This window comes from Labrus bergylta, chromosome 13, assembly GCF_963930695.1.
Source record: "Labrus bergylta chromosome 13, fLabBer1.1, whole genome shotgun sequence".
NCBI lineage: Eukaryota > Metazoa > Chordata > Actinopteri > Labriformes > Labridae > Labrus > Labrus bergylta.
Window position 1 is genome coordinate 28,248,234 of NC_089207.1, and position 128,453 is coordinate 28,376,686.

The window sequence follows — 128,453 nt, forward strand, 5'->3', positions numbered from 1 at the left end:
CATCAGAACAGTAGTCCCACAGGTGATAGAAGTCAGCAAATATTTCATGAGCTGTGCTATCAGAGTACCTCACCTCTGGAGTCCTGGGCACTATTCTGCAAAGAACACTTCCCAAACTGTTCTGCTGTCAGGTGTATTTATAGCAGGCGGGCCGATGACTGATGCTAATGCCTGGGAAATTATGCAGTGCACTATTGCTGTCATAACAATATGTTAGACTTAAACAGGAAGGTTAACTAAACTAGTCATTTAAGTTATAAGTGGGGCACTGGCGTTTGTCTGCATCCACAGTTATGGATAAAGCTTGGTGTTGCAGAAAGTGTAATCAGTTTTCATATACATGGCCCTAGATTTAGCCGGGTGTTGATTTAAATAATTTGGTGTTATAGGGTCAGATTTGCAGAATAGCTAAATGAGGGATCGGGTTTAATTGGCATTGAAAAAAGAAGAGTCAGAGGTCACCCTTGCGCCAGAAGCTGAGGGGAATAATTGAAATTGTACATAAAAAAAATTAACAGTATCTGATAGTGTGTTAAAAATAGATATACTGCATTTTCTTTCTTCTTTCACATTACATACGAGGATGTAATGATGATTTAAAAATACTTATTTTTAACCACAAAGATGGAAAACTATTAAACTACAATAGAAGAACGAGTTTAAGATATTTGCACAATGTGTGTTTGGAAGCTATTTGTGAGAAAAATTAATGTATTTGGATATTTAAAGTGCTACACCTCAAAACCAGGAAAAGTTGTTTCGCTGATCAAACTAAAACCTGTTACATGTAAACCCTTTAAAAACGGGATTTGAGGACATTTTGCAGAACTATGTGCATTCTGGAGCGTCACTTGCATATTTAGCCGGTTTGAAGGTTTGAAGAGGGCATTTCAGCAGATTTAACAAGTTGTGTTTAGTTCCAGTGTTCAACACGGTGTTATAAATAGCGTTGATTAAACTATAGATCAGATTTTGGAGAAGAAAGTTGTTTTTAGCGTGAGTCAGTGTTGTTAGCATTGGTCGACTACAGCTTTCAGTTTGTTGTCATGTGGCCAAAAGATTCACAGTAGCTTTAAACTTAATGATGTAATAAATTCTGCATGCTAATGCATTTATTTTAGTCGACTTCACTGTATTCAATCTCCTTTACATTTTTGATCGATCGCTTTTTATATATACTGTATATATGGATATAACCTGTTTAAAAACATACTGTATATTTCTTTTAAGAATCCTCAGAAATAGTGCCAGTGCCTTTGTTTTAGAAAGAATAAAAAGGTGATTTAGAAAAGAACTATTGCAAAAAAAATGCTATTCATAGTGAAGACTATCTGCCGCTCTGAATCAAATGTGGTTTGTTCCCCGATTACTTACAGGAGAATTTAACATTTTGTCTGCTTCATCAACTGTATGCTTAAGAGCTAACATGGAGCTTAAACATGTAGGGACTGCTTCATCAACCAAGCAATCTCCTATCAACTCGGTGAATTCCTACAGGACGAGGCCCTTTCACCTTTCTTAAATGGATGTAGACCACCACAAACATCTAAATGATTGGTGTCTTCCCCCTCAGATGGTGATCAGTGCAGTCAGAAGCCTTTTGGTTGAAACCAGAACCTTCAGAAACGCCACACTCAATAGTAAAACGGCATCATAATAAAAGGTTCACACTATATCAAAACAAATTGTGGCCACTAAAGGAATCAATTTTTGACATTTCACCTCCATCTATAGAGTTCACTGACCCTGGCTCGGAGATTTACAGCTCCGTGTAGCCTCAATCAAAGTGTTTGTCAGCAACGCATTTTGTCGAAAGTTTTAGTGTTACACGTGCAGATCATGACATGTATGGATTTAATGGGCCCTTGAGCCACCCTTATACCTCATGTCTCACACACACATATAGGATAAATATTGTAGCTCTCAGTGTAGTAACACAGGTGGAGATTTGTGGATGAGACGCCCCATTTCTAATCTCAGATCTATTACAGTGCTTCTGAATGAATCATCAAAGCTATGGGTGTCACTCGGGAATAGTTAGCTGCATCTTGAAGTCAATAACAATTTCTGATGGGGTTTGTGAGGGTGGTCACAAATGGTAACTTTTATGAATAATGAAATGTTTGAAAATCTAAAGAGAGCTTCTACTGGTGTTTAGATTTCTCTTCTTAAATATTAGAAAACATTTACTCTATATGTTAGAAAATATATTCTATTACTGACATTAAGTTCATTATTTTCTTGTATTTTTATAAAGTTAAACACTTACTCTTGCACAAGGTTAGGAACTCATGTCAGCAGTAAGGAGAGGAACAGATACCAGTAAACAGGAAACAACAGAGAATCAGAGAGCAAGAACTACTCAAGCTGAGGATTCCCTGTAAGCAGCAGAGATGACTTTTCTCCATCGCGGTGAGAGGTGGTTTCGACTAGCCCGGGGAGAGGGATCATGAGTACAATATTGACTTTAAATTACAGCAATAGCTGCTGCTCATGCTGTCTCAGGACCATGCTGCGGATCAAACACAAAGATCAGGCCAGGATTAGGAGAAAGCCACTGACAAGCGTCAAGCCGCCTCTCTGCTGCGGCAGCACGTGTACTCACACAGCACCTCCCAAATCTCACACTAAGCTCTCCTCCGCCTCTCAACATGTAACACACAGACCTAACAGTCACCCGATTTGAATTTCAAAGCCAAAATTGATCACAAACAAAATTATCTAAACACAAGGGTTTAAGGTGCTTGGCTGGTGGTGTGTGTGTGTGTGTGTAGACTTTGTCAAGGGAGATCTATTGTGAGGACTTGAGGGCGGCTGTGTTTCCTCCCTGATGTTTCAAGACTCTCACGATCACTTACAGGATACAGCCTTGCTGTTGCAACGCCTTGTAACTGGGCTTTTATTTTCCTTTTCCTGGCAGTTAAACACAAATAACAGCATGGATGATGTGCCGGGACTCATTGTCTGTGCTCAGGGAGGAGTGCAGGATATGACTGGTGTGATAAATGATCGCGCCTTGTGCCTGGCGTGACAAAGAAAACTGCGGCACAATCTGCATGTGCTCCATCCTTTCACCATCATTAGGTGTAATTGGGACTCATGGCGAGGCGTGTTCTTTTTTCCGCTGTGGAAGTATCGGGGAATGGAGCTGGAACTCCTAATAGGACAAGTTACAGAAGGTAGACATGTCCAGGCCACTGCTACAGCACTTCAAAAAGTATGTCCCAGTATCACACTGCTGGACTTAATGGAAGCTCAACAGATATGTGCCTGTGTCAAATCTCATTAACTCTAATGTCAGAGCCACTCTATTGTCATGTCAAACTACGCTTTTTGCTGTTGACCTTCACAGTGTACACACGGAGGCTGTTATTGGCACCTGTCTGAGGCGGGTGGAGCATGCTCCTGGAATCTAAACGTGCTTATGAAAAAAAAAAAAAAAATTACATCCATCTAGGCACTCATTACATTTTGCTGCTTGTAAGTTTTAATGCTGATGCATTTTATCACAAGGTTAAAATCTGACTCACAACTTCTCATGCACATTTTCTTTTTCCTGCAGCACTATTTTTTTATTCAATGACAATATCAAATCAACGCAAATTAAGATAAACAGTAAGTTTGGAGAAAACTAGCAAAGGAATAATGCAGAGGGAAAATGTGCACGTTTCCTGTTTGTCAACCGAATACTCTAAAAACCCTCACATGCATCCAGCACAATAAGTTCTATCAGCAGCAGCAGGATCACAAAGTCTTTGTTTCATGACCTCCGCCTGTATATCCTTTCCCCTCCTTTCGAATCAAAGCCCCCACACCATCTTTAGCATTTAGAATTAATTGCACAGTTATCCTCAAATTAATTCCTAACTGTTTTACAACACACAGAGAGAAAAGGGCAAACCAATTATTATTCTGTTTTCACCTTACAGAGGGGGATATTATGCAAATGATCTTCTCTACATGAGAAGGAAAAGGGGCTTTATTTTCCTCAGCAGATGCTGCCTAGACAGTCTAGCATTCTGTGGGGGACAGAAAGTGGGGCTGCTGTGAAGATCTGATCGCTCCACCTGGCTTCCTACTGACTCCATATCCAAGCAATAATAGAAAACACACTGATTAATTATTTATTTTAAAGAATCTTTTTTTTTTTTTTTCTTCATTTCAGGCTGGACATGTAAGGTTAAAAGGAATGTTCCAGGTGCTGTCTGGAAGTATTTTACAACTTCTGTGCTTACGAGCTAGAGGTGTTTCTTGATGGAAGACAAAGTCCCTCGGCTATGCAGACCTGCAAAATGTTTTATTTGCTTCTTTCCCAGGAAGAGAGAATACACATGAAGAGCGCACAGTGAGCCTGTGAGCCAGACATCACGATGTGGCTGACAGGATGGCAATGCTGGGTTTCAGAGAGGACAGGGGGCATCTCACCTCCCTCAGCTGTTCCGCACTTCTGACCACAGCGAGTGTTTATTAATCTGAGACCTTGAGACCTCGTGGAAGTTGCTGAATGAAAACTAAAAAAAAACACACAGACACGCAGCATTTTCAACTTCTTAGCAGTCAGGGGGTCATGATGCTTTGAAACGAGCTGCTTTAAAATCAGCTTTTTCTTTCACAAGGTAGAACAAAACCAAAGCTTTAATGAGCTGTGATGATGAGTTGAGGTCAAAGCGCTTATCGTCTTTACAAATCAGGAGAAGATGTGCTCATGGAAATAAGCTCCCATGAGTATCCATCATCACCTCAAAAAACTGCACGCAGCGGCGCAGCTCCAGGTGCTCGAGCAAATTGGGGCTTTCGATGTGGAATGGATCAAACACAGACTCAATATTCATTAATCTTTCTGACTGTGATCTGCCGCAGATCTGTGAGCGGGTGAGGGTAATTGTGTACCTCATTGTGCGCGTGTTTGGACCAAACTTAATCATGATGTCAGGCTGTTAATAAAAGGTTATTAAAGGAACAAAGATCCAGGTTTTACATATGTTAGGCAGGGGAGGTCTCGGGAACCCCTGTCTCTGAGGTAAACACAGGCCTTCATGACAAATGATGCTCATGCTGAGATCAGATAGTTAACAAGAGATCCCCTTATTAACCAGGTCTGCATAGATAATTGGCACTTGAGCCTCACATTTTGAATCTGGCCTGAGCAGTGTCATTTATCAAGAAGCCGAGCATGCTGTCAAGGCTCCATAATAAGCTGCAGTAACTGATGAATCAAGATTAGGCAGATAGATTGAGAATGAAGGAGGAGGAGAAAATGGGACACAGCCGCGTGGCAGGGGGCTTCGCTTGATTTTCATGACATTAAAGCGGTATTATTCCTAACGTGGAGGGAATCTATCCTGCAGTAGAAGCTATAGCTGTAAAATAGCTCCAACTCAGCAGCATCATGATGAAGAATCTTAATCGAGACTGCAACACTTTGCTCTAATCTGCATACTGTGTGTGTAAACTGTTTGACCTGGAGATAAAATGTTGTTTTGGTGTAACACTTCACATTTTAAAGTTAACTGTTTAGCACCAATACACCAAGTCAAATTCCTTGTACGTGTTAATGTACTTGGCAATAAACCCTGATTCTAATTTTGATTCTGAAATCCAGCTTTGGATGTTTTAGTTATACATAATATACTCAAACATGTTACTTCTACAAATACCACATTCAAATTAATGATATGCTTAAAAAAAACAAGTGTTTATCAACACAGTCTATTAATCACTTTGTAAATCCCCAGAAGGTTAATTAGTGAGAAATCTGATTGGAAATGACTAATTCAGATGGTAGAGGTGATTCATTTCCGGGTTGTTTTTAGTCGGCTGAGTATCAAAGTTATCTACATTTTTAAGGGGTTTGACAAAGAAGAAGCACCTTCAATATGTCACCTTGGGCTACGTCATTTTATTATGGGCATTTTTTAATTTTGTGGCATTTATTTAATAAAAATGACATTAACAAAGTTAAGTAAAAAAAATATGAAAACCTCTTCATTGCAAATACAGCACCAAGCATTAGTTTCAGCCATACGTTAACATTGCTTTTATTTGCCTTACATAAATATAAGTCAAAAGGACAAGAGAGAGATTGCTGCATGGGCTTCACTAATAACTATTGTTCACAGTTTGAGTAAATTGTTGTTGTTACACGATATAATTGGAATTAGCGAAACAATGCAGGAGCACATTAAACCTATTACTGCTGTACAACAATATCAATCAAAGCAATTAGAGCAGATTCAACTGCCCCATCAGAAGAACACAATTAGGTGCATTCAATCTAAACTTGCCCGTTTCCACTGCTTGGTAAGTGGCTCATTAATATGAGTGTAAATGTGTATGTGTGTTGTCGTGTGTGTGTGCACCACCCCTCTTTTTATCTCACTGGTATAGAAGTGTAGATAATTACAGATGATGGGCCGGTGATCAGCTGCAGGTATGGGAGCCACCTCAGGCCTCGCCCAGCCTCTCACCTCCAGCACTCCCCTGCTCCGTCAGGCATGTTTGGCAAGTGTCTCCTCTCCCCAAGTCTCCAGCTGTCCAGTGGGGTGCGCCAAGTCACAGCAGGAGCGCCTGCCTCTCCATCTATGGCCCATCTCTTTCAAGGAGTGTGATGCAAGTGTGTGTTTGGGGTGGAGGGGGGGTGGAGGGGGTCGTCTCTGTACTCACATTACTCGCAAGCAGACGGAGCATGCTGCCAGCACCCAGCATGTCCGCCCACACGCCCCTGCCCTGCTGGTTAGACCTCACGGTTGGAGGAGATGATGGAGAGAATCTGGGATCCAGGAGGGGGGTGGATCCAGAGGAATCTGAGAGACTGAGAAAGACAGAAGCTCAGAAGCTTACCTCCATCCCACAGGCGATCCTCGGACAGCTCAACCTGATATGGTAGTCTGAAGTCTCCTTGTTGGGGTTCTTTTGGGAGGGGTGATTTTTTAAAATGACAGCTAGACCATTTGTTTGCTTTTTGTATTATCACCTCCCTATTTGACTGCACTACAAATTCTACAGAAGACCTTCTCTGTGCATTAGATTAACATTTAAATTGATGTAAACTATACAACTTCAAGTCATTATTGTTAGGCACAGCACGAGATAGTTTATCCCAACTGGCTTTACAGGAGTAATTAATGACACATATTTCCAAATACGAGCAAAGTAATTGGTCCAAAACTAAATTTAAGAAGCACTCCTTTTGTGCTTGATGTCAGACTATTTACAGTATTACCAGAATACGTGGCTTTTTTTGGAATACAAAGGGGAAAAAAATAGGCATTTAAGCATTTTTTTTAATAGATGTAGCAATTAATCATTTATTAAAGTTGGTGAAGAATCATTGCAGCAAAATATTTTAAGCTGCTTAGAAGCACTTAAAAAAGCAGTACTCAGCTAATGTTTATCATGAACAGTGGGACCCACTCTCAACAACATCCAAACACCAGTAAGTATGGCTCATTACTAACAGCCAGCATTACTCTCATGTGCCCACAGGGGGCTCTAGTGTACCACATATTTTACGGCCCAGGCTCTGTTAAGCGTCTACTTAGAGACCAAGGCACTGATTGTGTTGAGGGTGGACCTTTTGAACTGCCGTGCTGTACGATTGATATAAACATTAACCAAGCTTTTGCACAAATCAAAACATTAGCATGCTGTAATAGCGCAAATTAAACATATAAAAAAAAAAAAAAAAACAGGGATGTAGTCACAGTGTAATGTTCTGCTGCAAAGTGGTGAAAAAGCTGTGAATACAGAGCTTATCCTGATTCAGTTATTTCTGACTATAAATATGTGTGTGTGGGTATAAGCGTGTGTGTGTCTGTCTGAAATTCCAAGGTGGTGAACAGTACTTGATGAGCTAGCTCTGGAGACCTCTGAATTTTAATGATGTTGGAGATGATATTGTGTGTCCTTCAGCTTGTTATACTGACACAAGCACTCCATAAATCATCATACCTAGCTATCGTAAAATCAATACCAAACTGCTACCTCAGCGCTAACCCGTAATAAGTTTTTCAGCCGTCTAACAGCTTAAACTTTGCTGTAATGCCGTTCGACCTATAGGTTAAGATCAGAGCATGCTTAATTTGTTTTGTAATAGAGACTTTCTAATCCTTAATGAAGCGCCTATTAGGGAGGCTTTTGTTGGCACATTGGTGATCAGTTGGTGGAACAGCCATTGCAATTAAGTTTGAATCTTTGTCCTGAAGCAAAAAAGGGGAAGAGAAAATAAAAAAGGAGGGAGGAAAAAAAAGAAAAGCCTGAACGGTCAATAAATGTTAATCCAGTCAGAAGTCGTCCGAGCCTTTGAACAGGACTCACACTGTTTTTTTTTCACATGCACTTGTTTCATCCTTCCCTAAGAGAGGCTATCCCTAAAGGATACCACCACTGATCCTGAGACCAGACTACCACTCACTAATAAGAGCCCATGTGTAAACAATATAGTCCACATTAAACACATTAGTACTAGGCTTTGTGTGAAATAAAAGCTGTGGATTTATTCACAGAAATGGCTCTTAAGCATGCGGTATGTTCTAGTTGCAAAAGGTTTACGGTCAGTTTAAATCAATCAAAGGACTATAAGCTTTTTATGGCTTTAAACAAGTCAGAGCTACTTTATTATATTACTCTTGTCTTACTTCGTGCACCTAATTGATCTCTGCATGCTGTATTCGGGGAGTAAACAAGATGCAAATGACTGAAGAAAACTGAAAATGAAGTCTCATGTATCCTTGCAGGGTTTTTTTTTTTTTAGATTCATAGCTATAACTGGGGCAGCATTTTCAGAGACACACAACATATGTAAAAGCCTTTGCACAAGAGAGAAGCCATTGCCGCAATTTCTGAAGCGTAAACAGCTTATGAAAGTCAAATGGATATGTGGCATAATCTGACACGGCGAGTCGCTGCTTCAAAAACATCCCTAACAACCCGCGATGCCAGACAACAGCGACAATAGTTGCATGTTTTTAAACGCTCCACAGGTGATGGAGGTTTAATGTCTGCCAGGCGCAAGTGGACAAATTAAATTAGTTAGGGAGCATAAGTACATGATTCCTTTTGTTTTTATTTTGAAGCATAAAGTGCTAATGAACAGGCTCAGGAACACATGCTGTATATTTCATGAGTGCCAGCTTTGAGGTAACACTCCAGTCAACATAAAAGGTTGACATGGGTCACAAGCCCAAAATTTCCGTTTCCAAAGATTTAGCATTAAATCAGCGCCGCTATCAGCCCGTAACTCGTGTTTTGGCAAACGGAACACCCACATACCCATGGTTTTTAAGGCTGCTGATGCTGGCTGTGATTTACACGCAGTAAGAGGTGGTGACCAATTGTCAGAGGTCTTGCTGTCTGACCCTGAAACATCTGTTTTTAGGGTCTGCTGCTGATTACACTGCAGACAGGCAGCTAAGGGGACAATATTAAACTTGCAGCAAAGTGGCCTGAAAAGTGTTTGGCTTGCAAGAATTTACATGATATTGTCATACTGTGTCAAATATACTTCTTAAAATGTATTTATTTTAAAAAGCTTTAAAAGATAAATACTGATCTTTATGTCTGAAGGTGAACTTTCAACTCTTCACCTGATACAGATATAAAGGTATGAATCCCTCACCCAGGTCTGTCACAGTTTGATTCCTTTATTAAGGGACAATTAACCCTGAAACAGAATCACAAGTTTTAACACAAGATAAATGGCTTTTAAAATAAGGGCAAAATAGGAGCCCCTGTTTTTAGACACAAGTCATTTAAGTGGAAGTTTGAACATTTTTCCAAATGTTTGAGTATTTTTTTATTTTTTTTAGTGCAATTAATAAAAACAATAGAATAAATCTGTATTGCGCACTAGAGGTGGAAATTTGCCTCCAGATAAACTGTGTGTGTATATACATATATGTATATATATATATATATATGTATATATATATATATATATATATATATATATAGAGTCTGTTTTATTTATTTATTTATGCAGAATTTCACCGCCATTTATACACAACAACATTGCTGGAATATGTTTCATTGTTTATCGTAAACACTGATAGTTACCACTGTTAACCGCTGTGTGTGCATATAGGCTAGTTGGAGCGTCAATCTGAGCGAAAGATGAAGTTAAAGGAAAACAAAGAGAGAAAGAAAACTCAAATTAGGTATTTAAATGAACTTATTCAGTTAAAAGTAGTATTGTTGGTATTTATTTTCTAGATTATATAATGGAAGAAAGAAATCACATTTCTGTGATTTCTTTTTTAAAATCTTAACTAAGTGATGACACAAATTTAAATGTGGTTACAGACTTTAGGTTTCTAGTGTATTAAGAAGATATCAAAATGGAGAGTATTTACTCTGCTGATATATCCTCAGTATTTATTTTTAAATAAGAAATCTGTAAATAAAACTTGTGTTAGATTCATGGCGTTGTGTTTGTTCATGCCAATAGCGGCAGTCATGAACTTACAAAAGCTGTTGACACTGTGACTTTTCAGTGAGGTCTTTTATTTGAATACAGGGATAAATTGGAGCTGCCTGGTATCTAGCGTGTCTGTCACTGGCCTCCCATGTGGCTCTGATAGGGCTGTTAGGGAATGGCAAGGCCGGGCCGGAGCAGGGGGGCTACAGTGGGGGAGGGGAGGATTTACTCTTAAGGCCAGAGCTGGGATCCGTCAGTGTGGGCGGGTTAGGTCGTCTTCAGTATGACCTGCCACCTCTGGCAGAGCTCTGAAAAATGCAATCTGACCCTAAATGCTGAGCAGTCGTCCCTATCTGACACAAGCCTGCGTCATCTGAACTAACACTGCATACTGTAGTGGAATACTCCTCTCTTAATACTGTCTATACACCATGTGCCATTTGTACCTTGCAGTCTTGGTTATGTTTACATAAAATGTAACGAATGGATACTTGTTTAATTTTTACTTCAAATTTAATAATAATAATAATAAAAAGCAGGACAACAAACCTGTTTCATATCTGCATGAGAAATGCCGCGTAGCCTCTCAATTAAACCCACACAGCAGCAGCCCCTTGTTACGACACGTAGACGTAGTTTTTCACAATTGTATGATCTGCCAAAAAGTCCAGTCTCGCCCTTTGTTGAGCACCTACAGAGGGAGAAGCACAGATAATAAAGGTCTCTTTATGATGAGGCTCCTGCACACACACAGCCACAAAAAAAAAAACTTAAGGAAAAAAAAAAAGATCTATCAGGAGGTGGGAATTACATTGCCCTGTGCTGGGGTGGGAAAAATGAAGCAGGCATTTCTGAGCTAGCTGGCAACATAACCTTCAGAAACATCCTATTTTTCATTAGAGTTGTGTCAGACAGCTATGCCTTTAATAACATTCATCCCCACACCAAGGAGAGAATAACTCAAGCTTTAGGCACATAATGAATGGGAGAATAGGCCATGGTGCTGGCTCGCCAAACAGGCAGAGCTGCACTGCTGCACTGCTCGCTCTCCTCCTGTATTAACGGCATGCAAATGAACAGTCAAATGCGTCCTGAAGAGGCTTTCTAATGTGGCCCTGTTAATTACTGTCATTAGCACAGGGGCCAGGAGAAAGGGACTAATAAGCCACTGTCCTCATGATCTCTGCAATTGGAAGTCATCTTCAGCGATAAAAACATGTCAAAGCCCTGGTAAGGAAATTGCAAATTGCCAAATTTGCTGACAGAGTAGAAAAATTTGTGCTGACTCCAAGCAGCCTGCTAGTGATGGATGCATTCTTGACACAGTCTTGGTGTTTAGACTTAAAAAATAATGAGTATCAATGTCCCAGCCGAGGAAATATGCAAAGATGAAAGAGCGCTGCGTGGGTTTAATTAAGGGAAACAGAGGCAGGAGCTGCTTTCAAACAGAGTGACCCAACATGATCAGCTTCTTATTGCTGTCATTTTTGTGCTGAAATACAGCAGGTGAGGTGCAGGGAGAGCTTTAATAAGACCGACGTAATGTCAGAGCAGGCAAGCCAGAGGCAGCCAGTGGATTGTAAATGTAGGCAGGAGTTATTTTTGTGCAGAAAACACAGGTTTTAAAGGTGTAGAACATTACATTTGAGAGCGAGGCTCTCTCGGTTTTGTTTGCACGAACAGTCGAATTGGTTTTCACTGCATCATTACAACCACAGGGGGTGTGGGTACTCATTGTTTCCACAGTCAAGTGAAGTATTTTGTTTTACAAATGCCCTCAGGCGGTTTACACTCCCTACATCGGAGGGGAAGAAAAAATGTTCCTCATACTTCAGAGAGCAAACCAAAATATCCCCTATTATGTCTGTGATGCATCAAATCCCTGCTGTGGCCTTGAATGTAGTTTTCCCCCCCAAAAACCGGAGGGTGACACGGTCAATATATTCACCACACAAGGCCACGTCCAGGCTAATCCAGAAGACTTTTCTCCCCTCTTCTCTTCTCTTTCTTTGTTTCACTCTCTCGCTCTCATTCCCTCGCTCTGTTTTTCAAACGTCTGTGCGGTTGAGGACAAATCAAAGGCTCTATTTTACTAATGTAACACTGAGCAGACTGTGAGGTGGCTGTGGGGATAATGAGGGACTGCAGAGATGTGAAACAGACAGGCTGAAATGGATAATTAGGACAGAAAGTTTCTGCGATGCCAATGACACTCTACAGGAAATAGGATCATTAAGTTCTATATAAAATCACTCTATGTACATTGTATCTATATAAAACTGCTCGTCCTCTTCATCCTTGTCATTACAACTTTTAATTTCATTACAACCAAGCTCTGTTTCAGGGAAGGTGCAGCCCTTACCTCTGTTTCAGAGAAATGTCACAGTGTAGCTACTTTAACTATCTTTATAACCACCTGTGAAATATATTTAGTATAATTGCTGCTTTGACCCGTCAGAGAAATACATGAATACTTCTTGTCCTCTCGCATGAGCGCCCACTTAAAGCCATTCTGCATTTCCAATAGTCTTGATTTGAAATGTGCAGACAGAAGTTATGCTGTCTGATTGTTAGGACAGCATGAGGATGAAAAGGACAACCTCGCAGGTTCATAGCACTCAGGAGTATTTCACTCCGCAGCTGAGGGTCTTCTGCAGGCAAACTGGATAATGAGCCACAATAGCTGTTAAAAGGCGTTTGAGGGAGATATCATGCTACGCTGCTCTATTATGATTAGATTTCTCCTTGACAATATGAAAAGATCAAATCAATATCTACTGAGATTTTGATGATCCACAAGCCACCCCTTCCCAGTCCCCCCCCCTCCAGGGCTCTATTGACAGAGCATGATCTGACATCACCGCGGTAACGCCATGCTTTTCTCTGCTACTATGAAAATATGTAACTTCGATTAGTGAAATGCTGAGGAAATGCCCTGTGCTTTGGATTTCCTCCCAAATGTTGCTGTTTGGATACCAATGACAGGACCTATTGTGTTTCACTTTAAAGCAATTCAATTAGGAGTCATTAGTCCTCTGAGTGATTACCAGTGGCCTATCGATAGCGAGGAAGGACACGCTAATTAAAGGGCGTTTAAATGTTTCTCTGTGCAGAGTTAGGGGAAGAAACACAGCATTTAAAATGCAGTTTGCAGGAAAATATCCTTGCGCAGCAAACGACTGAAAAAACATGTTCGCTTTGCTGTCTGCAAATTCCCTTTATAGACACACATATACGGGAATGGATCCCCGAGGAATACTTAAAGATGGTCATACAACAGTCGACAAGCTAACAGCCATGCTAGTGTGCAGGTAAATATTCAGATGTTATGGTTTCCCACTTAAGAGTAAAAAAAATAAAAAAGACAAATAGCAGAACTGATGTAATCATGGCACGCATTTATAGCACATATGTGAAATTGAATATAAGCATTTCACTAAAAGGGAAGATTGGATTATCTTTCATTTTTAATTGACTGTCAGTGTTTTGCATCTTTGAGTTCATTGTATCAGAGATGGATCGGTACTTTCACAGCCTATCATGAAGTTAATCTCATTCTTAGATGAATGGTAGTGCTTATGCTGAAGGAAGGTGAAAAACTCCAAATCCATTTTCCTCTTCCTCTATAATATGTTGGTGCGTTTTATGCAATCATACTGTGCTGTGGAAATCATCAGAAGTGAAATTAAAGACCGTCTGTTTATCAAAAAGATGAATGCAGAAACATGGATTGTGGGAATGCATATTTAAACCTGGTGTATCACTACCTGATAAACGTATACGTATGTATGAATGTATGAAATGCAGCAGCTTTCGCACAGGTCACAACATTTAAACATGTATTTCTAAAGACTGATCATCCACAGCACAAGGACAGTGCAGCTGTACAGTGTGAGAGGACTGCTTTGCGTTAACATAGTGAGAGCTATATTGATTAAAGTATGATAAGAAGAAGCTCCAGTCCCAGGACAGTGCCTTTACGGCTATGATTAAATACGCTGCACCAAGCAAGGACCTATATCTAAGACAGAAGCTTTGCATCTATAAACAGCAAATGATCTTTCTCCCTTATATGAAATTGACGAGAATAAGAGCTCTAATATCCTTTCTGTATCTGTTTTAGATATTGAAGTGAATGCAGCCATCACAACATCATACTGTTAGGAGTTGTTGTTTCTCCCAAATGGGTCAATGGAGCTTTTAAATCAAAAATATTCACTGTCATGGCTTTTTTACTAAATTAATGGCAGCAGTGTTACTCGGCCAATAAATACCAAAAGTAAAAGACCACACTGAAAAGATGCGAAACCTTGAAAAGTATCTTAGAAATCTGAAGGACCCGTGAATAGCAGCCAAGGATAAACAAATGTACAATAGTGAATATAACATGGTAATGAGATAGTATGAGTGGCTGTAAAAGTGGATCTTTCTACAATGTTAACATTTATCTGGGTGTCACGTGCAATAGAAATTACTTCAGGCTGGGGAACTTCCTTTTATGAATCGTTATGGACAAGCAGCCTGATGAACTTACTGTGATGATGGGCGCTAAAGTGTGCTGGGGGAAACAATAACTTTACAAAACTTCAAATATTCAAATAAATATTCAACAATTAGGTTAGCTTAAAGAAATCAACTGCATCAATTTAAAATCCATATACATTTTTTTTATCCACACAAATGAGTAGAGGTAAAGAGCAAATGTTGCAACAGTAAACAGAACATGACATCTGACATAAATCGAGGCAAAAAGAGCTGACCTTGCAGAAAATATATATTTTATGTTTACAAAATATTATTAATGAAAATATAAGGATCGAAAAAATATTTCAACTGGGGCTCCACAAAAAAACGAACATGAGCCTCGCCTTTAATTTAAAATGTTGTACATACTATACTCTGACATGAATGAGACACATCTTTAAAAAAAACAATGAAGGATTTTGTGCTTACATTTTAACCTGTTTGGTTTAATTCCATCTTAATGTAAATGGTAAATGGACTTGAGCTTATATAGTGCTTTTCTAGTCTTACGACTACTCAAAGTGCTTTTACACCGCAGGTCACAACCACCCATTCACACACTGATGGTAGTTATCGCTATGTAGTATCATCCATCAGAAGTAACTAATCCCACTCATACACCACAGCGGGAGCAACTTGGGGTTAAGTGTCTTGCCCAAGGACACATCGGACATGTTGCCCAGGTGGGGATTGAACCCTCGACCTTCCAGTTGAGAGGCGACGATAATACTTGATAACATATATTTTTTAAACAATGCAAAATGTTTTGTTTAACCTTAGTTAAGGTTAGCTGATCCAAAAATGGGTTTATTATCAAAGTATTAACAATAAATAGTTTTGTTTTTCACTGGTGTTGAACTCCACTGTGATGAAAGGGTCAACATGTATATTTAGTATAAGATTGTTGATAACATTTCTGATTTCATCCCAGTTCTTTACAGTCCAACATAAATACATCTGTAGTTATTTTGTGTAGTGAAGGAGGAGAAGCTCTGAATCTTAAATCATTATAATTTAAGGTCAAATATTGACCTGGACGTGTAGAAGTGTGTACAAAATAGTACACAGTAGCACCAATACATTTTGTGTTTATTTATTTATGCACTTGCATAACCAAATGAAACCATTACTAAAGAGACAAATTTCCTCATTTACAATTAAAAACAAAACAATTCAGCCACAATCCACATTAGATAGCTAAAATTTGTGCTTAAACCTGATAAACCGACCTGGCATGCAGACGCATGAGACTCCACCAAGTCTAAAAAAAGAGCAGTGCTGTGTATACAGCATGCAAAACAAGTCTGTTTCTTGTTTTCCATCTTCTCTGCTCATTGTTTTTCTTCATTCACAATAATGTGTTTATTTTGGATATGAATGTCATTTTGCTTTAAATCTTGAATTCTAAAATTCCCGCTGGAGTCAGTTTAAGCCTTATCGTTTTCTTGTAAAACTCATTAGTATTAAAAAAAAAATTATTTAAAAACTGGAAGATCCAATTTTGCATGCCAGCTGTATTCCTCAGGTTTAGCTACGCAGCCGAAATAACAGTGAAAAACGTCCCCTTGGTGTGACTTTTATTCCTCACCTTATTCCCAATGTCATTCATTTGCCACTGAAGGTAACAAGCCTTTTCCACTCGGTGCTCTGTAACGGCAGACCTTTAATAGCCATTTCCCGGTGTGGTGAGGGGAGAGAGGGGGAACATGTTTATTTGTGTGTCTGCACATGCCTCTCCAGCGATTCTCTCTGCTCCACTCACCCAGCTGCTGGCTGGAGGAGTGATTCATGGGCCTGACAGATGCCTGGTGCAGCTGGATCTGTCCTTGATCATCCCAAAAGCCTGGACAGCACTGTCATTCACCATTGCCCAAATTATCTCTGTATTGACTGCAGAACCCTCTGTGACAGCGCCGTAATGGCTAATTACCCAGGATGCTTTGGGTACTTTTAAACCCCAGAGTGTTCCCTTGCTGTCTTGCCATGCAGGCTGCTGCTGCTACAGCGTGTCGCTGTGAGGGCCGGAGTTTCCTCCAGCCCCACCCGAGTACAACAAGCTAAGGGTCCCGGAGCAAAGCCTCGAGAGAAAATAGAAAGTATAATATCCTCTTTTTGAGGAATTATACAGCAATGACAAAGTGACAAAACTTGTGGTCTCGGTGGTGTTTGGTGAAGTGTTGCTTGTGTCGTCTCAGAGGAGAAAATGTAAAATACCAGTTATGGTTTGTCTGTTTCTTCGTCTCCTCTTCATGTCAAGGGAATCACCTTGTGAAATCCACAAAGTTAATTATCAAAAATGTGACTAATTATGTTAAAAAAAAAATGCTTTTTAAAATCTTTTTAGTGTGTACACATGAAACTATTTCATTATGGGAAAAAAAATTTGGTGGGGAGCTATGCAAATACATAATCCACATAATAGCTTTGGAATGGGGAAGTAATGAAACAGTCAACTCATGACAGGATACGTATCACGATACTGAATTCATCACAAACGTTCACAAAATACGTTTGTATCACAAATTTGGATTATTTTCATGTTTTATAATGAATGTGTTATTTGCTTCCTAGTCTTGTCCATTATGTGCTGGCATCATTCCCACACCCCTGCTTTGAAAAAAAAAAAAAAAAACAGCTACTGACATCAGACAAGAGACCAGAAGGCTCCCTCTGCTGGATCTAAAAAAAAAGAGTATTGCAGTATATTTTGGTCAAATAGATTTAAATTGTCCCAGTTTGTATTGTTGTAAATGTATTGCGAGGTATCTCTACAGTAGAAAGTTTTATATTTCAAAGTCCACCAGGCATACTCATCTACAATTCTGAAGCTGTGATGTTACCTTAGACTTTGAGATGCATTTCAGGTGGAAGGTGACAGAGGGAAGTGAAAGGAAATGAACACGGAGACAGAAAGAAGGGAAGGAGAAGGTGAGGGAATAGAGGGTACAAAATCCCATCCTGACTGTTAGAGAAGATGATGAGGTCCCCAGAGGATGGACAGAGCAGAGAGGGAGCAGCTTTTCTTCACAAAGACTCCGGTAATTTGCCACATCCTGTCCGCACACCCCGGCATGGAAGCCACTGTCCTTAATTACCAGGATAACAAACCCATCCCCTCCCAGCTCCTCAGGGCGCTGTTCTCCTCAAGCTGCTTTCCAACATCGCCACCACCTAGGCTTCCCGCACTCCCCCCCCCATCAGTGTCGGTCTAGGAATGAATGGGCTCTAATGCTGTCTGCAGACAGTGGATGGATGGACACCAAATAAAGTGATAAAAGCTGAGGGAATGGCCCTGCCTTGGCTAGCAGCTCGGATCTTGACGGACAGGGGCACTATAATGACACAGAGGCCTCACCTGAGTAAACTATTGCTTCTGACAGCCCTGTTAGCCATGTACACAGGGGAAACCTTTAGACAAGCCCACTACCAGTAATGGCTGCTTGCTAATGATGCAATTACAAGGAAATATGTTGATTTCTTCAAAATAAATAAAAAATATTTTCTTTTTTATCATGAGAATAATTTGCTGGCTAATCTATAAATCACTTCCAGTTTCCAGAAGTTTAGCTCCATAAGTACTTAATTGTACATCACAAACCGTGTGTCCCTTAATGACATCCCTGTCATGAGATGACTAGAGTTTAGAGGCCGTGGCCTTTTCGTCTGTTCGGCGCCTGTCATCTCCAAGATGGCACTATGTCTGCCTCGGCTTTATTTGCATCGGCTTTTGCATAAGTCCACATTGCAGCCTGCATCTTGACTCCAAAGCATCAAAACAAAGAGCCAGAAGCCACACAACAGAGCTGCCTCACTACAGTACATATAGATCCATTCAGCTCAGAGGGAATGACGAGGCTAGATTAGTGCAGTGCTTGTGTGTCCTTTATTTTTCAGTGTGCAGGCAGTGGGAGGGTCTGCTATTCCTCGGGGTGACGGGGTTAGAGGGTTGTGTGTGTCTGTGTTACCAGTCACCTGCTGCTAAATCCTATTAGCAAGGCCTGGGGGTTAAACCAACCATCACCATTAAAGGCCTGTCAGGGGAAAGCCCACAAATAATAGGGCTGATTGCTACAACTCACAAATAATAAGGTGCTTTGATAGTAGATAATCAATTAGTGATAATAGGAAGAGGGGTGACAGTCAGGAGACGAGTCTAAAAGGGGGAAATAGGGGCATATAGGAAGCAAATAATTGTTAGAGGGAAATGAGAATTTGGACTTAAATAAAGCTCTAAACATTTAGAGGAGCACCATTACATCTGAAAAAAAAAATGTGTTTGTTTTTAATTAAATTAACAGATTGTGTTATAAGAAGTAGAATTATTTTTACTTAACCTGCATTTATTTTAAGTGTGTGCATACTAGACCTGACTATAGGACAATTGTGATGTGATATGAAGTGGTATAAATAGATACATGTTAAAGAGTGTATTTTTTTTTTTTAAACCTAGTTTTACACAGTATCTGTGTTTTCAACCTGTGACCTTCAGAATCCAAAATGATTCAAAAAGCATTGTTTAACTCTAAATTGGCACCAAATGATCTGAGGGTAGCTAGCTTTAGCTTAATCTTACTGCATGGAAATGGTGTGAAAGCATGTCCATTACAGCCTCCATTAATTGGATAACATGAACGCATTCAAGTGACAAATCATTGCTTTATTACATTAAACGACTTTTCTTATTTATTAGAACAAATTCAGATTTATGCCATTTGTTTATTGTGAAAGCTCATATTGCTATATCTGTGAAATTACTATTAATTGTGCAGCTCTCCTGCATAAAATATCATGACCTGCAAAACATTTGCTTTGACTTTAACATCATGCTCTTCAGCTGATAATGATGACATATTTGTTTCTAATAAGGTAAAAAAAAACTCTGTTTTCAAGGTAACTCACTAACTCACTAAGTGTGAGCAGTCTGGGTGATCTCACATAAACTTTGCTTTATGCAACAATTTACTATTGGAGTTGCACGTCACAGTAACTCACCACAGCTGTTTTCAGACTGCATGTTTTTGAGCAAACAGTGGAGGTGTCAGTCTTGACTTTCCAGCCAACCCAAGGACAAAACAGCGATTAAATTTGAGGCCTTATCGCCTCTAAAAAAAAACTACAAGTGAGAGTAACAAAGCAGATATTGTTATCCAAGGATTAGTGTCAGCCAAAACATTCCATATGTTTCCTAAAGCGGGGAAAATGAGGTGAGAAGAAGTTGGCATAGCAAGTGTTAAATGAGATGAGAAGTGACAGTTTACATCTCCAGCCACAATTAACACGTTGATGGCGTTTTTCGCCAGGCCCCTCACAGTGATAATGCCTGTTGTCAAATCTGTTTAGCACGCCAAATCTCCTGGAGCCTTCAGCTAGGCAGCAAGCTTTTGACAGATTGAAGGTTCAGAGATAGGCTATCATGACAGATGGAAGCTGGCATCGATGTTCAGCTCTCGCCAATCACAGGGGACCTGCCCCCCTTATTCTGCGGGGCGCAGCTCCGCAACCTTCCCCCCTCTGATGGGAGCAGGGGATGGCATTGTTAAGCAGTGCATCTGTGAGACTCAGTCTCCTCTGATGGAAGCATAAGGCAAAGAGCTCTCAAGCAAAAGACGGCCACTGCTGTAAGCGCATTTCAGATATGATGGGAGGCTAGCTCGAGGGAATTGTGGAAGAGGAAAAAGTTTGAAACATTTTGAGGAGCAGAGGAAGGACCCAGGAGAGAAAAGAGCGACTGCAAGAAACGTCAGCTATTCAGTAATGCCATTATTAAATTTGATTATTACGTAAATGCTCCAAAATGCTCTGCACAGCCACGGCACAGTGGAGTTTGACGGATCTGCTTATTTGATCAGTCTTTAAGTCTGATTAGTAGAATGACGTTTTTTCTTCTGACCAACAGAATCTCACCTGTTAAATACTAAATAATGAGAGGGAGAATCAATTTAGACAGCCTTGGCTTGCGCATAAAGTCCTCCTTAGAACTCAAACTACAGTATGATTAGCCTTAATGAGATCCACCTGAAACAGTGGCACAGGAGAAACTCATTAAATCGAGCTTGTTCTAATCAGACAGGCTTATATGGATTTTGCAGACATCAGAAAATGTTCTAAAAAGAAAAATACACCGGGGCCTCTGAAACAGAAGAAGGGATCTGATAATTAAGTGTCTGCCATGCGCTGATGATATCACGAGTGTTAATGATCACTATAATGACAGTTCACGCTGCACCCAGTTGATTTACAATACACCTACTGTGAGGCACCACTGCGACAAACACTGCAGCAAACACACCCAAATGAAAACAGTTTAGTACAGACTAAACAGCCATGAGTTAGACCCAATAGGCACTTTAAGGGAGAGGAATTAAATGCTTACTTGCACATAAAAATTTCTGCAGGTAGATAACTTTGAGATGCAGCATTGTCGGTTTACTTACTGGCAGGCAGCCCTCTAAGTTGTTTGGTCTCTCCCTCCCTGTTTAGGCGAACACATTGTTGATTCAGACCCATCATGTTGAGGCTTGAGGTCACCCTGTCTCAGGCTTGGCTAGTTAGCAGCAGCCCACCTGATGGCCCAGAGGAAATCACAGCAGCCGCACTCACAGGAGAGGGCCTGACAGCCAGGCCCCGCACCAGAGAGAGGGGTCCAGCCAGGGGGGTGGAGAGGGGAGGGTCAGTATGTGGGGGAGGGGAAGAAAAAGGAAGAGAAGGGGGGGTCCTTCAAACATTGGAAGGGATGAGAGACGGCTAAAGAGGGCACAGAGGTGAGTTGTGCTGTGATCGTGGCTGCACTTAGTGAAAAAGTCTAGAAAAGAATAGGATCAATGATGAAAGAGGAATGTAAGGAAGGAACAGGGTGCATAAAGGGAGTGATGACAACTTACTGGGTGGTATACCAAAGATGAAAAAGGGAGATAAGGAAAGAGGAAAAAGTTACAGGGTTAAGTTGTACAAAAAGACTGTAAGAGAGTGATGAGGATCCCTATTCACAAAGATGGATGCTTGATATTTTGGGGGAACAGAGGAGGCTTTTATTGGCTTCGCAAAGGGGGCTGGTGTAGTGGTCTAGTTGTCTAGTTTTTCCCAACACCTAACAGCAGTTTCTGTTCAAGCAGAAGCAAAACTGCACAGTGTAAATGAAGTGAGGCATCAGTGTAAGTTATCCTGGGGCAGTGATGCTGCTCTTGCAGAGAAAATGTTGGCTGTAAAATGCTGTGATGAACAGCAGACATTTCCAGTTCACAAGTCTCCCAGTCTCTCCTGAGAGTCTGCTTCATCCCTATTATAGCCAATAATAGCCCATTGTAGTCATATGCTCTTTCTCTTCACTGTGACTGAATGAGGACACATTATTTACCGAGAGGAGACAACGCTAATACGCCGCTGCAGAAAACTGCTGACGGGAAGAGGGCAAAAATCAGAGGTTTTCCCCTCCTAGAGGACATTACACTTCTTTATATTTCTATTTATGCCTAATAACATCCCACAGTCTGCCAACACACCTCTAGACAACCTCCACGGTCGCTCTCACTGCAGGTTCAGCTACAAGGTGGTAAACTGAGAAGGAAGAAATCAATGTTTTATTTTCAAACTTCTACACTAAGTGTATATAGATGTTGATAAGGTCATTTTGTGTTACTTGAGATGAAAGAAGCTGCTTAAAGTTGGCAAGTACTGTAATAAGATTGTCAAACACAAAAGCTACATAACACTTGTATATTTACATGACAGAATGTAAGCTAAATGCTACAAGGTTTAAGATTTCATGTTTCACAACATGTCCTGTATTAGAACATCTTTAAATTATGATTACAGCTTGCTCAATCATGAGCGATGCACAAATTAAAGTGTAGGAAATTAACTCATCAAATGAGTCCTTTAGTACTCGTTAAAGTGTAATCTCAAGGCATAAAGGCCCTTCTTCTGGAGCATTTCATCAGGGCAATAACTGCAAACTGCAGATCAAAGCCTTGCAGTGTAAGTGTGCCTCTAACCACCGTTTCTTTAGGTTTCCATTTTGCACTTATGTCCAAAGGCATCAGGAGAAAAATGCCTCACCACAAAGTCATAAACCATTAATGCAGTCAGTGGTGCTGTAGTCTCAGAATCTTATTATCTTAGTTGGTTCAGCCTCATTAGCCGTTCTATGCATATTAATGGATGGGGAAATGGAAAACTATACCCCATTTAAGAACAAAACATGCTCAAGGTACTCGCTGCTTCCAGGTTATAGGACATAACTCACTCTGCAAATTGCTATCATCGGGCTCCTGGCAGAACCCTGCTGTTTTCTTTACCCAAAAGCCCCTGGTTGCCTCGCAGAGACAGAGTTACATTAACCTGCACTGCATTCAGATGCCATTATGGCTCTAATTATGGCACATGCTCTGTGAGGAACTACCTGGGTTTTCAAAGACTTTTATGTCCAGCTGTCCTGACGCCAAGGCCAGGGTCGTCCCTGCAGCAGCCCTGGTTCCAGATAGGGAAGATGTGCTAATCTCAGATGTATTGAAGCTGGCTTTGTCGACTTATGCTGGTTTATCTACCATGGTCACGACTGCATTAGACATAAGACCTTAAGTTTGAAGTCATCCGAGTAGAAAGGGGAGCAAATTACATTCTTCTCATCTACCTCCTCAGCTGTGTCCAGATTGCATCAGTCAAAAGAAGAGCAATACGAACACCTAGCAAGGCAGGGGTAAGTCTTAATGTTTTGCTTGCTCTCAACAAAAAAATCTACTTAAAAGTCTTTACTTAATGCTTAGAAAAGTAAGATAATGGCTGTGTTTTTCCCTTCAAGACTCAGCACATCTGCCAACAGACCAATGGAGACCTTAGCTGGGGAAACAAATAAAACCTCTGTCCAGTGTCTCATTATCCATGAAAGTATCTCCTCTTCTTCCTCTGTCTAATCAAAGAGAAAGGAAACACTGGAACCAGCCAAAAAATTCCAGCATGAGGGAGATTGAAACGGTTCCCTCAGTGTTGAGCATTGCTCACTCACAGCAGATAGTGAAGGTAAGAAGATCCTTTGGCAGGTGCTGCGCTGCTGTCAGAGCTGTAGATGAGCTCTGCAGCTGGATAACATCTTGCCAAATGCTCAAAACTTGTCAGTTAAGAGTCTGCCAGAAAAAGGTGGACAGCTACTAACCTCTTGAAGAAAAAAACAAAGACCAACAGTAAGTTCAAGCCATGAAAAGAAAAGTTTAGAGTTTCTTAACTGCAATTATCTGCCAGTTCCTATTGAAGATTCAGCCCCTTTATAATGCTATTTTATGGGTTTTGTTCAGAAACATCAATGCAAAAAATAATTAACGTTAACTTTAATGAAGAATTTTGATAAGTGTTTGGGAAACAATCTTTTCTTTTTCTTTAAAGATCATTTTTTGCATTTCACAGATACTACTTATAAGTAGGTAAGTAATCAACAAGCAAATGACTTCATCAGTAAGTTAATGCACAAGCCCTGACCTCTAGTGGTCTATAAATACATATATAGTGAGTAGGGATGCACAATGGTTGGACCTAGATGTTGTACAGAGGCTTTAGGCAACGAAGTGGGTGGCCCTGGTTTAAATCCGACCTGTGGCTCCATTTAATTAAGTCTGTTAGAATTGAATTTCATGTTACAAATTTGCCAACGAGGACACATGTTTGGTTGAAGTTAAATGAAAGAAAAACAAATTAAGTAGGGCAAATGAAATATTGTATTAATGTTGTATTGTATTGCACTATATTATATGTTCCTGTCCAACTTCTGAAATAAACAAAAACTTGCTATTCAGCTCTTAGAAGTTTTTTGTCGACACAAAAACCAGAATCATGACTCTCAAAACTGGAAATCTTGCATCCGACATCTACCATCTTCACACTGCCTTAATGTAAATACTGTAAAAAAATAAATATCTACCTCATGTAAATCAGGTAGATAGTATATATAATAATATTGTTGAATTTCATGTTACAAATTTGCCAACGAGGACACATGTTTGGTTGAAGTTAAATGAAAGAAAAACAAATTAAGTAGGGCAAATGAAATATTGTATTAATGTTGTATTGTATTGCACTATATTATATGTTCCTGTCCAACTTCTGAAATAAACAAAAACTTGCTATTCAGCTCTTAGAAGTTTTTTGTCGACACAAAAACCAGAATCATGACTCTCAAAACTGGAAATCTTGCATCCGACATCTACCATCTTCACACTGCCTTAATGTAAATACTGTAAAAAAATAAATATCTACCTCATGTAAATCAGGTAGATAGTATATATAATAATATTGTTTATCATCATGTTTGTTTCAGCATTATTTGCCCTGCACACCAATACACTACTGTCTTACTTGGTTATCTGTTTGTTGATTGTAAATATTTATTGTTATACCTTTGTACATAGACAGCACAGTTCACTAAGGTCATATTTATTGTATGTGTGAGCCTTCTTTGCCAATAAACGTAGGAAGAATTTAGGATTATTTCAGGCTAGTTTTAACTGAAAATTTACAAAGAAAAAAGATGGGGGCTGTACGGGATAGAGAGCATAGAGTGCATGCTCAGCTTCCCCATCAGAGCGTAAATATTGATCATCTTTAATGTTTACCATTTGAAATTGGGGGACCCTGACCTGCATCAGATTGCATCAGATGACTCTTAACATCACAGGAAAATCTGTCAAGATCATCTTTATAACCATTAAAATATCGGGACTTTGCTTTGGAGTGTCGATCAGGAAGAATGGGGCCCTAAATCGGCCTGATCATTTTGTAGTGTGTACCCTGCTTACAAATTCTTCAGGGCACTCAAAACACACGGAGTGGCTAATCAGCACTTGTTATCTTCTTTCTAAAGATAGTTATTGTTTTGTTTGTTTTTTCCCACCATCTTTAATTTCCAGCTGATGTAGCCTCATGAGATTTCAAAGGTGAACTCATCTGTGAAAGAGATTCAGTTCCTCTCAGGTTAGTAAAACATTTTGTTCCGTAGCTTTTCATTAGCATTGAGTCAACTATTTTAATAAACTAAAAATCAACTTTTTAATCAACCCTATCTATTATTATTATTATTGTTATTCAGTCAACATGTGTCAAGTCACAACCAAACATTAGCTAGCTTTAAATGTTGTGCATTGGTTTCTTAATTATTGAATCATTAATCGATTCATCTTTATTTAATGTTTTTTCTATATTGTTTGTATGTAACTGACTCTTTCTATGTGCTGGAACAATGTATCTGACTTACTGAACTATTTCACAACAGAAACCAGAGTGAATGGACCTCAAAGGTTTTACATACAGAATATGTTGAGTACTATTGATTCTACAACATGTGCAGGATGAGCCATCTGTTAATCACTCTGCCTGACACACCACATTTTGGAAGATTTCAGCAGAGTGTGAGACATCAGCTTCAATAAGAGGATGTCTTTCTTCTCATTTCCTCTCCTAATAGAACAAACCACTGAAATAATGTAAGCTCATGATAGGAAACGCAATGGAAGAGTATACACACTGTGAACACTTCACACTAGTGTGAAACAGCAATTCCAATAAACCCCTCTCCTACATAATCTAAATAATTTTGCTTTAATTATAACCACCATAACACCGAGCCACACTGAGATAAATAAATAACTTCACTGTCCTCCCTGGAATTGTGCTGATGCGGAGGCCTGCCTAGGCATTATAAACCTAATTAGCAGAAGATTACTATGCAGTGTGCAAGGCTGTGGTCCAGAAAGACATCATTAGGTCTTCTGATGGGGATATGCCTTCAGCACATTGATTCTTTTTCGCTCCAAGAACAATGCAGATTGCAGACTTTATAATTGGGCTTTCAGGTCACTTGTGACTTCCCTTCCACCATGTGTGGCTGGCATTCTCCATTCAAACAAAAGACTCTGATAACAATAAGACATAGCTGCTACAGTAAGCTCAAGGAATGAAGAGGATGTTCATGGATTATGAGATGCACCTACAAGAAGTGAATACTAAAAAAGTGTGTATGAAATAAATAAATATCCATCGGAAAAGATGATGAAGCTCTAGTTTCCAATTCGATATTTTAAAGACATAAAAGGAATGTGACACTGTTTGACTTTGCTGTTTAGCATTATGAACTTCTTCTCTTTTGTTGATAGCAATCTCAGACCTAACAACAGAAACTTTCTTAAAACATAAATGCACAAGCAGGTGAAAGTGTGTCTTTGTCTAACTCTTCCTGAGGTATTTCTAGACCTGAAGGGATCTGTAATCTCTCTCGTTTTCTGGGTCTGCCCCAGATGTCCAAGCTACTAAGGTTGTTACCAAAAAATGGAGCCAATATACCCCATCAATATCCAAGTGCTTTAAAACACTGCCATTGCTGAAACATAGATTGAGTGAAGCTACATCTTTAAGCCTAGCTTCTTTACAACAAGTGTCTGATACAATACAGTATCTAAGTCCTGGCCAACACTACTTGTCTGTAACCTACAAACTCTAAATGGAATAGAAACAGGATCACATGGTACTACAACAGGTAGATGCTTGCAGTGTGAAACAGCTGAGTGGGAGGTCATGGCTGTAATCAGAATAACAATGGAGCACAAAATCTGCAAAAATCTGAGATATCATGATTAAACTGGATCTTTCACTCCTAGGCGACATCAAGAGATTGTTTCCTTGTAAATCACAAAAGAATTAATGACAAGAAAGCTAGTGCCTTACTTGCTGGAAAAATTGAAAAACAGATCTCCATAGCATGTATATACTCAAAGTACTATATGGAGTATGGAGTACAATGAGTGCAAAACATCCAGCTTAGTATGGCAGTATCCAAAGGATTTATGATTACTAGAGAACCAGCTGACAACTGAAAGGCAAAGGTCATTTGAATTTAAACTCCATCCAGATTTGCCTCCAAATCAACTTCCACTAGCTTTCTCTGTTGTGACCCTTCCAAGCATTAAAGTCACCCAGTAGAGCAATGGGGTCCCAATGTGGCTCCCTTCTCGGATAGGCAACCATTCCAAGAGCTATATTTTTTTTTTCTGTTGTATATCATGAAGGCATATTTTTTTTTGATTATATCGAAAATGGGCCCAAAAAAATTTAAAGTACAAAAAAGTTTTTGGTGGCTGCCAATTTTTTTAACCTTAATAATTCATGTGAGGATAACTTAAAGCTATAGAGTCATACAGCAAGAGTATAAGAGTAAAAGAGTAAAATAAAATATGTTAACCATATTCTAATGCTTTTCTCTGCTTGGCTTGTGTTGTGTTGCTTACTTTGCATTCCTCTATGTGCGTTCATAAGAGAGCTTGTTTAATCAGCCTTGCTTGCTGCCTTCCTATCTCGACTCGCTGGTCGTATGCCTGTCTCCTGCACCTCTTTTTCTCTGGCTGGCGTTTGTAACGGAGCACTACAGCCCCATTTGAGGTATGATAATCAGCTGATTAGCCGGCGAAGTCCTTTTCCCAGAGGCTCCTTTGTGTGCAAAATCCTCACACTCATTTGACATGTGGACATCATCAAGCTGATGAAATGCAATTGTAATGAACAAGTGAGGCATAGCATCTGCAGTGGGACCCTGAACGAAAAGGACCCTTCCCTCCTGACATGCTAATGCTGAAAGCTGCTCTCTGCCTGTACTCCCGGTGGGTCCCTCATGGAAATGTGAAGAGATGCATATTCAAACCAGCGCCTTCTGAGGGGGCTAGATGTACAGAAGAGAGGAGATGGGAGAAAAAACCCTGGTTGGACTTGGCCAAATGTTAATTCTGAGACAGATTATATTGCATCACGCGCAGTAATGATCTGACAGTTCATTTGTGAGGAGAGTTCAGGATCTGAGGTTTAATGCTTGGGTGGATGCAGGTGCTGAGCCCCAGCTCCTCAGAGCTGTCAGAGGAAAGCAGGGGGCTGCTGTCAAATTATCCCAGTTAAAAAGGCTGAGGCGCCTGCAAATATGAAAGACATTTAAGAAATTAATGCATTCGTATTCAACACATATTGCAACAGTGTTTCATTAGAGGTGCTCTAGTCATATTAAAACTGACATCTGACCTTTCACATTTCTCCGAGGCACTCAGGAACATTCTTATTACATACATGCTAAAGTCAAAGAGAAGGTAAGTGTGATAACTAGCAATAATTAAACAAACTGACATTTTTGCTCCATCGTTTTCCCTTTTAACTCTGTTCTTTGAAAAATACAAAGCAGAATCATCATTAAAGCTGTATTTGTTTGAGTGAGTTTATTTCAGAGTAAAAGGTATGAACTGTGAAAATCCTGGAGACTATGTGAATATCACTTTCTGCCAGAGTATACCATCATTTCATCCCTAAGTTGTTCTGCTTGACTATCAAGGAGACTTATTGTATTACCACTGCTGCTTTGTTACTGCATAATCTTGCTGTGATTATGATAAGCATGCATAATGGAGACAAATTCCATACAATTTCCCTGATCAACATTTTCTGCTTTCATGCATAAAACATTCATCATAAACAGAGAGGAGAGAAGTCATGAAGACTATCAAAGTCAGGAATTCATGAATTACAGCAAGACAATATCATAACGAATGTTTCCAGCTGTGCTGTCACAGAGCAGCTTGCAAAGTGTATCACCACACTTGTTTTTTTTATATTTTAAAGAATAGTGTTGAATTTTGCAATTAGAGGTCAACCCATATAGACTGATAATGCCATGCATATTGTTGTATATGGATAGATGTAGGTCATTACACCTATGGCCTCCAGCTGAGATTTTTTTGTCATCACAGGACCTCTGGGCTTGGACCTCAGAGACTGAGCAAATGGGCAGTCAGCAGGCCCCCTGCTTTCAGAGCCTTTTGGGTCGCTGAAGTGTCGGGGGCTGAGAGGGTCATGGACCCTGATATCTAGTCTCACACACCTCAACTCCATCCCTAACCCAGTGTGTTCCCGACTAGACCCTAGGCTCTGAGGTGGGCTCCCTCTCACCAGGTGTTCTGGATGGCATACATGTCTTCAGGGTATGGAGTGCCGCTGGATGCCCAGGACTACACATGGTGCTGAGGGTCAAACATGGAGCCATGCTGGACCAGCTGTCACTTTGCTGTTCACCCAAGCTCTGAGCCAGGCACGCTGGAGAGGGCCAGATGCGCATACTCCGTCACTCTCCTACATCTTACAGCAACATGGATCTTTTCACTATCCGACCACAGCGCTACGGTATTATTCAGCCAAGATTATTGCAGTAAAATGAGCAGTGATCACGGAAAAAATCCAACTTTAGATGTCTGTATGACGGCACAGAACGGTAGCAGATAGTTGCTAAGAATTCCCCCAATAATTGACAGGGTCGCTGTTCTGTGTTCCCATTTAGCATACAAGGGCATCTATTAATTTGAAAAGGCTAAGCTACCATGCTTGCACATGTACGCACCTAGATCACAGACACAGCATTGCTTTTGGAGGCAGTAGCACTCCATCTTCTGTCTAACTGCAGCTAAGAGCATGAAAGCAGCAGTGAGATTTCATTTGGCTAACTGACTGAAGGCACTGAGGGAGTAAAGCTCGCTGCAGAGATTTATACACCCGGCCTGATGCCTTCTGCTCCCTATAATAGAACAAAAGCTTGTTGTCTCTTCCAATTACAGATGTCAAAACGCTTATTTTGAGGGTTGTGATCTTTTCCCTTTTAATCTGCAAAGATAAAAGGTCTCAGCTTCATTAGCATGTGTTCTCTCCCCCCAGACTCAGATTCCCTGCAAGCAGCCAGCTCAGCCTTACAGCCTATTACCCACTCTTGGGGCCATTAAGGTCTAACATTAATGATGTGTAATTAGCATATGATGACAAATAATAACAATGCGCTCCCATTCCATGTAATGGGGGGTATGATAATAACATGGAGTCCCACTGTTTCAACCCTACATAAAGCTCACAATATCTATGTTTTATTGCCCACTCTGTTGTTCAAAGGTATTATGGAGTGGGATGTAGTGCACATGCATAAATTATTCAGATTCATATGTTTATCAAGAAATATCACAATTATAATTCATCAATAAGTCGAGGTGCTTAATCTGCACAAAGCTTGGCTGTAGTTTAATCATGTTCTATGACATCATAAGTAAACTCTAATGCATTTCTTATATTAGTGCTAGAGCTTTTAATGCAAGATCAAAATTCATGTGAGAATATTGTGAGCTACCACTTTCTATTCTGTGAGCTTGTAAGTCAGGCAGTTATAACAAATGAAATTGGCTAAATAGGCAAATAATGGGCTTTCATTAGCTGTCTCTGCATCTTACCTGTATTTCTAATTTCTAATTATCTATTAAAATTAATGACAACAAGCACTGGAGTTAAATAGAGGGGTATTAGTAGACAAGGGAAATGCTCAGAACAGAGGCAAAGCAATCAGAAGTGACAGACCGTCTTCAAACGGCTCTCCTCATCCATTAAACAGGCTGCCTGTTTGTGTCAGCTGTGGGTCTGGAAGAAAACCATACAATTAAAGAGACCCCGCATGTTGACGCACACACATTCATATGCAGCGCCAACATGGAGCATCTTGTATTGTGCTTTGTGTAATGCAGCCTGCACTCCTTTTTTTATATTTGTTTATTTTTTTTATTTTCACATCTGTCACAAAACAACCCATCACCAATTATACCGAAGCACAAACATGGCCATGTTCAAATTTGTTGGTTACCTCCTGTAAAGAGGATGGTGGGGTATCTCAGAATCAAACTAATCAAAGCACCTCAAAAGCAGACTCTGAATGAATATATTGACAAACACAAAAGTGAGGAGCTGTTGAAGTAAACAAGTGTGAGATGTTGTAAGACATGCTGCTTGTCTTTGTTTCAAATGTGAGATTGGGTTTATACATTTTTTTTGTCTTTTTATAAGCATTCAAGAATTCATCACCCAAAGGGGCTTCATAAATGTAAACTTGTACTTTCGTGACTGGAAACATTTACATACAATTCCAAAATTAAATGCTTCAAACTAACGTAAAAGGACAAACTACAAAAATGGAGAAAAACATGCACAGAGGACATTGTGAAATAGAACACTATAAATCTCTGCTGTTTTAAATTGAAATTGCTCCCTGGAAACACAGACATTCTCTTTTTTCAAGCCAGCCAAGCAGAGGTACTCGAAACCCTGTTTACAGCAGCCAGATCTCAAATTGACTTGCTAATGTTAACTTTTATTCAGTTGCCATGGGTTACCATGTCGTGTGATTTGACACCGAGCTACAGACACTGCTGATTAGTAGCATCCAGTTCTGTCCATCTCTGTGCATCACTGAACCATCTGGTCATTTATTCACTAATAAGCCCCTAATGGCCCAAATATTCAGAGGCCTGTCATTGTGACATGGCAGAAAATGCCTACATCTTTCAACTCGCCTTGACATGTTGCTTGTTTCACATCAGAACTCGTCATTTACAGGAGAGAAACTCAGAGGGGTAAAAACTTGACCTAATCTGCAGTGTTAACACCGAGGAAAGGAGCTTTGTTATCTGCAAGACTGACTGAACGGATGTTAATGCATTCATCCTTCCCCACTTCAAGATCTTCTTTTTGGCTACGGTGAAAGGAGGATATGAGTGCTGTCAATAAGAATTTGATTATGCACACATTGATTCTACGCTCCCAAAAAAAAAAAGAGAAAGATTATGCACAGCCTGAGAGACACTGTGAGAGAAAGCAAAATGCATCTCCTGGTTCTGCAATGTGTTCACGTCCAACCTGTCATTTGTCGCCAAAACATCGACTTTCTCCATAAATATTTCCAGATGAACTAAGTCAGCTGGGATTGTAATTGGTGACATGCAGCCATAAATTTGACCTTTCCCGGGACACTAGTGGCAACCAATTAACAAGCCATTGAATAAAAAATAACCTCAATTATCTATCCCATTATGGCTACGCTGGCCTGCATGTAAAAAGAGCGAAGAGATAAAAGAGAAAAGAGGCTGAGCAATAAATGCAGGATTCTGGTGACTTGATTTCCTATGTTGGTGTTTTATTATTTTTTAAGAGCTCTGAGTTTATAAAAAATATAAACGATTGATGACATTAATGGAATGAAGCATACATAAGGGGCAAATGCATTATGTGGATCCTTTCTTTTTGATGTGTTAAAAACAAAGGTTTATCGTACAAGGATAAACACTTTAATACTCAATTCTAAATGAAATCCTGAAACAGCCCTTTTTCTCTATCATTGGTCTGATTGGAGTGAGAATGAGCTTCATGTTGACCGGCTGGTTGCCGAACCTCTGTCAACTTAACTATCAGCCCAGGATGGTGTGAATGTATACTTAACTCCCTGTCACTTAGCGAGGCATGCACCCTGAGTCTCCATCAAGACGAGCTAAGTAAGATGGAAGACGAGCAGGCTTTGGCTGCAAAGCAGACGGGAAATGCCACCTTTGGTGAACTCGCCTGGAACCAGAATCCCTCAGACTTATTTGAATGTTGTGCTAAGGCTGAGGGGATACAGAGCTTGTGTCTTTTACACACTTAATATCATATCTATTGTAGAAATGTTAGGGTATGGCTGTTTGAGGGATTTACTTCATACTTGAAGCATTCACAGGAAAATCCCTCTTCTATCTCATCTTTTCCCCTTTTAAATCTCCTGCCATGCATTGGCATTGCAAACTACATTGCAAGCAGAGGAAATCAAATCATCTACGTCTTAAACCATCAGGCTTCACACAAAAATAAAGTTGAAACCAAAGACATTTCATAAAGGCAAGCAAGGAGAACATGGTTATGTATGCAGGGCAGATTCAGGACTGAATTCAAAGCAGACTATATATTTTGAGTCCACTTCTTTTGCACTTCTAATTAGTATTCAAATAAAAACAGTCTAGCCTGTCTGCTGCCACTGCAGCTCTGTGGTCTAATTTATGTAAACTTGTTCCATTATATAGGCTGCTGAGAGTATCATTAAGATTTGGCTTGGTTTGGGGGACTCCTTTAACACAAAGCTACAATAAAGCACAGCCAGCTCATCTCATTTGCTCTGTGTGTTGGGTGCATATATTCTAATGAACGGCTTACAACAATGCGACCTGCCAGCGCAAATAATTAACCTTAAGTGAAACCAATTACATAGTTTTTTGCCATCGCAAACGCCTCAAAAAGCAATCATGTATAGCTTTCTCCAGGAATGGTTTGCTGATAAAGAAACTAAGTAGAGGATTCTGGGCTATTCTGTAGCAACAAATGAACACTGAGAAGTCTCTTTATGCTCAGAGAGATATCTAAAGAGGAAGAAGATAAACAACAATTATACTGCTCTCCCTGTCAGCGCAGCATGCCTCGGGTCAGTCCATTAGAGATCACTGTTTGGTGCACTCTTGTGCTGGAATAAGAAGTGCACCCGTTTGCGGCCAGGCTTTTGACTGGCAGTTGGGACCTGGAGACTGTGTGTGTGCGTTGTGAGCTGCCTGTGAATGCAGACGGTGTGGGGGGGGAAGATATCCAGACATAAACTTCCGCTGTCAGCATGGGCAATCATGGCACTTCATTGTCCAGCAGCATCATTACAATATGGTTATCATCTGAGCTTGAGTCTGACACCTTCTCCAGGACCTCTCCAATCACCCCCCATAGTAGGCTTCAGTACCAGGCAGTCAGGGCAAATCTCTGCTTTGTGCTTGTCTGCCTTAATAGACTGGATGTCACTTCTGCCTGTGGAATGTGCCCGGTCTTCAGCTGTCAGTCAGAGGCGCGGGTGTCAGGCCGGAGCGTGGCTGGAGCCGTCTGGATTAGAGGGTAGTTACCATAGCTGTCAGATTACTGACAGCCTGACACCCCCTTTCCCAACTTCCTCTTATTGTTTCTTTGTTTCTCTCAAACATCCTCCAGATGGGAGAATTACCAACCAGAAGACAGAGAGAGAGGGGGGGGGGTAGGGGGGGGGAGATACAAAAGCTGAGGCGGGTTTTTAAAGTTCTATGCCACGTTAGCTTTGTGATGAAGTAAAGTGTGCTTGGTAGATTCCCATAGAGAGAGAAGGAAGCAGAAAGAGAGGATGAAAGAGAGAGCATTACACCTATTCCCACCTCTCCTTGTTATCTTTGGTATTCATGTCAAGATAGGTGATTGTGTTGGTCATTAGTGTTCCTATACCCAACAGAGTGTCTTAGTTAGTACCTTTGAGTAAAGCTCTACCTTCACTGAATATTCACCTCTATGACTGTACCTGTCTCATTCATCTAGAGAAATGTTGGAAATGTTCTTTAATTTCTTCTTCTTTTCAAGACAAATGAACTAGCTTAATGTGAAGATGTAGACAGGCATGATAAAAATCACTTAGATACTATAACCTATAATGAATAATGGAATCATCCACACTTTCTGGAAGTATTTTAATGATTGAAGGAGCTGTGGGCAGGCTACGGGTCAACACTTGTCTTTACATTTTTCATCTCTCTCATTTCAGTGACCCTGTACAGCTGTTTCTTTTAAATGAGCCCAGGACTAACAGCAGACTTAGAGAAAGAGGTGAAAATCCATACCCCACTGCCTACCCAGTTTTGTATTTAATTAAGCATAAAAGGAAAACTCCTTTTAACAACAAAGGAAATTTAATTCTATCAATCTGATCAAATATTAATGAAATAAAACACAATCCTGATATCTTAATAATAGATGTTTAATATGCTTTAACTTCCACCAGCCCCAAGCAGGGAACTTCAGAAACAATTACACAGATGTAAAATGGAATGAAATGAGGTGTTATGTTTGTAAAAATACACTGTTACACCACTTCAGCCCCTGGCCGTCGAATTCTACCATAAAAATAACCAAAGGCAGATCACAGTTTGCCCTGACCTCCAATCTCCTCTAACAAGCCCGGCTACAAAAATCAGCGGCACCGTCATGTACGGGTAAAGATAATGAGGGCGGCTGCCCGAGGAGAGACCGAATGCAAAACAATTATAGTTAGTTACAGGAGCACAGGTTAATATTCTCTCATGTCCCTCTTCTCCAGCATTCCCTTTTGTCCTACATCAATCTTAATGAAAGTTACGAGACCTGTCCGCAATGATAAGCAGCCACTCAGGCGTACTCTGTGTCAAGGCTTCCACATTATGCCTCCCCTTCAGCCTATGTTTTGCATAGCCTAAAGCATCTATTAAAATCCCCTTGTAAAATTCATAAAACAAAAATGTGGTGGGTCAAGTCTAGAGGGAGCTAAAGTAAGCTGCTTATTAGCAGGGAGTCAAAAACACAGATCCAATTACAGATCCTGAACAAGGAGCACTAAGAATCAGCATTGGGGAATAAGTATTTTCCTTTTCTCTCCCCTTCAATTGGCCTAGGTGCAGAGGAGAGAGAGGGAGGTATCAGAGAGCAGGATCCAGGGATGGTAATTACAGTGGGAGTGTTTAGTGCATGAAGCTAGAGTTGAAGCCATTCAAGTACAAACTCATGTAAATCTTCACTTTGCTTCAGATAGTAAATTGGTCGGGTTTAAGAGGAATCCCACAAGGAGAGGAGGAGAGGGGCTGCGCCAGGAAGAGCCATGAGCTCCAGAGATATGTAAAGAATCTCTGTCTGGAATTTAAAGGGCTACAAATTAGACCAGACATTAGCCTTTTTCTTTTACAGAGCCAGCAGAATGTGAATGAAACAGAATAAATAACTATAAGATGGCTTTTCCCCCCTTCTTATAAGATGACATTAATCCTTTCATGTGCAATGACAGCTTACAGGGTCTGACCCTCTCCCCAGACAGCCATATAAAGCAAGCGGATTTCTGAGGATCCCACAAAGAGCTTGCTTCTGTTAATAAGAGGTCCTGATAGAGGTCTGCACCCCACATTTAATACTCCAGTTTACACCACATACCCTTGCTCAACAGATGGCTGTGATTAAACCAATCAACAATGTGGTGAAACATTACACGTTAAAGCAAACTTAATTTGAATCATTCCGTAACTGTAACAAGCGGATAGCACTTTTACATTTTTTCGTTCAGGGCAGTGAAGGCTGAAGTGTCTCTCAAGCGTACAATAGTGTGAGCATTTGAGCCCTTTGAAAGAAAAAAGATCAAAGGCTGCTAGTCCTCCTGCTGCTGCCGGGTTTAAGCCGTAACCAGCACACAGACCCTGCTCTTCACATCTCGAATGGCACATAGTGGTGGGTGGCGAGCTGACTGATTGCCAGGAGTGTACTGTCAGCATCACTCTCTCCACAGAGGACCATGATGGCAGGGACAGTTTGCAGGCAGTCCATGTGGACCCCCACGCCAATACCATCAGCTCTGCAGAGAGAGACGGTGGCGGCCTGCGTCTCACATAATGACCTCAGTGGGTAATGTGCTACACTAATATCTGGACAGGGTAATTCATTTGCACAAATGGACAATCCATCACATTTCTGCACACAATGAATTCTGCATCCAGCTTAGTGGATGCCGTATTTAGTTTTCAATATATTCCTGAAAGAAGAAATCGATAGGAAAATACTGTAATTTCTATAAGTGATATTTAGTAGGAGGCAATGTTGTTGCATTTCCAAAACAAATCGGGTAAGGTCTTGTAGTTACAGTAAAATTATATCAATATAATTTGAACATGAATTAACATGCTATAAAAAAAACACAACACATTGACAACACAAATAGTAACATTCAATTATATTAATTATTAGTCGATGGTTATGGCAACGATATACTGAACAGTCACCACAGAAGTAGCTGGAAACACCAGAGGTTAATGATGTTAGCAGTGGCATTACCTCTGGAAACATTTGCATGGCTCAGTGGACTGTTAGGGGACAAACCATGTGCTTCTTTGTGTTGTGGTTTCAGGTCTCACTTGTGGCCTGTGTTTTATATCATCCCTCCTTTCTCTATGACTTACTATCCTATAAGCCTCCACTATTGTCTTAACAGAAATGTAGCTTTCTATGTTTCCATTCTGTTATATTTATTACAACTGGGCACATTGGAGTTGTGTCAGGGGTTAAACTAAGTGTAAGGTCCTCATGTCCTTAAATAAATGTTAATACAGTGGTATGAGTTAGCAGACATTTCTGTACAATTACCAGCCAGTGTTACACGGCTGACATTATCAAGGGGGAACTTAATGGTCTGCCTTTTGAAAACAGCAAAGTGGCCACTTTATATTCCATCACCTTAGATTTTTTTCCTCCTGCCGCCCCTTATTTCCACTTTTTTCAATCAATTCCATCTACTGCCAATGCACAACACACAATTTCTATTCATGCAATAGGACCAGACACAAACAAATAAAATCTGTGAGATCTGCAGTCCAAAACAACATCTGCTAGTCAGTGTATGCAGATTAATTGAAAGTCTTTGTGCTGTCATTTCAGTTGAGTGCAGTTTGACTAACATCTTAACCTACTTAGTGCAATTAGTGCTTCATTAGAGAGGCTAACTAACTATTGCTTCTCTCCATAATGATGTGTAAGAGTGTAGACATAAAAGTACATAATCAATGGTTTCCAATTACTCCACAAGTGCAACCACTATTTCAAATAAACTGGATAATAATATAGAGCCATTACAAAGTCTAAGGTAGCAGAACCATTTAATTGCAGTGCAGTTCTTCTCAGCGCCAAGATTTTTTCACACTAATGAAGTGTCATACAAAAAAGCCTGTATTGATTTTTTCACCACACAGACTCCACCACAAATATGTAATTATCCTTTTTATATCTGGCAGGGGATTAAAGTAATCTATAGTATCTAGCCTTTGCGCTTCCCTGACAGGATTGTGTGGGGCTTTTACCCTTTTCAAAATATGCGGCTTGTTGATGAATGAACTTTAGACAAAATGCTGTTCTGTTCTTTATTGTTTTGTCTAAAAACCTGTATTCTGAAGACATCATGCAGCATGTACAGCTGCCTGAGCTTTCAGTACACAATCATGGCATTTCAAGCCCTGTCATCTATGAGCCAGGCAGTTAGAGCTCACCATCAGCACACACACACATACACACAGACAGATATGCTCCACAATCAAACACAAAAACAGAAACAGCCGCACTCTTTACAAACTCCCACAATTTTCTTTGGAGATCTGTGTGAAGCAGTGAGCTCAATAGAATTCATCACAGCTGGTTAATAAGGTTAATTTAATCCAATAATGTGTCCATGAAAATCCCTACTTCCTCTGGAGCCCTACACAAAAGCTCCCTGCTGTTCACTGTCAAACACACAACACATCCACACTCATCCTCTGCTTCACATAATAACAGCCCAGTCCATTTAAACTTTGAGCCAGCTCCTCTTCTCCTCTCTCTCTCTCTCTCTCTCCCTCTCTCTCTCACTCTCTGTCTGTCTGTCTTTGTGTCTCCAAACCTGAGATGGACGAGCAACCTTAAGACTACCCCACGCTGGGCTGCCCTTCACGATAATAAAAAGCCATTACCTTGACCGCTGACACGAGGCCAAGTGTGAGGGTCAGAGTGATATTTATTGATGAAACTCTGAGCTCCCAATCTGCTGCACTCAGTGCGCATCATACAGCTGTCAGCACAGACAGGGATCAGGCAGCATGATGGCCCTCGACATGGCCCATCTATAATTTATGAACTACACAGAAAACAACCAGGAGACAACAGAGAAGCCCCGGCTGCCCAGGGATTACCCTCCAGCCCAGCTAAAGAGATCTGAACGAGAACCATCTAAGGGCCACTGCGGGCCACACTGATATGGGGCAGCAGGTAAGCACAATAGCTGGTGTTCCATATTCAGAGGGGCCTCACCGGGATCCATCTCTCTGGAGGACACTGTTGTGAATAATATAATAGACAGTGTTTACAGTGGGGATGTAAAGTGAGTGCGCTGGTGCATCACACACCCCAGCACACTTCAGCTGAGCCCTGTAAATGAGCTAACAGAGGGGCAGAAGATGTAAACTTTTACACTTTATTCTACAAAAAGCTCTGGGACAGCCCTCTGGCAATGACGCTCCAAACTAACAAAAGCTGGGTGATAATATTTTTGTTTTCCTATTTTTATTATAATTGTTGTAATACTTATTACATTATTATTATTTTAAGTGTGCCCCAAGAGAAAGTTAAATATAGTGGTGAAACATAAAAATATAATGAATGGATCAACTATTATAGATTACATCTTTAAATTCTGGTTTTATTTAAACGATGGTCAGAAACTTCAAAACATTCACTTTGGAATACAAAAACATCACTTCAAAAGTAATTAATCACCATAATAGATATCAGTTCATTTACATGATTGTTGTCGATGCTCTATTCATTTAGCTAACTCGTGATTCAGATGCGTAGCAAGGTGATATCTTGGCTAATGGCAAAACAAGTGCTAATTTTCCACAAACTCTGGTTAAGGTGTCATTTAAGTGCATCAACAAAAATAAATATTTAACTTCCAGTTGAATTTGACTTTTCTGTTCATAATTACTCTGGTCTTAACAAGACATGAAAGTTACAGCAGAGAGAAGGATTTTTTTCTAACTTCTTTTAGAAATGTATTTTTTCCCAGTGGTTTATTTCTGTATTGTTTTTTTTTCTCCTCATTTTAAATCCCACTTGACAGTTCTTTGTGGAAAACTTTAATTGCAAATACACTTCTGGCCCATTTTTTAACACAAGGGTATTCTGTCTCCATTCTTGAATTCCCTTCCAGATCAAATGCAATCCTTCATCGGCCAATTTCCCTGACACTTTCTTTTTATCCTCTGAATTCATCTCTACATGCCGCAGACAGACATATATTGTTTCTGATCAATAAATAACCATATAATTGAATACTGCTGCATCTCAAATGAAGCCCTCGTTTACCAAGCTTCAGTAAACAGCTAGATTCTTTGCCTATCTAACGCTGACATTTCAGAATTCAACACATTCAGGGCAGTGTCAGTGCACAGAGCTTCTGTATCCCACTTAGGCTCCCTTTTCAATATGGAACTATCTTCAGCCAATAAATTATTCTGGGCATCTCCGAAGTCATTACACATTTATTTTGATCTCGCATCATAATTCACAGCTTGGCGCACAATGCATTTTCTCAAAATGCATGGTAATTCCTTGGTGCAGAGCAAAGTTATGATTCATTTATACTGGAGTGACAGCATAATGCAGAGACGTCAAAATCCATTAAACTGTTCAATGTCTTGGGGTTTATTTTTAGATCCAATTGAGATTTAACTGATGGTGAAAAATATACAGTCAGGTGTGTTTACCTCACCTTTAGAGAGAATGTGTTATGGTTCCAATTAATTTGTTATTCCTGTCACTAAAGGCATTGTCTATGTCAAAACTGTCACCGCGCCTTGGGCTTTGTTTTCTGGAGAATGGCATTTAATTTCACCGCGTTCTTTCATAACCATACTCATTTAAAAGAGGTGTGCATTTGATTTAGAACCACTTAAACTAAACACATGCTGATTTGATTGCTCATCACAATGGCAGATTGCAAAATTGCTGCTTGTTGCTTTGACCACTGAGCTAGTTATATGATCATCCACAGTTTAAAAGACATTCAATTATCTTATGGGCGCCTCCAGAGATGGGTGTTAAGAGGAGGGTTCTCCAGTCTGAATGGATACTAAATTGCATTACTGTGGGCATAATGCTACGATTTAACAGTGTTACTTTTGTGTACACTTACCTATGTAATAAAAATATATAAGTTTCACCACTTTGACGCCCTTCATTCCTAGATTTTTTATTAAAATACATGTAAGGGCCAAAATGTTTAGAAGTATAATTGTAAAAAAGACGATACTTTAATGACACTATCATATTATTTTAAAACTTGTATTATTATTGTGTATACAAGTGACATGACTTAAATGTTTAAGTATTGTTATACAACATATTGTATCATGACTTCTATTAATTTATACAGCGTTTTAGTCAGGTGGATATTCTTGCAGAAAAAAACACGGAATAAGTAAGTAAGATATATATATTATTTTAATAATCTCAATGTAATTTGCTACCTTACTGTGCATTAATGTCGGTACATATTCATTTCAGTTGTGATAGTAAACATCACCTTGTTATGTTTCCTTTGTGTGAGAGCCCACTGGTGCACTGTGTATATGGCTAGCTGCTGTCGGGGAAGGGGAAAGGCAGGCAGGAGGGATTTTTTTCTTTTCTTCTACAAGGATTTTTTTGTGTGCAGTTATGGTCCATCATTATTAAATGTCTCTTGTTGGATGGGAGAGGCGCTTTATCAAAAACAGCCATTCATCAGGCGCTGTGCTAGACAGCTAACATCTGACCTCTGCGGCAATAATGCCGCATCAAGTAGGCCAACTACCTAGTTTAGCGGCAGAGCAGGGAGCAGGGGCTGGCTCCAAGATTAAGTGCGCTGTTTCAGGTTTTCATTCCCAGGGGCTCTGCTGGCTGATGTTGTATTGATTGCAAAAGTTTACCAGTAAGTATCACAAACAACAATAGCCAGGTCAACGATCGGTGATGCCTGAACTGCTATTCCCCGGCGGGGGGGCTACACGTTCAGGGCTAAAGCACTGCCATCATCATAGCTGTGTGCAGGGTGCAGAGAGGGCTCTCCTGAGCTGGGGAAGGAGAGGTGCACTGGCTGTTCCAACTGACATTTAGGAAAGCGATATGTCAGTGTGAAATGAGCGAGCGTGAGATAATTATAAGCCTTTGCATTATAAAAGGCTGCATCGACAAACTGTCTGTTTGGCCTTCCACAGAGGCACTCGGCCCTGTTAGGTACTCCTGCATAGTCTATACTCCTCATCCAATTCAATGCTTTGGTAATTTTTTTGAACATCCATCGTAAAGACCCATGTCTCTTTAATTATGTCACTGATCCAAGCTTGGTGTAGGGGAAATTGCTCATAGTATAACCTATTTCTAACAACTCACTTCCCATGTTTATGATAGCATGTCAAGACAGGATGTGTTACCAATAAGCAATATTTCCTGAAGGAAACTGCAGCGCTCTAGTCTAAGTTAAGTGTAGGGGCTGAGCAGTAAAGAACACGATTCACCCTAAGGCCATCTACGGCAGCCTGAATGATGGTGCATCCTTGGCCCTGCATGGAGGACAGCACACAACCCTCCATCACTGTGCCATTGGACCATTACCCAGGGACTTCAACGGCCAGCCGCACAAAGCAGGCCTCCTCCACTGCCCCATGAAGCTAATCATGTGATTTGATGCAATGACAGAGTAATGACACAGATTGGTGGTGTGTTCAGCTGCCCCTGCTGGAGACTACAGAGGAGGTAGTGAACACACAAAACTGCCTGAGCCAGAGCAAGAGCCAGAGACAACACATAACAGCAAGTTACCCAAGATATTCCCAAGCACTCTCACAAGTGAAATCAAGATTAATGGATCTGCTGAGGGATTCTTTTATGTCCTTCAGTAACTATATTTCACTTAATGAGGGACATTAGCCTTAATAAAACTACTCAGAAGTACAAGCCGCTAATTAATGCCTCCACATTACCAGTGAATGAGAATAACTGAGTTGTAGGACCCATTGGACCAAATATTAAAGGTGCAATCTGTAGGCTCATAATTTCCACTGCTCTGTGCCAATTCATCATTTCAACCACCAAGACGTATCCAAGTACTTCATATCTAAACCAGTATTATGAAGGGTAAATCCCGATACAATACGATACTCGATTCATGGCCCAATTTAACTTTAATCTGCAATCCAGCCATTCTGTGATACTTGATATACTGCAAAACAATCATGATAAATTACAATATCTGATTAATTGAAGAATGCAACATGCCGCAAAACATTTTTTACCTCTTAACATGATTCGTCTTTAAACTTCTTCTCACGGCTGTCTGACATTATCCTGCTGTCTTCTGATTGTTTATTCCTGCTGTCCCCTTCTTCTTTGGCTTTGGCCATCCAAGTTACCCTTCATCCATTCCATGCATGCCAATATGAGCGGTCACGATGTATGGAATCATTACAAGTAAATACTACAGTTAAAGATAATGAGGACTTTGTGTGAAATGGATAAGAAATCACCCAAACAGATGAACGAAACACTCCAGTATCATTTAAGATCGGCCCTATTTTGTCTATTCCTGCATCAGCCGTTCTAAAAATGACTTTGTGATTTTCACCACACAAATACATCTCACTAACTTCCCTCTTACAGCACCTTTATCTAGGCTATAATCCTGGCTGTAATGTGCCCTCGTTAGGAGAGCACTGCTGGCCCACACCAGAAGCAACACGGGGAAGGCCTCAGGCACCACTGGAATTAATTACAGACAAAAGCGATGGTGTTTGCAATTGTCATGCCAAATTTATCACTAGCCACTTAATGTGCCTCATCTGAACTGATCCACACTTGCTGAATTGCCCCAGGGCATCCATTCTTCCTCTGCCAGGAGTGGGGTGCTAGTTGTAAGGGAACGTGTGTGTGTGTGTGTGTGTGTGTGTGTGTGTGTGTGTGTGTGTGTGTGTGTGTGTGTGTGTGTGTGTGTGTGTGTGTGTGTGTGTGTGTGTGTGTGTGTGTGTGTGTGTGTGTGTGTGTGTGTGTGTGTGTGTGTGTACAGAGAAGTCTGCATCTGCTGGGGGCCTGCCTAAGTCCTGGGCTGGAGGCGTTGTGTGCTAACAATGCCCCAAGCAAATACAGAGTGTAGGAGTCTATAACAAATGTTAACACCCCTCCCAGGCCCCCGTAGTCTCCACCCACCCAGCTTCGTCTCCAGAGAGCGCTTCAAAGCCAGTCTTGACATCTTTAATTCTGTCATTTTTGTGATGATAATCCTTGATATGCTTGGATGTGATGTCAGTAGTCATTTGTTCGATGCCAGAGTACATCTATACACAGGCTTTCTGCACAAAAACCCTCAGATCAATGACAGAATCACACTGTATTTATCCATAAATACTAACACAGAACATACTTATAAGTAGGGCTGTACCTGACCATTATCAATCCATCTGATTTTTAGTTTTTCAATAAGTCAGGAAATCTAAGAAAAAATTGTGAATATTGTGAAAAAAGTCTTTATCCGTTTTTAAGGAGATGTCTTAAAATGTCTTGTTTTGTTCTTGTTTTTTTCAACAGTCCGAAATTAGAACAACTTAAATAGCAGACAAAAAAGAAGAAATACTCAAATTTGAGAAGCCTAAATTGAAACAATTATTTTAAACATGCCGTTCTGTATATTTTCTAGACATCAAGTCATCAAGTACCTGAATGATCACTATAGCTCTCTGTTGAAATGGACGAATCTGGTTTGCTATGTAGGCCTATAATAAAGATGAGTTACAACACTTTTATCACTCAAGGTGAAACAGAGTTCGCATCATTTAGCTTCCTTCTTTAATCCTGTCATTTATATGGCTGTTTATATCAAAAGGACATAGGCTGTCCCAGATGCACACTTACACATAAGCCACTATTATCTTTCTGCTTGTGCAGCTGAAAACCTAATACCTTAGTTCAATAATAATGCAGAGGGGACAGCTCATTGGTAGCCCGGTGGTACAACAGAATAATAGCTCAGGAGGAGTCCTGCCTCTCTAAAACAAATATGCAGGTGCTTCAGTTCAACATAGGAAAAAATGCAGCAAAATATTGTATCCACAAGTGCATAATGTCTCATCAACAGCAATCGGTTATCAATTAAAGCAAAACCATCTCATTATATTAATGAATGGCCTCAGCCGGTAATAGCCTGTCTTATTGATGTTTGAGCAAGGTAAGCACAAACCCCCTTACACAGCACGGAGATCTACAGTATCAGCAGCTGAGAAACTATCTGCAAAGAAGAGGAAAACAAAAAAAGGAAAAAGCAGGGAGAAAGTGAAGGACACAACAGGCTACTCTCAGAGGGACTGCATTTATTCCAGCAATTGTCATGCAAGCCTTGTTGTAAGTAATAATGTGGCCTTTAATGACGGGATGATGGACCTGCCAAACACTGCCTCTGCCATATACTGTGTGCATGTCCCCGCCGTCCGCTTCTCACATACCCATCTGGGACATATTAGCATATCCTCGTCAATTCACAGCCCACTTTAACATAATCCATATTTGTTGGGTAAAGTCCAACAGCAAGGCTTCCCGTACAGCGGTCATATGATGCTATGACACACTTCAGGAGCCTGGCCCACATAAAAGCATGCTTGGGCAGCTAAGCAATTCAGAAATGCAAAATAGCAGGGCACACCGTTCCCTACCTTGTAGCTGGAGGGACAAATCCCTTTTGGCCAGACATCTCCAGACTGTTACCTCAGTATTTCTCCACTACGGTACTTGTGATTTTTATTCTAAGTGTTCAGGAAAGAGGAAGAAAAAGAACAGAAAGGAGTCCGCTGTCATGGCTGGCAGTCAGTGTGTAGAATACATTGCACTGCTGAGGCATGGCAAAGTATGTATGCTTCACCTATCAGGGAATAATGCCATATTTTAATACACATTTGCTTCGTAAATATTCTTGCCCTTTAAAAAAAGCAGACTAGACTGCTAGAAATCCAAGTTTAGAATAATGTTAAATTGTCGTTTAAATGTAAATATTAGGAATTGTTTTATTTTTTCCTTTAACAACACTGGGCAGCTCTGAATATGTTACATCCCTAAGTCCTCTATTAAGGACATATTTATCCACATGCATAAAATTGCTGATATGAATGTTGTGATATAAAGACAGTCATGTTAAATAGGGCGTCAGTGATATCCTGCACTGAATGCACATGGAGGATAACTAACTATTCCCTTAAGAGCAGAATAGTTATTATTTCAAAGAAAATAAATGCATCTCTAATGTCCTGACATTTATTGATACTGTAATGTGAGTGTAGATTTTATTGAGTACAGTGTGGAAAAGGTCTAAGAAAAAATAAACCTTAACTTCAATCAATCTGCAAATCCAATCAGAGGGTGGAGAAATACAACAAGTAACTAATGATAAACTCACTCATTTATTCTCCATTTCATTGATGCCATTCTTGGAAGTTATCTGCAGTGAAGACGTTCAGCAGAATTCCTTCACACACATGAAAGCAATACCTGTCATGAACCATCATCACAAGAGCCTTCTGAGATATAATCTCAGAGAACTTTTAACCCAGGAATTTCAAAGCCTCCTGTCAAAGAGAAAGCAGAGATCTTGGGATCATGACACTCAGTCAGCAGCAGTCACACAGCTCTGGGCCCGGTGCTTCTCAAGTGCTGGACTGTCTGGCAGCCAGCAGGGCCAGAGGCTGAATTTCACATAGCTTAGTTAAATATAAGACCAATGGAATCAACTTACTTAACTTCAGCGTATCTAAAACTATGTACACATACATCAAGGCTCACTGCATGCTTTCTCTTTTTACCAAATACAAAAAAAATCTACCTCCACTGCCATGAGATAAACAGAGTGGAGCAAATCGTAAACATCAAGGATATAAATATTTCAGCGATGTCAACTCAGTTGTCAGACCCACCTAGTGTTCAGGCCCAATACATCTAGTTATGGCTGAATTCTAACTGAGGTGGACTTATGATAATAAGATGCACTCACAGCACGATTTACTGTAAGTATACAGGACGCCTCCCTCATTTCCTTAAGTTTGGGAAGTTTCTCATTTAATTCCTCTCTACCTTCAAAAAGGAGAAAATCTGTTACGCATGACTTCAATTTTATGAAAAATTACACAAAGCAAACACACTCCCAGAGTCACACACCAATTTAATTTGTGCTCGGGAGAGGTCAGTGAGGGATCGGGCAGTACACACATCCTTCCCTGACCGAAACCCCCCAAATGGGGCTGCAAGCGGGACGCATCTCCGAGGGATGTCATGCTGCATGTCATCAGCCTGGTTAAATTGCACTGCCAGTGGGTAAGCAGCAGGGGTCACATGAGGCTCAGTGTGGACTGCAACATGTAACGCATGGTAGACCACAGTCTGAAGGCTGGCCAGTAATGACTCCAAAACATCCCGATGAAGATTGAGGGGCAGCTGTTTTCATCTAAAACAACTCGTCTCAGACACTCGTGCAAACACAATAGATGAAAGGCCGTGTAAAGCTCTGCAGCAAAGCCTTGAATAGGGCTGTAAGGTCTGTACTACAGATATCAATATGTCAATACTGTGTCAATAGAATCCATTAACAATAGGGCAATTTGTAGGGTATATTATTTCAGTGTAAATTATTAAAGGACTAATTCATAAAAATACACAAACAGAGTATCAAGTAGAGGGAAAACGACTGTTTTTGGGAGCGGGTCCAAGCATTTGCCCTTGTGAACACAAAGCCCACATGTGACTGGGAGAGGCCTCAGTTGGGCAGACAGCAGAGGGAGTTAACAAAGCTAATTAGGGGAGGCTGACATGTTAAAGTGAGCTGCGGCTTGGGAGTCAGCTCTATCACATATGTTTCCTTTGTGGCGGGTGAAGTGGCTCCTTTGTTTGTGAATTGATGGCGTTTCGCTCCGCCATCCCTTTGGGTAGAAGCACTGACCTGCGGAGGCCCCTACAGTGAGAGGAGGCTCTTTCTCTGTCTCCCCAATGCCTGCTGCTCCAGCTGTCCCACTCCCTCCCTCCCAAACCCTAAACCTTCCCAGAGCCGTGGATGCACAGTGAGATGGGCAACACCTGTAAAAGAGCGAGTACCCCTTCAGCCCAGGCACCTCAAAGCAGCCTGCCCACCTGCTACTGAGCTCTCTGGGCCCTGCAGCTTAAACGCTCATTTTGTGCCTCTCAGCACGGGACTTATTGATATAAATAGCTGAGCACAAAGTGCACACTCTGTTTTCTCTTGGTCTGATGCAGTAGGTGTGTATGTGATTATATTCAATGGCAGCCTCTTTCAGGTGGGGATGAAATATGAGCAGTTTGGACACTGGGTAAATGACAATCTCTACTGGATTCACTGAAAATGATTATAGCACAATTGACATATATCGAAATGGACAACATGATTCTGGTCCCCGTCTTAAACAAGGGTTCGATATCTAATATGTAGACACAATTTACTCTGTGTTAAGCATTACATATACTGCCATAGATTTAATGATGACCTTTCCATTTATCTTGATAAAGCTTGTCCTTCCTTAGCGGTGAAAGGTAAGGTATGTCCTTGAAGGGGACGCTTTGGTAAGACAGAAAAAAGCAAAGTGTGGTGCCCATATAGCACAAGCTTTCCAGATATTATGGATTTATTGTGTTTGAGTAGCTAATTGACCAATTATTAACTCAAAGAGAGTTTCATTGTATTTGTAGCAGCTTAAAACCAAAACAGTAGAACAAATCTTTCTGTACAGCATCTCAAAGACTTGAAAGGACTTTAAAGGGTTAACTTGCCCATTTGGGGCCGCAAACAAAGTTTGGAAAAAGTAAATCTCTTTCATTCACCTTAGCTGGCATGGCAAAAGATTAATCCTCACCTATTAAGATGACAAGACAATTTGTGGAGTAGTTGAGTGTAAATAAATACGCTGAGGAGGAGATAACACATTAGGCTCCTGACCGGGCTATTCCATTACAGCAGCACATTTGTTTCCATAGACGAAGAAGCCATTCAGCCGACGACGTCTTTCCTTCACCAGGTGAAAGTGGATTCTTGCCTCTGAGAGGAAAATAAGGGCATCAGGACTCCCCGACATTAACTTTCATCACAAAAGTCATCTCACCCACCAGGAAAAGAGGCTTTCTCCAGATCGCTCATAAAAAGGAAAAGATATAATACACAGCCTTCAGTTTAAGAGGTAACAATAGTTTTGTCTCCATTAGGTGTTATAAAACAACAGCAAAAAGAGACGCATCCACTTTTTCACTATGTCAGAAACATAGCTGTAAAACACTATCCTGTAACACCAAACAGTCTTAAAAAACCTACTGCGTTACATCCGTCATATGCATCTTTAAATTTACAAGCCTTTTTTCCATTTCGGGTGGTGCTTCTGCTGAAAGGAAAAAGGCTATACGAGCCAAGTGGCTGCATTGATTTTGCAGTAATTGATCTGATGGTTCCTTGTGATAATTGACAATTATCCCTGATTACCAGACAGGGGCTTAAAATCAGTCTAAGAAAATTACCAGCATTATGGGATGTTGTACAATGGCTGAACAAAGATAAATCAATACACCTCCGAAAACTGCTTAGAAAAAAAGACAAAAGAGTGTCACAGAAGACCACATGCTGCTCTGCCTCTAACAAACCCCTCGTCCAGTTAACTACAACATATACCAATGCATGCTATATGCATTCTTATACTACGGGGAGTTAAATTAACAGAATTATCATTTAAGAGCAGGAAATAAGCTACGTAAATAGATGAAAATTTGAACATTTACTGCATGTATGTGTGAGTGCATGCTACAAAGCAGCAAACATCAGCATTTGTATGTGTGTCCATGTTAAATGTTTGTTCATGTGAAGCTATATATCTACATTGCTCTCTTACTATGTGTCTGACCTCGGCTGATTGGTCTAACTGATTCAAGCAGACAGATGCAACTCATTGCAGCTTAATAAATACAGGGGCCCAGGGGATCTACGCTAAACAGTTCTATTAAGTTGGAAACATGTCAGCCAATATAAAAGCAGCCTGACCCCTAGAAAGGTCAACTGTGACACGCATGTTTACTCAGGAAAACAACTCGAGGCTGGAAGGTCTTGTTTTATCGGATGTCTTCAAAAGAGAGAGAGAGTGTCTGGCTGCCCAGTTGTCGGTTTTTATGTGATTTTGGGTCTTAAAACACACACACAAAAAAAGCTAGTGTGGCTTTGATTTTTCTGCAGACAGAGTAAGTAAACAGACAGATACACAAGGTTACAGTGTATGTAGTCCACATGTAGTATGTATAGTATAGTATAGTATAGACAGATTATAGTTGATGTAAAGGCACATTTATAAATAGATAGATGTATAGATAGATGTGTAGATATATGTGTAGATAGATGTGTAGATCTATTTTGATGTTTATGTGTGAAATGCTGTCTCAGCCTAACTTTACGTCAACCTAACGACAGGCTTAGTGTCGGAGCTGAGGCGGGTTTTGAGCCTCTTGACGAACCATTACATGGCCACCACCTGTCAATCATGTCAGCTACGCGCCTAACTATGGATAACAAATCAAAATGGAAGCTGTTAAAAAAATTTAAAAAAATCACCCCCACACAGTGTATGCCAGTGATGACAGTAACTAATTAGACCTATTTTGTTTCTTTGAACCAAGCTGTAAACATGTTTATTTCTGCTGTAAAAAAATATTTTTTGCCAGTGTGTATGTGACTTCCTGTGTTCCTGGAGCCAGCCTCACTGCAGGATTTTGCACTCCTGCATTGTCTTCATTTTTCAAGACCGGAGGTTGCCGCTTGAATACGATGCGTATCACAATACAGAGCCCACGATACGATTTTGGATAATGACCATGTCCAACACAGAATTCAATATAAGAGCTGTTCTTTACTGTTGAGAATAACAGCAGAGGCATAAGGATCCTACAACTTAAAACACTTCAATTCAGGTCCTCAGAGATCCTAGAAATACATAAACATATTTTAATCCCATGAGCTATGGCTGTGGTGTTATTGTGAACTGCACCATAGGTCAATTGTCTTTGAAAACTGTTATCACAGATTTACAGCCGTATCAATTGTGCAACATCTGCATCGATACATGTGTTTGCAAGGAGCACATGACGATATATTGCCATATCGATTTTTGAGCATAGCCCTAATGTACAGGTAGATGTATAGGTAGACAGACAGACAGACATAGAGATAGACAGACAGACAGAGGCAGCAAATCATGACACTAGAAAAAGCTGAATGACTTACATGTGTGTTTAAATCATACCTGATATATTGAACTCAAACAACGCGGTTTACATCAAACTTTACAGAGGACACTATAAACCTTTCCTTACAGATGATGAGTAGTATTTGTGTTTCTCATGATGAGTAAGCTGAGATTTAAGTGTAAAATCTATTGTGACCTTCAAATGTGATCTAAAAGTTTTCTCCTTTAAGATAGATGTACTGTAACCGACAGATACTTTGATTAATGACTGGATAGAAAATTGAACAACAACAAATCCATTAATTAAATTACTGTTGTGTTTTGTGTTACCAACGGATTCATCCCCAATTTATTTCAGCTGTATAAGGTGTTCATGTTGCACAACAACAAAAAGAAGGAAAGAAAGAAAAAAGAATGAAAGAAAGAAATAAGGAAAGAAAGACAGAAAGAAAGAAAAAAGAAAGACAGAAAGAAATAAGGAAAGAAAGACAGAAAGAAAGAAAGAAAGAAAGACAGACAGACAGAAAGAAAGACAAACATATATGAAAAAAGGTTGAAATGTACATAGTGAGAGGGGGGGGGGGGAAATAAAACACACAAAAAAAAAGACACTGCATGTCATGAAACAACCTTCTTTGTCTTATTTTGGCGTGAGCACCCCCCCTCCACCCCCCACTGTGACGACACAGTGAACCCTGTCGCTCTGGAACAGCAGAGGTGAGAGGGCCCTGCTTCTTTTTTTCACTAATCTTCCTCTACAATGTTTAATCAGCACATCAAAACATTGAGGGAGAGGAATTTCCGTGCTTGGTGAGCATATTAGGGATGCAGTCACAGCGTTAACTAGCATTGATGAACTGTTTGCTTATGCAGTAATAATTAACTTCCATTACATTACTTTGTGTGATTACTTTCTTAATTGCCTGAATTATGCATCAATTTAATATCTAATAACCAGTCTCAGACATTAGACACTGTTCAGACACAAATTGCATGTAGTTTCCGAGCTTTAATTAAACACACTAGAATAAATGAAACGATGCAGGATGGATGTCTTGCAGTGATTTCCTGGGTGCTTAAATATGCTATTTATTATAAAAGCATATTCAAAAATTCACTTTCTCCTCAGGAAAGCAAACCACAAGATGCCAATTATAGTATGCAAGTTGCTTTGCCGCAGCTTTTTCAGAATCTAGACTAATAAATTTGTTGAGTGGGACTCATTGTTATATTATGCAAATACATTATTATGCCATTTTTTAAGTTTCAAATTTTGTGTGCAGAGCAAAACATGTCCCTGAAGATGATTTTAATTATATAGCAGAATGGGCTCTGGTGTTGCATTGTTATTGTCCTCTTGTAAGGAATGGGTGAACCAGGTTATTAAATGAGAGTCAATGCAGATATTCAAATTATTTTTCCCATCACTTTAATGCAATGCATCTCCCACACATTCTCTCCATGAAATATGCTTGTGTGTTACTGCTTGAAGCTAGAAATGAATAACCTAATCAGAAATATAAAAACACTATAAAGGTAAGGCAGCCGTAGAGCAATTATAGGAGTGTTATTTTAGACATGTTGTGGGTGGTTGCATCAGTGTGAAGAAAAGCTTTCTGCACAAGCTAAATGACTTTGCTCATCTCTTGCTATGCAATGCAAAAATAAACATTTTAGAATTAGGCCCATCTTTCTCAATTGTACCCTTCGTGCTACCTGATTTAAATTTGATTTACAGGTAGTAGAGCAACTGTATATCATACGAACGGAATATAATTAAAAAGCCAGCCCATGGAAGCACCAGGTCATTCGATGAATTGATATTAACTTTTAGTCCTCTTGTATCATCATTTTACCTTCACTCAAAAAGTGACACATCCACTTAAAGAGAAAAATGAACCCTATTTTCTTCATCAGCAGTGGTCGGGCAAACGTACATGTAACACAGAACGAGTAAACGCCAGCTTCTCAATTAAACAACGTACAAAAACATGTAAAAATATCTGTTTAAAAATATAAAAAATGTATTTGAATGATTGAAAAGTATAAACTAATCTGAATGATGGCCTATGAATGTCAAACACACTGTGGGAATAATCACCTATGCCTGAAATAAAAAATCAATTTAGCTTATCTAAACTCATGCAAATCCTAGTGACTGGTGTTAGGTCTGGCAGCATCGTTAGTCTGCTTTTTAAATGATCTCTAGAGTTGGTGAGCTGCTGGCAATGCAAGGTTAGACAGAAAATGATGGCAGCACACGGATGCTTCACAGAACTCATGATAGTTTCCGTCTGTCATTATTTACGTCTGACTAGTCGCGTCATGTCAGCTACCTAGAGAGACACTTTTAATGTGAACCCCCCCGCACCCCGTTCTCCTATTGCTTTTCACAAGCACTGTAGTATACCATTATTTCTTTGCTTCAGTACCTTTAGGTGAAGCTCGCCCTCCTATCAGCTACAATCAAAGACAGATCCTCTGCTTGATATTAGACATGCCGGCGTTTGTACAGAGCGGGCACCCCGAGCTACATATCACAATGAGAAAGGCTACTCTGTATTTTATTTCACTAATTCAAAAAGGGTAAGAAAACATTGGGTGATGGTGTTTGGGGATTTAAGATATGGATCTCAAAAGATTTTAGAGTGCACAGCTGCAGCAACAGCTCCATAATGAATATCTGAAATGTTTCAGTTACCTTGTTTGCTGCTGTATTTTTAGTCATTCGCTAACACAGTATGTTGGATACTGGAGACACAAAGTTTAATCAATTAGTTTCAAACTATTTTGATAATTAATTTTTGGTTTGAAGAACTTTTTAAAGAAAAATTATTTGATTTTTAACTTCTTCTGTGACAGATATCTGAATATCTGTGGGTTTTTGGCAAAGCAAGCGATGTAATAATGGTGAGAGAATTTTTCATCATTTTGTGACAGTTCATACATCAAACAAACTAATTGATCAATCAGGAAAATAATTGACACACTCATCAACAATAAATAAACGGTTAATAAAAAAAGATCAAACAATAAACGCTGAGAGTAAAGCCTACAGGCCTTTTTATGAGTTCTCCCTCAGAACATTCACATTTATTTCACAACAGTTACCCTCAAGCTCGATTAGGCGGCCATTTATCACAGCACTGCCCATGAATCAAGTCACTTTGTAAAATCGATCATTGATTCACCTTATTCCCTTGTTTTTCCATCTGAGCCACATAATGATCATTAAAGTGACCACAGAATGTCAAAGAAATGGATTTATAATACACTGAGCTCAGCCTGAAACACCACAGGAGTGGTATCTTGAGGAAAAGATGACACAGATATAGCATACTAAAAAGGACAATCATTTAGGGTATCTCGTCTATGATGCTCCTCCTGCAGCTTTTTAGAACTCTCTTTGGCCGGTGGAGCCACAAACCACGGGCCCAAGACCTCTTGGCTAGAGTCCATCTCTACGCTTTGTGCACGTGATCCAAGCCTAGATGAGCATGCTGTAATGGGGCTGCTTAGCCCCATCATGACCCAATGAGTGCCGGCTGTGGAGTGGATGTGCTTAGTGTGTGTGTGTGTGTGTGTGTGTGTGTGTCTTCCCAGCAGGGAGACAGTGCCTTATGAAGGTCACAACTGCAGCAGTCTGGGGTTCTCTAAGTGAACCCTGGAGAGGATAACAAGCCACCTCTAACGCTCTTTGTGCTCTCATAGCCACTAATTCACCTGAGAATAGTACGAGCTAAAACATAGTTAGCGCAAAGCAAAGGCAAGCTCTCTGGATGGTACCAAATACATATATCCAGTTCCTTTTTGAGACATTGCATCCTTCTACTGTACAGAATTATTATCTCAGAATCGAAAAATCAGTCTTCACCCAAAATGAGATATGTGGTGTTTTACAAAGCAATTCTTGTTCAGCCTGTATACAAAAAAAGGAATATGAAGAATACCATTTACCTCAAGGGAATTTCAGTTCAACCAGAGTGTGTGACAGCATTGCCCTGTGTTATGGCCGACTAATGGACAATGTAGCATTAATTCAGCTTCAGATGAACAGGCAGGACAGCAGAATCAAAAATGAAGACGGGGCCCTAGGTGTATGAATTATGCATATTTCATTACCATAACCCTACAATACACTGTGTGACAAAACAATACGGTGAAAATTGGCTTCGACTGAGATATTGACCAATTTCCTACGTAGTTCTTGCCTACCTTACAAGTGAGAGTGTATTAAGCTCTCTCAATAACAGCCGAACCCATGTGAGATTTATATGTTAACACCAAGTCCAGTGAACAAAACGCTATGTAAACAAGTCAGGGATAATTGAAAAGAAAGTCTCCTGACTGCTTTCCCAGGGACCTATCATTCAGGTAGATGGGAATTTGGTTAAATGGCAGGAGAGAAATTACTTTTTTCATTGATTTTCCTTTAGACATCACCGGCAGACGAATGAAATGGAACAATTTACTTTGTCGAGCTCTGAAATGGTATTCAAGCAAAACATGTCAGAAACTATTATTTGCAATCATGTTGCTCTTATTAATCCTGAGGAAAGAAAAGGATAAATGAGAACACACAAAGGGATTACTGGGCTACAACACATTTTCAGTTTGTATTAATCCACAAACAGCACAGAGAGATGCGTGCAGTCATAGTGTGTAGTTCAATATAAAGACATTAAGTGTAACTTAAACAAAGTTCTCAAACAAACGTCACTTGAGAGTTGCTTTCTAAGATCATTAGAAGTGATGAAAAAAATGAGTTGAATCAAACATGTATCACACTATACAATAAAATGGTTTCTCTATTTTAATGGCAGTAGGTTAAGAATGTTTAACAGGCAGGTTTTCAAATACAAATTTTAATAAAAAAAAAAAAGAAAACCTACAATGTTTGTCTTTCTTTTTCACTTCTTTGTGTATTTGGGATTTGCAGATGACTCCTCTTCAGGACACAGCCTTTGGCTGAAGCACACACTTCCAGTGTGCTGTGTGAAACAGCATGTGGTATTGGTAACTGCTTCTGTTCAAGCCTTGTAATCATTACCTGGCATCTTATTGCCTCTGTGGCTTTTAAACCTCTTGTCTCACCCCAAGAAAACAGGGAGTTATAGCTGATCTTTTATTAAAACTTTAGGAGAGCGTCCCCCTCCGGAGGGGGGCGGAGGAGGAGTGGGACAAATTAGTGTTGACAGTAGACACTTAAAGCAAGAAAATCACAGGCCCACTGGGAGGCAGGAGCCACATGGGGCTCCCTGCCTGTGTAAAGAACACTCCAGATTTCACTTGAGATGCAGTTGCCTTTTAACAGGGCAGGGGGAATGTCAACAGACCCTCCTGAATGAACCAATAAAGCCACTAAAAGGAGAGGATTAACCAGCTGATATCAGGGACAGCAGTTTGTTTTGAATAGAGCCCCCCTCCCTGGAACAAGGCCTGAAACCCACTGGGCGGAATATTTCCTCTGATAAGCAGGATGCTACACCGCCAAAGCTGTGTAGTTAATTGTGCCACGCTTGATTCTGGTCATGGTAGAGTTAACCATGTAATTCTATTATGACTTTACTTTAAATGGATTGTGACTTGGTGTTAATTTGTTACTGACAAAATAGTTTTGTTTTTTTCTCCTCAACTCAACTTCTGATAGTAGCCGTTTCAACCTTAACTCTTTTGTATGGTCGCTGCAATATCATTGCTTTTACTGCCCATTTATCAGAGAGCGCTGCTGTTCACGAGTTTGGCTACACAACATGAAACAGTAATTACAAGACATCAGGGGCTTTCAATCTCCTCTTAATTTCCCAACAGCTGTGATGAAAAAACCCTAAGTCCAATTAATGTGTCAAAATATGACCCAACAATGTCATGGCCTTCTCACAACCCCATAAACATCAAATAAAAGACAAGGCTTACAATAGATGTATTTGAACCCCATTACAGAATTTAATTTCTATAAACCACCAAACAAACAAGCAAAGCTGCCCACTTAATTGTTTTATTTCTCAGGTGTTGAACTTCATTTAACAACTGCAGTGAGAGAAGACGAGGTTAAGGAGGGACACTCTGTTAGTGACATTTGATACAAAGATAAATATATCTCAGAGAGATGTGAGGTTTAAAAGTTAAGGTCTGAAAACTGAGACTTCAACGTATAGGCTGCAACATGAGAGGACTGTGGTATATATAGGTTAGCCTGCCCTGAGCTCTGCTTTAACATAGCAAGACTCTTTACCATTCACTGTGAGGTTTACAGTGAACAACAAATCCTGTGTAACAGTTCAACCTCATCTATATCCTTATACGTTTCAGTACAATAAAAAGACAATAAGTTATGATGTGATGTTTATCAAATCTTATTTCTACATTAAACTAGGAAAACTGCATAGGGTAAATTCTTTGTGATTTCATTTAGTTAATGAAAATTTAAATGCTATCTTTAACAGCTAATTAAAAAAAAAACAATATCCAGTCAGAACTGGACAATTTCCCTTTTTTTTGGTCAAGTCTGCAACTTAAAGTAAATTTAATTACAATAGTTTTCTGTTTGGGCTGTAACTCTTTATATATGATTGTCAGTGCTATAAAAAGAAAATGTGTTAAAGTTTAAAAAGGGGAAGGGCGTTGGTTGGCCTTGCAGTTAGGTTGCGCCCCATGTACAGAGGCTGTAGTCCTCCAAGTGGACGGCCCGGCATATCCGACCTGTGGCTCATTCCCCGCATGTCATTTCCCACACTCTCTCCCTACCTTCATACTCTTTCCACTGTCCTCTCAAATAAAGGCATACAAGCCCATAAAAAATCGTAAAGAAAGAGTTTTAAAGGGACAAAGCATAGTTAGCTTTTTAGAACATACTGTATATACCCTTCACTAGAAACTCATTCAATCCTGTCGATGCAACGTGAGATGAATTTTGGCATTTGGAATGTGCAGCTGATTTACTATGGACAAAATGAGGGTATAACATGGAGGGATTTCCCTTTAATCAGATCTCTTAGGAGTTCTTGCACTGGACCAATACCCTGATGAGTTCTCTTTTAAAAAGCCGGGAATATTAGATTGGCTGCACGCTGCCTCAGTTTTACCTTCAATCAGAGGGAATTGGGGGGGGGGATTTTGTTAAATCTAAAAGCCTTTTACACCTCTGAAAAGTTCATTTCGCTTCATCTATTAACCCTGAATAAAACCCTACCATCACTTATGCATTTGTCCATTTAGAAATTCTCAAACGCGCTAGCCGTATAGATCTGAGCCCCAAATTTTGAGCTTACGGATGGCCAATCACAGAGGTGCGTGCCTCAGAGCTGAACCACAAATGGGTCCTTCACAGCATTGTAAATCAGGACCTCAAAGAGTATTATTTAGCCTGAAGCAAAGAGTGCTTGTTTATCAGATGGTGCCTGAGTCTAGGATAAAACCTTCCCATAAATCTGGTTACCTTTTATGTGCTCGTGGAGACAGGCGGGCTCATTCTGTGTTTAAGGCTTTCAGGAATGCAGAGTTAAGTATGGCATTCATGTCAAAGAGCACCCGTGTATGATTAGACTAGTTCTAAAGGATGTGGTTTATTAGATGCTTCAACATATTCTAATTGGTCTTAATGTACTCTAAATGAGACCTGTGTCACTGCCGTAACTTAGTCATTTAATTCAAGTGTTGAGAAGGAAGCCATAAAGCACAAATCAGTGACAAATAATAACACATAAAGGGTGAATTCAAGGTGAATCTTTGGCTTGGCTAAAGGCTTTGCCTTCATGATTTAGTGTGTGTTGTCACCATACAAGCTCAATAAGCACTGTCAATTTTTCACATGAAGTGTCAGTATGTGCCACACTACATCCGACAGCGTGCTACATGTAAGTTATCACGACTGCAGCACACCAGCGGGTCATTTTCTGAACATTTTATTTTGTTGTCTGATATATTGCCGCACAGATATGGCGATGCTAAACCCCAGATGATAAATCAAACGTGCAGTGGCTGCCTCTGATAACTCAATAAGCACCTGGACTCCTCCTAACATGTCACACCTGCACTTCTACGTATACCACTCGCATTCTCGGGGCCTCACTGGGGGGCTCAATACACCTGCCAAGTGCATTTCAGAAGCCTAGCAGCTGGGAGAGAAACATCATGCATGCTTAATTAGGAGGTTCAGGAACCATAAGAAGTCATTGATATCTACTGGCTTTATGAAAATCCTTTCATACCAGGAGCAATTGAAACATTATGGTTTCATTTGTGTAATACATTTATAAAGAAAAGGGGCAATTAATATAATATTGGAAATGATCACTTAAAAAAAACATTGAAATCTTTCTGTGCTTTTCTGAAGACATACTGTTTACAGTATTTGATACAAAGAACACTGCAGACTATTAAACAGACTTGATTTAATGAGCATATTTAACAAGAGAATACCAAAGGGAGACTTTGCTGATCAATATTATTGCATACTTTCAATCCAATCAATTTAGTGTCTGCTTAGGAGTCTTTACCAAGTGTAATAAATAGTGTGTTTGTTTAAAAATATAATAAAATACTGGCATCTATTAAATTGCATGAAGAAATGTTCAATGCCATAAATGAACAGCACAAAAAAAGCCCATTCAATGGATAGATTGTGTTCTCCTAGAGTGTCAACAAGTACTTACACCAAACATTGATTTTCAAAGCCTCCTGCTGAATTTAAAGGACTTCCTGAATGAATGTCAGTGATCAAGTATTAGAAATGTTTATAGAGAAATAAAAGGAAATCTATAAACCCAATTAAAATAACATTCATGGACATATTTCTGTACTTCCTAAACACAGCAGGTGGTTGACAATGAAAATTATAATTGCTTGTCTTATGTCATACACATATACCAGTAAGTTTGTGTGCAGAAAAATCTCTCCTGAATTCAGTGATTAATATTCCTGGGCTGAGATGTGATGTGATGCTCTGTCCCATACAGAGAGGCAGTATAGTATCTGAGAAGGCATTTCAGAAACAAGGATACATTTAAAATAAAATGTTCTTGTGTTTTACGGGGCCAATCTTCTGGCCGGTCTGAGAGAGTATTGCTTATAAGGTGTGACTCTTATCAACACTGCACGAGCTATGGGTTTATCACACACTTTGAGTCATAGGTCCTGTTCTGCTATGATGTTGAGCATTGCTACAGAGGCTATAAACCTAAAAGGGTGTGTAGAGAGAAGAAGCAGTATGATAACTCAGAGCGTCCTGCTGTAATTATGGTATTCATGAAAAGATGAAATAGAGTGCAGACTAAATCTGTAGCTCGGGGCAAAATCAACAGCTTGGCATTACACTGTGACCCTTGCCTATACTGAGGATACGGCAAACATACCAAAACTTTGCTGCTTTTTTCATCAGTCAGGAGTGAGGGAATGAAGTGCATCGATTGCTTGTGATTATTAACTAGACTGAGATAAGCCCTCTCCTTATTATGCAGATTACTGAGGCTCCCCACTCTAGCATATTGTACAGATGCAAGGGAGCAGCTGCTCTTACAGATGGTGGGTACACGGATCTATCATTATGCCTCCATTGTCTCCACTTCAATTGTTTGGGGGACAACAGAACTGCATCAAAGAGGAATCCGACTGCAATGAATTAAGAAAGAGAAACGAAAACCATCAACTAAATTTATACACCGGAGGCCATGGAATGGAGAGGAGCGTAAAGCTGAAGATATTTCATATATACAACGATGGAGTCGCCCAGTCATGTATACTATATCCAAATCTGTTGGATGCAGTACTGTGCACCAAACATATGTTGTTTTTTTATTAACAAACAGATTAATTCAGGACGCAGGTATTAATTTGAATATGGAAAAAAAAACACAACGCAAAATGGCTACAGCTTAAAAAAAGATTTAATAAAAAAACTGAACTCTGACAAAATGTTCAGGTTGTTTGCCTCAATGCTTCTTATCGAAACTTTTTGTGTAGACCACTAATTTTTAGTGTTTATCACAGAATAATTCATAACCATCTTTTTCTGTGGGCCTTTTAATACAAGGCTCAATAATTTAATAATATTAAATCATGCCACAAAGCCGACCGCATTGAGGGAAGAATATGCAGACAGCGTCAGTTTTGCCCTTAAGGGGAACCTCTGGTTGTCCATTTGACTCACCACACCTCCTGCTGTGCACTGCAGAGAGCAGGACACTGGTAGCTCCTCTGATCAAACATGACATTACACTAGAGGGAATTACATACTCACATTATAACAGAGAAGGTCACACAGAGTTGTAAGTCATGACAGCAGTCTCATACTATTCGGCACATAGGTAATATTACTTTAAGAATTAATGCTGTGACATTAAACCGAGCACAATACAAGTTTTCTGGCCATTGTCTGGCAGATTGGGAATTAAAGGTTGGATGGAAATATCCCTGCAATAAAGTGATATAATGAGTAGATTCCGATTCACTTGCAACTGCCACACTGACAGAAAGATGGATGCACACATGTGCCAGTGTGGAAAATTACTCAATAGCCATTCAAGGAAACTCAATACAGTACACGATAGTTGGATTTCATTTTTATCTTATGTGTTTGCATAGAAATGTCAATGATGGATCTTGGATGTTGATGATTTTTGTCTTTGAGGGCATTTATTCTGCAAAACAGCAGGCATTGATTACAAAGAAAGTGCTCCTGCCAGCATCTACACAGTTGTATGCAGTAATTCCCACAAGATACTGAGAACAAACATTACAAACTCCAAATAGAAAATCTATTCCTTAGCAGAATATTTTCTGTTTTCAATATCCTAAAGATGTTGTCTTCAGATGACCTCAGTATAAATAAATACAATCTCCGTTAACCATACTTCATAATAAATGAATTTGTTCAGTGTTAAAGTTTCAACTTGTGGCAGAAACACAACTTGCAAACAATTCAGTGCATCCAAATACACTTTGCATGTAGATAAAAAACACACAAAGGAGGCAGAAAAATAAGTAGCTGCATCCCAGTAGGTCTAAAAGCCATATCTCAACATTAATTCCTTAACTCCTATCTGCTATATTCAAATAAATAACAGTTTCCCTTTCTTCGTTCATGTGTCATGGGTGGATAGACTGAGCTCCTGTCAGAGCACAAAGCCCCCCTCAGATGTCCGCATTGCCTCGTCTGTTGTTAGGACCTGGTCCACATGGGGCCAAATTTGATTGGAAAGCCCAAAGGGAGGAGTTCCACCAGTCACAGGGGCATTGTTAGTGCCTCAAAAATGGCCAGAGAAGAATGACTGATTATGCAACCACAGCCAGGGTTACTAATAGGAATTCTATTTGAATTTCTAACATAACAGATGTTTGCTGGGCACCTCCATGGAGTGTGCATACACAGTTATGCTAATTCGCCAGTGTTTCCCTTCAACTTAGCTCAGAGTCATTAGAGCACACAGCTAGCTTGGATCCCTCTGTCAAACTAATAATTGGCCATTATTGATATTAATTAACATTTTTGCTCTCTATGTCCTTTTTGACCCGATATCTGTGAGTAAATCCAGTTACTGAGTCCTATTAGGGCAATAAAATCCACGGGACGCTATAGTAGTTGCGAGCCATTTATCAGAAAGAGAACATAAAGCCAATTAGGACTGGGTGCAGACAGTTGTCTTCATTCTCCACTGACTACTTCTTGATCTCCATTAGAAATTGCTAATAGGGCAGATACTGGTTTGCTAAAGGGAGGAGCAGTGGGGGGGTTACCATTGCTCACACCCAGCCGTGATGACAGGTGAAAAGGACTAGTTGTATTCTTGCCTGATGAGGATACACCATCATCAGCTGCTGTTTTTATCCGCAGTCTTTTTGTTGAGTGGCATTGTGTAGACCTTTTTTTTTCTCTATTGCTGGTCAATCATGTTAATTGGTCCAAGAGAAGCCATTAAATTGTTGAATGTTCATCTTACAAAAGTAATAGCATTTGGTCTCTCTGCTATTATGATGCAATGAGCATCGGAAACAGTGTACCCCATAGGTTTATGGAGTCAGATCAAGAAATCCTAATAGGTGTATATTGACTGGTTTATTTTCCACAAAACTCCGAAGGGACCGGTGGTTGCAAGAAAATATATCAAAAAGGCTATCAAAAATGGCCGGGTCTTCTGTGTAAAATCAATAGTGAGCCATAGATGGCTTGAGTTTTCACAGTTCTCTCTCGTCATTTAAAAGGACTGTAGGCTATATGATGCATCAGAGGACCCATGAGACCTTTGTAGCATAGCAACGATGCTACATGTTTGAAAGGACACATATTGGTAATAACCTAATCAGTTGTGCCTTTGGTGAAAACACTAGGCTGTTGTTTTGAACTTGATAACTGGTTCTTGTGTCATCCTAATATGGCGCTTTGGGAATGAGTAGATTACTTTTCTAGAACAAAAGAGCTCAGGTAGCATGAAAGATCATGATTCGTTGGAGAGACAGGTAGTCTAACATAACCTTTGTGAATCACAACCCATGTTCCTGCTCCCTGAATCCAGATGCTAGTAAGCCCAGCTTTATGACAAGAGGTATAGCAGTCCCTTAAATGAGCAGTATTTAATAGCCTGGATTCAAGTGTAAAGGCTCGCTCCCCTGTGAATTACTCCAAGAACCTAATTACAAGTTTCATCATCAATCATAAGCATTATTTATTCAGCAAAATGAATTTCTAATTAATAACTGATGAGCATTATGGCCTTGAAGACTGTAAAGCAATTAATTATGGTTGGCAACAGGGAATATCACAGTAAAAGACTATCTGGCGCACAGTCACAGCACAGCAGTGCCAACAGGCTAATGTCCACAAAGAAGAGGCACTGGATTGTTGTTGTACCTAGGCTTTATTGAGATAATTACTTCCATGAATGTTGTCTGGGGCTGTCACCCTGTTGGCAATGTCATAAACACTGAAAAACAGTATACAAATTTTGTTAAATGCTGCTTTGAACTGCCATCTCCCATGTTTTGTGCTGCCACCTTCTTTGTTTTGTTTTTGTTTTTGATTTTTCTCAGACTACAAGAGGACCCAGAGGGCTTTTCATGCAAGATCCTCTAAAAAACCCTTATAATAATAATAATATAACAGACTCTTGACCAGTTTTATAGTGACGACAGCACTTCAAAACATCAAGCTACATTTGCTATTTCCATTTCTATGGTTTCAGAAGAAACTTTTCTAAAGGCTGCTGCTGTAATCCAGAGATCATTATAAACATCATATCAATCAGTGACTCATAACGTATGTGAGTATAAGTAGAAATACAACAGTACAGTCAAATCTACTGTTCATTGTACCCTACATAATGGTATTGTTATAATGTTGTGATAAGTTCTTTCTATTTCTGCATTTCACTCAATTTGTATGCAATGTTCATTTTTACAACTGGACATACACATTTTAAAAATGTTACATTTATTGCTATTAGGATGAGGGAAAGATGATTTACATCATATGTATTATGTCTTATGTATGTCTTTGTAACTATGGTTCAAAGCGAGACCTGATGCAATGTAACTTTTATTGTGTTTGGACTAATGAATGTTATTGTTAAAAGCTGAAGAAAAATTAAAGTTTGGATGTTAGATTATTTCAATATTACACATTGCATTGCAAATTATCAAAACATTTTTGTGATGCATTGTTCTGCTGTGGTTCATCTATCATTATATCACCATTTTTGGAGTTTCAGTAACTGCCCAAGTTTTTTGGAGGACTGAAAATAAACAGTATTAACCTTATGAAGCGTAATTTTTAAAATATCAATGATTTGGTTTGGTGATTTTTTTTTTAATGCAGGCATATAATAATAATAATGTCATACAACGCCAATTAGAAAACGTTATGACATATCTCCTTCACTTTCTTTTTCCTGAGTATGTACAAAATGTAGAGGCAAGGATTTAAATCAGTGATACTCAACAGCTCTCGACTATGAACCCTCTCGCTATGGCTCTTTAATTCCTATTTGCAAGAAAAGTAAAAGAAAAAAAAGGGAAACATTGTCAGCAGAATTGATACATGTAAATCACATCAATCTAATACCAACCTCAGTTGTATCAACCAATCAATCACAATCTGTCCCCGGTCTCGTGCTCTGTTTTCTGGTGAGCGAGACAAGTGCAAACTCACTGGGATAACTGACACAGAACGGAGCTACAACTGGCAAAACAACAGCAGAATTGCAAGTATGAAGAGGAATACCGAACATTTAAAGAGACCTGGGAACTCAAGTCTTTCTTCATGTCCAATCTAACTGCCTGCTTTGTGATAACGTAACTTCACAAAAGGTCTAATTTGCAGCACCATCACAAAAAAAACAAAGTTTAGGCTAAATTGTGCACCGCATGTTCTTCTTTGTTTGCAATCTTTGCTCTTTGCTGCTGTAACACTGTACATTTCTCCGTTGTGGGACGAATAAAGGATTATCTTATCTCTTATCTTCTGTTCACTCTTCCACACCAATACTAGTGAAAGAGCTACAGAGGTATCCTACAAAAACTGATTAAAAACGTGAAACTATATAGAGAAATAGTGACGGATTTCATATCTCTACATTGTTTCCTGAGAAAAAAATCACCTGAAACGAGAGGTAAAAAAAAACTTAAACTTTCTGACTACTACTTTTCTCGGCTAGGAGGGCATCCGATGTTACAGAGAACAGCTGCTTCTACATTTATTGCTGCTGCTATTTTTAATATAAATCTGTACATATATTTTTAAACATGTCTATTGCTGCTACTGTGAACAGTATATTTGTATATACATAACTGTATATAATATCCTTTGGTGCTACCTGCTGCTAGAATCTGAACTTACCTAGGGGAACCTTCCCACGGATTTAATAAAGTTCCTATCTATCTATCTATTTATTGAAAATATTCTACTAATAGAAACTGTCTTCTGCTGGGTTTGTCAACATTGCAATGGATGAAAGCCTGATTATAAACAACATGCAACAATTACTCATCTTTGTCTGAGCAATCGACAGTCATTATGACATTACAGAAGAACTGCTTGACATGGTTCCGCTGCAAAAATGGGCATGGAGATCAAATATGCTGTAATGGAAGTATCAGCAAAGTTTGACATTGGACAAGAAAAAGTTACCACAATCACAACTGATGGTGCAGCATTTCTTGGATTGTGGCTCTTAAAAAAATATTTTCCTTCAATGTGGCTTCCAGAGTAGGGCAAGGTTGAGCACCACTGATTTAAATGTTTATGTAGCAGTTATAATAATAGGATAATACTTTATTGATCCCCAGAGGGGAAAGTTATTAAGCTACATTAAACTGATCCTTTTGGGGTACAAGTTATAGGGCAAGGCTATAGCATTTTTGCTGTAACTATGGGTCAAGCACAGATCTGTTAAAAAGGGCAAGAAGTAGAGCAGTGTATATCTTCATCCAGCCATAACACTGAAATAGACATAGTATGTAAGATACGCAAAGAAAGTCAAAATAACGACAATAAAAATAAAAATAATTCATTTTAGAGATTGTTTCAAATCAGCAGATTTTTTTTGTACATTTGTGGCAGGTTTTTCATATTAATCTCACACACAGTACTGCACTTCCCTGCACAAAACAGAGATGAATTGAGTCATGCATGGTTGTTTGAGCTATCCAGAGTAAATGTAATAAATGTGCATGACTGTAATGCTGAATGCAGCATTGTCTAAGTGCATGTATGTGACTGTTTTATTGGCTTTTAGGCAATATAGGATTTGTGGAGGTCTTTGAATTAATTATCAAATCACTGTGATCTTTATACATATTAAGTGTATCAGAGTTGTATTACTTTAGTTTTATTGAGATATTTTCATTAAACTCATCAGTTTCTATTCAGTATTTGAGAATTTTGGGGAATTCTTTCCTAAAGATTTTTGGCACAAAAAAATATATGTCTTTTGCGTATTTTTGTCATAGGTTAATTAATTCTCGTTAAACACATTTTTTTCCAAAGACAATTGGAGTCTATGCTTTATGCTTTCGTCTTTCATATATTTACAATCACAAACGTGGGGGGAAAAAACAACAACCTTTGAAATAGTAATCAACACATGAATCTCGTAAAACATCATTATTACATCTCTTAACCGTCAGATCACATGTACCATGTTTCCCTTATTCACCTGCACTGGGTAGCTCCTTTATATCTGTAGTGCATTGCATTGTTGCACCAAAATGAACTTAAATCCAAACATGATCATGTTCTATACACTCTAAAACTGACGTTTTGTCATATAATATGTCATTAGCGCTCCAAATCAAGGGATAAAAAAACTAAAATCAAATAATTTTGAAAGAATTTATATTCGAAATGTGATTCATGATATTTGGGGATCACAGTTTATGCATCACAATTTGTATCTATCAGAATGCTACCAAGAGGCCATGACAGCCACGTGGAAGAGAGGGCTGAATACTCATAACACACCAACATCAGGGTTTCTACACCAAGTCAAGTTTACTAATGTTAGTGTCAAGAAGTCCTGCCACAACACAGCTTTTGTGTCCAATGTCAAATTACAGAATATGTTAGACAAGACAACCATAAAACATGGAAAACACAATGCAGTGTTTGCATGTACTAGTTCAACAATTATAATTATATAAATTTTAGTTAAAGGAGCCATATGTAAGATATCTATTAAAATAAATCATAAAATTACCTTATTGTCAGACATTAAGGAAAAACGCTATGTTGAAGTGTTGTCTTATCTAACAACAATGCAGCACCCCCACACAGCCATTTCAGACGCCCCTCAGTTTGCCAGGCAACAGGTGTCGCATCGATGGAAGCAAGCAAGCGAGCAAGCGAACTGGTTCATATAATGATTCTACACGATCTAAAAAGCCTTGACTTTTTTCTAATAAGCTCCACAACCATCAACGTTGTAAAACTAGGATATATAATGGAGATACTTTTGAAAAATGGAGAGAGGTTAGAACGCAGTAAGGTTTCAAGACCGATGCAGAGCTGGATAAACACTGAAGCTTCAGTGTCCACCACATGGTGACCTGTGTGAGCATCCACTCAAAGGGGGGGAAGCAGCACTCTCCAATGTTTTCAAATTAGACTGCAGTACACATTTTAAACGCTAGGTGTCAGAGTTACATATTTCTAATTTACAGTACATTCTTCAAAACTAAAAGCATAATGAATCTTAGGTTGGGAGCAAAGAAAAAGCAGTCTCAAATTCAACACAAGGATTTAGATTCTAATTGGACATTTGATTGTAAGCTGTGGGTGGGCAGTAAGTTTTGACTTTTTGTTTGTAAACTTTTTATTATTCTTTTATCATGAAGGAAGTATTGTTTTTTATCGCCTTTATGTGTATGAATAAATTGTTTGGTCTTGTTATTATATTTGTGAATCCAGTTTACCTCAAATTGCAACCCAGGGGACAGACTAAGTATTTGAATTGAATTGAGAAGTGAATCGGAACGCATAAAAATGAGTGCACAAGGCAATTGCAAAAATAAAAAACAAAAATGTATGTAACTCTGTACTCATTTCTCTCTTGTCATTTGCTAAATTAGAAAACATATGTAAAACTTAGAGGGGACACTCAAGTAAGCAGGAACAATTAAAGTGTATCTGTTATACACTGCTAAAATTGTCTTTGGTAGAGTGACACAATCAGCAACATAACTACCAAACATGTTTTGTATTGATCCTGGGGACATTTGGGCTACACTTCAACTTAATCCATACGGTAATTACTAATTCTTGTCCTCTGAAGGCCAGGCAGTTTTAATAAGCATTTAGATTGATCTCAGCACTGCAGCTTGAAGATATGGTGTCCATGCTGCTTCAGGTATCTCTTAAAAGATCAAATACAATCCAATGGATCCCATTGGAGTAACAGACTCATGAGTTTGTTAAACAGTGCTGAGTTTACATGTTTAATTATATTCTAGTGCAGGATAGCAAAGGACTGGGAGAGATAACCTGGAGTCCTTTTTATTCTGCATTTAAACTGGCCTGTATGTACAACCCATATGTATGTTTTTTTCTGCATCACAAGCTCTTTATACAGGCCCTCGGGCCATATGTTGCCTTTTACAAGATAGACCATTTCTACACTGATAATATAACCCCATGGTGACGACAGACATTACTTTCTGTATAAGAAGTTTTTGGACACTTACTGTATCATTGCCCGGGCAACTTCGTAACTCGTGTTGATTCGCTGACAGTCTGCTCCTATGGGTGAAATGAAAAGGATAAGTACACCAACAATACGTAAAGCTGTTCAAGTTAATTTAACTGAAGTTACCATTTAAGTTGTTTCCTGATACCGCCCCGCTGCGTCATCTGTTGAGCTGACCGAGCTGACCTGTAAGCTAGCTAGGTGGCGTGGCACGAATTGTCTTCCTTTAAGGGATGCTTCTTCTCTCCTGACCCGCTAACACAGCTTAGCCTTCATTTTAATTCAACAGTTCCTCGGTTTGATAAATTACATGTTTACTTTTATCAGAAATATAACGTGAACTAACTTAGAAACCACTTTATGTTGACAACGTTACTCAGACCGTAGCATAACGCAGAGTTTGCGTAAATGGGCGTGTCCTGATACAGTCTATGGTCCTGATTGGATGTGATGCGAGCACAAATCCCGCCTTCTCGACCTTTAGAATAAACAAATGTAGACTGAAAAACAAATATATGGGAAGCTTGTTTTTAAAGTAGGTGTCAAACATTTGTAACAAACCCACTTAGGCTACATCCAGTATGTATTACTGAATATTTTATATATATATTTTAAGTATTTAACCTCTGTTATTGTAGGTTATAGCTTTAGGCTTTTAGTTTTAAACTCCTCAGCTTTTCATGCCACTTTCTATAAGGACCTATTTCTGATTTTAGCTTACCTTATCTTTTTGTTTTTGAAGGATGCTAAATCGGTTTTAGGTAATATTATTATTATTTTAGATCATTTTATTTCTAGCCTTCTATGCATGTTGCTGTGTTTCACGGCAATATTTATACACCATGTAAACAGTTCAAATCTAGATTAAAATTGAGTATTTTTACATGCTACATACACTGAACATTTTGTGTTCCCTGATATGTTTATTATAATTGCATTTCCCTGTTATTTTAACGGATTAAACGTGGTTGAAAAATTAACTAGTTTTTTTTAACTAGCCAGAAGTCAGCAGGTCAGTTCATTATACATTATTCCACTTTTACAGCACCGCCAGCTAACCACTGAAAGTAAATAGTCTATGTCATCCTTCAAGATGAGTGAGACACATAGCAGAGACAGGACTGTGCACATCCTATAACTGTCCTTCTCTGCAGGTCTTCAACACACACACACACACTGGAAGCTCTCGTCTTTCCATCTGGTAAAGTGGGCCGTTGTGATTGATTTGTGGATTTGCGCCCTCTTTTTTTCTCTCCATTTAAGTGAAATAATGTATGGAAGCAATCTGGCGACAGACATTTTGGAAAATCTATTTGAAATCATTTCAGCTGAAGCCATGGCAGTTTGTCTTCTTAGGGGAGAGGAGCAAAGTATAATTGTCTGCAGTCTAGTAAAACACAGTATAACTGCCATCACACTTGACTGAGCTTATAGCCAGCCAGTCCCATGGCCTCTAGAAGATAGAGCAGTTAATGTTCCCTTTTATTTTAGAGGATATGTCACTTGTGTCGCAGATTTATACCATGATACAGCAATTTTGTCCAAACAGATGGATAATGGTGTCACCAGCAAAAAGCCCTGTTTTTATTGAGTTTAGAGCATATTGTTTAGATAGGGCCCTGTGTTGAACATCTCTGCCAGCGCTTTCTCTCTTTATCTCTCTAATCTTGCCAGTATTAGATTTGATCATTTTTGTTTGAAGGAGGAAAATGTGGCTGTAATGGCTTCCTAATAGCAAACACAGGGGATACAAATCCAGAGACCCTGTTCTGTAGTGCTTCCATAAGCACCACTGATTTATAGAGGTCTTTATGACAGAAAAGAAAATGATCTGCCGCAGGTATAAATCAGGTGAGGAGAAGGAAATTGAACTTAGATATCATCTTGTCAGATGCTTAATGCTCTTCCTCCTGTCACATTCGATAGGACCAATTTGGAGAATCCTGCAGAGGTAAAAAGAAGACAATTAACAATGACAGTGTGGTAATAGATGAAGCTATAAAATGAACCTGCTGCCTGCAGGATGCTTTGTATGATTTCCACATGAGGTAGTGGCACGGGTGTGTTGTCTTGGCCTTCCATTTCTACCCCTACCTTTTCTGTTTACAGCAGTTTTGTGAACATCTCCACAAAAATATGCAAAACTTTAGTAAAACAGCAAGAAAACAAAGGTTTTTTTTGTCATTTACACTGCTCTATAGCTGAATTATGCAACTTCATATGACAGGACTTGTAAATTTAGGTTATTGATTTTGAGGGTATGTTATATCCTAACGCTACATAAAATTAATCAATATATCAATTGTCAAGCACAGAAATTATGCATGTAGAGGAGCATTAAAAGTACAAACAGCCCAATAAATCATATTCATTTGAAGTGTTTTAATGCTATAATGAAACACATGTGTATCATGTCTGTGTTTTCTTTCTGAAAGTGTGCCTTCCCCAGTTTAGCATTTAAATAACAGAGGACTGTTTGCCCTAATAATTGTCAAACTGTGCAAGTGCTCAAACAGATGTCATCGCTCAGTGGTGTAATGAGTTCAAGATAGGACAGAGAATGACAATGCTCTCTGATCCCTGAATGTCACTCTGGTATAAACTACAGTGCAGTGCTTTATTGTCGGCATCATGAATTCAGCCGCATGCATTCATGGCTTTGACAGATAGAACACGAGGGAGGGGGAAAAAAATGGAAAGCCATCCATCCTGAGTGTGTGTGGGTTTCAAATGACTTGAATTTAAAAAACTAATTTCTTGGAAGCTGATGACCTTTTGTGAAAAGCTGCTCAACTTTGTCAAGTGCCAATTCAAGCCTCGAGCAGCTAAAGAGCTCCGGTAATAACCAGAGATCCACTGCTCGGGAAGCATCGCCCCTCGCAGCTCATCAAGGCAGGCTCTTGTATCCTCTAATTTGATTTTAATGCTTCTCTGAAGGAGATTGTGCTCTTATTACTGTGTAATGATGCTGTTGTCAAGAGCCAATAGTGATGTCTGATATGACATGTTAACTGTTTCTGTGACACTCATCTCAGTGTTTTCCACACCATCTCCACTGCACAATGTTTTTTGCTGTGTATATTTATGCCTTTGTTGTCTTTCTGTTGCGTTCCTCTTAGAGATAGAGATAGACAGAAACAATGTAAATCTTTTAAAACTCCCTTCCTTATTAACCCTGTCTGATATGGTACTTTTTTTCGTATTCAGTACAGTAGATAGAGCATAACGATGAAGGTCTTTCGCTGAGATGAGGAGAATTTTGAAGTGCTCACGCTCGGGGGCAGCAAATGGAAAAGTGACAAGCCTGGTGCACTTGTCTATTTTACTTATTCTGTGCCTCTGTTTCATATTCCGCCTCGCACCGTGGGGTTATTTTCCTCCAGGGTTCAGGAGGGCACGCTCTTTCATTTCTTCAGAAAATTGTTTCGCAGGATTTCAATCTTTGGCTGCTAGATATGACAAAACACAATATCAAGAACACTTATGTTTCTTATCTGCCATTTTTTCTGGGTATAAATAAAAGATCAGTATAAATTTATGTCAAGTGGCCTCGAATGCACATGTGAGAGATGAGTATGAAAAGAACTATGAACCTTGGGACAGCACCACTGTACATTTTCCTCGCTTGCACAGAATTACCCTGGCACTGGGGCTTTGTGTGTCATTTGTCATCCTTGAAAATCAATTAGTGTTTCCATGATAGCAATTCAGACGTAATCCTAAGAGAGTTTGGACAATTGGACACAGAATCCTGAGTGCATCTTTTGTTGTATTTCTTTTAGATGTACTTATAAGAGGTTTAGATGAGTCAATTAGGGGCTAAGATGTCTGCAGTATGAACACCCTAACAAGAGAAAGGGCCAAACTAAAAAAACTGATGTTCCCACTGTTTACCACATAAAAATGACCTAAGGAGTATTTTTTAAACTTTAATAGAGTCAAGATCAAACCATTCTGTTTAATCCCCAGATCCCTGTCTATGCATGAAATAATAAAGCCGAAGAAGAAAACTTATAGTCGAAAATCCTGCAGACGGATGATAATTCTACTCTCAAGTCCAAAAAGTCAAAAACAATTCTGTTTGGTGGAATCAAACATAATACTCAAACATACATTTTGAAACCACAGAAGCAGAGATCTTTGGTGATATATTACTTATGAGGATGCACATGCATGCAGGCTATACTGGACAACCTCCCAACAGTGTAAAAAAAAAAAAAATCCAAATGTTGTCCTATTGATGTCCCATTTTTTTCCCAGTTTGGCTCTTGTCAGAGGTCAACCTCAAACAGCACACGGTGGAATCAGGCGTTACTGTCGGTGTCACATTGATGCATTACAAGGCCCGGGAGGTCACATCTCTGTAAACATACATTATCAAAACCCATAGAAGATGTGGGCTGTTGACCTCACCAATAGTTTTACGGTTTATCTTCAGGGGAAAAAAAGGGTCATGTGATGGCAGCAAGCAAGTTTGTAGCCGCAATGACTTTCTTGTTGCAAATGAAGAGGGTCAAGCAATCAAGACTGGTTGGTCTCCGTGTCAGCACCATTATCTTACGCTGTCTCAAATGATCAATGAGCTAAAATAAAATGATCACAAGCTAAAATTGGCCTGCTAATGAAAACGGACCGTTTAAACATGCTCCCTGTTTAGAAGCTGACCAGAGGAGAAATAAAGCAGGGATTTAAAATACATGACATTATACAGGAAGCAGGAAAATATAGGAGCAACACATTTCTTAATCTTTTAATCATATTTTGATGTTCACATGGAATATCTTTAAAATTCTTTCATTTTAAACTCAGCACGTCATGTTTCTAACCTCATTGTAAATTATATGGTATTATTTCATTCTGTTTTAATAAACATTTTTACATCTGTATATTGGCAGGTTTAGTAGGTTTAGTTTGGGTTTTAATATTTGTATATTTAACTACTGATATTAGGCATCTTCCCAGTTTGCTCCAAAGGCTTGCTTTGTTGCACTTGTGCAGTGACAATAAAGGTATCTTATCTTAAATGTAATCTTTTTTTTTTTATTTGGAGCAAAATCAGTCAAATAATTCCTGACTTTATCCCTATATGAAAAATAACACATCCCTTTGTGTAAATTTTCTGCAAAGTTTATTTATTATTCATACAGCAAATGGATTCTGACATTCAACGAACACATTCTGTCTGTAAACACTTAAATGACATTACTGTCTGTATGTAAATAGGTTTCATGTACAATACTCTGAAGCAGACGCTTACATCTTATAAAAGGCACTTTGGGCAGGTGAACAGTACTGGCATAAATCTCATTTCCTCCCTTTAAGCAATAAATAACTGTGCAGTCCTATCATTGTATCAAGGTTGTGTAAACATGTTTTAGCACTACCGTGTAGCAAAGTAGCCTCGTAAACACTGTCATGAATGGCATAGCATTACAGTAAACTATTAATAAATAATTTCCCATAAATACAATTTGATTTACCCACAAAAGTTATTGTTTTGTTTCAGCGGTTTCAAATTAATTTAGCTAGAATCATCCAAAAATATTCCAAAATAAATAAAATATGGAAAATATAGACAACATTAACTTTTCCTGTGATATATGGAGATTTTTTTTGTAACATCCATACCATCTTAATCCTAAACGCCCTCCATTACATATTGTGAAATTGGGTTGGACACATCACCATACTGGATAAGAGGATCGTTTGGTGATGCTACCGAATGCCATGCTCTATATATTTCAATTCATAACTACTGTGCAGGCTATAAAAACATTTCTCAAAAGAAAAGGACATTCTGTTCTGTAAGTTTAAAAGAATAATCACATCAGATGCTGGTTTATTCCTGTGTTATTCCAACTCACGGCATTAGCTTACAAGTTAACTGCTATTTCTTCAAAGATCCAGTATTACAAGTGTTGAAATCACTACACCACCTTGTTTTTATTCCACCTCCATGGCAGACAAATCTTGCTCTCCATCAGATTTTTCTGAGGGTGGCTCTTGTGACTCTGGAGTGCTCTGGCTGTCTGACGCACAGCTGGGCTCTGTGGTCGTTGGTGTGTCCGGCCCTTGGGGGTCTGTTTCAGCAGAGACGTCAGCAAGCTTGCTTTTCTCTATAATTGCAGATAATGGTTCCATTTAGATGTGCATAGATTTACAACAAATATAAGACTAAAGAAGGTCGGAGAAAGACAAATACAGAACTACAGAATATGCTAAATAGTATTTAAATGTGATTTTTTTTAATGTTCTTTTATTGGTAAACCATCAATGACCACTACACTTCACAGGTCCATATCACATGTAGACAAATCCTGCTCTTACCTAAAACAGAGTGGTCTTCATCTATGTCAGCAGCAGACGCTGGTAAGGGGGCATCAGATGACTCTTTCTGCTCTCCTGTGACCTCGGGCAGTCGGGGTGCCTGAGGCCGGGTCTTTCTCGCGGGGTTCAAGAAGTAACAATATGCGCATCGGAAGGCTGAAACAACACAAATAAGACATATGGTGTATGTCATTTTGCATACACATTTTCAAACAGACATGGATTAATATACATGAATACGAAGCGATGACAAAAGATGCCTGAGAAGCATAAACATTTCAGATTGATGTGTAGCACTCGTTTGCATATTCAATCTTGTTGCGTTTTTGCTTACAAGGGTCGCTAGTGGCAGAGGCATTTAAGAGCCATATGATATACTACACTGCCAAATGCTAGAGGGCAAATGAAGGCAGTGTTTGATGGTGACTGACAAAGAGTGTTTGTGTTTGTTTCTCACAAAGTCTTACCAACGTATTCAAATTCCTCCTTTAATGCCATGCCGTTATGGGAGAGACACTGCTGACATATGAGAGCAAATCTATAAGAAAAGAAAGAAAATGGAGTGATGAGAGCATACTGAGCATCAAGATAATTCACTGTTAATCGTTGGAAATGATTCTCATTTAATCATTAGCTACATAAGGAATACATAGTCAGTTTCCTTTATTTAGTTCTTGCATCAGAATTCATTTATGGTACTTATCCAAAATCATTCCAAGGTAGGAAACTGTCCATACAACACGTTCAAATATGTAACTAGAAAAGAGAACGTGTCCAGTGAAAAGCAGAGATTTTGTACCTGTTCTGAGGGCCATCGCCAACAAGATACTCGATAACTCTGTCCATAGCGCCTCGATCCCTTGGGAGCACGGGTCTGGCCAGGGGTGGGCCTGGAGGGTGCATCCCTGTTAAAGCACAACATCAATGGCTGTTAGACACAGTCTGAAGTCTTAAACACATTCTGCACCGCAAGCTGGCCCGCTTACAGTTAAAGCTCAGGGAAATTTTGAGGCTGAGACTCACAGTTAACTGCACAAACCATGATGAATTTTACTCGAAACTCTACCCCTTTATTCTTAATGACTGAACGCTGGATCTCAGTTGCAAAGCACGTCCAGAATCCCTGCTGTTTTGGCGAGTAGTAATTAATATAATCTAACATCAAGAGCAATCATAGGAAGATGACTGGTCATTTCTGTGAGACTTGGCAGAGTCTTGGTATCCTGCTGGTTATTAATTTACCAACATATGGAAACTCTGTGGTGACTCTTTGTATCAAATTGCTTTTCACTTTCAATTTTCCACAGAAGAGGGTGATAACATCAAGTCGTGTAAACCATTTGTGAGGTGTTCCCGATGCCAAAGGCAATTTCACCGAGCATTAAAAGACATTTAGTGAGATTCCACCACTATTGCCCAGAGAACAAATGCAGGTCTGGCTAATTAATCATAGTTAATGTAATCCTGATTTGTGCATACTTCACAGTTGGCATTCCACATGGCAATTGCAGCATGTGGCTTCCTCTAAAAACATGTTTTCTTTACTGTTTGCACTTACTTGCATCTTCTATTGAGAGTTCATAGTCCAGAAATAATTCACATTGAATATTCAATCCCTCTACACGCCACAGATGTCATCTGTTTCTAACAACTGTTCAAGGGAAAATATTAAATGGTGTTGGCTGGCTTTTGAAATCTTTGAAAGCAGCTTTAAATGTAAGGAAAAAAGCATCATATCCCGTATGTGAATATTCTGACTATATTTAAGTTTTGCCTACTTATAATTTTAGTTCACAATTATTAACTTGTTTGAAAGAGGATGAACCTTTCAGTAAGATATTTAAAACTACATTCATATAATTACCCATTACAACTTCTGTATAATATATACCACCTTTCTGACAACACACACACCACAGGGCCTTGAGCAACTGGGGACACAGAGCCAGGGAAGAGTAAATCACACCTTAATCGACCACATTATGATGTGGTCCCCCTGTGTGCAGGTAACTCACCGATTCCTGGAACAGGTGTTCCAGGGGTCACAGGCCTCCTCATCAAGCTCTGCTGAGCAGCTATAGCCGACAGGCCCCTCTCTGGGGGTCCACCTGGAGCAGAGTGGGAAGATCGGCCAGGATAGGTGGGCCCAGAGGCAAGAGGAGGGCGTGTAGCAGCTCCTCCACTATTCACCACCAGTGTGGGGGTTTGGGGGATGACATTGCGCTGGCGAAGCTCTAACACAGAAACCATTGCAGGAATTTTAACAATATTCAAACTTGGTGAGAGAGTAGGAAAAAGAATGCACCTCTTAAGAACTTATTGCTACCTTGTCCTGGTTTTGGAGTCATCTGTGGTCCAACTGGAGTGGATTCCAGCTCCTTTACACAAAACAAGAGGATGTTAGATCATGTTTTTCAGTATGGAACACACCTACATAATGTTACATTATCTTTTAAATGATAACAACATAACTCACCATTTTTTTCTTGGAATCAGGATCGAATCTCTCCAGAATCATTTTAGCATTTTTATACGTCTCAGTTTCCATAACTTCTTCAAGCTGGACAAAAACAGTCAAAAGAGATATGAAGAGAAATGCATTTTTCCAAGACATTACTCAGTGAAATTATTCCTATAATGGCTCCTTTGCAGAGTAATCATTAAATGATCAACTAATATAATTAATAGTAGTTTTATAAACACACATCAATATCTCACAATCACCTACCATAACATTCAAAGTTCACTTGACTGAGAAAGCCTGAAGTTACCCGACTGTACATCTTCATTTAAATCATGTACTAAACATTCCTTAATGTTTACATTTAATATGAAGAATAATTACATTCACTACTTCGATAATGGAGAGTGTGAAAATCCATCAGCACTAATTATTGAAAGTTATTAGACTTGACAGAGGATGACAAGCAATTTCTCAGATTTATTTCTTTCCTGCACTAAATGCTATTAATTAAAGCGATATTAGCAGGGCGGGTTAAGTCACTGTACCTATAAAACACTGTCTGTATAGATGCTATATTAGCAAGTATCTAGCTGGAAATGCTGAGAGCATCATTATGACTGTTCTTATATTAGCAAATAAAGCCTTTACTCCACGAGATACAAAATTACAATTAGTTCCATAGAGATGAGGAGATTTAAATTGTTTCTCTCATTTTTCTGACCAGTGTGAGACTCACATATGAGCAATTGTTTTCAAAAAGGTCGGTTGGTTGATCTCTTTAGCTGACAGAGTTTTTTTTATTACCTTAGAGAGAAAATCTCAAGAAGAAACAGGTACAAAATAATTAAAAACCATTAAGTTTGGGATTTAAATTAAAATGTGTTTTTTCCATCTCGAGGACAACGTACACTGGTTTGTAAAGCTCCCTTCCCCGTCATATTACAGCTTTTTGGCATAAGAATTATTCTTTGAAAGTGCAAAATGTGCAGTGCTTCATCCTTAGTCTTTAGAAATATGCTATTGTATATATTATATTTCTAGGTCTTGTGAGTGTCCCAAAGATAAAAACAAGAAACACTTTCTGTGCTCCAACATAAATCCAAACAATGTTTTTATATTGTCTGTTTTTATGAGCCATGTACAGCAGTTTGATTGAAAACACTTTATAAATAGATAAAATTATTAAAATTATATATATATATATTCATTGATTTGTAGCAGCAAGATGCTTCGCTCTTACAGGAAGTTTTTATTTCCGGTCTAAGCAAAACTATAGACCAAACAGAATACTGTATGAGATTGGAAAAACATAAAAGAGTTACTTACTATTTTCCTTTTTTGTGCTTTAAGATCCTCTAATTTGTCATCTGAAAAAAACAAAAACGAACCAACACCAATTTCAACATCAAATAATCATTATATATATCTTCTGTAGAAAACAATAAAAATGAAAAGAATAAGCTTACTATTTTTTTCAGTTCTCCGTGAAAAGATAATTATAAGTAGTTTTCGAAGTAACCACACTCTAAAGAAACAAAGGGGAACATGTTACACTGTAGAGAGATCTTTGAGAAAATGTGGAGCAATGGATTTTAAAAATATATCGTATGCCCTTACATTAAAGGAAATATTAGAAAGGGAAGAGCCAATATGAGCCGCCCCATCATCTGTTCAGGCAGGTACCAGGAATACACCACAATACACATGATCAGGTAGAGCAGAGATGAGTAGAGAATCAGCCGCCCAACCCATATCTTCAACTGCTTCTGATACTTCTCACCGTACTCCTCAAGGGTCTGTATTTCCTGGGAGAAAAAAAGAGTTTAATACATGCACTGAGCTTATGTTTTCAAATTCTCCAAAGGTCCAAAAGTAACAGTAATATATATAATGTGGAGCAAACTATTAGTCAATTTATTGAAAATGGTAAGATAAAACAAACACAAAATAAAAAAGTATAAGTGATAAAAAAGGGAACAAAAACAACAACAAAAACAAACGGGATCCTCAGGATCCTTAGCAACAAATAAATAACTCAAATAATATAGTTCATGGTTAAAGGGATAGGAAGAAGTTGAAAACTATACAACACTTTGTGTTTAACACAAAAACACAATGCACAAGCTTGAACTGTAACATTCTGCTTTGTCTACATGTCAAAAGCAATAAAAGATAAGAACTTCATTTATCTGATGTATTTAAGTCAAACTCAGTTTATTGTTTGATCGTCCATTTGAAAACTTAGTATGACTTTGGATACTTTTTGCATATTTTGAAATACACAATTCACCCAGAAAAATGTTGATAAGTCAAAGTCAGTCTTCTTGGGAATATAATATTGTAGCTGTTCTGAAATGATTGTTCTGAGAAAGTGCCTCTTATTCTCAACCATAGAATCATTATTGATCATTTTTACTTTCACTTTACTCCAGTAGGGCTTGGCCATCATGCTTTATCCTCGCCGTGTTTTCTAAGTCACAATGGAAGTATTTCATGTCTTTAAATAGATGCAAAGGAAGAGAAGTCCTTTTGGATTAGCTGTAAAGTATATTTACTGTAAATGCACAGCCTTCAGGTAGAAAAGCCAACTATAGGTACATAAATGTAATTAAGTATCTCTTTGAAATTAACAAATGACTCATTCAGGGTATTTTTTGATAAGCATATATTACACCACAGGGTAAACCAGGCTGCACCATCCGAAAATAGTGTGCAAACAGAATGGGACCCACTCTGGTCACTATGGTTCTGCTGTAACATGTGTGTCTGTCACTCAAACACTGGATAAAAAGATCTCACAGTCAGCCCTACAGTACATAATCAATGTGTCTGTGCAGTCCAACCATGCACAGGACATTTTACTGTAGCTATAATCAACTTTAATAAAAGATCAAAGTATTTTTCTAAAAGAAACTAACAGGCTTGAGACTCTTTGCTTCATAACTTCAATGCCACCTGACCTCTTCAGTTTAGTGTCTCGAAGGGCAGGAGCTGAAAATAACCTTACACTAGCTTAACAGTAGAGGAGCACCAAAGCTCCATCAGACAGCTAATGAGAAGCTGATGTGGCATTCATTGACATATCTGATTACTTATGTTAAAAGGTGCACGCTTATGAAACATATCTGCCAGAGCTATATTACTTTATTAGAAACAGGCTTAAATGGTCTCTAAGCAACAGTGAAGTAAATACCGGTAAGCAATATAGACTTCCTATACATGCATCCCTTATTCTAAATTTTTGCCATACCATAAGGCATACATACAAACTATCTAAAAATGTTAATTGAAAGATTTCACCTTTGTCTGAACAGAAATAGATCACTGTGCATAACCCTAACCCAAGTACTCCAAAAGATGCTTTGGGCTATCTAGACATTAGCCAGAAAGGCCGTCTGTGAGAACCCAAATGCTAACATGTGAATAAAGAATGCCGGAGAATTCAGAGCAACGAGTAAGCTGTGTTGAAGATTTCTCTTCCCTTTAGAGCTTGCCTGGTTCACTTCATGTTTGAAAAGGCAACTCTTGAGGGTGTTGGCCCCGACTCTCCAGCCACTGTCCGGACACAACAACTCAACAATGGGGGTCATCTGCAAACTTGGAAGCACTAATCCAGGGGCATGATGTACTAAATAATCTACCTCAAATTAAACATAAACAGGACACAAGAACATAAAGAGAGGATTGTTGAAACCTATCTTAAGGTTAAGCATACCTTATCGATCCCTTCCAAAATCTCCACAGTGGATGGTTTAGCCTGTAGGGCAAACATTGTGAAATACCAGTCAGCAACATGTTGAAAAAAGGATCTGGAAAGTTCCTGTTTTAACTTCCTACTTCTGCACATTTTGTGTATGCATCATGAGTGTTCTTCTGTTCTTTTTGTAATTCAGCTTGCCTATGCATGCCAATGAGACAAGGAATGAGAACATAATTGTGGTTATGTGTATACATCTTTCTAAAGCAAGTAAACATTATTTGTGCCTACAGTTTGGATTTACAGACCTACATGTGCATCAAAAACTTCATCACTTAAAGTTAAGCAAACTGATTAAAATCTCGCTCCTTTACTGTACCATATGACTGTAGTTTTTTATGCAGCATAATGTAAAAAGCTCAAATTGATGAGGGTATTGGAAACAAACCTTCCACCGAGAGATGACAGCCCCCATATTGATGAGGGAGTGTAGGATGTTCTGCAGCTGAAACCCTCCTTTGATTGTCTCTTGCAGTACAGCTCTCCACCTGTTGAAAACAGTGGCTGACTTGAATATACACTCAGGTAGCAGTTTATTGTTTACATACTATAATGAGGGCTTTCATTCAGAGGTATTTGAGAAACTTCGATTGAATTTCGCCCTTGGAGGTGGTTTGTGAGGCGGATTTATGAGAATCAGCTTATCTTATAACCTTCTAATGAAATCTGGAAATTCTAACTAGTTTGTTAAGTACTGATGGGACTTAATGGAGTGCACAAAATAGTTGAATATACAGGAACCCATGACGCAATGCAACAGAACCACAAATTACTACCGAAAACAAGACCTTTTACATTTACGCCTTTAAACAGTTAAACCAGAACCAGAACAGAATCCAGTACAGAGCTGTTAATATGCATTGCTTTAGACACGTGTACATGTTTGAGTGCAACTAACCAGAAAACTGTCTACATGCGAAAAGCAGCACACACTAGTTGAGATTGCTTCATACATAACCTTCAGAACTTCACTGGGACCCCTCTGACAGCTGTATATCGTATTTTAATTACTTAAACTTTAAGCAATATTCTTATTACATCTGTGAAGTGCACATAAACACTCTCTTTTTAGCCCTAGTAGAACTGTTTTATATGACTTTGCTAACTTGAAATAGCAAACTTCCTCTCATTGTTTCCGAAGGCAAAGAAAGTACATATCGAAACAACGTCATTTGAATTCAGAGGCATCTCAGCAGCAACATTACAAGTTATATAACTGAGACTGTTTTTAATGTCCGTATTTCAAACAATGTTGCAGTTAGCATTCGCGCGTCAGAGCTCACCATGGCTAGCTGGATGCTAACTACTGCTCACACTGAGGGTTAGTGCAGTCCGCCCCTCAGCTCACAATGATAACACCAAACTTTGCTAACTTAGTCGATGCTTTTCATAAGCAAGAGTAACCTAATAAAACACCTGGAAAGTGAATGAATCACAGCCCCGTGTTTTGAAATACAGTCGTGTATTTACCTTGGCAGGAGAGTTGTCCTGTTTCGACAGCCTGTGGCAGACTGGACTCACTCTGTCTTTAGACAAGATGGGGGAGTGTCCACTCAAAGAGCTGCATGGAAATAGACCAACAGGGTCAACACGAAAACGTTTAAGCTTTAAATATTATGTTCAGCACTTTGATACCTACTTTTACTGCTTATTATTATGAAACACCGTTAGCCTTATCGTCAAGTAGTAGTTGTAAGTGAACGGTGAACTTGTAATTAAAGCAATGGTTGAAACTGACTAAAGCCACAGCTCCACAAAAAGTACCAGGAACTTATTTTTAAGGGACTTAAAAGTTCCTTGACTCGTTTGCTATTTGTGTTTTCACATAGTTCTGAAGAAGAAGAAGATTCATTTCTATACACAGTTCTATTTGTAATCAGGGTTATAGCTAATGCTTCAACAGGCTTAGTATTGTATGGGCGTGGATATCAGCTGTATAATGCAATCCTGTAACATATTGGCTATCATTTGTCGAGAAAATTAATCAAGAGCTTAATATCCATAAACAGACAGCTGCATGTACACCCAGCTATCAAATCAGTCAAGGAAGTAATCTTTCAACTCTCACTATATTCTTGTTGCTCGGGTTGCTAGCTCACCAGTAAGGAATAGTTGAGCACACAGAAAAGAAAGTTTTGGGCCCAATGTCCCAAATTGTTTATTTGAATATCCAGTGGCTCCACCAGATGACCAGATGCAAATTAGCCTTTGCTCTCAGAGGCTAGCCTATATATCCAGGACACATCGATAGCTAATTGATTCAGAGATTACATTAAGATGAGACAAAAAAAGTTTGAGTTAGATGAGTGAAAAAGTCAAACCTTTTTTAAACAATTATACATCGGTTACACCTACATTATTTTGATCAATAAAAGTGATCACAGCATAGTTATATTATCATTTATTAGCATATCCCCTGCAAATAAACATTATAGCCCTTGTTTATTTTATCAAATGCCATCTCTCCTGTCTAAAATACTGACCTTACTAGTTTATAATGGTGAAACTGGTAGCCACTACTTCCTGAGAGCAATGCAAAAATATTTAAGCATGGTATAGCAACACAACCAGACAGTCAAACTTGCTGTAAATCTTGTAAATGCTGGGAGTACTCAACCAATCATGTGGATATTCAGTGCGGCAAAACCCATCAGCAACTCCGAGATTAGTTGATGCCACTTGGGAAGCATCAGCATGTGCTGTAAGTCAGTGGCATGTGCTGTGGCTGATGGCAAGCCAGAATAGAGGAGCAGCAGTATGTGTTGCAGTGGACTGTATGCCTTGTCCGTCACACCAGTACCACTAATCGTCTACCACCAGCATGATGCATATAAACTAAAACCAGTGGTCTCACTTTACGACATGCACATTTTAATAGGTTTAGATTTTCTGTCTTTATTGACAACGTAAATGCAACATAGTGCTGCTAATGAATGTACAAGTTTCTCTCCTCTGTTTTTCATGTGTATTCAAAGTATGTCTTTTAGTTATCTCTGTGATGACGGTAAAAACAAAATAATTGACATATACTTGCCCATGATACCAGTAAGCTCGTTGAAGAGCTTATCCCATCTATCTAACAAGGTTAGCCTATAGCCATCGTAGCCAGTCAGAATAATCGATTGCAGAATTAAGAGTGCGATCCGACTTTGCATCAAAGATCATCATTTATGATTTTTTTTAACTGACTCCTGAGTCCATCAATAAAGATGATGAAATATACATGCAGCTAAACATCTATGCCAGTCATGATATGCTGGTAAATACACTTAATTCTGTGTTGATGGCAGTTTAGCCATTGAAATATTAAAATATGTTCAATTTAAAGAGAAACAAAAACGCTCTGCCAACTGTTGTATACAACTCCATTTAACCTGCGTTGTAATTAACATATGTTTTCCTTGATTTCTTGTATGAAAATGCTCATTTGATCTGACTGATTCAGACTGCTGAAGCCTACATTTTTGTGATAATGTCTGCACCAAAGTTTTATGCGATTTATTCAATAGTTTTGAGGCAGTTAACTTAAAACCAAAAATCTCCAACTCAAGGTGCCACTAAAGGAAAACAAATTTGTTAAGACACCATCTAGAACCCATAAACGTGCACACACATTTATGAATTAGTCCATTCAGTTGATACTAGAACATAAGAGACTCAATGAGAGGAAATTCCACTGACTGCTGGTAGAAAGTTGTAGGATTCATCCTCTTGGAACTGTGAATGTCTTTACCAAGTTTCAAGGCTGTTGGAGACTAAATGTGGATGCCCCGTCTGGACAAAAGTGGTGGACAGACAACACAATAGTCCAACATTTACCTCCCCAGACCCGAATAGAAAGCATGGCTAAAAAAGTTACAACTGGTGCTATAAAGTTTTGCTCTGCACTGGTGTTGGCAGCACAGTTTTTATAGTGCAAAAGAAGAAAGACAAACTGGAGCAGACCCCCAATAAATGTGTGAATTTTATGCATTGCTTGGCTGAGCAGACAGTCGGACATCTCATTTTCACCCACTGCTTCAACAAGCCCGGTCATTGTAAGGGCCGACTAATGCCAACATACACGCCACAAAAACACTGGGCAGCGGTCAACCACAGAGATTCAACCATGGCCAAATGGCACTCAAAGGCTACCGTCAGCTTTGGGTTTTAGGCCCCCTTGTTTTTTTTTCTCTTCTTAAGACTGCTAAAGTCATGTTTGCTCTTCAGTAAATAAAGCCAAATTCAACTGTGCTTTTCAAAAATGTGTGATCAAGAACAACATGATTGGTGTAGATAAACATCTGAATAAAACATTTATTCCAAAGGACATTGTAGCTATGGTTATTTTTATTTCTGCCTATTTTGTGTTCCAATTAAATGTTGATGTAAATTACTGGCTTGCAACAAAATGGCTTCTGATAATGCACATTATACATACTACAAAAGCCTTAAATAATTTTACTTATATAGGTTTTTAAGGCAGTCAGACACCTTTTTCCTGCCTAGGCCAGGTAACATGTTTTCATTAACTGCTTGAAGTCAGGAAGTCACATTTAACTGCTTTGTAACAATATTGTTTAAAAAAAAATATCATTTTAGCATTCACACAGATAGGAATCAGAAGACAAAGTGGGGATTGACATGGAAATATGGTCTCACTCAAAGCAAAGTGATTACCTCAGTAAGCCACCAGGAAGTCCTATTTATATATAGCCTTTATTTAATCATGTAATCCCATTGAGATCCAGATCCCATTTGCAAGTGAGCCTATTTAATGTAACTAGGAAGTCACATTGAGACAAGATAGAATCAGTTTGTTTCATTTTTCAATAGAAAAAACTGCAGTTTAGGGCATGATTCTTTTATTATAATACAATAAAATGCATATCATAATCACACAACGTGGCACAGCATACAGCTTTTAAACTTTATTTTTCTTCAGGTAAACTTGTCGATACAAAGAGGGTTCTTATCAAAGAGTCTCTCAAACTTTGTCCCCTGGATCTTGCGGCCTATAACTCCCCACATAAAGGAGCCATGTTGTCAGGTAACCCTTTTATTGAATAGATTAGTAAATATGGCAAATTGTTCTAAACTTACTCTGTACAATGCATCAAATGGCAACATTTTTAGTATTTTCATATTGTCCCAAATAGCAGTTCCTAGAGACTCCATATGAAGAATTTATACACGTGTTTATTTTATAGCATTGTAAAAGCCGTCTACAAAATTGTATAACGTTTTAATCCATTGTGGCAACTTGATAACCACAAAAAGGTTTACTATACACAGTAAATGGCTAATAAGTAAATGTGGTGAAACAAGCATGCAGTTGGGTGAGTCAGTTGGCAAGAAGAAATAGTAAAACTTGTTGCAGCATGTAAGCATCTTTTTTTTCAACCTTCTGGTTGTCCTGAAAATGAAGAGCAGAAGCTCAGATTGCCCACATGAAACCTGAATAACAAAAAGGAGCTTGTTGCATCGTGTCATGTGTTATCCGCCAACTTGTTTGATCCCCTGAGGAGTATGAAGTGCTAGCATGAATGATTCTTCTTTGAAGATCTTTACAACATGGAACTCAGTCCTCCACAAACTATGAAACAGACATGAGGCTATACAAATGTGATAGTGAGCTAGCACTCCTAACATAGTTGTTGTAATAATACTTTTTTTAACCTAGTTACTTACCAGCTTTTTCAACATCATGCAAAAGATTGGGCAGAGGAACTAATGTCCTTATATACTTCCTTGTTCTACCATGTTTGAAGATCAGGGGGTCCATTTAAGTCTGTTTTTGACGCAAACATATTTTCATGTTGCCAGTTATTACACAGATGTTTGTTAATGTAATTGCTTCGCCTTATTTGAACTAACTAACACAAATTATAAATGTATAAGTTGCTGTGTATATGTGTAAATATCTTGCTAGCTCCCGCGCTGTTGGTTTGGTCTGGTTCAAATTGGCTCCTGCAGGGTATAAAATGGCTGGTTAGACTACTGCAAAGATTTGCTGCTCGTTTGTGTTGTTGGGTCTCATATGCAATACATTTTCAAACCATAAATTAACCACTCTTTGCCTTTGCATCCTCACATATTCTTGATGAAAGGCCAACATGTTATCACTTCACTGTGATGTCCTACTGTCCAAATGCTTCAGGTGAGCAATAGGAACTGAAGCTCCACCAGTGGCTCAATGCTAAAATTATATTTTGGACCGCACTGTGGGTGGGTTGTAATTCAAAATAAATAGACCTACATCATAATTCTTTCTAATCTTTTCTTTCTTATGATTTTCTGGCATTGTCAGCCTGGTTTCAACAGAGGCTGTGACCAAGTTGGCAAACATTGTGAACATTAAATGTCTGTAGCTTTATCATATTTTTTGCTAACACTGCTCCAGCTTTGTTTCAGATCCACTTTTAGCTTAGGTTGTACTTTTAACTTTTGACTCGCTGCAGCTTTTATTATTACTAAAGCTATTAATTTAAATGTCTGTAACATGAGGCTGTTGCAAGATTACTGTTGTTGTTGCTGGCACTGCTAGTAAGCTCTTTCAATTACCAACTACACTGTCGGTCAATGGAAATCCCTTTTTTGTGTGTATACTTTCAGGAATCTGTGCTTTCATCTGCTGATACTGGAAATCCCCTCTTTAACTGGCAGAGTGGGCTGGTTGATTTCATCTTCATTTGATCCCTTGACCTGGTTTCATTCCTGAGGACTCATCAAGTTCATCACTGAGGTATGACTGAACAACAAAAATCAAGGTGAGACAATAAACACCCATGTCGGCACCCATATCTGAACTTGCAGCACAAGGTGAGTACACAATGGCAATACAATGCTGAATCTTTCAAACTATGCATTTATATGTGGGTAAAATGCTTAATGAATGTTTTGCTTTCCAGTGTCTTCTTTAGTCATCACTGAGAAATGATGATTTCTCTTGCCAAATCTCTCAGAACCAAACTGGGGCATTTATTGTAGCCCTTGATAGCCACAATAGGGAATGTTTTTTTCACCATAGTGTGAAAAAAATAATTCAGTGTGAAAATAATAATTCATCTTGAGAATTAAGAAGAAAATGTGACCACATATTTATCACATATGTGTTGACGTTGTTAACGGTCACTGGTACATACATCACTCCAATTATGGACCAATGAGAAGGTCAAAACAGAGTTAGTAATGGAAGCTAGACTTAAACTGTTTAATGATTAGCATTGTTACAGTAGATTGGATCTATATGGATACAGTCTTTTTAAATGTGTGGTAAATTGTTGTCCATCATCTGTTGAAGTTAATTTTATGGAACTGCAGGGATACGACTGGGAAAAATGGGTTTGGGGTTGTGTGCCATATTGAGAGCTACTGGCTTCTTTGAAGATCTTCGAGTTTATGGATGGGAGCGTTTTCCGAGCATTTTCTTATTGAAAATAAAAAACTTGTTGAAGAAATTGGTGACAATATGAAACAGCCCAGTTCTTTGAGTTACCTATGATGCACTATTTGCTGGCAATGCTATTGAATTTATGGTGTTGTTGCTAACTGTATTGTTGATTATGATTACAAGGTCTTTCACTTGCAGAACATCTGGTGGCCAAATGGTGAAGATGCATACCATGTAGCCAGTGTTCGCAGTAATTGGATCTTTCTGGGGACCCTCAAAGAAAACAACAGATCTATCAAAAATTAAATCTGCATTTTAGCTGTAAATTGTTCCTTAGTTGACCCAAAATTCACAGTATTAAAATGTCTACATCAATATAAGACTAGATATTTTAGAAAATCTTAGTTTATTCAGTGTTGGCATACTAAGAAATGAACATACTCATTCAAATTAAACTAGAATTTGACTGAAGCATTGGACTAGCTGAAAGTTTGCACAATTCATCCATTAGGGAACAGATCATTTTTGTACTTCATTTTGTTGCAATTGTAGTTAATGAGACAATTCTCAACATCAAATTTTGTGCCAGTCCATCTTAAAGTTATTGTTCTTTCAAATTGGTGGATTGATGACAATAAGAAAGGCCATTCCCAAAACAATTACTTTTATTTTTGGGCCATTTTGCCTCTATTGGATAGGACAGCGTAGAGAGACAGGAGAGACTGGGGCAAGACATGCAGTAAAAGGCCAAAGCTGGAATCAAACCCACAGCAACAAAGGACTATAGCCTCAATACATGAGGCGTGCAACACAACTGCCAGACCATCTGGTGCCCCCCAAAACCAATCATTAAGTATTGTTAAAATAAAAAATGTGGGTTTTTTTGGTCAAAAAAAATAATCACAAAATACATTTTCCAATGTATTTCTATCATCTGTAGTTCTGATAAGTATTTGGTCATATTTGTAAAAAAAAAAACACGTTTACATTATCATATCATTATTAATGATCAATAGTATGACTGTTTTGAACATGTATGTTGCACATATGTCAGGTCTCTGTTTATTCTTCAAAAGCCCACCAGTATTGATTGCTATTATTTTGTCTTTGTGGGTCCGCCTCACATGAGTGGCCAGGTGTATTCTGGAGTCCATCAGGGTTTTTTTTTTTTTTTGCTTATTATAATGATTGAATATGTTGATACTGTAACGCTGATGGAAAATATACTTACACATATTCCCTATTTTGTATTTAATTTCAAAACGTGACGGTCTAAGCTCTTCTGCTTCCTCCTCAAAACACTTAACAGTATTATATAACATATTTATATCGCCATATATTTATCTTTTATTTCAAGTCATTTTTTTCTTTTTCTTTTTCATTGTATTTCTGCTATTGTGATGCATTAAAGACCAGATCAGGTATTAAAGCTGTATACATGCATAAGGAGATGTGTCATTTTGAAGAACTCTTTCAAAGTGAAACTTGTCATACTGGAGAAATCCAAAAAGAAAGGTGCTCACTGTGGAGAAGTGTTCTCACGTCATCTTGTGGGAAATAAAAAAAAACATTTACCACACTTGTTTGAGTGCATCACTCCCCAGAAATGTGCTCAGTTCTGCAAACATCTTTCCAAACATGGTTCTTTAACCACAAGCTTCAGGAGATTCTACTTGCTAAATAAATAATCTTCTTTTTTTATGTATAACCCTTGAATTATTCAAGTCTTCACTTCTGCATATTTAGTCAAAAAATGTAAAATATGAAACCTCTGGGGACAAAGACTCATTAAGGAACTTAACTAAAGACAAGTCTAAAACGTACTGACTGTAATGAGAAAAACTATTCAACTAAAAATTATTTATAAAAATAAGTAAAACTCAAAACTGTAGACTTTTAATCCTGATCTGTCTGATCAAAGTTGACTTAAATCTGATCTGAAATCTATTTGACTTTTGGGGATTTTGATATTATAGGTGACTATAAGGGAATGTTAAGACTGTTGCTATTTCCAATGGTAGTGTGTTGTTTTCTGTCAGAAGTTTCTACTGAGCACCGTATTATCCTATTCAAATTAGAAAGCGGCAAAGTGGTTCTCTGTAAGACTACAAATGAACCTGGGACCGAACAGTTTCAGGGTAGAGAGGAATTCAAGATGAAACATGGAAATGAAAATGTAAATCCACTGTTTGTTTTTACTTTAAAAAAAAGAGTATTAGGGGGCGCTGGTGTCCTGGTGGTTGGTGCGCACACCCCTTATGTAGAGGTTAGAATCCCTGTGAGGAGGAATCCCAGGTTCAAATCTGACCTATGGCTCCTTTCCCGCATGTCGTTCCCCACTCTCTCTCCCCCAAGTTTCTGACTCTATCCTCTGTCCTATCGCTACATTAAAAACATTAGAAGATTACACATCTAAAAATGAATAAATAAACATCTAAATAAGCCATGCATTCAGCATGTGCAGCCTTTCCTTGAATCATGATTTTTTTTTTTTTTCATTTTGCTGTATATTGTATTCTGTATTCTTGATAATTGTTGTTTAAAAATGTGTTCAAAAAGGTCTAAAATGTATAAATAGTTGATGTTACAGGAAATATGTTGTGTTAAAGGTTTAAAGAAGTATTTTTTAAACATTATTTTTATTACGTTCTGGAATGTTATAAGGATTAATGTCCAAAATCTAAAACAAAAACTACAGCTCCTGATAAAGGTGTCTCAGGCTCACCACCTTAACCGTTTCCACAGCTGAGAATCACTGCAAGAATTAGGCTTTAAACCAATAAAAGCAATTTCCAAACATAATTGAGAACATGTTTCAATACATATGCATGAAAAAAGGATTTTCCATCCGGTCGACTCACATGCTCATGTAATTGATTGAGGGGATGACCCGTTGTATTAAATGTTATTTGAGAACCATCAAAACACACAAAATTGCAAATTGCCCAGCTTGTATCTGAATTAATACCTCATTCATCATCATTATGAGTTGATAAGTTAATTTAACCATTTCATTCTGTCTTAATGAGCTATAGTTGAATTAATGTCATGTAATATATGAAAGTAACATTTGAACAGAGGCAATGATTTGAGACAAACAGAGCAGGGACTACTTTAGAAGCATAATGGTGGCATAAATCTCTGCAGGCTGCACTTCATGTGGCTCTGTACACTAAATATGATTTTTTTTTTTTTTAACCTGAAGAGGATTTTAGGTGTATATGCTTTTGTGATGAGATTTGATTGATTTCAATGTTTGGATGTAACATCTGGTATGTCAGTTGTAAAGACTGCATCAAATTCAGAAGTGGGGACAATATGTTAAAGAAAATTCCGAGATGTTGGATTGTTATGAACAGATTTGATGTGAATGCATGCTTTAGAGAAACAAAGGACAACATGTGGAGATTTTAGTTATAATAATGTTATCTAAAAGCCCTCAATGAAGACCCTCTTGGGCTTCCAGTCCTTCATCTGGCCCTTGAGTGACTGCATGTGACCATTAAGGGCTCTGCGCTGTCTTCTAGTTCCACCTTAAATGCGTTTTGGCCCCGCTTGCTCCCTGTAGTTTGGGTTTTTTTGTCCTCCCGCAGCAGCTGTCACCCTGCATTACTCGCAGTCAGCTAAATGAAACATTATTCTAAACATATGCATCGTAATCAGTCCGGTCACACTTACAAGAACACGCGTTAATAAGGCAATCAATCACTGTGGAACAAGCGAGTTGTTCTGTAACAGCTCATAAACAGTGTGTAATGAAGAATTGGAGGTTAGCATGACACGGCGCTGATCAGATAATCAATGTCAAAGATGCGATGAATGTCAGTAAATGCACTTTTCATGTCGTTTCTATAAAATCCCCAATTTACAACAAGCAGTTCAATTACCCTGAAAATACAGTCAATTAAACGGGGCTGATTGGACAGTAGGGGCAGGATCATCGATCTTTGCATTTCTATCTCGCAGCTGGACATTTAATTTGTTTTTTCTATTAGCACCGAAATAAAGAAAATATAAAATATATTAAACAAGCCCAAAGATTTATTTTCTTGTCAAAAACCATTCGGCGAAGGTGACAGACAGTCTTCTGCATTATGATGAATTCTTTTTTCAGTCGTGCACATTGGATACAAAACTAATCGTGTTATTGTGGCCGGTGTTTTTCTGGCCTCTTGTCTTCTCCCTTTTACACCTCCATCTATCTCAATGCTTTTGTTGTACGGGTTTCAACCCTCGCTTTAGTAAAGAGCAAGGAAACACGGTGATATATCACGCCCATATTTGCTGCCCTAATCCTATTTCTTTTAATGGGGACGTTCAAAAAAGCAACTTATCTTGGAGTCCCCCGGGGACGTTCGTGGAGGAGGCTGTATTTTAACCAAGTGCAATTAACGACAGTATCAGCTTGTATCATTTAGAGGTAATGTAAAAATAATGGTAAATTATAGGGCCGGAATGACCCGTGATGGCAGGCCTCATATTCCCTGTAGCTTTCCACGTGATTTTAATTAATATTACACGGTGTTTTCTATAGAAATGGTGTCACAGCACCTAAATAAGCATAGCATGTCTTCATTGTCCCAGTTGAATGCTTTAACGTATAATGTCATTAATAAAGCCTATAGCCTATTGTAAAAATAAAAATGTGCATTCTTTAACAATCAAATCTAGTTTGAAATAAAACGCGATTTACTTTACCACCATCAATCTCTGCGTCATCAAGAAGCGTCATGAAGCGGTAATATGTAAAGTTTTTTTCTTTATTTCCCAAGAACAAACACGATCAATAAATAACATGATTTACATTTCATATTGCACATTTTTTTTCAAGTTAAAATATTTAAATTCATACAGTCATTGATAATTTAAATACAGAGATATAGCGTTATAACAGAGACCCAGGGGACAAAAGGCCAGTAATATTTTCATCATTTAAATTTCAGTGCTCGATTAGCAGCCCTTTAAAGCCTCCTAAGAAATGTTCTCCATCTCCAAAATTCAGTGTTAATTTTTCACAAAATACAAATCATGAATTTGGACTACAATGGTGAGTTCACGGGCGAATTTGTAGGCTAAAGTGATGGTCCTTGTTGGAGTGTACATCCAGTGTTTCAACATTTAAAAAAAACATTCAGCAAGTCACAAAAAAATAAATAAAACAAAAACATTTTTTTTTAAAACAGCCTACCGTCCACATTTCCTGAAGCTTTTTTTTCAGGGCAAAAATCAATAAATCAGTTTTCAACTATCAGTAGGCCTAGGACTATCCCATAATTTTTGCAAAATATTTCACGATTTACAGGTCACATGTTTTATAATTAACATATCAGTGATGTCCCAACAGGAACGAATAAAATAGCACATAGCTATTTTCTTTTGTACAGGCGCAGACCGATTTTAAAGCCGGGCTATTTTGTGTGTGTATTTTGTGTGTGTGTGTGTGTGTGTGTGTGTGTGTGTGTGTGTGTGTGTGTGTGTGTGTGTGTGTGTGTGTGTGTGTGTACAGTGTGTGCGTACAGTGTGTGCGTATGTGTGCTGAGGAGAAGGTCCTAAAGGGATTACACTCTTATGAAAATACTGGATTTGATATAATGAGGTTCAGCAATGTAAATAGAGAGAGGCTACTGTGTGTGGAGGTATCAGCAGGCTGCTTTAATATTTTTACATGTCAAATAGAAGCCTTATACACGGTGCATTGTGTACCAGCTCTGTCGCTTTGTTCAGCCTCTTTTGTATGTCTAATGACTTCCCTCCGCGGGTTGTTAGCACTTGACAGCGGGTCTCAAAACGAGCAACTTCCTTACAGTCGTGTATTCAAAAGAGCTCCATCTAGGTACATGATTGGCAATTTTTGTCATGATCCTCTCATTATTAACATAAAAATTGACACCAAAAGACGCGGTGCAGAATTATATGCACCTTTCTGAGCTGATTAGGGAAGTCCCCAAAGAGTAGGGGGCTGGGTGTTGAAGGGGGTAGTCCTGCCAAAATCTAACTCCATTAGGCCTAGCCTATATAGTGAAGAAAGATATGCTGCTGGGCAAGAATAGCACACACGTTCTGCTAGCTAAATTTAGGTAGCATAATAAGCTGAGTTTGTATGGACCAAAGGAGTGAAGGAAGGCTTTGTCACGATGGAATCTAGACATTTTACAAGAAGAAATCTGGAATAGTGGATAAATTATAGTCCTGCGTTTAATTTGTAGCTACGATTTGCAAGGAAAAAAACCCAGATAACTTTAAAGGGAATACAACCTAGAAATGGAACAAAAACAAAAATAAAAAACAAATCCAGTTTAGTCCATAAAAAACTGCTCTAGTGGCACAACACACCGGCACGAGATTTTAGAAAAGTTTTGTGGGAGTGAGTTTAAAAATGTTCGTTGCTCAGCTATTTCCCTAAAAGAGCTATTGTACTTTATGAAATTAATCTATTTTTTTGTGTATGTAGTTGTAATGCTGCCTATTAACTCCAGGTGTATTTTGAAAGAAGGCCTTTTCCCTACAGTAGGACAAAAGAAAAAATATGACCCGTTTATGTGTAGGCTGTGTGTCGAGTTATCTGTTGAGTGAACTTTCCTCTCGCGGGTCTGGAGACGGGACTGAGGTCTTGCTGAGAACAGCTGCAGAATAGGGCAGAAATCCACTCTCGGATCTTTGCCCGGAAGCTGTGCAGGTAAAGTCAGAGCTCGCGCTCCTGGAGCCGAGCGCGCTCGCGGCCTGGCTGCTGTGGCAGCTCAGACACGAGCAGGGCCCGGATGCTGATGGCGCACTGACCGCCGCCGCCGCCGCTGCTGCTGCTGCGGCTGCCGACGCTGCAGCGGAACTATTGAGGCCTGCGGGTGACTGGTAGAGTCCCGGGTGCCGGAAGCTGCACAGGAGCTCTGGCCGTGAATAAGGGTGGGAAAGCGCCCGGAAAGTGTCGAGGGGTCGGATGGAGGTGGCGAAAGGTGACGAGGCGGCACTGGTGGCGGCCGCGGCGGCTGCTGCTGCTGTGACACCGACGTGCGGATAGTAATGTAGAGGCATGTGAGAGTGGAAAGGGTATGGTAGGCTTCCTGTAGCTGCCGCGTGCGTCATCATGTAGGTGTAGAAGCTGGGGTCTGCGGGATGGGGCCAGGACATCGCCAAACGCTGCCGTTTGTCCTTCATCCGCCTGTTCTGAAACCACACCTGCACAAAAAAACATAAACAAACACAAGGGCCATACTGAAACTGCCATGTTGTTTTCAAGCTCTAAATTTAGACACTGAGCCATGCTGGGAAAAAAACACGTAGCCTATATAAAGGCTTTATAAATGCTCATAGGCCTAACTGAACAATAAAAATGCTCAATTGTCACATTTAATGTGCATAAAGATAGGCTCAAAATAAGAGAAATGTATAGGCTAGTTAATAGTAGGCTAGCATTATTTTCTTTGCTATAGGCTCTATTTAAAGCAGATGCCTTGGAATGCATTTTACACCAAACGGTCAATATGATCCAATTTGATAAATAAATTAAAATATTTGTGTGCACAGTTTAAAACAAATAAAATACTAGGCTACAAAAATTGAAACAAATATCAGAATGTTTTCGTTTTTTTTGACTGCATTGCAATATAATAAGCCAGTAGTTAATGTTTTCTCTGCACAGACACACACACAGACGCACACAGCGGACAAGAATAATGAAGATTAATCTGTTACCTTAATGGTCGTTTCGGGCAGATTTAGCGCTGCAGCTAATTCACATCTTCTCGGCCTGGAAACGTAATTTTCCCTGTAAAACTCCTTTTCCAGTCTTCCGATCTGTTCTCGGGTGAAAGCAGTCCTATATCTTCTCACTTGGTCGGAATTAGAATTGTTTGATCCCGATGAATTACCGTTCATATTCGCGAGGGAGTTTGAGCTGGAGGACCCAGAATCTGAAAAACCTGACGAAAAATAAATTTAAAAAAAGGGAAAAAAATGTAAAATTATAGGCATCAACAATAATAGATATCGATCATGTAGAAAAACAGAGTAAGACTCTTATATTTGACTTACAAATAGCAATAAAACCAATAAGTTAATTCAAGGTGTTTCATAATATATATAAAACAATTTCATAAATATTTGTTGTATTTTACGTTCTTGCATTGTTAAAGTTAATTTATAGTGGGAAAAATAGGATAGTGTATTATTACTTCAGGAATGAGGAAAGCATAATGATAATAATGATAATAATAATAATAATAATTGTCTATGTGTTTAATATGGTTTTTTGATAGAGAATTTTTTGTTTTTAAATAGAAATAGTAGTAATAATCACAATATTTCCATGAAACTTGACTATCAAATTTGAAAAGCAGATATACAGAATGTGAGTTAAAATAAACTGGTACCTTTGTTGTTCTCCTTGTGCTGGCTCGGGGAGCGGTGCGAAGGGCATCCCACCTCCACATCACTGTTAATATCTGAATCTGGAGAAACCTCAGAATAAAGACTCATTTTCTTCCTGCTTTCTGACGAAGAAATTTCCGCCGAGGAGTTATTTTCACTGTTGTGGTGCGTGCCGAAAAGACTGTCAATCTCAAATTTGCTTTTCGTCGGGATGTCCCCCAGATTTCCATGAAGCTGAGCCGAAGTTATTCTCGGGCTGAGCCGTCCGCTGTGCTGCGAGTTCTCCAGGGCCTCCAGCACTGAGTTTCCCGGGGTGCCGTCTGCGAGCCTCTTCCCTGCGACCGGACTGTGCAGCCCTCTCTCCATCAATATCATCTCTTTTCTTATCCTCTCCATCATTAGGCAGGACGAAGAAGAGAGAGAGAGAGAGAGAGAGAGAGAGAGAGAGAAAAAACCCACAACAACCCCTCAACACTTGTCCAAAAGAAGGGGGGCCGGCTGCAACACCAATGAGTTGTGTCGGAGCTAAATCCGCATGCAACTGTCTCTTAAATAAGTGTCTGTAAAGCTTTTTATAAGCAAGACCCGCAAAATGAAAGAATGTGAATGCAATCGACGAGCGACTGCTCAAAGTGAAGCGTGCATCCTCCCCGCGGCTGCAGAAATGTCATTCATCAAAAAGTGGATGCTGCTGTTCGCGGTTAAAATGCTCGGCTGACGTCGCTCCAATGATCATTTATTGTAACAGGTTTATAAGCAAATAAATAGGAGAGGGCTGTCACTTGATGATGGAGGCGGCCTTCGGTCAGACGAATAATATCCAAGTGGAGAGGAAGAGGAGTGAGGAGGAGAGCTGCGTGTCCCTGGCTTGATCTCTCAGTCTGTTTCACATTGCTCTTGGGTTTGGCCTCTTGGGTGAAATTGGCAGCCTGATTAATAAAATGAGCAGCGCAACATTTCCCTCTTCATTTAGGAATATTATTATGCTTTGATTCTCTATTGTTTCCCTGCTCTCTCTCTTTCTCTCTTCGCCCTCCCTCTCTCTAATCCCTTTACTTTCATATTTTCACCTTGTTTCTTTTATTTTATACAATTCTAGCCACTTAATCGGTGCGTAAAATGCGTAAGGACGTAGGTGCCAGATTTTGATAGTAGATTTGGATAATCATTTTAAGATCATGCTGATAAAGCCTATTTTTCATTTTTTTCTACAATTCTTCAATGTTCATTCTTTCTTTATTCGTCAAATCCACATTTTGACGGGGTGATAATACATGCATGATAACACATCATCATCACACACACACACACACACGCACACACACACACACACACACACACACTGATGCATTTATTAATGCATTTAGAAAAAGCTTACTTTTGTCTTCATGTAGACTACTTTTAACATGATTTAAGAGTGACTAATCGTTTAATATTTATTTATTGAAGATAAATCACCTAACTCGTGTTTTTTCGTTTCCGCTCATTCCATACAGTTTCTTTGTCAGTTGAATTAGTTTTTAATGTGGAATTTAAACGAATAACTAAGATTTAAGAGCTAAATGACTGAATATTTTACTTTTTCGAAAGAAACTGTCTATTTAAACTTTTTTCCTCACCATTTCCTCCTATGTGGGAAGTTTTACGAGCTGTATTATATATGAATTATTTTAGAATATATATGAACATTTATGCGTCATATGAACTCTACCAGAGACTCGATGTATAAAGACATGACACCCATGCATGGACTTCAGGTTCCACAGTGTGAATGACTATAAATGCGCTTTCAGATGATCCTCTGCGCGTCCTCTGGCGCCTCCTGCAGGCTTTAATATTAATAGCTTTCGTTGATATGAGGTGTTGAATGGGAGATGTGGGCTTGAGTTTACCTGATGTCCTGAGCATATTTCGGCCAAAATAATTGTGTATGATTATTAATAAATATATAATGACAATAGCTATATCAAATTGGCTACAAAAACGCCTTTGAGAAGGGCTGGATGCTGCTACAGGGCAAAATAAACATGTGGAGCAGATTTATTCATAAATGGATTGAGAATGTGATCTAAATCAAAGCAGTGTGTCTGCCCAATGCTCCGATAGCACAAAATATTTGACTGAGTTGGAAAAAAGCTAAGCCTTAATATCAACCCACTGCATGCAGCTAATCTGTTCTGCCCACTTAGTCACTTGTCTAAAACACTGAGTTCTTTAAAGTCATGTTTCATTATTGTATAGGAGAACTGTTTGACAACTTGCAGGATCAGACCAATTTACAGATTTTCATTTAAACAAAGTAAATGGCCTCTTTGAGCATTTTTTTTCTCTTTCTAAATGAGAAAATGAAATCACCTCCTTGTAGGTTTAAGAATTTACATTTAATACAGTTGTATAATTAGCAGACATGTACTGGAGTCATTGTGCAGCTGATGAATCTTATGGTGTGGTTTGCATTTTTCTTCAGTCAGCATGTAGACAAACTCAAATATTCTGATATAATTGTCTTTAATTCACAGGTTTACGTCCTTTTCATCTCCCTATGACCATTGTCTTGTACTTTTGTTTGAATTTTGGGTTAAAAAAATGTCAGTACCTGAAGCAGTAAATATTAAGTAAGCAATAATAAAGCTTTTGTTCTTATAATGAAAATGTGTTACTGATGTCACAGACACTGCCATGTACTCTCATCCCTTTAGTATAGCCCCACCTTCATAAACCCACCCCACCTTTGTACCAAATTTACATTCTGCCTTCAAATCTTCTATGAGGACTTGAAGTGGCATTCAAGCTCTTCAGTGGCTGATTCCTGGAGCAGATTTTTCCTAGTGGCTCTCTTCAGTGAGAGTGTTGGACTCAACAGCTCTGACTCTCTTTGCTCATAGAACATCTGGAGTCTAGAGAAAAGATAAAGTTTGACAATTCAATGCAAAACATCCTATATCGCACAATGTTTCATGACTTCATGCAGAGTGTTTACCCTGCAAGAAGTAGATGAGGTGCACAGTGAGATATGTGTAAATTAAAAAAATGTGTGGGTGGGTACGGGGTACATTTCCAATATTGTCATTGTAGGCTTTTTGCAAGATCGTAAATTTTATATTTTTTAATCTGTGTATTGATAAAACCATTCAACTAAATTTTATTGTATTTAAAGTCATTTGATAAACACTCAAAAGGCCTCTCCTAATGACCAATGATTCTCCATAACATACTGTTCAATCTACTGGTTTATATATTGACAAGTCAGATAAATTAACATCTCTGTAAATGTGGTTTTCATGTCTGCTCCTGTTAGTTTCTAAGTGATCGGCCACAAACACAACACACTGAGACAAGGAAGTGGCTACTTAAACGAAAACTGCACGTTGATAAAAAGGAAGTGTAAAAGCTGGGTACATTTGGAGTGATAACATCCAGTATGTTTTCCCAACATGGTTTTCCTACAGCAGCCATAGTGGAAGTTTGCATAAGAACTAATGTGTTTATTTATTTAATCAATCAATCAGCAAATGTTATCTCAAGACATTAAAGAGCAGGTAAAATACCTTACTCTTTGTTCAATTATCCACAAAGACATGACTCCATTCTTAGCACAGCACTAAGCAACATTTAGCAAAGATACAGTGGCAAGGAAAAACTAAACCTGACTCATGTTGAACAGCCATCTGTACATGTGCTGGGCTCTGAAAGTGGGATAGAGGGAGTTGCAGCAAGGAGAAGGATAAAGTAAGTAATAGCCTGATCAGTCTAATATTAACATGAACAACTGTAATGATGATGAAAACAGGGAGATATATTAGATATTTGTTTCATAAATTAAGCTGTTACAGGCTGTTAACAATACAAGATAAGTTACCGTAGCTGTCAATCAAACAATGGCAACAAAGAGAACTTGAATGTGATCCTTTAATATCCTGCACCCCCACAGTTGTTTTCAGCAAATAAAATCTCTACTGAGGATAAAGGTTTGAAAGATTGCAGCTCATATTAGCAAGTTAAAGGTATAAACTGTCTGGATTTCAGTTGATTTTCATCCTGAAAACACCCAGCCAGTGCTGATAAGTGCTCTCTAACTAAGAAACCAAATTAAAAGTATCACCTCTGTGTTTACCAAGTAGGCACAGGAGTCTTTTAATTTATCTTAAAACTATCAAACAATTTGTGTCAAAGGAGCTTTTTTTAATTTGTCAAAATGTCCTCTCTGCAAAACGACAATTGGATGCATATTAGAAGACGTGGGTCTTCTAATATATCTAATAGATCAGAGAATGAACGTCCAGTGAGAAGTTTGGGGTAATGCAGCATCTAGTGGCCTTTATAGGTACTGCAACTTAAATCACAGGTCTTCTACTGTTAGCCATGGTGGCTGCCACTTGGTTCCCTTCACCCTGGGACTCCTTCCAGCTTCCTGACATTTATTGCCAGTAATAAAATAAAAGAATAAAATACTACTTAAAGAGATGGTATTCTAAGATGTGATAAAAGGTAATGCTCATGAGGACTTCTAGAAATGACATAGATTGTTCAAATCCTGCCACAGTACATGTCAGTGTAAAGGTTTCTTTAAAAAGATGTGTACAGCATTTCCCTTATTTCCCATGCTTAAGATAGCTGTTAATTGATTTTTTTTCCCCTGTAGTTTATAATTATACGATTTACCATGCTGTTTGAAAGCTCTGTTGAATGCACCTAAACAAGTCATTATTATAACTTGTGATCATCCACCAGGTATGATGTAATGCAGTGAGGGGCCCCTGGGTGGGCATGGAGTTGTGACAGGTCTTAACAAAATGCACATTTTTTTTTCACTGTCGGCAAAGTGTGGCAAAGTTTGAGAATACTTCCAGGTAAACATAAAGCTGGTAATTATTCTAAAGCAGACGTCACAAATGTGGAAGTTTCATGTTGCGGTATCACTTCAAATAGCTTCCTGTTTAAAAGTGGCTTTGCGGTTGTTTCTGTTTGTCACTGGACTGCTAATCTGTCGTTTTTGCAGCCAATGTACATTCTAAAGAATTAGGAATTTGTTAGCAAAGACCATGACTGACTGATTTTGATTAGTGTATGTCAATATGTGCTCTGAGGGGTGGGGGTAGGTGGGCTTAGAAATATACTTCATAAGGGGGGCCTGGAAGAAAAAGTTTGGGAACCGCTACTGGAATGTATTTTTTTTGTGATTCTTGGTCTCGAAATCGACTGGCAGAGATTTGAAAGTCTTTCAAATGAGGAGGAATACCTTACCATTACATACTTGGGGCAGAAAGTGCCAAAGAAATATATAATTACAAGACAGATTTAGATGATGCATGGCCTGCAGGCTGAACAGAAACAACTGTTTGTTATTCTAACAGAATATTCAATGTCAGCGTATGACTAAGAATATTTAAATATTTTGTTTCTGCAGAATCAATTCCATTCTGTAAAACTTAATCTATTAATATAAATTGATAATATTGATATCAACACTGATATCACACATTACATAAACATGAGTTCATGTAATGCATAAAAGATCAGATACAGGAAGTTAAAAGAACAGATGTAATTTAAAAATGTTCACTATTTACACTTCAATAAGGAAGGGGAATTAAGTAGTTAAGTAGAAACTGATCATTGATGATGCAGAAGTTTTTTCCACACCAAAATTCCATCATGCTGTCTTTAAAAGTGCACTAGGCAGTTTCAGATTAGAAAAAACAATTTTATTTATATATCACATTTCATTACAAATAAGCTCAATGTGCTTTACATTGAGGTTAAAAACAAAATCAAAACACAGCATACAAAAGAAAGAAAGTGTTTCCACAGTCATTAATAATTCATACACACGACAAAGCAAACATCAGTTACCACAAAAGGGATCATACACACACACACACACACACACACACACACACACACACACACACACACACACCTTAGGTCAGCAGGGAGTTTGTTCCATAGAGAAGGACCACAGTAACTAAAGACCCCCTCTCTGGACATGGATCTGATTCTGGGTACTTCACCTGATGACCTGAGGGTATGATTACATCATAAGTACAGATGAGGCAGAGCAACGTCAGCAAAATACTTGTGGCTTGGTTGCACATACCTGGGGCCCCTCTGCAGGAAGTAAACCAGGGGAGAGGACGTGAACTATAGAGCCCAATAGGATCACAAAGTAAATTAAAGAGTGAATCTCAAGTTTCATTTTTGAAAGTCTCGATTTTCCACAAACCTGTTATACTGATAAAATGGATATATCACCCTGCCCTAAGTTCATATGTTAGACATTTTGTATCTAAACTATCTGTATTCTGTAAACTGAATCGGGCGGAGAGATAGTCTAGTCCGGCCCCTTTACGTACATGTTATGTCAAACACATGAATGGCCAAGATGATTTCAGTTCAACTCAGCATGCATCAGAAATACTTTCTGTTTAGTTATTCTTAATGCCTGTTACCTGGTTGGATTCTGATGCATCCATTTAAAGCTGAAGAACCAAAGATCTGTTATTTACTTTTTTTCTAGCCAAAGTTTCATAAGGGTTTTTTAAATTGCAATTTCTGCAACAGCGCCGGAACAAGTTCACTTGACTTATTCATTATTCATGACAGTATAATAGCCCTGTAGTGTCCCATTGTGTGATTTCAATGTGTAATGGTGTTTCAGAAAGGGCAAGAGGCATGGCTTGCAAACATACAGCATGAAATCCACAGACAAACTAGTTCTGCTCTGTCTTGCCAGCTCCTACATTTTACATTGCCTCCAATTCACCCCTTTATGTCTATCTTTGCCCCACCATTCCCGCCTTTTTGCATGACACATCACAGACAGGGGTTACAGGGCCTAAATTATCGGGACTTGAACTGGCAGTATGTAAGTGGCCACAGTAAGAAGTAAGTTAGCCAGTTTTGTCCACAGGGGGCGCCAAAATCTCCATCAGATGGAAGTTCAAAGCAGCCTCAAACCATACAACAATCATGTAGGACCTGCCTTTATTAAATGACAGGTATAAGGGACATGTGGAGATTCTTTAAACAACACCAAGAACTCCTGTCTCCAAAATGAGAGTAGCCACAAAAACATTTTGAATCTTGTTTTCCATGTGTCTCTAATGAGCTGTGGATCAAAAGCACTATGTAAAAAATATGAGCCAATGTGTGGCTCAGTTGGTAGAATCATCACCTTTTTGCAACATGTCGATGTGTCCTTGGGTAAGACACTTAACCCGCAGTGGTCCCGCTGCTTCAGCGGTGGTAATGAATGGATTATTGTTGGACTTACTCTCTGATGTACGTATAGCTTTGGATAAAATCGTCTGCTAAGTGAATTGTAACATCATTCAAATACTTAACGCTTTAGCTTTTGGATGTCAGAGAAGTGACCATTCTGCCTTTGCTCATGTCAGACTTCTTTCCTTGATTAAGAGGGCCATCTAGCGGCGACTTTTTGTAAATGCAACCAAACCAATAAATTACAGGACATGGACCAAGCTGTCACCCTAACCTTCTAAAAGTCAACATCTGATTATTGCAGTTAAAATAAACGTTTAAAACATCTCAGATGGGCAGTTTATGGATTATATCAAATTGATTTTTCTTTCGTTTTACTTGTCGTTGCCTAAATCTGAACACAGACGATTTTCTCCTGCACTTTGCAGTTGAAATCTGCTACAAAGAAGTTAGCTTCCTGAACACAGTTTTTCATGTCCAGACAAAATAAAACATAAACAGAAGGAACTTTGCGTCCATTATCTACTACAACAACAAAAACAATTGATACTCGTTTTAAAATTCACCGATAAGACAAACAAAGTGTGCCCATCTCTGCAGTTTCTTTAAACGTGTTTGTCTCATGGTTATTTTGCTCAGGTCCAATAGCCTTCATAGTTATATAATGTCTTCAGCTGCAAATATGTCCGTTTGTCATTCGACAGTAATAACAGTTTTATTTTATTGTATTTAACCAGGTAATTAACCCATTGAGATCCAGATCTCTTTCACAAGGATGACCTGGCCAAGAGGGTAGCAGCACACCACACGTCATAATACACATTACTTGATAAAGAGACAGTTTGCTAAAAATGAGGTAAAGAGAAAACCTCAATTACAATGTGCAGATTGGTTTACAGATAAAGTGCTGAGTCGTGATCCCGGATTACAATTCATAAACACAGGCATAAAGTTCATGCATATGGCTACCTGTTTGGGTAATGTTTACCTGATACCTGTTGAGTTTTAACTCGTATAGTTCCTTTAATTTTTTCTTAATTCTGTGCACTTTTTTTTTACATAGCCTACATGTTGGAGATAGTTTTTTAACCCTATTTTTACGCTTCATATAGCCTACATCACTTTCTCATTTGTTGCTGTAGCGGCTGAAACTCTTCCTGCTTTTAGCACTAAATGTAACTCATCATCATGTAAATCATGCTCGACTGATTTGAGATAAGGGCCTTTTTGATTTTTATCTCATTTGTTTGTTTGTTTTTTAAACACATTTTATTTGGTAAGTCTATTTAAAAAAAAAACAAAACATGCACAATATTGTGAAATCTAACTTTGTGGTACTTCTAAAACATGAATGGTGATGACGTCTCTCAGCGTCTTTCTGTCAAATTTACTTAAAAAGATTAGCCAATACAACCTCCAGTTATGTTGTTTCCGTCTGGTTAATAATCAGAAGGTTTTAACTTTATATCTAACCAACATTATCGAGTGGATAAAATCAAAGCTTTACCTGTTTTTTTCTGTTGAAAGTCTGTCCAGATCCATCTCTAATTTATAAATGTCACAATATACAATATAAATGTATTGAAATGTCTGGCTTTTAATCCTCCAGATATCGCGTGTTCTACCAGATATGTTTATAGTTAATTCAGTTTCAAAATGCTATTTCCGAGTCCCATTTCTTCCTTGGTCCGAAAAAAAAGTTTTGAAATGTTGTCAAACTGAACTCAGACTAGAGTCCATGTCTGAGAAATAGCTGAATATAGCCTTCACAATATTGTTCTTCTGAAGGGGCAATTTGGATACGGTCCAATACTTTGAGGAAATGAGGGATTTAATGCCCACTGAAGAACCAAATGGACACAGGTCAAAAAAATATAATCTCATACTGTTCCTTTGTAAAAACTGTTTACTATTGTAAATGAAGAAAATGTAAATATGTAGCCTAAACCCACATTATATATCGATTACATAATATTCAGTTTTACTACCAGCCGTCTCCGGACAGAGTACATTTTTCAACACTTGGAGGATTCCGGGCAACATTTCTCAGTCAGGGAACTTGAACGAGGGAAGCAGCAAGTTTATGACCAAGGACAATAGACGGCGGAGAGCTTCCTTCAAAGGAAACCTTCCAGACATCAGCTCCTCAGTTTGGCTCTTCACACCCTAAACCTGAAGGACGCAGAGCTGTAAACGGCACTAAAAGACAACACTAAAACTGCTCTGATTTTTGTCATCACAGGAGCCCTTCCGACATTGCGACATACGGATTTAACCTGTCTGTCTTTACACAACGAAACGCAGGTCTGTTATTTCCCAATACAAACTTGATCACTCCGAAGACAAGCAGTAGGCCTCATGTGTTCAGCAGGCCAAAGCTGTTCTCTAATGTTAATGTGGAACGTAACCATGCTCACTTAGATAAACAATGCAAGCTTTGAGTAATACATCCTTAAAAAACAGATACAATTAGAACACTGGCCTCAGCTAGGACACATTATTGACAGATTATTTTTTAAACTTTCTATAGGCTCGTTTTTTTTTTTTACCTTCAGTAGTTCTACTATAATTGATAAGTTAAAATGAATTCTAAGACTCTTTGTTTACTATTCAATTAATTTAGCTCACGTTTGGTTAAAACTAGAAACAACGAAATACCCACGTGTAATTCAGGCACGTTTGTTTTCTTTCTTTATGTACGTAAACCTGAATATAGATGACCTCTAAAGCTTTGAAACATGAATCCGACAAAGGACACAATAGTCTACTTTAAAAGAAATCGGGGAAGCAGACCCAGACTGAGAATGGAAAATGTTTTTTGTGCTTTATTTGCGTCTAAATTGAAAATAAATGCAGCATGTTGAGTAAAATGTGATTTTTGTGATTGTTGTATTTTTGTATCTTAAGATAATTTTATTTTAACACCAAACATAAGTTCTTAATAATGTTCTACGTGGTTTATCTTAAACGGGTGTCTCTATGAGCAGTTTAACCAGCTGCTTGTTCTCCTTCTCTGAAAAGTCATTCGCAACAAAAATGTGTTGACACAGTTACAGTTTTTATTAACATTATTGTTTTTATATATTTTATTCAACCAACACAGTGGATCTCCATTTCTCTGGTGATGCCTGAAACAGGAGCTAATGTTTAATTTCAGAAAGTGTCGACGGATGAAAAGAGCAACGACTGCAGCAGGACAAAGGCAATGTATGGATTTATACTGCCATCTATTGGATTACTGCCGCAACTGCTCACATGATAAGACTGCTAATAAATAGATTTTAAAAGACTTGCCTGGTTCACACGCTTTAAACAGATCAATTGAATAAGTCAGTTATGTTTAAGTTTTTCACTAATAAAATAAATGTCTGTTTGACAAAGAAACCCATCTTACCATTTTTTGGAAATATTTTGTAAATACAATTGTCTGTTTCAGCGATAATCCTTGAGGTTACAGAGATATTTGATTTAATCAAATTAAACCCTAAAACATCTCCACTATAACCTATAACAACACGCAACACGCGAATCTCACAGAGTGGATTCATATTTGAACTGTCCCTAACTTCACTTTAAATCCTTTCCTAAAATCCTATATCGCCATTGTTCTTATTATTATTGTTCTTATTAGTGCTATTGTATAGGCCTACATCATATTTTTAACCCTCTCATCACTCTTGATTTTTGTCTTTTCTATTTTAATTTTCTTCGTTAGATTTTGTTTTCACCGTTTCTTTGTTGTTAAAGCACTTTGGATCAACTTTGTTGTGGGTAAAGTTCTACAGTGTAATTAAAGTTTAAGTTGATATTTTATATTCTATGCCAAAATGATTTCCAAGGATAGCACAGAAGTAGTAAGCTTGTGATTAAATGTATCCTAGATTTACATACATACTAATGAAAGTATTCTGAACGTTAAAGGTGAAATGAATTATAATATAAACTCAGTTATAGATCTGGACTCAGCTCAGTCCCCATGGCAGGAGAGTGTACAGTGCTACATTGTTTTAGGACAACACAGAACAAACTGACAGTAAATGAAACACCTCCGCTGAACGCATTTATAATTCAAAACATGAAGGTTAAAAAAAGTGAAATATTTTCTAGAGTTAAGTGTATTCAATCAAATCAATCAATCAAATGTATTCATGCTGTAAAGCACATTTAAAAACAGCAACAGCCGACCGAAGTGCACCAAAGAGCAATACAATATTAAAACAACCTCACCGAAAACTCACACACACACACACACACACACACACACACACACACACACACACACACACACACACACACACATACACACATGCCCACACAAAATACTAACAATCAAATGAACGATAAAGAAAATAATTGAACAATACAAAGGGTGACAATATTACATTTGATAGAAATACAAGCAACCTAATTATGACTCAAAAGCCAGCATGTCAAAGTATGTTTAGAGGTGGGACTTAAATCATTCCACAGATCTTAAAGTTTATTTGGAAGAGGTTGATAGAAAGTAAGGTGTTTGTACTTTAGGTTTTTGTATTTTGTTCAGTGACAATATTAGCCTTTAGCTCACTCCACTACGGGCTTCATCTCAGGCAGATATTTTATACAACATTTTCCCCAACAGCTGAACCAGCCAAAAAAAAAAAAAAAACACACCAATGTATCTACAAATTGAAGATCAAGTTTTTTTTATTATAGACTGAAGACCAAGAATGTTGGGAGTTCTCCAAATAGAATATAAAAACAAAACTTGAATAACTAAAAAATATAGGCTACAGTAAAATAGACAAGTAGAAAAGTAGATATTTTTTAAAGAGATACTTGCTTCTCATATGAAGGTTAGGCTACAACCATATGATAAAAATAAACATGGAACCACACAGTACGTAAAGTTAGGGCCTATTTAAAATCAGAACATCAGCACAGTAAAATGCTACGTCCACATCAGTTCAGTCATATTATTCACTAAACAACTTCTTCTAAAATACCAAAGGAGGCATTTCTTGAGCAAAAAGTAGCAACAGTCAAATTTGCTGATATTTACTTTGACTTGAGTAAGATTTTGAACGCATGACTTGTAATTGTAGAGTATTCTCACAGGTATGACATCAACACTTTAACTCATGTAAAATATGTTCCACCTTTGGGCTGCACGACTATACCGCAGGGATGCCATGCAGAATCCTAACTGTTGTAATGCACAGTTTCTTCACCCTAGAAAATAATACAATTCATTTTTAGGAACACACTGTAAACCTCAACTGCACTAGGAGTCGAAGTTTATTTAGATACACAAATGTGATAAAATCAGAACTCCATAGAAACCGGCAGGTGGTAAACACAAGCAAGGGTTTTCAACACATTCCTGCCAAACAATGAAATGCTCGAGATACGAAATGAAAGAAGAAAAGTTTGATAAGGTGTATATCACATCCATTCTCTATATATTATATATATATTTTTTTAATCCATAATTATATTTTCCTATCTTATCAATTATATTTATCAGTATACGTCTTTCCTTGTGTCTTTGAATGCAGCATGTATCGTCTAGGCTCTCCTATGGTGAATGTCAGTCCCCATCTTTGTTTTACAGACCACATAGTCTTAAAAGTAGAATCACCTGGCTGTTCATGTCAGCACAATACCCCAAAAGATAAACATTGAACTTTCAAAATAAAAGACCCTACCAATATATATGAAATAATCCAAATATTCTTCAGTATCCCTCACTAAACGGATGTTCAGACTTAAACTACCCCCCACCCACCCAGTACCAAAATATTTCCTCCTGGAGTATTTTGCTGTGCAGTATTGGCAGCAAGGGTGGGGCGGAACAACATATTTAGCATATCACGTGACGCTGTATTAACAAATCAACAATTACTAACCCGTTATTCTTCAGGAGTTGCTAAGAGGCTTTGCAGGACGCGTTTGTGGGAAGCTCAATGGAAATGTGCGAGCGGAATCCTTTAAATCCGGGCTATGTTGGTTCTTTGTTGAATTTCGCTCCTCCTGAGTCGCTCTATTTCTCCAACCTGCGGGGTAATGGAGCCCACTTACCCGGCCTGCATCAGATTCCTTACAATAGGAGAGAGGTGTGCACGCTGCCGTGGACTTCCCCAAGTTCGTGTGGAGCTGGATCTGCAGTACCACCGCCACCGACACCAGCACAGAACCGCGCCTTTGGGGGATACTGTCCGCCGTTTTTATCCAACTCTGTGTCTATAAATACAAACTCCAGCAGTGGCCATGTCAAGGCGCATTTGGAGGAGTCGGCTCGATGCTTTCAGAGCGCAATCCAGAAGACGGGGGAGGCAGGAAGGCTGGCTGAAGTTTACGCAGGAGAGCACGGGGCCGTCACAGAGCGCGGGTACTCGGACCTCAACAGCCGGACTCAGCTTGATCCGGATTCTGCAGGTTCACTAAACGGCCCCAAACAGGAGCAGAATCACGCTCAGCCATCAGCCAGTCACACGTGCACCAGGACGACATTTGCAGAAGGTGATGTAGCCTGTTTAACGGCCTTATTTTGTTGCTCCAGCGAACAGTATTCCTCCTTTTATTAGATCCATTATGACAAAACATGGATTAGAATTGGACCCTTTCCTTTCGTTGTCTTATTTTATTCAGATTCTCTTTGGCTGCCACATCATTATAAAAGGATACAAGGATTGGGTTATATGGAGATTTTATAGCTTACAGGAGTCCACACAGGTCTGCCTGGGACTACTTTATGGCCAGTTTATATCTCAAGTGGCATGCTTGTTATTTTAATACTCCTACAATGTCCTTATAGGCTTGATGCTCAGTGTCTAAAGTTTCTTATATGAGCCATATTTTCCTCTACATACTGTAGTTGTTGAATTAATCCATTTTCAAAGATATGAGAAAGTAAAGAGCTTTTAATTTGCTCCAGTTTAGTTAAGTGCTGTTGCAGTTGGTGTTAATGTGAAGTGTAAACCTAGGTTGTCCCTCCAGGTGCCCCATGGTGCTCATCTCAAGTGAAAACCAGAAAGAAGAGGAAGCCCTACACGAAACTTCAGCTGGCTGAACTTGAAAATGAGTTTCTGATGAATGAATTCATTAACAGACAGAAACGCAAGGATCTGTCGGAGAGACTTGACCTGAGCGACCAACAGGTGAAAATCTGGTTTCAGAATCGGAGGATGAAGAAGAAACGACTGATGATGCGCGAGCACGTTTTCTCTGCCTACTGACCTTTGGACTTGATCATGACCAAAGAAATATGCTGTTTACTATGAACGATGCAGCACAACACACACCACTCCTGTTTATGGGATGGACTTGTATTTATAGATGTGTATAGAATGTTTCTATTCCTGTCGCATTACAGATTTACAGTTTTATCCCAAGTTCAATGATATTGATGCTTGTAAAAAAAAATGACAGCCATGTATGATAATAATGGCTTTTGAGAGTCTCCAAATGCGCACTGCCGCTTTAAGACCTGCTCCAATTCGGCTCCTATAGCTACGTAAAACAATTTTATATTTTAGCATCACTGCTCTTATCAACCTCAAATATCGCCCTATAATAACAGGATTGTGGTTCTGTATGATGTAATGGACTTTGTATGATGGCCTGCGCATGTAGTATAGGCCTGATGTAGAAGCAAACCGTCAAGTTCATGTTTACGGATACATGAAACATGGAAAAAGTCCGAATTGAAAGCTATATGATTGCATGCCTATTTCTAATTAATGTTTTTAATTAAATTCCCATATTTCCCTACATTAATTGTGAATCTGATTAAAGATAATTGTAGATTTTTTTTGGGCCGCGTCCATGTTTGAAGTGGGACTGCGGCGGAAAGTGACAAGTTTAGTGACGTACTGATATTTAACGTAATGCCTGTTAGACATGTAAAGTGGTGGGTTTTGAACATTCTTATTGTAATCTTCAGATTCAATTAGAAGTTTTAAATAATGTTGAATCCTTGGTGCCATACAGACCTGAGTTTACGCACAACCCCATGGTTGCATTAATATAAGTTACTCTTGCCCAGTCGACCATGTCCCTACATTATAAATAAAGTAATATTTTGCTTGAAGTTTAAGTCATTTATGAATCATTCCAAAAAAGCATGTAATATATGAACGTGAGAATAGTCTACGTAACAGACCAGCAGCATCATTTTACGCACGGACATGAGATTTTGCAAAATTAACGCAGACTGCAGATATCTAAATGAAAATAAAACACTTTAAAAATAAACGAGGAGTCATTTATTAAGAATATTTTGAATCATGTTATCCATGGATTATATTATACTGAATGGCTATTTTATCCAGTGTGCTCCAGGTTTATATCATTGCTCTATTCTTGTTCGTTTAGTCACCTGCTAACAGTTTGTGTCTTATTTCATAACGTCAAACATGTTAAATGTATTTTTTGGTTATTTAGAAACATTTAACTATAATTTACAGAATTTATACAAATGTAGAGGAGACCTGCATGTTTTGTTGGCTGCCTGCAGCGCAAAGAGAAATGTGTGTGCAGGCTGTTGATGCCTATAGCTAAATGAATCTGAATAATTATGACTTGTGATCAACCATGAGATCTCAGGATGAATACAGACAGCTGTACCACTTTTCTCGATTGAAGGTTTTCTAGTTTGAAATCAGCTTAAATCTTTGCTTCAAGGAGAGAAATTTTAAAATACATCACAGCCATCTTTACATCCGTCCTGCATGCTGCTTGAGACATACCCCGTCACAAACATCCACCTTAAAGTTTACTTTAAAATGATTATTTCACTGGCTTTTTAACGTCAGTTTTTTTTAACCTGAATTAGTGTTCATTCTCTATTTCTACTTTGTATCTTGTCTAGTCAAACGCGCAATTCCTTCTCAGAGTAAATGTAAAACCCAGCAGCAGCATTTCACACCAACAGGCCAAAACCTCCATGTCAGCGTGAGGTTACTGCGGCTGTGAACAAACGGATTTGAAGCCATATATGCATAGTTTAATTTCTCGGTGATGGCAAGATGCTCGTAGACGCCCAAACAGCTTCATGTGTGCGTATTAGGAGCTGTTTTTCGCCAAAGTGTGTTCTCTATGGGCAGTTCAAATAGGATAATTTTCTGTATTTCCTTGGACCCTGCAGTTGTGGATTTACAAAGTTTAACACTACAAGGTCACAAGTTGTCAGTGTGGTTCAAAAGGCCCTGGCTGCAACAAGCAAGCATTATACGCACGAGACTCGACACGAGTGTGAATCTATTGATGCACCATCCGATTACATCATCAACACGTCATCAGCACTGCAACTATATTTCTCTGCAGGACACAACACTGCGGCCATCTTTCAAACCTATAATTTGTAATGAAATGTGAAGACATGGCTTTTCCATTAGTGGCTGATATGCATTTGATATTTTCCTACTTTTTTTTTTTTTTTTTTTTTTTTAGATATCTTGGAACCAAATGTTTAATTTATTGGCGTAACCTGACTACATGTCCAGTGTTCTATTTTGCACACAGACTACATTCATACACTCATTTGCTGCAGGCCTGTTGTGTTTAAACTGTCTGTCTTTCCTCGGCTTAAAGTCCCTCCCACACAACATGTTTCACCTACTATTAGCTTTTATTGCTCGGGCTTTTTTGACCGGCTACTCTGAGTCTTCTATGCGGCCGATAGGCAACGTTTCCTTCACTTTTTGTTGTTTTATTGCTTTACTGCCAAACACAGCCAGACAGCGTCATATAGCTTAAAATTGCAGGGGCGCCATCACAAAGTTAAGGTCAAGTTAGTAGGCTGTGCATTGCTACTTCACAAAATATTTAAACAAAGCTACTTCTTTTTGAAGATATGGGGATTAACTTCCCGTAACAGTTTAAATACAATGTGTTTTATTTATCAGGTAATTTCTTCTATTTAGTTGTGGAGATGATTTGTTCAGACTTACAGAATACGCACGACAAAACACTTTCGGTAATACATTTACTTAAATCCAAATTGGTATGTAATGGCAGTGAAATATGAGATGTGAAACCCTGTTATGAAAATCGATATTTTTTTTTGATAAGCGTACATTTAAATGTAACTAAATGTTCAAATTTGTATTATCAGCAATATGTCACTCTGAAGGTGCAAAGCGGATCGTATAATAAAATAAAGTAAATGTAATAAAACTACAAAAATACCAACAACATTGAACTCAAAATGTCATTAGGTTAAAATAATAACAGTCAAAATGAGAAAATAGATGTTACAACGAAAAACAGTGACTCAGACTGACAAAAAAGCAACAGGTCTGCTGAACTTTATCTGTAACAAGAACTGCAGTATTTTATTTCACACGCCATTATTCTTTAACATTTAACTATGGATTTTCGACAATAGCTGATATAGGCCTCTATGCGATCTTTACGCCATGCGTCAGAGGTGGTCGCGTGTTCTCAAATGTCTCCAAATTTCCCCCTATTTCTGGTGAATTAATCCAAACTTTGTTTTTTCGTGTTGTTAACCGCCTGCAGGGTTTCAAACTGAAATGTGGTTCAGGCAGAATACAGAGAGGCACAGAGCTGATTTTACCCCCAATAACAATAAACTCCAACAGCCGCCATGGAGCTGCTTCCACATTGCGTGTGACCTTCAAGCTCCAAGCAGTGAAGAATCTACTTGTCCTCTAAATAAAATAGTGGCCTTCAAAAAAAGAGCTACACTTCTACTGGAGGAGCAAAACCTTCCAAATACAACTGTTGAGTGTCCAATACGGAATAGGCCTGAAAAAACGATGACGTACCTGTTTATTTTTAACTTATATTCTGATTTCTTCTATTTTACACCAAATGCATAAATAATATAATATTATAATAATAAGGATAATAATCACAAAGGCTTACAAGGATACTAAGAGAGGCTTGTAGACACGTTGGTATCCGCTTACCAGTGTTTTATCTCCATCCCGGACGTAGAAAAACGGGGGCCTAAACACTGCAGAAATGGCTGCCCGCGTGCCACAAACTGATTTGGGTGCAGCGGGTGGTGAATGCTTGGTGGACATAACCGCCAGCACAGACGGTCAAAGCCAGTAGTTTTGGACTTGGCCATGCTGAATGTGCTTCTAGTGATTCATGCTTTCCTTCTGTCTTTGTCGCATCCAAAATCAACCATTCTGTATTTGCACTAGCACACCGTGAGGTGTTTTATATGGCTGTTTTCACACACGTTCATCTGCATTTACAATTAAGGTGGGGCAAGGAAAATGCTGCAGATAATGTTTTCAACATTCTTTAGCACATTTAAATGTCTGACTATACTGCTGTTGTTACGCATATGCTATAAAATGTGTGCGTAATTTTGGCACAGTAGTATTTGGACTTCCTGTTATTATTTATTTTGTGGCGCCTGAGATGTATTTGCACCATGCTGTACATCAAGAGGTTTGTAAGTGTTAATGAGTTAAACTATTTCCCCACTGTTTGTTTGTGTGTGTTTAAACGTCTTCCAATCATCGCTGTGCGCAGCGATTACTATATGCGCAATGAACCCTAACATTTATTTCCATCAAATCTGACTTAAGGAGCCGCCTGTGAATCACATATAATTCTGCAGGTTTCTGGTTTAACTGTGCAGAAAATATGCGTGCGCGCACCGTGGCCTTCGTGCAATCTTCTTGAGATTTGCATAAAATGCGGAGGTCAACTGTGCTTCCAACCTAACTGTTGCTAAAAAACTGACGGTTGTTGCTCCAATGCGCGCACATGTATTGACTAATGTGTCATTACGTGCCATTACACGACGAGGATGATGTTGCTGTAAAGCTTTCAATTAAATATCCCAGCTCTAGTTCACAAATGACTCTTATTTCCGTGAGCTACAGAGCAGAGAGGCAGGAGAGGAGTTTCCTCTGCAGCCAGGGAGCCAATGAAGTCTCTCCAATGCGCTCACATGAGTTTCTCCGGACAGCTTTTAATGACTGATATTGATGTATGGTAATTTTCTTGGCTGGATCACATGACACAATTACCTCAAGAATCGATCAAGATGTATTGCAGGTCTGCCCACGGTTCCGATTTTTTCTCCCTGGCGGGGTCTCTGCACGCGCCTGTGGTGCTATAGATGGACAAAGTTTAACACAGTTGAGCTGCCAAATCTTTTTCTCCTCTGTTGCACTGAGGGAAAAGGGGGAGAAAAGATATGACGGAGTACGAGGATCGCAGCTGTGCGTCAAATATGTATCTACCGAGCTGTACTTATTACGTTTCGACGCCTGATTTTACATCAGTCTCCTCCTTTTTACCACAGACCACTTCGTGTCAAATAAATTTCCCCTATTCTCCCAACATCGCGCAGGTCCAACCTGTCCGAGAGGTCGCGTTCAGGGATTATGGACTGGACCATCCTAGCAAATGGCACTACAGGGGCAATTACGCGTCTTACTACTCAGCGGACGAGATAATGCACCGGGACTTGATCCAGTCTTCCAGCAGCAGCAGCAGCAGCAGGGCGGATGTGATTTTCAAAAACGAGTCCTTGTACGGCCACCACGGAGGCGCGAGCTCGCCGTGCAGCTTCTTCACGGGGGTCGGTCGGAACGGGGTTCTTCCTCAGGTCTTCGACCAGTTTTTGGACACTCCTAACTCGGAAAAGCCCGGCGCGGAGCCACCCAAAGAAAAGACAGATTCTGCTACAAATAACAATCAGACTGAGACCAAACTGGAGCAAAACAACGCGGACCCGAGCGCGAGCGTGGACGAGGACTGCTCATCCTCCAACTGCGGGGACAAAAACAACCAACAGAGTAAGTGTTTTCTTCTTTGTCTTTGTTAGAAGGTGTGCAACACAGACAATAGAGTGTCTCCTTTACACTCTGTCCAGCAGCATGGCCGTGAAGGGTTATGTGACTCTTTATAAGCATGCAAAAGCTTTTATATCCCTATAAGATCTGCTTTACGCTTGTAAAGGTATTTACAATGGGAAACTGTTATGGTTTAAAGATTGCCTGGAGTCCAATAACAATACAGTGTTGTTGGAATTGATTTGTAATGATAGAGATGATTAGAAAGTTAGAAAACGTTTGATTAAAGTGGATTTTATCGGATAATAATAAATGTTTCGCAAATGTAATAAAAATTGTAAAGAAAATGCAGGATATAAAGAGATAGTCTGCCTAAATGTATATTTATTTGCATAAAATCATTGCACATCATCATTTTAATGTGAATTGTTGTCTTGTTTTCCCCTTTAATGCGTGTGAATGCGTGTAGGCCTGTCTGTGTGAGAGAGGGCCTGTGTGCACAAACATACATGACTAAATGTACCTTCTAATTCTTTAAAAAGCACTAGAATCAAACATTTACCACTTGGTTTCCTACTTTAAGACAACATTTTTCCACTTTTCATGTCCCTGTGCAGGTTCATCCACCAAGTCCAGGAAGAAGAGGTGTCCTTACACCAAATTCCAGATCCGAGAACTTGAACGAGAGTTTTTCTTCAACGTTTACATTAACAAAGAGAAACGTCTGCAGCTGTCCCGGATGTTAAACCTGTCTGATCGGCAGGTGAAGATTTGGTTTCAGAACAGAAGGATGAAAGAGAAAAAGCTGAACCGCGACCGTCTACAGTATTTCACAGGGAATCCTTTATTCTGATACCTGGCACACACACACACACACACACACACACACACACACACACGCACGCACGCACTCACGCACGCACGCACGCACACACACACACACACACACACACACACACACACACACACACACACACACACACACACACACACGATTGAAAATAGTACCTATACACACACATATTGTTTCAGAGACTGGTCCCCTGTGTATTTTTGAACCCTGAGCATCATGTTTGAACTGTTTTCCCCCCTAAAAAAATCTGACATTTGGAAATCAACACTTGGACAAAAATAATCCTACATTAATTTATTTAAGGTCACTTATTTTCGCTCTATTAGCAAAATACTCCAGCAAAGCGCGAGCCGTGCTTTGAAATGATTATATGAAATATATATGTAGGCTTCTTCCTTGTGTAATAATGTCGATTTTAAAGACGCATGTATAGCGAATGCACGATGTGCTGTGGAAAAAAAAAATAGACACGACAAATGTTTTATCATAGTCACGAAACTTGTCACATGAACTTAACCAAGTCCTGCAGAAATAACACGAGAAAAAGGGGGATTTTTTTTTTCCTCTCAAAGATTTATGAAAGGAGGAATTTGGCGCTTGCAGGCCTCTATGTTCCCCTTATTTCTCCTGCTTTCAATGGGCTGTTTACTAAACCTTGAACTGTCTAGACAGTACAATAAAGCTAGCTGTAAATGTCTAAATAGGGGGCTATTGGACTATGGTGTCCCAACCCCCAGACCACAAGAAGACCGATTCTCCTTCCTGTCTTCAAGTAGTTTGCCTCCAGGCTACAAATGTTTGGAGGATTTTGTGGATTTTTCAGCGCATCCAGTTTTTATTCAGCTCTTTTTTAGGCTTTTTTTGCAGCACTACGTACGCAGTTTTAGCTTTGGAAACAATGGAGGATATTCTAACAAGGGCCGCAATATAAAGGAATGGGTAATTTGTGTAATCTTAATCTGCTTTCTTGTATTCTTAGTAGAATATATGTAGCTTTTGTAAATCTGCATATAAGAGGTGTTAAATTGTTACCAAAATAAAAGCAAGTTTCCATCTTTAATTGATGCAGATTGAACGTTTCCGTCTTTGTGCTGCTCCACAAACCCTAGGCTATTACTAATCAGGCTTTATCTCAGCAGTCTTTATCTCTGTGCTATTTCTGTCCCCATGATAGGGGCAGGGTAAATAAATGCATTGATTCCTCACAAACAGTCGCTTGATTGGTCAATCATGTGATTATGTTTTGTGCTTTAAGTCTGCAATAATTACACTTCTCGTTTCAGCTTCCTCTTTGAAAAAAACAAAAGTTCAAAGCGGGGTTAATGTTTACTTAATTTCAAATGTATCACATCTACAGTTATTTCCCACGAAGGCAGTGTAATAACTGGGGTTTCATTAAGCGTTTAATTGGGTTGTCATCATGTCCTGCAGTGAGAGGACATTACCCACTGTGTGGAGTGTTTTCTCTCATACTCTCTGTATCCACATGAGGGCACACTTGCTACTTTCAATGTTACTGGGAATGCAGAGTTGAGCAAAATTGAACATTCCTTACCCTGCCTGCATGGGGAGAATGTGTTGAAGAATAATCCCTTCAGAATCTGATTTATTTTAATTAATAATTCAGTTTTAATTGCGCCCAGTATGATTTGTGTTCAATAGAATTTAAACTCTAGAAATGTCCAAATCTATTTTTTTTAATGATGAAACCATTCAATAGTGCTGCGTGCATATTCTCTGTGGAACAAACTATTGTAACCACATATTGCATACCATTTTTTTCTAAGTCGGTGTCCAATTTAATTGATGCAAATACTACACCTCAGACTGCATTATATTCATATGTTCAAGTGTTATTAAATGACGAGTCAGAAGGAACGCAATTCTCCTCTTCCTGAACCTTCAGAGTACAGACATTGATATTTACCTGAAGGCCGCACACTCAAATCTGTTGTGCAGACGCAACATTTTACGACATTGTGATACAAATATGCGTTTTCCCTTTCATTTAATTTAGTGGATGGATAATAGTAAATACTGAACTAGTCTATATTTGCTTATGTCTATTTGTTAATTAAATAATTGTAGTTCCACAATTCAGTTAGCCTATTCAATGCAGGTTTAACCTTTGGGTTTCGTCTTAAACTACAACAATGTCGCTGCTTTTTCCAACAAAGTCCTCTCTTGTATTTCATATTTTAAATTCTCTGGGAAAATTATTAATATTATTATTATTATTATTATGGTACTAACATAAATAAATATATTTTGTTTATAGAAATGGTTGATTTAATCTGATAGCTACATCTCCACATAGTTTTGTGTTTTGTTCAATGCGTTACAAAAAAAGCTAAACACTTAAATAATTCTTTACAAAGAGTCTGTCCTTTAAAGATTTCTTTCAAAAATGTTATTTTTCTTTGTTGTAATGAATAATTTATTTCGCAGTCTATTCCGTTGTTTTTGGGTTATTCTGACAGTATTTTGTTCTCTGTGATTTCCGTTATATTGTGGTGATTTGCATGCTACAAACTCTTATTTACAACCAACTGTAAATATCAAAAATAATATAAGAGTCTTCAAGTCACACCCTCTCCAATGTGTTTCATTATTCTGAGCTTGTCGCATTAATACCAAAGATTGAATTATTTGCTTTTTGCATGTATTGTGCTCTGACTCCTAATTTTTTTGCCCATTGATAGCATTTTTTTTTTCCAACAGTGTTTTTATTTTGAGTCTCACAGGCACACTAATATCTTTCACACCTTCGCCCTCCTTGCAGACAAAAACAATGGAGCCCCGAGCAAAATAATCTTCACACGATGTAGAAAACAAATACAGGTTTTTATTTGGAACTGTTCATTGAACATTGAAGTTACCTGTGTTGAAATGGAAATAAAGATGTTGTGCTTAATATCTGAAAAAATAAAGGACCATTTTCTATAACTGTTACGTGCACTTTATTTGAAAAGCAAAGCCTTTAGGAACAGATTTTGACCTCCATACAGCTTCTGGTAGTTTCTTCATTTACATCAGTAAATAACTGCTTTTAGCTGAATACAGTTCTAATTCAAATGAAGATATCTCACAGGACAAACAATCCGGACACTCTTTTTTTAAGTTGGTTTGTTGCTGTTGAATAACATAAATTCAAAAGAGAAAATACTAATCAAAAAAATGATACCCTTAAAACTGAATTTATTGATTTTTAAAAGAGAACAATATGTTAATTTTCGATAATATTTATGCCCCCCCCCCTTTTATTAACCTCAAAATATAGTTGAAACAACAGTTCATGTAACCGTCATCGGTGGACTTGGAGTGAATCATTTCTTATCAATAAAAACATTACATTCAATAGAAATCCTTTGTAATGCATCCTTTCAAATTAAAAGGGCAGTTGTCGCCAATGCGTCATTTAGGCAGCATTTTACGAACACACACATAATCACTCCCGTATTCAGTCTGTCTTCAAGACAAAGAAAAGTAGTCATTTCCAGCATTTTACACATTAATAGATTATTTAAACGAGCGCGTGTTCTCTCAGAAGACGTTGCAATGTGATTAATTGACAATCTGATCCTCCAAACGTGATATTTTCAGATTAGTTGATCAACCTCAGACTCGACTGTCTGCATGAGTTTATAAACCAATTTCAAGTCCGTGTCGTAGGTGTCGCTGTTGACCACGTCTGCCTCCGCAGTGTGAGCGCGTGCAGGGGAGAGGAGGCTGCTTCTCAAGGCCATTTTCAAATCTCATTGGTGGGCTTGTCATGTGGTCGGGAGGCATCCTGACTTCCACTGGAGATTGTTTTTCCTAGATATGTCAGCTTCCAAAGGACATCTCTCTCCTCTAAAGAACTTAACCCCCCAAAATGTCCTTCCCCAGCAGCTCACCTGCAGCCAATACGTTTCTCGTGGACTCTTTGATTGGCGCGTGCAGGACGGACAGCTTCTACTCCGGCAGCAGCAACATGTACATGCCGTCCACAGCAGACATGGGAACTTACGGAATGCAAACCTGTGGACTCCTGCCGTCTTTCGGCAAAAGAGGAGAGGTCAACCACCAAAACGTGGGCATGAATGTCCACCAGTACATACCTCAGATAGATAACTGGACCGATCCGAGCAGACCGTGCAGGATAGAGGGTTCCAGTCAGATGTCAAACTGTACATTTTCTCAGAGCATAAAAGAGGAGAGCAATTGCTGCATGTATTCTGATAAGAGAGTACAAAAAGTCAGCTCTTCAGAGGTTTACTCTAATGTTATTCCTGAGTCAGATGGTCCAGAGATCCCGGTTCCGGGCTATTTCAGACTGAGTCAAACTTATGCGAACGGGAAGCACCAGGAAAACTACCACCATGCGCCGCCGAGTCCAAACCCAACACTCATGCAGCTCAGCCGGGTCACCCCGAAACCACAGCCCCCCTCTTCCTCCTCCTCCTCTGGGTCTTCTAATTTTGCAGAAGTTGAAAAGAAAAGTGAAGAAATTCCGCAGAAGTCGGAGACCTCAATGACGCCTGTCCCAGCAGAAAGCCCGGATCCTTCGAAGTCCAGCTCCGGGGAGAAGATCTGCTCCATGGACGCGTCTGTGTCCAGCCCCGAGCTGCTGCAGCAGGAAGGGAAAGGTGGGTTTGGCTACACAATGAAAAGCTTTTATCTTGTGGCGCTGCTGCAATGAAGGCTCCAGCATCATAAAAGCAAGAATAAAACACAAACAACCCTACAGTCGTAATGTTTAATGAGAGGCTTTCTCAGGTTGCAGGAATAGGCTGCAGAGAATGGATTTACCATGCAACATGAGCACAGTGTTTACCTCTATTTTAATCCAATTAAAATGCTTAATTTTTTTTAAAGCATTTGCTTAATATTTGGGTATATAGCACATGTTTAAAATATAAGAATCTAACATAAAGTTGTATTAATGCCACATTTAATGTTAAATCAGAATATAATCACTCAGGATCTGGTGTAGCCAATTTGCAGCTGTGTGATGCTGGATTTGAAGGATAGGCTACATTTTAACTAGAAAGTTGCCAAATCACTGAATCTAAAATTAAATTTATAATTGAAAGATTTAGCATTTAAATAACATGTTACATGTTAATGTATTCTATAAAATAACTGGAATTCTTTCACATGTTTCAAGCGTAAAGATGTGTTTTGGACTACGCTTTGATCAGCTCGGGGTTAATGTTAGTTTATACATGACTAATGACATCCCCTTCATGTAATATAATTTGGGAAAACTTTTAGATTGTGTCTTATTTCCCAGAGGTCAAATCCAAAAGCAGCTCGTGAGATCACCTTTTAAATAAAACAAAATGTAACGCTGATCATGTTTCTGATTTGAATCCTTGCAGATTGTAAGAGTGACACACCAACCAGTAACTGGCTCACAGCAAAGAGTGGCAGGAAGAAAAGGTGTCCCTACACAAAGCACCAGACCTTGGAGTTGGAGAAGGAGTTTCTGTTCAACATGTATCTGACCCGAGAGCGCCGCCTAGAGATCAGCCGGGGCGTCAACCTGACCGACAGGCAGGTCAAGATCTGGTTTCAGAACCGCAGGATGAAGCTGAAGAAGATGAGCAGAGAAAACCGCATCCGGGAACTCACCTCAAACCTCACCTTCTCGTGAGCTCGCATGAATCTGTGGTTAGCTGTCTTTCTGTTCAATAATCAGTTTGATGCTTAAGTAGCATTGAACGTTTATCCTCAATTTCAAGGAAACTGTGACTATATATATATATATATATATATATATATATATATATATATATATATATATATATATATATGAGATTTTTTTATTGTGACGTCGTGTATTTGTGTTTTATTTTTACCACAGGGTTTCACTTTTTGGTCTTAAATTATTGGATACGCAGATGGGTCTCCTTTGCCAGTATGAATATTCTGTTGTGTCGTCATAAAAGCACATGTATTGTCGTGTAGTTCAACCTTTGTTTTACAGTGTAGAAGCCGTTTGCTCTCTAGTGACATGTTCAAAACAATGTTAATCTGTGAAAGTATTGCATGTGTGTGGCATGTATCTTGCAATAAATTGTCAAATACTATTGGTTTATATTTGTTTGAACTCAAAGTCTACAATTATTTTCATTCCTACATTTACTTTTTGAATGCCCAAGTCTGCGGGGCTATTTTCTCTGACGCAGGCTTTAATCTGATTATAACTCTGACTGGAGGAGGAGAAGGTATTTGTGAACATCACTTTTCACTGCGAGGAAAGAAGTGCCGTTCCAAAATAAAATGTCAAACATCTCTCGCGTTCTAACACATTTTTACAATATTTTTCTGACGAGGAGCCTAAACGCGTAAATATTTGAAGTATTTTGTTTGAAGATTTACACATGAGGCTTTTACATTTAAGATAAAATTGAATTCACCAGATGCATTAAAAATGTTCCAAATCTCCCTGAAGTCTTAATATACAGATTGATACAAAAAAATACTTAAATGAAGTGCCAACAAATAAGATAACGCAGCAGCCCCAGCCTGTTTTGGAGTTTATCCATCGTGTTTGTGTGTGTTCGAAGAGAATTGAAGAGACGGAGACGCTTGTAATCAAATCAACATGCATTTGCTGTTTGTTTTCAGGCCCTTACGTGACTAAACTAATGGTGTATGAAGGACTAACAGACGGGTTAAGTTATGTTCAAGCACAAATTCACATGCAGTTCTACCTTCCTTCCCGAGCGACGCGGGCCTCAATGGCCACGTTGCATTTATTTTCCTTGCTCAGAAAAACTTCTTCCATCATAATAATCTGTGGTAAAAAAAAATGACAACTGTCTGCCTGACCCACTCTGCAGATTTGTCCTAAATCCTGACTATTTACCTTGAAAAATATGCCCCCTTTTTCTGAAAATTAAGGTCAACAGCTTTGCTTCAAAACAGGTAAAAAGTGAAGAAAAAGTCTCTTTAAAAAAACTGTGAATCACATTTAAATGATACATTTCAGACAGCAGTACACAGATGGCATTTCCTTCTCCTAGCCTTTTCTTTTATTGACGGCGTGTATATATAATCACACGCACCTCATAAAACATTTATTGATACATAAAGACATTATTGCTCTCCTTTGAGTGAACACAATCATTTCACAACTACCGTTTCCGGCGTAGCTTTTAAAAATTAAACCCAACCCAGAAAATATGTTTCCTCGCCGAATATTAACAATAGATTCGCCGCGTTATGAACGGAAATGACTTCTGTTCCTTTACAACATGTTATTACATTTATTTTACGAGGACTCTGTTAAGTCTATAAACCATTTTACAAGCAATGGGGGCATCGGGACGATATTAGAAGAGGTTTTTCTCAAACACAAGGATGCAGGGTGTCCGTGTTTGTGTTAGGGGGAAATTGTCCTTTTTTGTGCTGCTAGTATTGTTGCAACGCCCTGTAGGCTTTACGCACGTGAGAAACAAAAAAAATATAATTTGTATTCATTTTAGCGCTGGTTTTTCTCCCTGCAGTCACATCTGATAAGGCTTTTTATTATTTGTGGAATGAAAAGCTAAATTAAACCTGATGAAAAAAAGCAGAGCGCATGGGGCAGGATTGATTTACTCGCTGTATTGGTAAATATGACCACGTGATCCATGTAACCAATCCCTGTAGATGCAGGCCAAGCAAAAATACTATGATTGTTCATAGAGGGAAGCTTCTCGTAACAGTGCAAGCCTTATTATAAGAGTAGGAAGAGATGAAAAATGTCTTCCAGTGGCACTCTCAGTAACTGTTATGTGGACGCGTTAATGCAGCAGGAGCCGGAGGATGTGTACGGTGCCCGCTTTCTTCAGCCTCCACACATGGTGACCCCGAGGCCGTCAGGTGCCGGGGACAACGCAGACTTCTCCTCCTGCAATTTTGCACCAAAATCGGCCGTTTTCTCCTCCTCTTGGTCCTCGGTTCACCCACAGGGGATTTATCATCCGTATGTGCACCACCACCACCACCAGTCCCACCTCCCCGCCTCGGACGGCAGATATGTTGGCGTCCGCTCCTGGATGGACCCTATCTCCAACCACGTTTCTTTTTCCGGATTTCACTCCAGCAGTCGCTCGTACGGGACAAAACCAAACATCTTACCACCGAAATCGACCGAGTGTGACTCTTTGGAGGCAGAATCTCGTCCGCAGAGTGGCGAATTCACGCACGGAGGAGCATCGGAGTGTCCAGAAAAGTCGAGCAAAGAGCACAGTGGAAGTGAGCTTTCGAGCCACAGCGAGTCCAAAGAAGAGAAACAACAACAACTTGACCCAAGTAAGTAAACGGAATCCTGATTTACAACCCTAAGAACTGTATGAGCTGGGTGCGTAAAACTGGAGCTTTTACTAACCTATAAAAGTGTCTCGTACTATGTGGCGACTCGGGAAAAACCCGCCCTGGAAAGGTTATTACAGGGGGATCCTAAACTTTTTAATGTCACAGGACACCTCAGATAGATACACAATACTCTGTTTACATTCGATTTAACCTTTACTGCCTTTATTTTCTATCCTTCAAAAAGGAAACACATCTTTATTATAAATTAAAGTCATTTGTGGTTTTCTTCAACCAAATCATTGTCATCAAAGGTACCCCATTCAACCCCCCCCTAATTTTTTGAACCTATTGAAGTTTAAAATTAAAAACATTCACATCACGTGTCTTTACTTTATGCCTTATTTCTCCAGACAACCCTGCAGCAAACTGGATCCATGCGCGCTCCACGAGAAAGAAGCGCTGCCCGTACACCAAATATCAGACTTTAGAGCTGGAGAAGGAGTTCCTCTACAACATGTATCTGACCAGAGACCGACGCTACGAAGTGGCCCGCATTCTCAGTTTAACCGAGAGACAAGTGAAGATCTGGTTCCAGAACAGGAGGATGAAGATGAAGAAGATGAACAGAGAGAGAGGCAGCAAGGATCACTTGTGAAATCTCTCCTGCGTTTGAAGCCATCTGGACAATTACATTCTTTTTGGTAGGAACCACGGTAGTCATTTTTTATTTTATTTGACACTCCACAATTTTGCGTGTCAGAGTCATTACTTGTTGACTAAATACACACAGTCTGCCAACAAACCATCTGAATCTGTTTTCTAACTTTACAGAACCACACCCCGGGATGTTCAAGCGGTTTGTCATTCTTTTTTAAACATTACGCATAGTAGGAAACGTGTCTGTGTGTAGACTTTTGCTTTTTATATTTGGTAAGAATTCTATATAAAACATTTTCAAAACTAAATCTTTGACTTTTCTCTCTGTCGGTACGTCAATGACCCATCACTCAGATTTGATGGACTATAATGTGTAATGGAAGAAGGCGTGTGTTTACACATAAAACATGAGTATCAGTTTTAGCTTTAAATTTAAATGTTTTCCCAAAACGCTTTAAACCTTCGTTTTTTTTGCTGATAGGCTATATATGTGGACATTTTTTTTGGTCATGAGTAGGCTATCTTTAAAATCAACGCCTTACTTTCAGAAAA

General features: G+C 38.9%; 6 protein-coding genes and 1 long non-coding RNA gene across 8 annotated transcripts in view; 4 read left to right on the forward strand and 3 right to left on the reverse strand.

The window, feature by feature from the left end:
• Positions 1-6,384: 6,384 nt before the first annotated feature.
• Positions 6,385-70,215, reverse strand: LOC114920333 (uncharacterized). The gene is made up of 4 exons (XR_003808658.2): positions 69,954-70,215; positions 69,826-69,880; positions 10,964-11,105; positions 6,385-6,811 (listed from the first exon to the last, which is right to left on the reverse strand). It is a non-coding gene; the product is annotated as an uncharacterized lncRNA (long non-coding RNA).
• Positions 70,216-74,932: 4,717 nt separating this feature from the next.
• On the reverse strand, positions 74,933-85,100 carry lnpa (limb and neural patterns a). Its single transcript, XM_020634432.3, has 14 exons — positions 84,993-85,100; positions 83,846-83,936; positions 82,764-82,863; positions 82,334-82,375; positions 80,236-80,423; positions 80,085-80,143; positions 79,945-79,985; positions 78,631-78,714; positions 78,481-78,532; positions 78,170-78,388; positions 76,954-77,059; positions 76,622-76,692; positions 76,155-76,310; positions 74,933-75,943 (listed from the first exon to the last, which is right to left on the reverse strand). The coding sequence occupies exons 3-14, from the start codon at positions 82,788-82,790 to the stop codon at positions 75,771-75,773; spliced, it is 1,218 nt and encodes a 405-aa protein (XP_020490088.2). The 5' UTR covers positions 82,791-82,863; positions 83,846-83,936; positions 84,993-85,100; the 3' UTR covers positions 74,933-75,770.
• Positions 85,101-94,491: 9,391 nt separating this feature from the next.
• evx2 (even-skipped homeobox 2) lies at positions 94,492-99,107 on the reverse strand. The gene is made up of 3 exons (XM_020634532.3): positions 98,114-99,107; positions 97,437-97,663; positions 94,492-96,920 (listed from the first exon to the last, which is right to left on the reverse strand). Exons 1-3 carry the CDS (start codon positions 98,508-98,510, stop codon positions 96,306-96,308), a joined length of 1,239 nt encoding a protein of 412 aa, XP_020490188.2. The 5' UTR covers positions 98,511-99,107; the 3' UTR covers positions 94,492-96,305.
• A 12,022-nt stretch (positions 99,108-111,129) lies between these two features.
• Positions 111,130-113,567, forward strand: hoxd12a (homeobox D12a). The gene is made up of 2 exons (XM_020634539.2): positions 111,130-111,833; positions 112,311-113,567. The coding sequence occupies exons 1-2, from the start codon at positions 111,278-111,280 to the stop codon at positions 112,547-112,549; spliced, it is 795 nt and encodes a 264-aa protein (XP_020490195.1). The 5' UTR covers positions 111,130-111,277; the 3' UTR covers positions 112,550-113,567.
• A 3,653-nt stretch (positions 113,568-117,220) lies between these two features.
• Positions 117,221-119,090, forward strand: hoxd11a (homeobox D11a). The gene is made up of 2 exons (XM_020634524.2): positions 117,221-118,105; positions 118,720-119,090. Exons 1-2 carry the CDS (start codon positions 117,502-117,504, stop codon positions 118,953-118,955), a joined length of 840 nt encoding a protein of 279 aa, XP_020490180.2. The 5' UTR covers positions 117,221-117,501; the 3' UTR covers positions 118,956-119,090.
• A 3,721-nt stretch (positions 119,091-122,811) lies between these two features.
• Positions 122,812-125,029, forward strand: hoxd10a (homeobox D10a). Its single transcript, XM_020634527.3, has 2 exons — positions 122,812-123,583; positions 124,319-125,029. The coding sequence occupies exons 1-2, from the start codon at positions 122,830-122,832 to the stop codon at positions 124,591-124,593; spliced, it is 1,029 nt and encodes a 342-aa protein (XP_020490183.1). The 5' UTR covers positions 122,812-122,829; the 3' UTR covers positions 124,594-125,029.
• A 923-nt stretch (positions 125,030-125,952) lies between these two features.
• The window catches only part of hoxd9a (homeobox D9a), a 2,819-nt gene continuing 318 nt past the window's right edge, over positions 125,953-128,453 (forward strand). The window contains exons 1-3 of one of the 2 annotated variants that reach the window (XM_029277485.2): positions 125,953-127,241; positions 127,655-127,945; positions 128,076-128,453. The exon at positions 128,076-128,453 is cut by the window's right edge and continues 318 nt beyond it. In XM_029277485.2, coding sequence (XP_029133318.1) covers positions 126,689-127,241; positions 127,655-127,899 — 798 coding nt within the window. In that variant the 5' untranslated portion in view covers positions 125,953-126,688 and the 3' untranslated portion in view covers positions 127,900-127,945; positions 128,076-128,453. Of the gene's footprint in view, positions 127,242-127,654 lie in introns of both variants that reach the window. The other variant, XM_020634517.3, reaches the window with a different exon arrangement.

Coding starts and splice junctions, on each gene's coding strand:
- lnpa (XM_020634432.3), bottom strand. CDS start 82,790: ATGGGGGCTGTCATCTCTCGGTGGAAG. Junction 78,389..78,480: donor GACTCCAAAACCAGGACAAG/GTAGCAATAAGT, acceptor TTTCTGTGTTAG/AGCTTCGCCAGCGCAATGTC. Junction 76,311..76,621: donor GGAGGAATTTGAATACGTTG/GTAAGACTTTGT, acceptor GTGTTGTTTCAG/CCTTCCGATGCGCATATTGT.
- evx2 (XM_020634532.3), bottom strand. CDS start 98,510: ATGATGGAGAGGATAAGAAAAGAGATGATATTGATGGAGAGAGGGCTG. Junction 97,664..98,113: donor GCACAAGGAGAACAACAAAG/GTACCAGTTTAT, acceptor ATTTTTCGTCAG/GTTTTTCAGATTCTGGGTCC. Junction 96,921..97,436: donor TGCCCGAAACGACCATTAAG/GTAACAGATTAA, acceptor TTTTTTGTGCAG/GTGTGGTTTCAGAACAGGCG.
- hoxd12a (XM_020634539.2), top strand. CDS start 111,278: ATGGAAATGTGCGAGCGGAATCCTTTAAATCCGGGCTATGTTGGTTCT. Junction 111,834..112,310: donor CAGGACGACATTTGCAGAAG/GTGATGTAGCCT, acceptor TTGTCCCTCCAG/GTGCCCCATGGTGCTCATCT.
- hoxd11a (XM_020634524.2), top strand. CDS start 117,502: ATGACGGAGTACGAGGATCGCAGCTGTGCGTCAAATATGTATCTACCG. Junction 118,106..118,719: donor GGACAAAAACAACCAACAGA/GTAAGTGTTTTC, acceptor GTCCCTGTGCAG/GTTCATCCACCAAGTCCAGG.
- hoxd10a (XM_020634527.3), top strand. CDS start 122,830: ATGTCCTTCCCCAGCAGCTCACCTGCAGCCAATACGTTTCTCGTGGAC. Junction 123,584..124,318: donor GCTGCAGCAGGAAGGGAAAG/GTGGGTTTGGCT, acceptor GAATCCTTGCAG/ATTGTAAGAGTGACACACCA.